Source organism: Tamandua tetradactyla, chromosome 20, assembly GCF_023851605.1.
Source record: "Tamandua tetradactyla isolate mTamTet1 chromosome 20, mTamTet1.pri, whole genome shotgun sequence".
NCBI classification, from domain to species: Eukaryota; Metazoa; Chordata; class Mammalia; order Pilosa; family Myrmecophagidae; genus Tamandua; species Tamandua tetradactyla.
This window is the reverse complement of record NC_135346.1, coordinates 41,246,042-41,390,220: the sequence shown is the minus strand read 5'-3', so window position 1 is coordinate 41,390,220 and position 144,179 is coordinate 41,246,042. Positions and strand designations below refer to the sequence as shown.

At 37.8% G+C, this 144,179-nt stretch overlaps 2 protein-coding genes and 2 pseudogenes across 7 annotated transcripts; 1 reads left to right on the top strand and 3 right to left on the bottom strand.

Moving 5' to 3' along the window:
- Window positions 1-24,835: 24,835 nt before the first annotated feature.
- On the top strand, window positions 24,836-77,245 carry PWWP2A (PWWP domain containing 2A). 6 transcript variants are annotated; one of them, XM_077137563.1, is made up of 4 exons: window positions 24,836-25,499; window positions 46,550-47,514; window positions 57,222-57,341; window positions 59,808-61,103. In XM_077137563.1, the coding sequence occupies exons 1-4, from the start codon at window positions 24,916-24,918 to the stop codon at window positions 59,819-59,821; spliced, it is 1,683 nt and encodes a 560-aa protein (XP_076993678.1). In that variant the 5' UTR covers window positions 24,836-24,915; the 3' UTR covers window positions 59,822-61,103. The 6 variants fall into 6 exon arrangements, with proteins under 6 accessions (XP_076993678.1, XP_076993680.1, XP_076993681.1 ...); XM_077137565.1 differs by lacking the exons at window positions 57,222-57,341; window positions 59,808-61,103 and adding an exon at window positions 70,943-77,245; XM_077137566.1 differs by lacking the exon at window positions 57,222-57,341.
- Window positions 69,333-137,617, bottom strand: TTC1 (tetratricopeptide repeat domain 1). Its single transcript, XM_077137568.1, has 8 exons — window positions 137,509-137,617; window positions 136,035-136,398; window positions 115,466-115,526; window positions 111,104-111,216; window positions 96,209-96,245; window positions 94,099-94,247; window positions 89,498-89,552; window positions 69,333-69,979 (listed from the first exon to the last, which is right to left on the bottom strand). The coding sequence occupies exons 2-8, from the start codon at window positions 136,365-136,367 to the stop codon at window positions 69,846-69,848; spliced, it is 882 nt and encodes a 293-aa protein (XP_076993683.1). The 5' UTR covers window positions 136,368-136,398; window positions 137,509-137,617; the 3' UTR covers window positions 69,333-69,845.
- Window positions 96,255-107,851, bottom strand: LOC143664056 (interleukin-6 receptor subunit beta pseudogene; annotated as a pseudogene).
- LOC143664055 (interleukin-6 receptor subunit beta pseudogene) lies at window positions 108,364-111,097 on the bottom strand (annotated as a pseudogene).
- Window positions 137,618-144,179: the final 6,562 nt, after the last annotated feature.

Here is a 144,179-nt window from a genome sequence, read left to right as displayed (position 1 = left end):
TTTAGTCTCCAGTATTTTAGAGTAACTAGAAGTAAAAACCTAAAATTATGAAATTGTAACTCATACCAAACTCTGAAATCTGCTCTACAACTAATTTTTGTGCTGTGCTTTGAAATTTATTGCTTTTTTGTATATATGTTATTTTTCACAAAAAAAAGAAAAGAAAAGTTGATTGTGATGATAAAAAAAAAGATTTATTCCTTCCAGCCTCCAGTGTTCTGGAGCAGCTAGAAGGAAAAATCAGAGATGATGGTATGGTAGCCCATGGTAAACTCTGGGATCTCTCCTGTAACTACTTGTTGAAGAGTTCTTTGAAAACCATTGCTTTTTTCTTTCTTTGCTTTATATATATGTTATATTTTACAAAAGAACAAGTTAAAAGAAAGCTCAATAGCAAAAAAACAAAATACAATTTGGAAATGGTAAAAGATATAAAGGGGAATTTCATTAAAGAATACATCCAGACGGCAAATAAGAACACAAAAAGATAATCAACATCATTAGCCATTAGGGAAATGCAAATTAAAACCATAATGAGAGAGTTCTACAAACCTATCAGAATAGCCAAAACACAAAAACAAAAACCAACCAAACAAACAAACAGAAAGACAAAAGTGACCACATCAAATGCTGACAAATATAGGGAGAAACTGGATCACTTATACATTGGCTGGTGGGAATGCAAATGAAGCAGACCTTCTGGAAAACAGTTTGGCAGGTTCTTAAAAAAAAACCTAAACATGCAATTATCAGACAAGTTAGGAATTGCACTCCTGGGAAGTTATCCCAAAGAAATAAGAACTTATGCTTGCATAAATACCTGCATTTGACGGTTCATAGCAACTTTATTTGTATTAGCTAAAAACTGGAATCAGTCCAGATGTCTTTCAACTTGTAAATGGCTAAAGAAACTGTGGTATATCCATATCATGGAATACTACTCTGTGATAAAAGGGAAAAAGCCTCTGACACATGCAACAACTTGGATAAATTGCCAGGGAATCATGTTTAGTGAAAAAAATCAAATCCCAAAAGGTTTCATACAATATGATTCCATTTATATAAATTTTTTTAAACTGTCAACATTTTAGAAAAGAAGGACAGATTAGTGGTTGCCAGGAATTAGGAATGAAGGGTGATGACACAAGAGAGAGGCGGCTGTGATTATCAAAGGGCAATATAAGCAATCCTTGTGGTGATGGAATGTTATATATCTTGACCGCAGTGATAGATGCAGTAATTTACACAGGTGATAAAATTGTGTAGAACTTAATACATACATAAACAAGTACCCAGCAAACATGGAATCCCAGCAAAACTGGGAAAATCTAAATAAAATGAGTGGATTGTATCAATGTCAAAATCCTGGTTGTGTATTGTATTATGATTTTGTAACATGTTGCCATTAGAAGAAACTGGGCACAGTGAGTGAGGGATCTTTCTGTATTATTTCTTTCAACCAAAGGTGAATATACAATGATAGCTGTGCTAATTTGAAGCTATGTACTCCAGAAAAGCCATGTTCTTTTTCCTGATCCAATCTTGTGGGAGCAGACCTTTTGCTTAGGGTGGAAATCTTTCGATTAGATTCCTTCCATGGAGATGTGACACACCCAATTGTGGGTGTGGTCTTTTGAGTTGATTGCGATGTGACTCCACCCACTCAAGGTGGGTCTTAATTAGTTTCCTAGAGTCCTTTAAAAGGGGAAACATTTTGGAGAAACCTCGGCTGCAGACACTTGGAGAACAGCTGCTTCAGAGCCAAAAAAGAGACCCAGACGTTTGGAGATGCAGAAAGAAAACATTCCCAGAGAAGCTGTTTGAAACCAGAAGCCAATGGATCAGCAGATGCATGTGCCCTCCAGGTTGACAGAGGTGTACCTTTCTGGAGTCAAGGGGTCTTTCCCTGGATGCCTTAGTTTGGACAGTTTTACGATTTTCAAAATGTAAACTTGTAACTTAATAAATTCCCTTTCTAAAAACCATTCCATTTCTGGTATATTGCATTCTGGCAGCATTAACAAACCAATATAATATCAATAAAAGTTTCCATTGATAAAATCAAGCAAATGTTTCTCCTCCTTTTAGCCCTGCTCTTTAACTTTGCAATATTTTTACACCATCTTTAGAATATTTATATGGAATGCAATGCTCAGAGAAGTAATCCATTTGCCTGAGGACGCACATTATTATTAAGTGTAAGCTCCACATTTCCTCCTGTTGAGGTCTTCTGCCCTGACCCCTAAACCACTGACAGACTGTTCTGCCCACCTGGCTCTAATTTAATGCTGTTAGCCCTCGCTAACTTGTCTTGATTTGTCTGTGTTTTATTTTTTCAACTAACTCCTGGAAGGCCTTTGTTCCCCCAAAGCACTCTGCACAGTATCCAAGTACTCTGGAAACATTTGGGATGGAGGCTGAAGTTTCCAGATCAGTGCACAAGCTGGCCCTGCCTGCCCTTGAACCTCATGCCTCCCTCTAACTCCTTGAAGTCACACCAGTTTTCCTTCCATCCTTCCTGCCAAATGCCTTCCCTCCACGGGGACTACGCATGCTTCCTCTGGCAGGAAAATACCCTCTGTCCCCCTTGCTTTATTAACTCCAAGTCATCCTTCAAAGTCCAGTTCAAGGGTCATTTCCTTGGCCAGGGATGTTAATATGCCTTATAGGCCTTCAACATCCCCTGTAGTTTCCCTTTATGGCACTTCTCAAAATTATAGTTAAGTGATTTATGCATATGCATTAATTTGTTTATTGACTATCTTCCTCACTAGACTGTAGGTTCTCTGAGACCAGGGACTGTCCCTCATATGCTTACCGCTGTATCTCAAGTGTTTAGCTTGGTGCTTGCCACCTAGGAGGGGCTCAGTAAATACTTGGTGATTAGGATAATTTGTGGGAAGGGAAATGCCTGGACTAGAAGAACTGAGGTTATGAAATGCACTGGGGAAAGAGGACAATAGCTGCATCCAAGAGCCTTATAAAGAGATGGGAAGAAGGCTTCCTTTCCATTCTACCCTTCTGAATGGTCTGAATTCTTTACTGTGTGCAGGTATTAGTTTTGCTAAATATTTTAAACAGGGCTTAAAAAGAGAGAGAGAGAAAGAGAGAGAGAGAGAGAGAAGGAATCAGGAGACCTGTTTGTTTGTAAGAAGGAGGCTTTGAGTTTAGATCTTTGCCTTGGTTATATGTACTCATCCCCCCGGTTCTCACTATTGCTTGGGAAAGCGACTTCAGAAGTCCAGTGGTCCATCACCCCAGCAGGGGAGGTTCTGCCAGGTGCTCACATTGCCAAGTAGGAAGCTCACTCTCTCCCAAACAAAGCCCCATGGGAAAGTACTTGCCATCTTACTTTTTCCTTATGCTTAAACACGTCACAATAGCCTGACCCTACCTAGACACTGTCCTTCTGAGCTCGTCATGGGTGCCAGTTGACACTCTGGTCACTGGAAGTCCCTGATTATCTAGGAAGGAAGGGAGGAGGGAGGAAAAGAGGAGGAAAGAAGGAAGAAAGAAAACCTTTTGCTTTACTCCAGCTTTGTGCTTAGTGGCAGGAGTTGCTGCTCATTCCCTGCTGTTTTACCTTGGCTCCCTCTCCTAAGAGTTGGTGAGGAGCTCTCCAGCCTTGTTGACTCATATTTCTGTTTCTGAACTGCTGTTAAGGGAGAGGGCTTTGCAGGATTTACCCCAACTCTTGGAACAATTTTTTCTATTGCTTCTGTCCTTTTTCAGACTCCCCATGAGCTCACCTGCCCAGAGCCCACTCTGGCTGTATCGAGGAAGTCAGGTCACGCCTAACAATCCTCTTAGACCATCTGGGGAAAAGGGGAAAGGACCTTGGTGAGAAATGAACTAGAAATAGCAGTAATTGGTGAGGGGACAAAAAGATACTAGCAGAGGCTACAACTGCTTTTGTAACTCAGCTGTACCTAAGGGAGGGGCCATGTCCTCTCTGAACAAGGTCAGGAACAAAGTAGAGAGGGAGGGAGGGAAGGAGAAAGGGAGAGGAGAAAGGAAGAGAGATTAAAGAATGGAAACAAATGAATTGCCAGATATGAAGCACCATGCATGTTACTTCATATGCATGTTATTTCATATGCATTGTCATTAATTCCTCATAACTATCTTGAGGATGGAAATTGTTATTCCACATAGGAGATGGAAAAACTGAGGCCCAGGGAGGAGCAGAGGAAATAAGTGAAGGAGCCAGGATGTAATCTCAGGGCTGCCTCCCAGAGTCCTGGCCTTCTCTCTGACGGCTGGTCCGCGGCCCCATCATCTCGATAGTCTGACCAGCCTAGTTTTCCCCAGCATTGCCCGTCATTATGGATTCTTTTGCCCATACACTCAAATGATCAATTCCTTATACAAAGAAGCAAGGAGGCTTGGAGACCCTTGAGAATGTGCTTTGCGTGGACAGATGGGTTGCTTGGTTTGTGGCTACTCTCTTCTTAGAAGAGTTTTAGGTTAGCCCTTGTGCTGGATCAAGTCTTCGAGCTTCATTTTCTTTATCATGTATGGAATTTTATACTATTCCAAGTAGCGCCATGCTTTCTTTCCTTTTGGCCCTTCATTCAAGAAAGGCCAGTGAAGTTCAGGGTTTTTCTCTCAGCTGGAAGGCTATGTGGCAAAGTCTCTCAGCTTTCTTTCCCAGCTTCTTATTTCATGGAGCTCCCAAGGGGGCATTCTCCTTCATCTCCGGAAGTCACTGGCCGGTGGACTCTGCGATTCTCACGGCCTCGTGGCTCTGCTCAGCACTGCCGTGGCTTTCTCGTGGCTCTAAAAGGGCTTTTGCCCACTGTTTAATTGGGTTGTTAGTCTTTTTTGTTGTTAGATTGTTACATATTCTGGATGTGTAACCCTAATCAAATACATGGCTTCTGAATATTTTCCCCCAGTCTGGAGGCTATTTTTCACTTTGCAGGAAATGTCCTTTGATGTATAAGCCAGCGTTTTTACCAAACAAAGATTCTTATGGGACAGTGATGAAATAAGATTAGTACTAGGTTTATGGCAAGTGAGCAGTTAAAAGAGTGAGTTTTGGCTTAAGACTGAATTGGGACTGGGTCTTCATCTTTTGGTGAGCATCAGTTTACCTGTGGAGATTTTTCAACACATCCCACAGCTACACCCTGAGAGATCCTGAGTTGGGAACTTTAGGTTGGGTGTTTTTTAGGAGGAGAATTGTACATGGGCTTGGAATCCAACCTGCGTCTCTGCATGTTTAGGTTGGTCTTAAACGCCACATTTTTTCAAGCTTAGCCAGGGACCAAAACCACAGCGTTCTCACTTTGAATCTTGGCTCTAGCACCTTCCATCTGGATGACCATAGACCAGTTATTTTAACTCTCCGAGGCTGTTTCTTCACGTCTAAAGTTATCACAAAGATGAAATTATATTAACACTTGAGAAATGCTTATTAACACTGTCTCTGGCATATAGTAAACGTCTCAGATGTGGTAGCTATTTTTTTTAAAAATCATTTTAGCTAACAATGACAAATTCTTCAAGTAAGGGAGGCAATGGTAATGACTTATTCTGGGAATCCTGACTTAATATTGCAGGCTGCCAAATGGTTTTTAAACCAGGAGCCAGATAGAATAGAGATATTTTGAAATTAATTTCCTATTCTTCACTTCTCAGATTTTTTCTTTCGTGAACATAACAGCACTTTGCCCTTTGGGGAATGAAACAGTAAGTTCATTCCTTCTACAAGTCTTTATTGAGTTCTATAGAGCATTAGGGACATTTTTAGGTGCGAGGGGACAGAGGGGAGCAAGACAGAAAAGGCCTCTGGCCCCATGGAGCTGATACTCTAGGAAGGGAAAGAGACAACAAATAAGTATGTATGCAATTAAATGAGACTAATCATTACAGATAGTGGTGAGTGCTGAAAATAAGATAAATAATGATAGAAAGGAGTGGGTTACAGGGAGCAGAGCTATTATTTTAGTAAAACGATTGACGTTTCTCTTTTAACCCAAAATACCTAAATCTGGAGAAATTATCATATCCTCTTCAAAGTAGTCATTTTGAGCTGCTCAGATATTGGTATTACTCATTATGATTTTCCTTCTCTTGGAATATATTTTAGAGACCGAAGCAGATGTTTTTGAATATTTTTTATGGGATTCAATATTTAACCACTAAAAGATAAATATCCTTATGGAAAGTTTTTATCACGCAGAAAAATAGAAAGGAGAAAAATTAAAAGGATTTCTATTTCTATCATTCAAACATAACCTTCATTACTATTTTAGAGTATTTATTTTCAGGATTTTCCATGCATAGTTCCCCCCCCTCCCTTTTAAACATTGTTGTGGTCATACTTTTGATCCTTTTAGCTTTAGTATCATAAACAGTTCCCATATTAGTGCAAATTTTCATAAACATTTTTAAACGTTACATAATATACCATTGAGCAGCTATACTATAATTTATTTGCCAGTCACTACTGGTAGAGATTAAGTTGTTTCTATTTGTTTTTTTCCTTTAATAAAGTATGTTGTGAAACACATTTTTCAACATAAAGGTTTTTTTCAATTAATTCCCTAGAGCTAGAATTGAAAAAATAAGGGATGTATTATCAAATTGCTTTTCAAAAGGAAAGTATCAAATTGTAGAGGCTTGAATAACTCAGCATTCTCTCATTTTACCTTGACATATATTTAGCATTTTTTTTTAATAATCTATACAAGCTTGCTAGGGAAGGCACAATTGTCTTATTTTTGCTTTAATTAACATTCATCCTCCATCATTTAATAGATATGATGTCACCTTGAACAAACTAGTTTATGGTTCTAAGGTATGGAGTCTGACAGAGCAGATGTAGGATCCCAGTTCAGCTAGTACCAGCTGTGTGTCCTCGGGCAAGTCACTTCACTTCTCTTAGCCTCAGTTTTCTCATTTGTAAAATGAATAAGACCAAACTCAAATGTTGCTGTGAGACTCTGTTTGTAAAGCACCAAGCAAATAATCAGCATCATAGTCACAGAGCCCAACATGACCAAAAGGCAGTAAGGCTATGGCCTCGCCTTCTATTTGTGGCTTTAAAATGTCAGCTCTCCTAATGTCCCACCCTTCAAATCTACAACTTCCAGATTTGGATTTGGAGAAGCATTGATTCCCCTCAGCTTTAGAATTCATGCCTCGAGCTCCCTGTGGGCTGGGCTTCAGAAAGTGGGGAGCTGTACAAATTAGAAATTAGTTGTAACTCAGGCATGCGAAACTCTGTCCTAAATCCCCTCGGCAGCGGAAAAGGGCTAAGTGGAGTGGTTACCACCCTGGTCTCCCAGGGCCTCAGACACTGCCTGGAAGGATGCAGATGAGTCCTGGAGGCAGCCCAGCCACAGCCCTGGCTTCACTGTGGGCACTGGGTCCTCCTAGGTGGGCTCATTTTGGTGCAAGCTGCCTGACATCTCTCATCAGAGGGAAAATGAGAAGGGCTGCTTAGTTGGAAATCCCTCTTCCATATTCATGTCAGGATGAAGCAGATGTGTTGATCCCCTTTTAAGTCCATAGGTCTCTTCAGCTGTAATTACCTTTTCCTAAATTCAAGCACAGACTTCGGTGGGGGTGAGGAGAGGATATGAATGTATAATGTGATTCAAAAAAAAAAAAAACCTCATCAAATTTATCACCAAATGTAAACTACAATCACTTCCCAGGACAGATGGAGGAGAGCAGGCTTTAGAGTTTAACAGATAGGGGTTCAAACCCTACAGCCTCTACTTATTAGCCAAGTGTCTTTGGATAACTCACCCAACCTCTCAGAACCCCAGTTTTCTCATCTGTTAACAGAACTGAGCTTCTGGGATTTTACTAGGACTAAAGCATTTATTCGTGCAGAGTCAGTTACACAGCTCTTAAGAAATGCCAGCTGCTTTCATTATGGGAAAGCAGTTAATGGTTAAAATTTTCAATTTGGTTGGCATTAAAAATGGTCTATCTTTTTATTAAATGATGACAGTACATGTTTTTTTAAATGCAATTCCATTGAGATATATCCATGTAACATATAATCCATCCAAAGTATATGATCACTGGCTCATGCATCATCACAGTAGTTATGCCTTCATCACCACAATCAATTTTAGAACATTTTTGTTAGGTCGGGGGAATGGGGAGGGGCACTGCAACTGGAGCTGTGGGGGCTGTGTCGCCCCTCCCAACATGGCTTCTGGAACCACCCCTTCCCCCCTTGCTTAAAAACCGCCCACGCCATCACCCAGGCGCTGACTCACCTCCCTCCATTTTGGATTTGGTGAGCTCAGCCCGGGAGCGCAGAAATAAACCTGCCTGCTTTAAATTTCCCGGTCTACCTTCCTTCTTTCTCACTCTTTCGCATCCTAAACCTTTCAATTTTCATTACTCCAAAAAATAAAAATATGAAAGAAAACCCAGAACATCCCATAGCCCTTAACCACCCCGCTGCCCCATTGTTGACCTCGAGCACTGGTGTGGTACATTTGTTACTGTTGATGAAAGAACATTGAGATATTACTGTCAATTATAGTCCATGGTTTGCAATAGGTACATTTTTTTTTTACCATATACCACTCTATTATTAACTCTTTGTAATAGTGTCACACATTTGTTCTAATACATGAAAGAATTTTTTAAAATATCTGTACAGTTAATCATAGTCGTTGTCCATGACAAGATTCATTGTGTTATACATTTCAACGTCTTAACCTCTAGCTTTCCTTCTGTTGATATATATGACTCTAAATTACCCGTTTCAGCCACACTCACACAACTCAAGCACTATAAATTATACTCACAATCATGTGCTACCATCATCTGATACATGTTATCGTCAACGTACCTGGCATAATGTTAAGGCTGGCATCACTGAGCTTGTCCTACAGGGGTAAAATGCACATGATAATACCTTTCAGACAAAATTGTGAGAAATGTGGGGAGGTGCCTAGCACAGATCAGCTGGGCTGAAATCAGATTCCTGGAAGTTGCCTGGCAGCCACATCCAAAATGTAAAATGAAAAGAGGGAATATTTTAATAATGTATTGTATTTAAAATAATGTTTTGGTTTGCTAAATGCTACCAGAATGCAATATACCAGAAATGGAATGGCTTTTAAAAGGATTTTATTAAGTTACAAGTTTGCAGTTCTAAGTCCATGAAAATGTCCAAATCAAGGCATCCAGAGAAAGAAATCTTGACTCAAGAAAGACCAATGTCTGTCACATGGCTGGCATCTGCTGGTTCTTGTTCCAGTTACATTCCTTCCAGTTTCTGATGCCGTGGTTTCTTCTCTAAGTATCTGTGAGCCTTCACTTAGCTCCTCTGGGACACAACTCTGGGTTCTGGCTTGTTTAGCATCTCATGGGCTGCTGGGCTCTGCATCTCCAAATGTCCATGTCTAGACATCTGCTCTCTCTCTGTCAGCACTCCAAGCATCTCCAAATGTCTGCATCTTTGTTGGCTCTGGGCTTTTCCCAAGTTTCCCTTTTTAAAGGACTCTAGTAAAAGAAATTAGACTCATCTTGAATGGGCGGTGTCACATCTCCATCTAATCAAAAGACCACAACCACAATTGTGTATACCACATCTCCATAGAAACAATCCAATCAAAAGGTCACGCCTACAATTGAGTGGGTCAGTCTCCATGGAAACCACCTAACCAAAGGTTTCCGCCTTAACAATATTGAATTAGGATTAAAGGACATGGCTGCCCCCACAAAATTGGATCAGGATAGAAAACATAGCTTTTCTGGGGTTCATAACAACTTCAAACCAGTACAAATATCATTCCAAAATGTATTGAGAAATAATCGATGTCTCATAGTGTCACCACTTAGTTGTGCAATCATCACACTCAATTTTAGATGACTGTCATTGCTCCAACAAGAAAAATATCATATAGACACAGAAGGAAAACCTCTAACACTACAAAACATTTATGCCCCCTATTCTTGATCTCTAGTATTGGTGTGGTACACATGTTACTGTTGATGAAAGAATATTAAGAAATTACTGTTAACTATAGCTTGCAGCTTGCAATAGGATATTTCTCCCCATATACAACTCTATTATTAACTCTTTGTACAAGTGTCATACATAAATTCATGCAAGAACTTATTTGTTGAACTTATTTGTTGTGTTAATTGGTGACATGTCTGACTCTAAACACCCTCTTTCAATGTTTGGATCTTTTAAAAACATAAAACCAATATATGTAAAACATCTTTCAAGTTCACTTTACACACTTGTGAATGTCTTTTTTCAAACACTTGATTCCTAGGCTGATACAAAAGGCCTGGGGCTCTGTGAGCCTGGAAGTGGGATGTAGATTTTCGCTTTTTCTCTTTGGCCAGCAGTTCTAGCAGGAAGCTACTTTCTAAACTTGGAATAATAGAAGCTGCTTCTTAAATGCCAGACAGTGTGCTAAATGCTTTACAGACATTACCTTATTAATCTTCATAATGACCCAATGAATTAGGTTCTTTTGTAATGCTGTTTTTACACATGGAGAAACAGAGGCTCAGTGAAGTTAAGTAACTTGCTCAAAGTCGCACAGCAGGGTAGTGGCAAGATGAGATCCCACTGAATCTGAAGCCAGTACTCATTCTAATAGGCGATTATCCCATTCTTGAGTATTAGTAGGTTGCTGTTAGAATTCAAATTCACTTCTGACTACAAGTTGATCTGTTTAACCACTTTCTGAAGCCCCAGGTTTCTCAGTCTAGAAGGGAATAAGAATAGTCATCTTGCAGTCATTTTGAGGATTAAATGACCTAATTTACAAGTAAATCCGTACTGGAAATGGAGGTGCATTGCGTGACAATGGGAGTTCCTGTTCAGGCCTTTTCACAACGGGCTTCTGATCTGATTATCATAAACGGTGATAACCTTTAGTGACATATGAAGTGTGAGAGTAGTGCTTGGCACAAAAAGCAAGAAGTTAACAAAGCTGGAAGGAGACCGTGAAATGAACCTGCACACCTTGTACGTGACGGAGTGCAAAGAGCACCGTGCCGGGAGTCGGGGGACGCCTGTTTCAGACCGTGGCTGTTCCTCTGAAGGGCTGTAAAGCAAGTCCCTTCTCCTCTATGAACTAAGGGGTTACTACCAGATGTGATCTGAATTTCTTTCCAGCTGCAGAGCAACCCTCTGCCAACCCGCCTCCCTGCTAAAGGCCCAATGCATTCGCCGTGTGACTGCGAATGCATGCCGTGTTCCTCCCTCAGTAGGCGGAAAACTCGGGGGTGGCCTTATTATGAATGAATATCGAGCAATAACTACAGGGTTGAGGCTTCAGAGAGAAGTCACTATGGCGACCAGAGCAGAGCGAACGAGTGCGGACTCCTAGAGCCTCCACGGTCTCTTGCCTTTCATTCCAGAACTCTGCCGGGTGCCCGCCCAGCGAGCACCGCTGAGTTAAGTGCCCCAAGCTCAAGGAAATAATGGGAGAACGACATCAAAATTAACTTCGTCGGCTCCCTTCTTAGGGAGCATCTGCAGGCCTAGATGGAGTGGGTTGAGTCCGGAAGGAATTCGGGGGCCATCGGCACCGAACGGGGCACTTCTGTAGGATCCGGGGACGGAAGGGCTACAGCAGGGGCGGGGAGCGGCGCCACACACGCAGCGGAGACCCCAGCCTCGCCCCTGCAGGGGGAGCGCTCCTTATGAATCATCTAGAGTCCTTGAAAAACTCTTCTCGGATTTGCCTCTCTGCTTCCCGCAGCACACGTACCAGAGCAGAAAACGACATGCTGCGACCCGAAGCAGAGCGGAAACGGCAGATCGGTGGAGCTTCTAGGATGGGAATTGTCTCGTCCTTGCTCCCCAACCCAGTAATTCCCGCGGCTGTGCGCGACCCTGTCCGGAAGCCCCCACGTTTGGGATCCTCCTGCTACGGGGCTACGCAGGCTTTCACTATTTCCTTATTTATGGATTTGGTTACTGGAGTAAAAATATAACGTTTCCCTTTAAGAAACCATATGTTGATTGTAGAAAAATTAGAAAATTAGGAAAACTAGAAATGTATGTAACTGGTGGCCAAAAAGAAAAGAAAACCCATTGTGACCTTAACCACTTAGAACAGCCATTCATTGATTCAGGCAGTATTTATGAATGCTTCTGATGGTTTTGAAGATATGCTACCGACCAGGCACTGTGCTACCTGGGGAGGCTCAAAAATGAGCAGGACAGACATCACCGCCCGCTTTTTCCTATGCATAGCAACACACGTATTTGATTTTTTTTTCCCAGTTGCTGTTTTTATAGCAAACAAATGCAAATGAGACAAAGAGCTGGAGTTTGGTATAAAAATGAACTCAAGCCGCTTAGAACTGAATATTTAGGTCACTCTTGCCCTGGCACAGAGGAAGAATGGGGGGTAAACAGTAAAACAGATTGTTGGGGGTGAATGGCTGTGAAGTAAATGCTAAGAGGAGTGCCTGACCCTCAGTTTCTTGCTCCAGGTTTACCTCGGGTGAACGGAATAATATCCACACACCCACCTGGATTCTTGGAAGGGGTGAAAAGATGAGTTTCTGCTTCGCACACCTGATCTAACAATGTCACCTTCACAGCAACTAGATTATTATCACTCCCATTGCACAGATGAAGAAACTGAGCATTTCTACCAACATGAATTTGGGTATATGATTTTTTCAAGGATGACTCTCAGGCCATATGTACCTCCTTACTTTAGGTTTCCACCCATTTTTCAGAAAGCTTAGCTTAAGGCTTTCTGCACAAAGAAAATCCTTCCTGGAGGAAACACAGGAAGCCCTTTATAATTAATTAGCAAATACATATTATTCTCTGGTTCTTACACTACCACTATGTGATCTCAGGCAAGTTACTTAACCTTACTGCTTTAGTTTACTGATCTTAGGGATGTAGTAAGGTTTAATCGAGTTAATGTCTGATAGGTAGTAAGCTCTAATATATATTAGCTTTTATTACTAAGGCCAGTGCTATGCTCAGAAAACTATGTTTAAAAGTCTTTGTTTTATATAAGGGTCTATAATGTAACAGCTACCATACTAGAATGATGGGAGAATCCAATTGAGAGGAAAGTCAAAGTAAAATCCAACTAAGAAGAAAGTAAAAATAAATGTTCTAACAATTTTTGGTGGAGGGGAAATGGGAAGCTTCTGGGGGATGGTGAGGATGGCAGATAAAATCAGTGGTGTTTTCTTAGATTCTATCTCAGGTCAAGTTTAACCTGTGGGCTTGTGTATTCATTTCTTAATGCTGCTGGAATGCAATATACCAGAAATGAAATGGCTTTTAAAAAGGAAATTTATTAAGTTGCAAGTTTACCATTCTAAGGCCATAAAAATGTCCAAACTAAGACATCCAGATGAAAATACCTTGACTCAAGAAAGGCCAATATCTGTCACATGGGAAAGCACATGGCTGTTGTCTTTTGGTCCTTTTTCCCAATTCCATTCTTTCTAACTTCTGATGCCAGTGGTTTCTTCTCTCAGCATCTGTGGGACTTCACTTAGCTTCTCTGGGACAGAACTCCAGGTTCTGGCTTGCTTAGTATGTCATGGGAAGGCACATGGCAATGTCTGTTGGATTCTGCATCTCAAGTATCCGTGTCTAGATGTATGCTTTCTCTGTCAGCACTTCATGCTCTCCAAATGTCTGTCTCTGTCGGCTCTGAAGCAATTATGCTTTCTCCAAAATGTTTCCTCTTCTAAAGGACTCCAGTAAACTAATCAAAATGTTTCCTCTTCTAAAGGATTCCACTGAATGGGTGGAGTCACATCTCCATCTAATCAATTGGGTGTGTCACAACACCGTGCCATGAAAGTAGTCTAACCAAAAGTTCACACCCACAGTTGAGTAGGTCAATCTCCATGGAAACAATCTAATCAATGCTTTCCAAAAGTTTACACCCACAATTGAGTAGGCCAATCTCCATGGAGACAGTCTAATCAACGCTTTTCCACCCAGACCTAAACAATAGGTCTGGTCCCGCAAGATTGGATAGGGATTAAAACATGGCTTTTCTGGGGGTACATAATAGTTTCAAACTGGTACAGCTTGGAAATAGAAAGTTTGACATAAAATGAACAGTGATTTTGATTCATTGACATAAAATTAAGCTGTTTACCTGAAGGCTTCTGCCCCAGGGAATAGCTAAGGAAACGATATAGCCAAAAGATCAAAGTTGCCAAGAGTACATTCTTTGGGTTTCCTCAAAAAGATAAACGTGGAATTACTATATGGCCCAGCAATTCCACTCTAGGCTTATAACACAAAAAACTGAAAGCAGGGACTCAAAGAGATACTTGTACACCAATGTTCATAGCAGCATTATCCACAATAATGTTAAACAGTAGACACAACCCAAACCCAAATGTCCCTCAACAGATGAATGGATAAATATATTGTGGCATAACCATACAGTGGAATACTTTTCAACAAATCTAGAGGAATGAAGTTCTGATATATGCTACAAGGATGAACCTTGAAAAAACAATGCTAAGTGAAATAAGCCAGACACAAAAGGACAATTATTGTATGAGTCCACTTATATGAAATATCTAGAATAAGCAAATTCAGCCTAAGGACTGAGGAAAGGAAGAGAGGGGAGTTACTATTTAATGGGCAAAGAATTTCTATTTTGAATGATGAAAAAAAATTTTTTTTGCCCTAAGAATTTTTTAAAATAACACAGACATAACATATTTATACATAAGTTGACACCATATATGTATTTATATATATACAAATCACCTTGTGACAAAACCCACAAAATTGGCTTTCTGATAATATACTAACCTTGATATGGTACAAAGATGCTGCCGTGAAGCCCTTTAAACAGATAATGTATGCTGGTTTGAGACTGATGAAAAAGCTTTACTAATGGAAGATGGTGATGGTAGCAAAGCATTGTAAATGTAATTAAAGTGATTAAATTAAAGTGGATAAAGTGGCAAAAATTATGTTATATACACATTGCCACAATTAAAAAAGAGAGGGAGAGACCCCCCTACATGGGACGTGATTCCCAGGGGTGTTAATTTCTCTGGCAACGTGGGACCTGACTCCTGGAGATGAGCTGGGACCCAGCATCATGGGAATGAGAAAGCCTTGTTGACCAAAATGAGGAAGAGAGAAATGAGACAAAATAAAGTCTCAGTGGCTGAGAGGTTTCAAACAGAGTTGAGAGCTTATCCTGGAGGTTATTCTAATACAGATATTCCCTTTTAGCTTGTGGTGTATTGGATCGATTAGAGGGAAGTACCTGGAACTGTTGAACCATATTCCAGTAGCCTTGATTCTTGAAGACTGTATACCGATATAGCTTTTACTATATAACTGTGTGATTGTGAAAACCTTGTGTCTGATGCTCCTTTTATCAAGGGTATGGAAAGATTTGTAAAAAAAAAAAAAAAAAAGGGTAAAAAACAAATAAATAATAGGGGGAGATAAAGGGTAAAATTTGTGTAGATTGGAATACTGTGGGTCAAAGAGAGGGAGGGATAAGGTATGGGATGTGTTAGTTCTTTTTTCTTCTTTTTCTGGAATGATGCAAATATTCTAAAATTGATCATGGTGCAGAATACACAACTATGTGATGATGTTGTGAGCCTCTGATTGTATGATATGTTTGGATTGTATGTGTGTGGATTTTTCTCAATAGAAATATTTTTAAAAAAGTGAGAGGGAGAGAGACAGATAGTATTCTTTGGAAACTGACAGCCCTGGTTCCTATCCCAATATCCAGCTCTAGAAGTATTCTTTCAAAACATCTTTGAGACATCCTTTCCTTGCTGGGTTGTTTTAAGGATTAGTGTTCATTTCTACAAACCCATAGCAGGGGGCCTGGCCAACCATCCCAGTTAACCCAAGACTGGCCCAGTTTTAACACCGGAAGTCCTGTGTCTCAGGAAACCCCTCAGTCTCAGGCAAACCAAGAAGATCAACCTAGAACCACTCCCTTAAGAATGGTGCCTTTTAGGTCAATTTTAAAGGAATGATGTTGACATGGAAGTTATTAGGAATATAACGCAAGGAAGGGAAGATGTATCAGTGTGAGGGCATGCTCTGAAGCTGTAGGGGAAAATGAGAGAGCATTCCCTATCAGATATGTGGCTACTATATATGTTTTCCTATATTTTCTTTTAGAAGTTTTTATGGTACTGGCTCTTATAGTTTTTTAGGTCTTTGATCCACTTTGACTTAATTTTTGTATAGGGATTGAGGTAGGGGTTCTCTTTCATTCCCTCCTTTGGATATGGATTTCATTCATTCCTTTGGATATGGATTTCCAGTTCTCCAAACACCATTCATTGAAGAAACTATTCTCTTCAGTTCATTAGATTTGGGGGTCTTGTCAAAAATCATTTGGCTAGGGCGGGCCCTGGTGGCTCAGTGGCAGAATTCTCACCTGCCATGCCAGAGACCTGGTTCAATTCCCGGTGCCTGCCTATGCCAAGAAAAAAAAACCGATTGACCATAGGTCTGAGAGTCTCTTTCTGAACTCTCAATTCAACTTGATTAATCAATAATCTATTTTTATGCCAGCAAAAAAAAAAATCTATTTTTATGCTATTTGACCATTATGGCTTTATAATAAGTTTTTTTTTTTTTTTTTTAAGTACTAAGTTTTAAAGTCAGAGTGTGAGTTCTCCCACAGCATTCTTCTTTTTCTGGGATGTTTTTGGCTATTTGAGGCCCCTTTCCCTTCCAAATAAATTTGACAACTAACTTCTCCAATTCTGGAAAGTAGATTGTTGGAATTGTGACTGGTATTGCATTGAATCTGTAAATCAATTTGGGTAGAATTGACATTTTAATGACATTTACCTTTCCTATCATTCTTGTTTGCTAGCTGCAGGAATGCAATATACTAGGAATGGAATGGCTTTTAAAAAGGGGAATTTAATAAGTTGCTAGTTTATAGTTCTAAGACCAAGAAAATGTCCCAATTAAAACAAGTCTATAGAAATGTCCAATCAAAGGCATCCAGAGAAAGATACCTTGGTTCAAGAAGGCCGATGAAGTTCAGGGTTTCTCTCTCAAGTGGAAAGGTACATGGTGAACACAGTCAGGGCTCTCTCATCTGGAAAGGCACATGGCAAAAGCAGCAGCATCTGCTAGCTTTCTCTCCTGGCTTCCTGTTTCATGAAGCTCCCCGGGAGGCATTTTTCTTCTTCATTACCAAAGGTCGCTGGCTTTTGGGCTCTCTGCTTCTCGTGGCTACATTGTTCTGCTCTCTCAGAATCTCCCATTCTCCAAAATGTTTCCTCTTTTATAGGACCTTTTATAGGAGCATCAGACACAGTAAACCAATCAAGACCCATCCAAATGGGTGGAGACATATCTCCCTTAATCCATCTTAACAACCACTCTTGACTGGGTTACATCTCCAGGGAGATGATCTAATTACATGCAGTACTGAATAGGGATTACTCTGCCTTTACGAAATAGGATTTTGATTAAAACATGGCTTTTCAGGATACATACATCCTTTCAAACCAGCACACCTGGACCAAGGAGTATCTTTCCACCTACGTGGGTCTTCTTTGATTTCTTTTGGCAATGTTTGTAGTTTTCTGTGTGCTTGTCTTTTACATCCTCGGTTGATTTTATTCCTAGCCACTTGATTCTTTTAGTCGCTATTGTGAAAAGAATTTTTTGCATAATTATTTCCTAAGATAAAGCTCATTACTAGTGTATAGAAACACTACTGATACTGATCTTGTATCACACTACTTTGTTGAGTTTCTTTATTAGTTCAAGTAGGTTTGCCATAATTATTTTTGGTGGGGAGGGTTTTCAGATATGGTATCATGTCATCTGCAAATGATGAGAGTTTTACTTCTTCCTTTCCAATTTGGATGCCTTTTAGTTCTTTTTCTTGCCTAATTACTCTAGCTAGAACTCCTAACACAATACTGAATAGCAGTGCTGACAGTGGGCATCCTTGTCTTGTTCCTGAGACATATTTATCCTTCTCCATGAACCTACTTACCAGTGTTTGGGCTTATTTATTTATTTATTTAATTCCAAATTATTTTATTTTATTGTTTTCATTGTTTTTAAAATAACATTTATTTGTAAAAACATTTAAAATTAATTGTGCAATATAGAAAGTTGAAAAGCACAAGATGTGTCATTGGAATTTTTTTACTTAGACTTCCACAAATTTGCTTATTGGGAGTCAGTGTCCGTGGAGTATGATCAACCACAAGAGGAAATAAAACTGAGTTTCTGGACCTAGTTGTTAACAATTATTAAGCTAAGTTTAAGAGTTAGGATCTATGCTCAGTACTTCACATATGTCTCATTATTAAAACAAATCCTATAGGTGGATAGTATTATGAAGATATTTTATAAATGAGGAAACATGTTAAGCAACTTGCCTAAGACCGTGCTCAAGATAAGTAGCTAGTTAGAGACCAACTGGTGTGTCATACAGGTCTATTCACTCCTACTCTCTATGTTTTTAACCACCAAAGTATAGTATCTCCCAGATTCTGCTTGTGACAGTGAGGAACTGTTTGAGCAATCAGCTGAATTCCTTCTGCCTGTCATCCATCTATCTGTCTATCCATCTATCCATCCCTGTACCCATCCATCCTTTCAGCCATCTATCCATTCCTCAAATCCCCAGGGGCCTCCTTTTTGCCAATTTCATGCCAGGAGATAGCTGAATATAGAAGCAGTGAAGATACAACCACAGGGAACGCAAAGTATTCCCCATTGGATTTGGATCTCCTGGAGGACAAGGACATAGTTTTTTTGCATTTGTGTCTAGAGTATCTGACATATGGGCATTTGGTTAAATGTTTCATTAACATATTATTTCATTCCTGTTTTCCTTTTCATCTCATCTCACCCCACTCTGTTTCTTGCTCACGCCTCTTCAACCACACTGGTGTCCTTTCTGTTTCCAGAACAAGCCAAGCCCTCTTCTGCTCCAGTACTTTAGCAATTGCTGTTCCTTTTGACGTAACTGTTCATCCAGCAATGTCAATAGATGACTCCCTATTTCTTGCATATTAGCAAAAATATCTTGATCTCAGAGAGGCCTTTTATGACCACCTCGTCTAACAGAGGCACCCTTCTGCCCCCCCACCAGTTACTCTCTTTCATGCCGTTCTGTTTATTTGATGTCATTGTTTGCAATCTATAATCATCTTGTTTATTCAATTTTTTTCTTATTTTCTAGCTCCCAACTAGAAAAATAAGTTCCAGAAGGGCAGATATTAAGTCTTTCATGTTCTTTATTGTATACCTTGTCCCTGTTTAGCCCAGTAACTGATATATAGCAAACCATCTATATACATTTTTTTCTGTTTTTATTATTGCTGCTATTATTAGAGAAACTGTATGTTTATAGAATAATCATGATAAAATACAAAGTTCCCGTATACTACCTGTGTCTGTTTGAAAGTATTCTGTAGCATAGAAAAGCCATGTTTAAATCCTGATCCGTCTTGCGGAGGCAATCATTTCTCTTAATCCCTATTCAGCCCTGTAGGTTGGAAACTTGATTTAGATGATCTCCGTGGAGATGTGAGACACCCAATTGTGGGTAATAACTTTTGATTAGAGGGAGATGTGACTCTACACATTCCAGGTAGGTTTTGATTAGCTTATTGAAATCCTTTAAAAGAGTAAACATTTTGGAGAAAGCCTGGAGAGAAAGCTAGCAGACGTCGCCGTGTTCGCCATGTGCTTTTCCAGTTGAGAGAGAGACCCTGAACTTCATCAGCCTTTCTTGAATGAAGGTAACCTCTTGTTGGTGTCTTAATTTGGACATTTTTATAGACTTGCATTAATTGGGACATTTTCATGGGCTTAGAACTGTAAACTTGGAACTTAATAAATCCCCCCTTTTAAAAGCCGTTCTGTTTCTGGTATATCACGTTCTGGAAGCTAGCAAACTAGACCACCACCCTATTATTAACACCTTGCATCTGTGTGGCACAATTTGTGATTGATGAAAGAACATTTTTATAATTGTAGTATTATCTGTAGTCCATGGCTTACTTTAGAGTGCACTGTTTGTGTTTTTTAGTCCTATGGATTGTTTTTAACGTTTTTTAAATTGCTAAACATAACATATATGCAGAAAAGCAATAAATTTCAAAGTACATTTTAACAAGTAGTTATGGAACAGATTTTAAAGTTTCATATGGGTTACACTTCCACGATTTTTCATTTTTTCTTCTAGTTGCTCCAAGACACTGGAGATCAAAAGAAATATCAATATAATAATTCAGCAGACACACTCACTTGTTAAACCCTATCTTCTCTGTTATACTCCTTCTTCTCTTTTTTCTTTTATGTGAAGAATAATATAATATACAAAAAAAGCAATAAATTTCAAAGTACATTGCAACAATTAGCTGCAGAACAGATTTTAGAATTTGATATGGGTTACAATTCCACAATTTTAGTTTTTACTTCTAGCTGCTCTAAGGTACCGGGGACTGAAAGAAATAGCAATACAATGAATCAGCATTCATACTCATTTGTTAAACCCTATCTTCTTTGTATAACTCTACCATCACCTTTGATCTTTCTCCCACTCTTTAGGGGTATTTGAGCTATGTCCATTTTAAATATTTCATGTTGGAAGGGGCTGTTGATAATCTGAGATAGGGGAATTGAAATAGCTGATGTTCTGGAAAGGCTGGCCCCTCTGCATTTCCGGACTTATCTAGTCCAGGGACCCATCTAGAAGTTGTAAGTTTCTGGAAAGTTATCCTAGTGTATGGAACCTTTGTAGAATGTTTCGTAGAATAATTTCATAGGTGTTCTTTAGCATTGGCAGGAATGGTTTGGGTTGGAATTTGGCAATTTATGATAGGTAGCAATGTGTAACTGAAGTTTGCATGAGAGTGACCTCCAAAGTAGTGTCTTGACTCTATTTGAATTTCTCTTAGCCACTGATACCTTATTCGTTACAATTCTTTTCCCCGTTTGGTCACGATGGCATTGTTGAACTCATGGTGCCAGGGCCAGGCTCATCCCTGGGAGTCATCTCCCATGCTGTCCAGGGAGATTTTCACCCCCGCCTGAATGTCATGTCCCACATAGCAGGGAGGGCAATGGTTTCACATGCAGTGCTGGGCTTAGAGAGAGAGAGAGAGGCCACATCTGAGCAACAAAAGAGGTCCTCCAGAGGTGACTCTTAGGTATAGCTATAGGTAGGCTAAGCTTCTCTGCTACATAAATAAGCTTCACAAGAGCAAGCCTCAAGATGGAGGGCTTGGTCTATTGATTTGGGTGTCCCTAATGCTTGACACAGTATTGGGTGATAAAATTTAATAGTTCAGTATTTTTTTCTTCCATCCTGTAAGGGACTTTGCCAGTACTTTTTGATTATGTGCTTAAAATACTCAGGGATATATCTAGGCATTACATTAAGCTATAAAGGATTAAAGGCTTATTCTGGGCTCACTGTATTTGGATTATTTAAATGATCTATCCAGAAGGTTGAGTTAGATTATGTGCTACACATAATTTAGGTTCTGGACAAAATAAACCTTTCTTCCTTTGGTCTCAAAGAGTATGTGAAGTTCTAAAATACCGGCAATATCTTCCTTATCCCTGTGTTCTGAATTACCTTAGTCCCGAACTGATTGGCTCTGTTCTTATCTCTAAATACCAGGTTATACATGTATAAAACAGCCCCTCAAAATCCAGAAGTAACAATCACCACTTCGGACTAAATGCTACTGCTGTAAGAGTTTACAAATTAGACCCCAGTATTCTTATAAATCCTATATATTTAAAAAAAAACTATTGTAGTAACATATATATGATCTAAAATTTCCCCTTTTATCTACATCCAAATACATATTTTCACATTGTTAATTACACTCATAATGTTGTGCTACCTTCACTAAAATCCTTTACCAAAACTTTCCCATCAGCTTAAATAGGAATTCTGTACAAGTTAAGCATTAACTCCCCATCCCCAGCCCCATGCAGGTGCCTGGTCACTTGTATTCTAGTTTCTGACTCTCTGATTTTGTTTATTCTAATTATTTCCATCAGTGAGATCAAACAATATTTGTCCTATTGTGGCTGGCCTATTCATTCAACATGCTGTCTTCAAATTTCAATATATATCTGTGGAATGAATGAATGCATGGATGGATAAAGGAAGCATGACCAGATCTTCCCAATAGTAGGGGGCTTGAAGAACAGTGGAATATAGGTTTTGAAAGATGTGGTGAGAACAGAGAGGTAAGGAGGGCCTTGGAAGCCAAGCAGCAGAGGATATACTTGATATGGACATAAGCAACTGTGCTGGTTTGAAAAGCCATATTTTAATCCTGATCCAATCTTGTGGGAGCAACTATTTCTTTTAATCCCCTATTCCATAATGTAGGTTGGAGTCTTTTGATTAGATTATCTCCATGGAGATGTGACACATCCAATTGTGGGTATTAACCTTTGATTAGAGGAGATATGACTCCATCCATCCAGGTGGGTCTTGATTAGTTTACTGGAATCCTTTAAAAGAGAAAACATTTTGGAGAGAGTCTTGAGGGCCACCACAGAGCCACGAGAACCATGAGAGCCTACACAGCCAGAGACCTTTGGAGATGAAGAAGGAAAACCCCTTGGGGCACTTCATGCAACAGGAAGCCTGGAGAGAAAGCTAACAGATGTCGTCGCCATGTACATCATGTGCTTTTCCAGTTGAGAGAGAAGCCCTGAATGAATGTCATTGGCCTTCTTGAACCAAGGTATCTTTCCCTGATGCCTTCTATTGGACATTTTTATATCCTGGCTTCAATTTGGACATTTTCATGGGCTTAGAACTGTAAAGTAGCAACTTAATAAATTCCCCTTTTTAAAAACCGTTCCATTTCTGGTATATCACATTCTGGCAGCTAGCAAACTAGAACAGCAACCATCTGAATCTCTGAGGAGTTGCAAGATGAAAATGGTGATTTAGTAGGCCACAATCTGCTATAAATCCAAAATTGAAATTTTTCATTGCAGCATCTTACAATGAATCACTGTAAGAGGTAACCAGGACCCAAGTCTGGAACAGCACTCTTTTCCTTGTGGAAGATTTTACAATATGGGAACTCAGTGGGGGTCCAGTATTTCACAGAACTATATGTTATGTTTAATTAATTGATTATGGTGAATTATATAGATTATGGTGGACTCTATAGACACAGTCACTATGGTGAAAACATTGCTAGGCATGATCCATTACTGCAAGCACTTAGCCTACAGGAGATACATATTTGTTGAATGAGTGAAACAATCATGCACTGGGATAGATCTGGATTAGAAGGAGTTGCTTCTAGCTAGCTGTGTGACCTCTAAGAAAACCTTTAACTTGGTGAGGCTCAGTTTCCTCATCTATAAACAACTTAACTCATAGGGTTAAGTGAGAGCATATGGGAAAATCCCTGACACAGAGTGCAGTCAGTAAATTCATTACTTTCTGCTATTTGAAGTGAGAGTCTGATCATGCCTTGACTGAGATATCCTATGGCCTTTTCCCAAGAGTCACATGGCTTGAAATAGCCAGAGCATTTGGTTGTTACTTGTGTATTGCCGCTTTCAGTCTTTTCAACTTAGAGTTGAAATTCTGGCTCTGCAAGTTGCTAGCTGAGTGATCTTGGGTACCCTCTTTGTGCCTCAATGTTTGTTTATCTATAAAATAGGTATAACAGTGTCTGTTTTACAGGAATTTTGTAAGGCTTAAATGTACTTAGACTAGTACCTGGTACATAGTAGTTGCTCAATAAATGTTAGCTGTAATCATTGTTTAGAATTTCATTTTATTCCCTTTAAGGCTGTCAACTTTCCCTACCTCTCTCCTTATAGAAAGATCAGTGCTTATGATCTCTTCTGGAGAAAAGTCTGACTCTGCTGTGCAATTTGAGAGAAATAGGTTTAATACATTCTTACAGGCTGACTTTTTATTCCCATAGCATAGGGGAGGCCGAGAAAGAAAAAGGGTTAACCAGGGAACCAGATGATTCCAATTTCCAGGTTATGAGGCGAGAACAAGCAATCCAGCAATGCCTCCCGATTGCTCTTTGGAACATTTGTCAGCTCAATCCAGTGTGCATAGTGTCCCTCCTGTTTTCATTAACATTTTCCTTTTCTGAAATAGGGAGGCGCTTTGTTCCTAGAAAGTGGAGAGAAATCAAGGAAAATACTTCGGGTGTGGAAGCTGGAGTGATTGCCATGAGGTTATGCAAAATGTCTTGTTCATCGTTCCATCTCCAGGACCTAGCAGCATCTGGCATGTTAGGCCTCAAAAAAGTGTGTGTAGAATTATTTTTCAAACTTTAGTTGTCCTTTTCAAACACGCGTGTCGTGCCCACCCGCGGCCGCATGCAGGTCCGCGCCTAGAAATAACATTTATTCTAAGGACGCCCGCGCAGAGCTTCTTGGGAAACGAGCCCTTTCCCGCATTCTTAGATTACTCCTCCCCTCGGCCGCCTTTGAAAAAAGTGGCACGACACGTGATTCCCTCCTTTCTCCCACCTCCGAAAACCTGGCTGATAATGGGCAGGAGCGTAGGCCAACCAAAAGACCTTATGGCCTCCTCTGGTCAATAGAAAGAGGCGATAAATGTACGGCTCAGCCTTTGTGATGTTGCCCCGCCTCTTTCGAGCCCGTCCCCTCCGCTTCTCCTCTAGGATCCGACATTTGACAACTCATCTGACCAATGAGAAGTTCCTGCTGTGCAATGGAAGGCCGAACCGCCTAAATGATAGACATCCCCTATCGGCCAATGGACTACCGAAAAGGCGGGCGGGGTGTAGGACGGAACCAATGGCGCAATGCCAATAACGAGCAGCAGGGAAGGGGTGGGACGAAACAGATCGCGGGAGGGAGGGGGAAGCCTAGGGAACCAGCAGCGCTGCCGCCGCCGCCGCCGCTGCAAGCCGGAGTTGGAGGAGGGAGAAGCCAGAGAGAAAATGGCGGCTGTGGCTGCAGAGGCGGCAGCGACTGCGGCGTCCCCCGGGGAGGGGGGCGCCGGCGAGGCCGAGCCGGAGATGGAACCCATTCCCGGCAGCGAGGCCGGCACTGACCACCTCCCGGTCACAGCCACTGAAGCATCTGTGCCCGGCGGCGAGGCCGATGGGCAGCAGTCTGCTCCTCAGGCCGATGAGCCGCCGCTCCCGCCGCCACCGCCGCCGCCGGGGGAGCTCGCCCGCAGCCCGGAGGCGGCGGGGCCAGAGCTGGAGGCTGAGGAGAAGCTGCCTGCTTGCGTTGCGGAGCCGGCGGCGGTCGCGCCTCAGGAAGGGCCCGATCCTCCACCCTCTCCTGCGCCGCAGCCCCAGCAGCCCCCGGCGCCTGAGGAGCGCGAGGAGCCGTCGCTGCCCCAGCCCGCAGCCCCGGCACTCGTGCCGCCGGCGGGTGGAGACTCTGCGGTGTCGCAACTGATCCCCGGCTCGGAGGTGCGGGTCACGCTGGACCATATCATTGAGGACGCGCTCGTCGTGTCGTTCCGCCTCGGGGAGAAGCTCTTCTCCGGAGTGCTCATGGATCTATCTAAAAGGTACCGCACTCGCCCCGGAGTGTTCCTCGGGGCGTCTTGGCCCGCTTGGTCCCTTGAGAGGCTCCCGTCTCCTCCGCGCCCGGGGCCCGCCTGCCTCCTCCGCCCTCGGGTCCTGCGCGGCGTGTGGCGCGCGCTCCGAGTGGGGCTAGAGGGCGGGCCCTGCCCCAGGTGGGCGCCCTCGGGGGCAGGTGTGGCACGGTAGAGAGGGGTTGCGGGTGCGAGATGGTGATGGGCTGGGGGAGATCTTACTTTCACCCCCCGCCGCCTTCCGCGACCTGACAGCGGGTCACCCACGCGGACGTTGGTGGGCAAAACGTAGATTTTTTTTTTTGGCTGAGACCCGAGTGCCGGGCGGGGGTGGGGTGGGGTGGGTTTTAGGGGGGAGTTGTCTGTTTGCCCTCAAATTAACCTTTAACTTTAGGGGGGTGTTCGTGAAAGAGGTGTGTGCAGTGGGCTCCTGAAAGCTTACCTGTCACTCCATTTAAGAGGAAGTTCACCCATTAAAATGAACCTTGCGACTCAGGGTTAATGTTAGAATACATTCCCTTTAGGTAATATTGTTCAATAGAGAATCATATTTGGCTAATTTTAATGATAGTTTTCAGAGAAGTCTAGGGAAGAAATCGGATTTCTTAACCTTTAATGTTAATATGATGTGGCATAAAAGTGCTCAAGTGACATCTAATACTGTGTAATACAATTTAAACTAAAGTGTTAAGGACATGAAGGACATGATTTCACCTGCCAGCAAGCCTCTCTTAACCTCTCTTATGGGCAATGCTTTAAACAGGTGAAAAAAGGTAATCTGTCTAGAGTTGACCTTTTTTTTCTCTTCTTTTGCAGTTATGAAGTGCAGAAACTCCCATTCACGGCTCTCCATTCTGTTTCCTGCAACAGCACACACTCTGATGGTGTCTCATCTGCTGGGAAATGGCTTATTTAGTATGTTTTACTTTTAATTCCTTTCCCTCCCATCAAGACACAAGACTCCTTTTCCGTTTGAGAAAAAAAGCCATTTAAAATTCACATCAAAGTATAGGGTTTTGTTCATTTCCCGGATCATGCACCCCCCCCCCCCCAAAAAAAAAAGCATTGGGTTTTTGGGGAAAAGATGGAAAAATGGGATACTTTATAGTTGCCTTGTACATTGTTTGATTTCAAGTTTTGCTTTTTTTTTTAACTGAATTTTGGTCAAGGCTTTTGCACTTTGCTGCCTTACTGAGAAAGCTGACTAAGACCAATGTGCTTTCTACTAATGTATGTAATAGTGAGAGACACTCAGTAGTGTGTATGCTATTGGATCAAACAGAAGAGAAGGCCAAGTGATTGTGTGAGAATCTGGATTTCAAATCTGCAAAAGAAAAGTGCAAAAAGGTAAGTTGTTTCTTGGAATTGGAGTGGATAGTGATCTCCTGAATTAACGTGCTTATTGTATTGGTGTTTTATTATTTTAACATTTTCTTTGGTAGAAAATTGCAATTCATTTTTTTTTGAGTTTTGTTCCATTTTGTTAACATTGCTTCTTGTAAACAGATTTTTTTTTTGTTTTTAGTTGGAAGAGATATTCTTAATATGAATATTTCACATTTGAGTGTTGTGAAGTGAAAGGATCCAACTGCTAATATATTTCTAAAAAAGCCATTAAGGGAACCATATCAACTTTTCACTCAACAAAGATATATATATAGTCCCTGCCCTCCAGGAAGTTATTTGGGAGGCACAAATTGTGGAGTTCTGAGGGGCCAACGAAAGAAAATAAAACACAGTATCTTCAAAATTTAGTAGTTCAAGGCATTATTATAAATAGGGTCAGTGATTGACTAGTTGAAGAAACCTTTTTCATAATTAAAAAAAGTGGCCCTGGTAGTGTTTTGTAATATGTAAGTTGCCCTGAGCTCATGCTTTCATACCTACTTGTGGGGTTAAATGATGACCTAGGGGGTACTTTTGTACAGGCTCTACTAAGGCTCTACTAATTAGAATTGACAATTTAATTAATAAGCCACTAGGTAAAAATAATAAAGCTTCCTACTGAGTGCCTGTTATGTGCCAGGCATTATACCAAGTGCTTTAATCTTTATAACAGTCGTGGTATTTTATATGGGAGGAAATTGAGCTTCATTTAGCTTGGCAAGTCTTTTAGGTTCCAAGTGGGAAGGAAGGGACCCAGATGTGGGTTGATCTAAAACCTATGCTTTTTCTACTTTTCACATTATTTAGTTGGGCCAGTAATTTTTCTTTTAAACAGTAAGGGAAGAATTTGCCTATCCGTGGCTGTATGGGATAATATAAAGGGTATGCGTATTGGAGCCAAGCAGATACTTTCGTGAGTAGCCATGGAGCCTTCTGCTCTGGTAACTCCTTACTTGGAACCTTCTGTCCTGGCAACTCCCCAAGCTGTATATTGGGGAATATATACATAATTATGAAGGCTTGGTTTTTACAAAGTGAAATAGACAGGAAAAAATTAATATTTGGGAGACTACTAAGTACGTCAGCGTATGTGTGCTTTTCTGAAATTTTCAAAATGGCTAGTTACTGCTTTTTAAAATTTAATTATTCTGATACTATGCATGGTACAGAAATGTCTTTTAAAGTTGAAAGAGTTGTTCACTGTGTGGCAAAAAGTGTTTGATCCTATAGAACAGGATGAACTAAATAGGCGAATTGACCAGTGGTCTGCTTTGGTGAGCATTTGAAATTCTTCATCTCCCTGATACTGTGATTTTTTGCCTTCGGAATTGTTTGAAGCACATATTCTTGAAGAGAATCTTTGTGAAAAGCAGAAGGGTACATGTAATCCCCCCCCACCCCGCAAAAAAAAGAAAAAAAAAGGGGTATTAAATAGTACGATAAGAGATCTGGACAGAATGTCAGAGTGCTGGGATTCTGGGTTCTAGTACCTGTTTCTCCCATTAACACTGAATTTGCGCAGACCACTGTGCCTCACTGTGCCTCTTTGGCTTCTGTTTCTTATGAGACTGATTTGTTTCATTGGGCAGTTCACTTAAACACAAACAAGCAACCAAACTTTATGCCTCAGTAAACAGGGTGACCAAGAGGCTTGGTTTTCCTATATTATCCTGGGTAATTCCTCCTCCTTTCTTCCTTAGAGGTAGTTTGCTTTGTCTGATAAATGAGGATATGTATTAGGCAAAAACAGGCATTTCTTAGCATAGTTATTTATTTGGAATTGAATTCCTTTAAGTGGTGTGTACATGCTCTAGTTTATCCTAGACTCTACCACTGTCGTGTTAAACCCAGCCCTCTTAGCTAATTTAAATTTCCTACCCCTTAGGCCATTTTCTTTTTATAATGGTTGTTATACAAACAATTGTCTAATAATAGATGAAAATAATCAATTTACTACAAAATTAATTTTGGGCTTTCTTACTCCCTTTTCCTCCTTCATGTTTCTCTGATTTTGACATAGGTACATTTGTTTCTTCATTTAGCATTATATAATAAGTATTCCTTCAGGTTGCTAAACTGTGTTAAAGATTATTTCAGATAGAGTAATAAGTCAGTGGCTGTGCCACAATTTTTGTTCAGCTTTTTATTAGGGAAATGAAACTGCATGCATGTATCTCCCAGCATCAACTTGTAGCCAAACATGTTTCATTATATAACCCCTCGTCTACTGGATTATTTGGAAACAAATCTCAGGCATTGTACTTTTTCCATATTTTGGTATAGATTTCTAAAAGATCAGGACTTAAAAACCATACCCATACTACCGTTATCGCACCTAAGACAGTAGCAACATTTCCTTTGTATTATTAGACATTCAGTCACTATTAAAATTTCACAGATTGTCTCAAAAACATCTCAATACTGTTTTCATTTATTTTGTTCAAATAAGGATCCATATAAAGTTCATTTGTTATAATTAGTTGATTTCCTTAAGCTTCTTTTCATCTGTAGTTCTGCCATTACTTTTATTCCCTTGCAATTATTTGTTAAAGAAAGTACAAACTTTGTTTTGTAGAATTTTCCATATTCTGAATTTTTTTCCAGTTGCTTCCGCTTAGATGCATTTCCATAATGTTTTAAAATAGTGAGTTCTTTTCACTCAGGAGCATACTGAAGGGGCAACAACTGCAGTGTTAGAGCCTAATAATAAGTTATTATTTTTAATATTTTTATCGAGCTATATTCATGTACCATACAGTAGTCCACCCAAAATAAACAGTGGCTCACAGTATCATCACATAGCTGTATATTCCTCACCATGATCGTTTTTAGAACATTTACATCACTCCAGAAGAATAAATAAAAAGAAAAAAGAAAAAACCCGTACATCCATGCCCCTTACCCCTCCCATTCATTAACCACTATTATCCCCCACCCCATTATTTATTTATATCCTTATTTTTTTGCTCATTTGTCCGTACCCTAGATAAGGGAGTATCAGCGGCAAGGTTTTCACAGTCGCATTGTAAAAGGTAAATAATTACACAATCATCTTCCAAGAATCAAGGCTAATAAATACAGTTCAATAGTTTCAGGTACTTCCCTCTAGCTGTTCAGTATACCATAAACTAAAAAGGGATATCTGTATAATGCATAAGAATAACCTTCAGGATAATCTCTCTACTCTGTTTGAAATCTCTCAGCCACTGAAATTTTATTTTGTCTCATTTCTCCCCTATTTGGTCAAGAAGTTTTCTCATCCTCCGGAGTTCTGTCCCACCTTACCAGGGAGATTTATACTCCTGGGAGTCATGTCCTGCATAGGGGGGAGGGCAGTGAGTTCAACTGTTGATTTGGCTTAGAGAAAGAGGTCACAATCAGAGCAACAAAGGAGGTTCTCTAGGGGTGACTGTGAGACATAGTTACAAGTAGGCTTAGCTTCTCCTTTAAAGCCTCTTTTCAAAACCTTCCTTTCCTATGTTTTGGGGGTCAGTAGAAATGCATATGGATAGCTCTTACCTGCATACTTCTAGACCAATCCTTTAAACGTGTCTTTAACTTCAGTAATTCCAAGTTTAGAAAAGTTTAACCAAATGAGATTATCTGCAAATGGTGAAAACCTTCAGCCCAGACTTCTGAAAGGGCCTTTGCAATCCATACCTGAAAGGGCAGTATTTACTAAGACCAATGGTTTTTCCCTACCCAAAGGTTTACTTACTTATTTATCAGTGTTCTCCATAGTAAAATAACACACAGCTGATATTATCCGTGAATGTATTGCATACATTTTACAGAAATGTTTATAAAGCCATTTTGAAATCGTGAAAAATCTGACATGAGTTAAGTAATCATGAAATGAAGGCTTGCGTTTAAATTTATTTGTACATTTTAAATTTTGTGGTACCTGCTTATTAAAGGCTGTAGCTAGTTGTATATCAAAATCAATAATTTTCAAATATTGACTATTTGTGTGTATGGGGGGAGACTATTACATTAAAAATCATTGAACTGATTTCTTAAGGAAACTTCAGATTTCAGTCTGTCTTGTTTTTTAACAATTTGTAGAAAATTTACTTGTTTTTTAAAGAAATATAAACCAAGACAATGATTTCTTTTCTTTACAGAGACCATGAAACGTATGGTGCAATAGCTCTACTTATGGTGGGAAAAATAAACAGCCATTCTGGTGAAGCAGTGAGTAGTAGTATCAGTAGCTCATACTAAAGCATTCAGGTTGAGAATTTAGGCCCTCAAGTAGTATGCTTGAATGTTTGTGTTGGGGTACACATATTTAAAACACTTAAACATTTTTTTGGTGATTTTTCTGATTATATCCCAAAGTGTTGATTAAGGGTTTCCATAGTAAATAATAAAGAGGCATGTGCCACTTACTTTCTAACCTAAGCAGCTTTAGGTCACCCACTACTGTGCAAATGTGGAAGAACTGCATGATGCACTGATGTGATTTTTTATATATATTTATATATATATATATGTATTAGGAAAATGATTAGTTGACGGACATTAAAAGCCTGGTTTGAATTTGAGTGTAAAGAATTTCGAAACATTATGATATTAAACATTTTTTATAGCTTAGATGTGTTACATACAGACTGTGCCAGGCATGTTTTATTGGATTTGGGGTTCCTAATAAGGTTCATTGTTAACCTTTAACATTTTGAATAAGATCATATTTCGCTGTCTACTGTTTTAAAGTAAACTTGTTGAAACTAGGCTTACTCTACTAAGATCAGCTTTTCTGTGGGCTGTTAAGAGTTTGTGTATTATATGCTCATCTTCAGTGTTAAGGCTGAGTTAATTTCATATAGACAAAAAATGAAAGCCAATTTTAGGAATCATTTGTGCCTACGAAGTTGATTTCTTGATATTTATAAGACATGTTCTTCCTAAATTCCTGAATTAATTCAGGCTCCTATTACCAACAGAACCGAAACACTTGTTCTAGTGACAGATTTGCAAGAATGAATAGGTGGAGTAACATTCCATACTAGATGGATTTAATACCAAATGTTTATTGCTGAACTCCTTTGGGCATTGGTCCTTAAAACAAATGTGCATGAATATCATTTTGGATGCTTGTTATCGTTGCAGATTTCTGAGCTCCTCTCCACTGATCTCCATTTTTAACAAGACTGTTTTGATGCAGATAATTCTTGGACCATATGTGGAGATTTTTTTAGGGGGAAGTTTTGCCAAAATAGAAAATAAATTTGCTAACCCTATTTTACAAGTTAACTGGTTAATTTAGAATGGGGCATTAGTATAAAGTAAGCAGTGCACATGGGATTGGACAACTTGGGCGACAAATCCAGATCCTTATGTGGAACTGGTTATTAGGCTTGCAAAGAGTTTGTGAAATTTGGTTGCCCACTAGAAGTTTTAAGTGGTAGTCCATAGTATTCATCTCTTTTCTCTTGAACCAGCTTGATGTAATTGGTTTACTGTACAATGGTAGCTTTTAAAACTTCATACCCCCTATGATACTTTGTTTAGCTTTCTACTTAATTTGTGCCATCCAAGACGATTGATTGTTAAGCTTTACTTTCCATAACTAATAACAGCTACTGTGTATTTCCCACTTCTCTCCTAGGAACTGTGTCAAGCACTTTGTATACAGGGTCTCATTTACTTCTTTGGAAAATCCAGTGAAGTAAATTCTATTAATCCCCATTTCACAGATTAAGGAATTGAGACTCAGAAAGATTAGTAACTTGCATAAAGTTATAAGTGGTTGATATTAGTATGTTGAAGATTTTTTTTTTTTTGCCTTGAAGAATGGAAATTTATTAATTCGTGGTTTTGAGGCTAGGAGAAGTCCAAAATCCAGGCCTCAGTAAGGCAATTCTTTCTCCCTGAAGACTGGTAATCTGGGGTTGGCTGCCAGCAATCCTTGGCCCATGGGTTTTTTTTGTCACACAGTAATGCAATTACTTTACTTTTACAATTATCTTTAAGATTTGAAAACAACCCTTTTTCTGAGTTGCCATTCTAATACACTTAGCTGTATTTTAGTATTACCTCTTGGTTTATGATTTTGTGGGGAATTAACCTTCTGATAGTTAGAAATGATAAGAGTTCTTTGTTCTTCACTTGCCCAGGCAACAGCTGTTTTCCTTTAAAATATTAATGGCTGTTTGGATCAATTTTGTAAACTCTTTGGGCATTTTGGAAATGGATTTTCTTTTTCATATATGCCCTGAGTCTTAAATTAGATATAATCCTATTTTACCTTCGTTGGTCTGGCCCTGGCAACAGTTCAGTTCACTTGTTGGGTAAGATTTTGTCATGAAAGGAAGTACAAATTGTTAGATTTGAAGCTTATGTTACAAGATCAGCCTTATTCAGCTGGATAGGGCTGAATTTGAAAGAAATTTAAAAAGATTAAAATTATGGTAGGTTGTTGGACCAGTGTATTTTTGGTTAAATGGGAATAGTGAAATAATAGACTTGAATAAGGTGCCCTTTTAAAAAAAGTTTACCTGTTGAGAAATGCTTAGGCCACTGAGTTGTGGACCCCATTGGACATAATACAGGTGAAGTGTTAAAGGCCTGTTTTCCAAAAGAGGAAAACAAGAAATTTAAAATTGTTCATTGGTATCTTAGAGCCAGGACCAATGGAATTCTGTTCAAGTGTTTGAAAACTGTGATGAGTATTTACATTAATAATTAAAAAGAAGATCTCCTCATATCTTTCATACCAGTATTTTATTGGGAAAATGTCAAGTATGGTGCTATAATAAGTGATATAATATAAAAGTGAAGTCAAGACTTGTGTGATCTTAAAAATATTTTGAAAATGCCTAGCTACTTTTTTGGATGGTTATTTTAAAAGAATTTACTTTTAAGAAATTAAATTAAGTAATTTGAATAATATGCAAATGTCATTACTATTTTTGCTTTTGAAAAGACTGAAGCATATGTTTTTTTCTCTATCTATATCTTCCATTTTTTTTTCCAAACTAAGTTATCCAGGTATGTTTCTTTAGAGATTGTTTGAAGGTACATGCTTGAGATTTTACAATCTAAATTATTAGTGTTTAAGCTCTTCTTTTCTTCTCCTCCAAAAGCCACCTGTGAATTCTATAAAAGAATGTTGCATAACCTTATTTTTTCATAATTGAGTGAATTCTTATGATTAGAGAGTTGTTCTCATTAGAATTTTTTATGCAGCCACCTTTCCACCAGTTATTTAAAAAAGATATTTCGAGGCTTGTTGTTTCATAATTGTTACATGCTTCTTTTTTCTTGTTTTTTTAAAATTTTATTTTTTTAATTAAAAAAATATAGCAACAAACACAAACATCTTAACTTATGATCATTCCATTCTACATATATAATCAGTAATTCACAATATCATCACATAGCTGCATATGTATCAATTCATAAAAAGAAATAAAAAGACAACAGAAAAAAATTCATACATACCTTACCCCTTACCCCTTACCCCTCCCTTTCATTGATCACTAGCATTTCAATTTAAATTTATTTTAACATTTGTTCCCCCTATTATTTATTTTTCTTCCATATGTTTTACTCGTCTGTTGATAAGGTAGATAAAAGGAGCATCAGACACAAGATTTTCACAATCACAAATCACATTGTGAAAGCTGTATCATTATACAATCATCTTCAAGAGACATGGCTATTGGAACACAGCTCTACATTTTCAGGCAGTTCCCTCCAGCCTCTCTGTTACATCTTGACTAACAAGGTGATATCTATTTAGTGCATAAGAATAACCTCCATGATAACCTCTCGACTCTGGAATCTCTCAGCCCTTGACACTTTGTTTTTTCTTTTTTCACTCTTCCCCCTTTTGGTTGAGTAGATTTTCTCAATTGCTTGATCCTGAGTCTCAGCTCATTCTAGAATTTCTGTCCTATGTTGCCAGGAAGGTCCACATCCCTGGGAGTCATGTCCCACGTAGACGGGGAAAGTGCAGTGAGTTTACTGGTGTTGGCTGGAGAGAAAGGCCACAACTGAGCAACAAAAGAGGTTCTCTTGGGGGTGACTCTTAGGCCTTATTTTAAGTAGGCTTGACCTATTGTTTGTGGGCTTAAGTTTCATATGAACAAATCCCAAGATTGGGGGCTCAGCCTATAGCTTTGGTTGTCCACGCTGCTTGTGAGAATATCAAGAATTCAACTTGGGAAAGTTGAATTTTCCCCTTCTCACCATTCCCCGAAGGGGACTTTGCAAATACTTTTTTATTCACTGTTCAAATCACTCTGGGATTTATCGGGGCATCACTCTGGACAAACCAACAAAACCTCATGCCCTACTCAAGGTTCCATGTACTTATGGTGTTCTTAAGCTGTTTACATGTTATATTAGGAACTGCACTAGTCAGAATATAAATTTTGTACCAAATAAACATTTTTTTGCTTTAGTCTCACACATAAGTTAAATTTTTAAAATATTAATTACCATCTATTTTCAACACCCTACAGTTATGACATTCCTTTGTTCTTCCTCATGCAAAAACATTTTCTAAATTTGTACATTTAGTCACTATCATTATACACTTTAGGCATTCCTAGATTATATCATCTCAGTCTTTGTCCAGTCTTTCTTTCTTTCTGATTTCATTTGTGCATGCTTTGTTTTTAATGTTTCAAAAGTCATTCTCCCTCTCCCCTCACCTATTTGGGTACTCCAATCCCTGAATGTTATTCTGGTATTACTTGGGGCTTTTAATTATAAAAAGCATTAAGTCATAGTTAATGCAGTTAAATACATTTTAATTTTACTGTAATAATAACTACCACATATTGTGCCTACTTGGCTTTGTACTAGGACCTATGGTAAACACTTACATAGATTCTTATTTAATCTTGACTGCATTTCCAAACCCAGAAAGGTCTGAAAACTGAAGTTTTTTTTCTTATCTTTCTGGTGGCTAAACCCATCTGACCTGAAATGATGTGAGACTATTTCTATTGATCTCATTTAGCATGAATGTTCTTTCATTTCACTGTTGAAATGTTAATATGCTTAATTATGGGGAGCTTATTATCTTTCGAAAGCCTGTCTACCTCCATGTGATTCAGAAAAGGGCGTGTTGGACCCATAACCTCCTCTGTTCTCTTAATTGAGGAAACAGGATATATGATTGAAGGAAAGCAGTTGCTAAGAATCGAATTTGGGATTGACTGTGAGCATTCATATCCTGGCTCTACTGCTTACTAACTGTGCTATCTTGAGAAAGTCACTTAGCCTTGCTATGCCTTAATTTCATCAACTATAAAATGGGGATAGTAATTAGTACTTTACTGATAGGGTGGTTGAAAGGACTAAGTGAAGTAAATAAGTGCATATTTAGAACAGTGCCTGGCTCATGGTAAGTGTTATATAGGTGTTAGCTATTGGTACTTTTATGAGGCAGCCACTAAGTGGCAAAGCTAGTATGCATATGACAACAGCCATTAAGTCACTTAATATGGGTTTGTTTCAATGTCCACTTAGCTTAAATCTCGTTATACTGTGGCCTATAGTATAATCTCCATCTCTGAAACCACTTGTCTGTATAAATTTGAGATAATACTTTTGAAATAAACTTTTCCCCTTTGATAAGGAAGGAGGACATTTTTCTCCAGTGTATAAGATAACAGGCTTGCTTACCCAATGGGGAGGGTGTGGTAGTAGCGTTTTTTTCTCTTATCCTCCCACTAACACCTCAGGGCAAATGGTTTGTGAGAAAATGGTAGGCTTTGTTGCTTATGGTGTCAGGGAAATTTTGTCCTGATAGTCTCTTTGCTTCCTATATGCTTTTTTTGTTTTGGTTTACTGTGCAGTGGGGGTTACATTTAATACTTTTTCCATGTGACTGTCCTGTTATTGCAGCATCATTTGTTGGATTTTTTTTTCTGGGGGGAAAGTGCATGGGTCTCCTGCATGGCAGGTGAGAATTTGACCACTGAACTACCCTTACACATTGCCCCCTCATATGTTTTTTTTTTTTTTGAATGGGCAGGCAAACGAATGTGGGTCTTCGGCATGGCAGGCAGAGAATTCTGCCTGCTGAGCCACCGTGGCCTGCCTCATATGCTTTTAAAATGTAATTGAAAAACTTTCACCTTTGAGATGACACACTTAAATAGTTAGGGAAAGGAAGATATTTTTATGTTTTTCCTTGTACTTATTAAATGATGGGACCAGACAAGTACAGCTAAGCTTCAGTTTTCAACAAAGTGACTTTTAAACACTGTTGATCACATCACTTTGTTTGGTTATAAGGCCTTATTGACTGTTTTGTAAAGGACTTGGTATTCTCCACCCACCGCGCTCTCATCCTAATTCTCACAACAGCCCTCTCCTCATGCGCATTTATCCCCATGCTCTTCTTTCTTCCTGTCGGATGGATTTTACTTTTATTTTGTTGCTTGTATTCATTTATTTAATTGTTTGTTTGTTTGCCCCTGATCCCTTTCCTGGCTGTGAGGGATCAGGTTGCTCACTGGTGATTCCTATGCTATATCTGGTTGTTTGATGGCTTATATCTAACCTGCTCTGTTTTATAAACCAATACAAATTGGTTACCAGAATTAAAAAAACCATGGTCTTTACCCCTCCCTGCCATTCCCTGTTTCCTTCTTCACTTAATCTATTTAGGCCCTTCTAGGTTGTAGTTCGATTTCCTGAACATTAAATCCACGGTGATTTTTCTCTGAAATCTGGAATCTCATGTGGTAATGATTGTTATATTCTTGTCTCACTTATTAAAGCTGGATCCTAGGGCTGAAACTATGTTTTATACTAACCAGAGTACTTATTTTTGAAGGTAGATTTTGTACTTAAGTACTTGAGATGAGTTGCTGGCATTTACACTTTGTAGGACAAAATTTTCTTTTTAAATAATTTCTTTCCTTAAAGGGTTTGGTGGAACTTAGGTAACCTGAATTTAAGATGTTGCTAAAAAAACTTTTTATATTGAAATAATTTAAAACATACCAAAACCTTTTAAGAATAGTATAGAGAACGCCTGTAAACTCTTTATCTAGATTCATTAAATTGTAACATTTTGATACAGTTGCTTTATCATTCTCTTTATAAACATACATGTTTACTTTTTCCTGGACCATTTGAAAGTAGGTTGGATACATCATTCAGCTTTATCCCTCAGTTCTTGAGTGTGTTATTTCCTAAGGACAAAATTATTCTCCTACATAACCACATATAGTTATAAATTCAGGAAACATTGATAGAATACTTTTATCTAATTTGCAGCCCCTATTTCATCACTTTTTTTGATACTGTCCTTTGTAGCTGTTTTCCTTCTCCAATGCTGATAATGTATTGCTTTTAGTTGCAATATACTATAAATATATGCAATAGGGAATATTCTTCAATTTGAGTTTGATATTTTCCATGTTATATACTCAGAGTATCAGACAGATCTGCAGACACTGTGATAACCATTTTTTTCTCAGTCATGTTCACATTCATTTCTCTAGTCCGATCATGCATGCTGTTGTCCTGTTTTACCCCTGTAGAGTTACTGTTATTTCTCTTACAATTTATAATCCCTTTATGATTATATGAATATACAGCTTCTAGTTAAACTTTCCTCTTTGTATTTAGCTTGATACATTTTTATTTTTTAGAATTTCCTATTGCATTTTAGCTATTAAATTAATCTCATTTTTCCTGACATTAAACTTTGATATAATGCCAATTTCTCAGAGATGAATGTGGAACAAAATAAGTTTCCTTCACAGTTCCCCCTTTTTGTGTGTATGTGTGTATGTGTATCGTTATTGAGATATATTCACAAACCATACTTTCCTTTATGTTTTAACCTGTTGCTCATTCATAGACCTCTTTTAACATTGTAAGGAGAGGTAGTTTCTGAAAGCATCTACTTGAAATAAATCTGGATATTATTTTTCAGGTGGTTAATTGCACATAATATTTTTCTTCTGTAGGGAAAGAATTGTGGAAGGGAAAGGTTTCTTTTTCTTCTGTTGATCTTGATCTTTCTGTTTGCTGGTTTAGAGGTTGGGACCAGCCAGAGCACTTGAATTTGTTCCAAGGAACCCTCTTTGATTTTATTTCTGAGCCTCAAATTCCTCAGTACCACTCTTTTTTTTTTTCCCTCATAGAAAGGATGTAATTACTGAGTTAAATATCAACTGCGTGTTCTCAATATTTCATTTTTTAAGTATTTTTATTGTCAGACCTTTTTTAAAAATTCTTTTAAAAAATATTTTTATTAATAAAACAACATATGGACACACATTTTAACATACAAACATTTTATACATGGCGTACAGTCCGTGGCTCACAATATCATCATATAGTTGTGTATTTCATCACCATGATCATTTTTTTGAACATTTACATCTCTCTAGCAAAAGAAATAAGAATAGAAAAAAAATAAAAACAAAAACAAAAACTCGTACATACCATATCCTTTACTCCTCCCTCTCATTGACCACTAGTATTTCAATCTACTCAATTTATTTTAACCTTTGTTCCCTGTATTATTTATTTCTTTATCCATGTTTTTTCCTCATGTGTCCATACCCTAGATAAAAAGTCAGCAGCACTCTTTGCTTGCCTAAAATTTGTGATACCTTTGCTTTTCATTTTTTCACTTTTGGTGTGTAGTTATCTTAACAGGAGTGCTTTCTTACAGTTGTAGCTCCATAGCCAGAATTGAAATGATAATCACTTATGCAGTGTTAAACTGTTGTAAACAACAATTTAATTCTAGATCAGGGATGAGTTTACTGAGGTTGCAGTGAAGTTAATGCTGATTTTAAAAACACTTTCAGAATAAGAGGTAAGAATTATAAAATAAGTCTGCCTTTCTTTAGAGAAAGTAGGTAGTTGTTGATAAACTTTTATTTTTTGAGATATTCCTTTCAAAAGGGAATTTGGATGATGTTTATGAGCTTCACCCCAAGAATTGATCTATTTTTTTGTATTATGCATATTATGTTAGCAAATAAAGCTTATTAATTTACTCATAGTTAAAAGCCAGCAATAAAGTTCACACATCTCAAATGAAATCCAAATACTAGAAAATACTATCATCCTTCTTTTAATAGTCACATTTTAAATTTTGACTAATGTATCCTTGAATTACTATTTGTTTTATCTTTGTATTAGGCTGAGGATTCTTTTTTATAGTGACTCTTTTTTTAATAATGCAATTTTATTGAGATTTATTCGCATACCATACAGTCATCCAAAGTATACAAGTAAGTGTGTGTAGTATCATCATATAGTTGTGCATTCATTAGCACAATCAGTTTTTGAACATTTCATTACTCCAAAGAAACTAAAAATAAGAACTAAAAATTAAAATAAGAAAAGAACACACAAAACATCCCAAATCCCTTATCCACCCCAGTTATTTATTTTTTGTGCTTATTGTTTTCCCCATCTGTCCATGTGCTTTATAAAGGGAATGTCAGCCACAAGGTTTTCACAAACACAGTCCCACTGTAAAAGCTATATAGTTATACAGTCATCTTCAAGAATCAGGCCTACTGGATTTCAATTCATAGTTTCAGGTATTTCCTTCTAGCTATTCTAATTCTATAAAAACTAAGAAAGGTTATCTATATCAGGCATAAGAATCACCTCCAGAATGACCTCTTAACTCTATTTGAAATCTCTCAGTCACTAAAACTTTGTTTTGTTTTATTTCTCTTTCCCCTTTTGGCCAAGAGGGCTTTCTCAATCCCAGGATGTCAGGGTTCGGGTCATCCCTGGGAGTCATGTCCCATGTAGTGGGAAAGACAGGAGTTTACCTGCCAAGTTGAGTTAGAGAGAGCAACCGCTTTTATTTAATCATCTTTGAAACTGATTCATTTAGCCCCCATATATATCCTAATTACTCCCTGGCATTTCTTGGTTGGACATTGACTCCTTAAAGCTTTTCAAATACTTCTTTCAGGAGTGGTTTCCTTAAACATTAATCCCAAAACTTAGGCTTTAATAAATAACAAATGCCAAAACAGTGTCTGTCATTTTGTCAGTAAAGTCCCTGAGCCTCTTCATATGCCCGACTCTGAGGTTCACATGTAGACCTAATAACTGACCTTTTGGAGTTCACAGCGAGAGGAAGTAGGCAGGAACAGTATTATAAGTAGCAAACATTTTGGTAAAAACACAGAGATACTGTTGAGCTTTGGATAGGTATCAGCCAAGGACTTGAATATTCAGTGGTGTCTTTGAAATTATTGATGCATAGGCCAGTATCTGAGAGAAGGTCGCGCTGGATGTTGGTACAGAGTATTCCAGGAATAGGAGACTACATGGGAAAATCACTAATGTAACTTTAAAGGTAGGAATCTCCCATTTGTATCACACATCCAGTTTTCCTGGCACTTCTTTTGTAGAGGGGTATCAGGTTCTCAGGATGTGGGACTGAGGTGTTTGGTAGTGGTGGGGGAGGGGTTCCCCAGGAAGCAAGGAGGTGTACAATTTGTAGTTTTCAACCTATTTAGCTGTGGGGAATATGCAGAAGTGCCCTGATCATCCTGGTATGCATAGGCAGATGTTGCCAACTCACTCTCCCTCCCCAAAGATGAAGGGCAGCTCAGGCTCACAAGGTTGCTGGTGGTGGCTCTCACACCTCTGGGAGGCCCTCCGTGCTCCAGTGCTCCAGGCAGGGCCAGCGACGTCCAGCCCAGGGGTGGCCCTTAGGAACAGCTCACTCACTTAATGAAGGCTGTAGTAGCTGTTGTCATCTTATGTCCACTGTGGCCAGTTTACTATCTCCTGTCTTGACTCAGAATAACTATTAAATCTAGAATTCACTCAAAATTAAGATGGCTTTTTAAGAACTTGTAATTTTGAAATAATTATAGATTCACAAGAAGTTGCAAAGATAATACAGACACGTCTCTTGCACTGTCTCTCAGTTTCCCCTGGCAGATATTTTTAATTAAAACACTCACAATACTCGAGTGCTTATCCTTTAGAATTGTTAGTTAGTAGTTAAAGGCTGAAAATGATTAAGAATTATGAGTCACTAGTGCATTAATAAATATCCTTATGCTATGCAAAGAAGTAGGGGAAGGAGTAAAGATACTTTGCTTCTCATTGCTCAACTCTTGGAGTATTTATTAGAAGTTCTTTTAGAAAAAGCTAAAACAACTGGTACCAATCAGCCTCTTTCCCTTATCCACTTGACAATTAAATTCTTCCCTTGCTGGGGTCACCCTTTGAATGCTCATATGAGACGCAAATATCTCCATTTCAGGAAAAGCTAAAGCAGAGTGCTTGCTTAAAATTCAAATCATGGACTTCACTGTAGGAGAGTCTTAATGATTAATCCTGGGTAGGATTTAGCAGCGATATTTCCAGCACCCTAAGTTTTCTACAGACTAAATTTGAGAAATTAGGATTTAAGATTTTTAAGAAACCATAATTTTGTTGCTATTTTGTATTCTTTATAGGGGTACAGTTTCCTAGATTAGTGGCTTTCAAAATTTGAGCATAGTTACAAATAATGCTTTATATCTCAATCCATATATAGTCATATGTGAAACAGATTCATTGCTTTTACAAATATTTACCTTTACTATTATACATTGACATTTTAATGATAATATCCTTCAAAACTGATGTCATGACCTATGTCTCCACCCTTAGTTTGTGAACACTGCCTTAGGTATTAAGTGTTGTGTATGTAAGGGTGACCCCATGATTACTTAAATGGAGTGAGGACATTTGATCCCTGTTTTCTTTCTTTCTTTTTTAATGTTTTTTTATTGTGAAATATAATATATATATATAAACAATAATTTTCAAAGAACATTTTAACAAGTAGTTATAGAACAGCTTTTGAAGTTTGATATGGGCTACAGTTCCACAATTTCAAGTTTTTCCTTCTAGCTGCTACAAGACACTGGATACCAAAAAGAAATATCAGTATAATGATACTGATATGATACTCAGTAGTCATACTCATTTGTTAAATCCTAACTTCTCTTTTATAACTTTTCTTCCTATGATCCTTCTCTAAATCTTTAGGGATATTTGGGTTATGACCATTCTCACTTTTTTTTATGTTGAAAAGGGTAGGGGGATGGAATTGGTTGATGTTCTTACACAGACTGTCTTCTCTGGGTTTCAGGACTTACTTGGCCTAGGAACCATCTGAAGATTTTAGGTTTCTGAAAAGTAAACTTAGTGCATACAGCTTTTGGAGGATATCAGATAGAGCACTGGGTTTAGGGTTTACAGGAATGATGTTGGTTGGGGTTTGGCAAACCATGGCGATTAACAATGTCTAGCTGCAGCTAGCAAAAGAGTAGCCTCCAGAATAGCCTCTTGACTCTATTTGAAGTCTCTGAGCCACTGATACCGTATTTTTTTACATTTCTAATCCCTTTCTGGTCAGGAAGGCATTGTTGATCCCACAGTGCCAGGCCCGGTTCATCCCGGGGAGTCATGTTCAGCGTTGCCAGGGAGACTCAAGCCTTTGGACGTCACGTCCCACTTTTCTTAAAGTGATTTTATCTTTCTTGTCCTTTAAAGAAGTTTTATTATTATTAAAAATATTTTTGTCTTGATTTAATATCTTTTTTTTTGCATGGGCAGGTGCTGGGAATCGAACCCAGGCGTCTGGCATGGCAGGCAAGAACTCTGCCTCTGAGCCACCGTGGCCTGCCTGAGTTATTATCTTTTAAAATGTCTTTATATGAAAAAAGAGAAGTGTTTTTGGCCCTGTCCTATTTAATTTTCTGGCAGGAGCTGGATGATGTGGCTGGCCTGGGGATGTGTAATGCTGGATTTCTCTTTTCTTATTTGGTTTTACAAAATGAAATGTAATGTTTGGGACATCTCCAGCCCATCTTCTTGCTTTTAAAAGTTTTTGTGTGAAAAATCTAAAAAAAAAATTTTTTTTTTTCTGCTTTTGCTAGTCATCCCCTAACTACAGTTACTACTTTGGCTTCTTTTTTTCTTTCATTTTTCTTTTGGTAGCCTGTAATTTCCATTTATCAATACATCAATACACAATTAAGTGCCTCCCTATGTTAATAAAATATTTAATGCTGAGCATTTTATATGCTTAAGAAAGAAAAAGGGAAAAAAAATCTAGACCTGAAACTGGTATTCTTATTAAAATGCTTAAGGTTAAATATCAGATTCTCGTATAGCTTGCTTGAAATAGCTTTAAAATAATTAACTGGGTTATCCTCACATTGAGGTAATTAAGGTATGGAAAGGATCCTTAAACCTAACCAACTACTGGTTTGAAAATAAGATCAAATTATTTAAATGAAGTAAACTAAAGATGTATTAATAGCCAATAAAGACGGCTCACATTTAATCACTTATTAATCTTCACTTGAATCCCTTAAGGTAGGAAATAACTTACCCCATTTTACACATGCAACACTGAACTTTAGAGGTTAGCCCAAGGATACAAAGAATTGCTAAGAGACTGCTCTGAAACCTCACATCAAACTTTAAGATGATTATGCTTTGGCTATTCCTAATAAAATGATAGAAATTTATTCTTTATTCAGCTTTGGGAACATCTTGTGAAAGTTTAATGGGAACAAAACGATGGTTTAAAAAAATTGTGGAGACATGGAAACTAAATGTTCTCATTTTACCCACTTTCTAATGCTTTTTTTTTCTTGCATGGTCAGGCTCCGGGAATCGAACCCTGGTCTCTGTCATGGCAGGTGAAAATTCTGCCACTGAGTCACCATTGCCCGTCCACATTTCACCCACTTTCAAGTATACATTTCAGTGGTATTAATAACATTTACAGTGTCGTAGCTAATACCACCAACATCCATTATCAAAATTTTTCCATTACTCTAAAATCCCATCCTCCCCTTCCCTGCTCCCCCTCTTTGGTCGTCTGTGCTCTACTTTCTGTCTCTGAATTTGCATATCCTAATTATTTCATATACATGAGTCATATAATGTTTGGCCTTTTATATCTGGCTTATTTCACTCAAATGATGGCTTATGAGTTGGAAAATGTTATTGTTAATAAAACAAAAACTGGTCTCACCTGAGATAATTTTATATAGCTTTGCATTAAAAAAAAAATTACTTCTCTGGTCCTGTCATCTTGAATATATGGTTTTTGAGCACCTATATATAAAAAGGTTAAATGCTCAAAGTGCCATGCCAATTCTCAACTATTCAGTACCAGTTCTCAACTAAACAGTAGTCACGCAGCAAACACTTAGGTACCAGGTGCTTTGCTAGAATGGAAAGCCAGCTTTTTGCACAGTCTGCTAAAGTGAGGTGGGTGGCCCTCCTTTGAGAACTAGCCCGTTTGTCCATCCTATGTAAAAAAACGACTCTCCTCTTCCTTTGTGGTTTGCAAGTATTTGCAACGAGTTGTTGGTTTGTGGTTGCCAGGCTAACAAAAACTTTAGGAAGAAAATTAGGTTATAAGTTTGACTCTAATTGGGTGTATGTAACTGTACTTAAACTCAAGATTTCTTCCCAGCAAAGGTATTCTGAATCCCTTTGGAGGCATAAGAACAATTTAGAGAATCTGAGGACCAGACAACTCTTCTCCAGAGAAACAGGCATATATAAAATATTTGCATCTAATTTCAAGGGTTCTATCTGACCACCTGAATCCAGTCTTTGGGTTCTAAGCACCTCTGCCTGCAAAGATCGGCATTAGAACAGTGTTAGAAACTGAATTGAATTGTGTGTGTAATTAACATGTTAATATTTGCTCAAGTTACTTGGTGGTATAATTTCATTTTTATGTGATGAGAACTGAATAGTGCAAGTTTAATTTTAAGTGTTGGGTTCTTGATGTTTAGCCTAAGCAAATTAAACCACAGTTATTTTGACGTCTATATGAGAAACAAGGTTTTGAACACTATTTTATTTGGAAACTCAGTCTGGACATATAGGGCAGTTTTGAAATCAATTTAATGGGCCTGAACACCATTAAAGCAAATGAAATAGACTGGAAAATAAAAAAATATCTTTGTGTATCACACATGGTAAGGTTAAGTATTTGGTGAAACTTTTGCTTGAGTATTGTATGCATGAATGTTTTTATTGGACAGCTCTTTACCTCCCTGTTTTTGAGGTAATTTGAATATTTGAGGACTTGATGTTTATATATTTTTTTCTTTTGGGGGGGCAGAGAGTTCGCTTAAGAGTTAAGATGGTAAAGGAGAACTTTCTATTAATTTCTAATTGATTAACCAGTAAAATTGGATGGGATTTCGGATTCAGTTTTTCCATAGTTAAGCTGATTTGATTTTTGAAGCTTCTGAATACTGTTAAACTCGGAAGATATGTATATTACAAATTTATAGTTGAATTTACTGGACATTTTGCACTTCAGTGAACATAACGTGATCACATGATATTTAACATCAAGCTATCTGTAGAGTAGCTTTTCTGATTCAGGACTGCACAGGTCAGTTATTCTGGCATGGATTAGGTATCCATTTGTGTTTTTACCTAAAGTGTAGGACCCACACCCCTTGCCTAAAAAAGATGGACGACTTTGGGACTCTGGTACAAGTGGTCATGGGTTTATTATTTTCTTTTAAAAAGAAATAGTTTTCAGGAAAGGTCATATCAATAAAGTATTTTTTAAGATATTTAATTATAGACATTAATTTAATACTTTTTTTCTGTCGTTTCTTTCAAAGGTTTGGGCCCCATGGGATCCCTGTGACAGTATTTCCCAAAAGGGAATATAAGGATAAACCTGAAGCCATGCAGCTCCAAAGTAATACATTCCAAGAAGGGACAGAAGTTAAGTGTGAAGTGAATGGTGCTGTTCCTGATGACCCTTCTCCTGTCCCGCTTCCTGAGACGAGTCTGTCTGAAACCCTGTGGACTTCCAAACCACCACCTCTCTTCCATGAAGGGGCACCTTATCCCCCTCCTTTGTTTATCAGGGACACATATAACCAATCAATACCTCAGCCACCACCTCGGAAAATTAAGCGACCCAAACGAAAAATGTACAGGGAAGAACCCACTTCTATAATGAATGCTATTAAACTACGACCCAGGCAAGTCCTGTGTGACAAATGTAAAAACAGTGTTGTTGCTGAAAAAAAGGAAATTAGGAAAGGTAGTAGTGCAAGTGATTCTTCTAAATATGAAGATAAAAAACGGAGAAATGAGAGCATAACTACTGTGAACAAAAAACTTAAAACTGACCATAAGGTGGATGGGAAAAACCAAAATGAAAGCCAGAAAAGAAATTCTGTGGTTAAGGTTTCAAATCTTGCTCATAGCAGAGGCAGAGTAGTTAAAGTTTCTGCTCAAGCAAATACATCAAAAGCTCAGTTAAGTACGAAAAAAGTGCTCCAGAGTAAGAATATGGATCATGCAAAAGCTCGGGAAGTGCTGAAAATTGCCAAAGAAAAGGCACAAAAGAAGCAAAGTGAAACCTCTACTTCCAAAAATGCACATTCAAAAGTCCATTTCACACGTCGATATCAGAATCCTAGCTCAGGTTCCCTTCCACCCCGAGTTCGTTTAAAACCACAAAGGTACAGGAATGAAGAAAATGACTCTTCTCTCAAGACAGGACTTGAGAAAATGCGGAGTGGCAAGATGGCGCCCAAGCCCCAGTCTCGCTGCACCTCTACCCGCTCAGCAGGTGAGGCCCCTTCAGAAAATCAGAGTCCCTCAAAAGGCCCTGAAGAGGCCAGCAGTGAGGTTCAGGACACAAATGAAGTGCATGTCCCTGGTGAGCAGGATGAACCACAGACATTGGGCAAAAAGGGCAACAAAAACAATATGTCTGTTTATATGACCCTAAATCAAAAGAAACCTGACTCTTCCAGTGCATCAGTTTGTAGCATTGATAGCACAGATGATTTGAAATCTTCCAACTCTGAGTGTAGTTCTTCTGAAAGCTTTGATTTTGCTCCAGGCAGTATGCATACACCTTCCACCTCTACTTCCTCCTCTTCAAAGGAAGAGAAAAAGCTCAGTAATTCCTTGAAAATGAAAGTCTTTTCCAAAAACGTCTCTAAATGTGTCACACCAGATGGCAGGACCATATGTGTAGGGGACATTGTTTGGGCCAAGATTTATGGCTTCCCTTGGTGGCCAGCCCGTATTCTTACTATAACTGTGAGCCGGAAAGATAATGGCCTTTTAGTCCGACAGGAGGCCCGTATTTCGTGGTTTGGGTCTCCAACAACATCTTTCCTTGCTCTTTCGCAACTCTCCCCTTTTTTAGAAAACTTCCAGTCACGCTTTAATAAGAAGAGAAAGGGCCTGTATCGCAAGGCTATCACAGAGGCAGCTAAGGCTGCCAAGCAGCTGACCCCTGAAGTGCGGGCTCTGTTGACACAGTTTGAAACATGAACATGAACAGTAAGGTAGGCAAGAAAAATTGGAAGGTACCACAGATTGTCTAATCTAGGTAGGATTAACTTCTACAAATTGCCTGGCCAAATTGGAGAGAGAAATTGCACTCTGTTTGCAGTTTTTTGTTTGTTTGTTTGTTTTAAAAAGCTTACCTCGTAGCTGTTTTTTTTTTTCACTGAGAAGCTTATTGAACATGGCCATCAAATTTTGTCTTAAGGAAGTGAGCTATTAGCAGTGTTTTTCAGTTGTGAAGTCAAACCATCCCAAGGCATAGGAGCTATGGCCTCAATTGAAAGTGAATTTTTGCAGGGACTGTTAATGGCTGTTTTGTACCTAGTACTGTGTGTGTGCATGTGTGTGTATACATATATATACACACACAATATATATATATACATATATGTAATATAAACTAGCTTGTCACTGTGTGACATAGGTTGCAGTCTTGGAATTTTGCAGTAAGTGTTGGTGAGCGGGGAGAGTAGTGTGGATATTTAATGACTACTTGTTTTGCTTTTTAATTGAACACAGCCTTCCTATTCACATAATGGCCTAAGAGTTTGATAATTAGGTGTTTGACAAACATACTTGCTATTCAGTTGCAGACTGGGGAAATAACCCAGTATTTGGGGTTAAGGCTGGATAGGTTTAAATCATCACTTTCTATCTTCTAATGGGGGTTTAACAAAAACTTTCAAGTTTTTGGTTTGGGAGTTTATATCAGTTTGTTTTTTGGTTATGTAAATAGCTAATTGCTAAATCTGATCAGATTTCTCCTGACTTGACTGGCTGTTCTAAATTCTTAGGCTACGTCCTAGTAAATTACACTTTGTGAATTAATTGTCATATGTGTAATTGTTGCATTATGGATGTACCTAATTTGATATTTAAAAAGAAATTTCCATTTAAGGTATCTGTTTGCAGGTCAGAAAATGAGAAAATGTAATTGTGTAATGTTCTGGAATGTAAAAAAACAAAAAAGCTGTAAATAAAATCGACTAAACCCTAATAATTTGTGTGTGTTTCTCAAAAAGCTTTAAAAATTTCAAGATGGTAGAAATAAGTTATTCTTTGTAATTTTAGAGGAGGTGAAAGGTAAAACTTATTTTCCTATTTGCCCTAACAGGGTGTATTATCTGCATTTAGGTAAAATTTACTTAATAAATGATTACTCAGTATACTCTTAAAGTGAGGTTTTGTAGTATAGCAGTCCCATTTGCTTCTAGATTTGATATCCTCCTCCCACCAGTTTCTCATAAATGTGTGGGCTTTAATTTAAAATTTTAACTTTAATAATTTCCTGTGTGCTTTTTTTTTTTTTTTTAACATTTGGGTCTGTTTTCTGTTTGATCCTCTGCCTCAGGTATTGTGGCTTTTGGCGGCTAGTAAATTAGCTCACTTTTTCCTATATGGTCCCTTCTGTTTCTGAGATTTGATTTCTTAATTCTCCATTTGTTTTTTTTATCTGGTGAAAAATGTATCTCCAGGGAGGCAAGTTTATCCCAAGATTTTAAAAGTTGCTTTAATTACTTTTGGTGTTTAGTTTTAAATTTGATAAAGTTTGACTTGACACTTTTGAAAACTTAAAACTTTGAAAGAGAGTAACTTTTTGTGGAGTTATAAATGATCAAATTAGAAATATCTTAGTTACTATGGAATTAATAATGAAGAAATTAATGGAGATTGAAAATCACTAGTCTTCTGTGAGCTTCCTTAAGATTATGAACTATGCTTTAAGTACTATTTTGTGCAAAAGCAAATAGAAATTTCTTCTGGGGAACTCAATGCTTTTTGATTATGATAAACACACAATTGAAAAAAAAAAACACATTTTATTTGAATAGAACATATTCTTTCCTGCAAACAGAAACAACTATTTTAAAAATTCTTTGATTAAAACAGGTTGAAAAAAATTCACAGTGATTGAAGGGTTATAGGAAAGTATCTTAAAAGATTTTCCAAGTATTGTTTTCAGATTAATGAGCTTGTTATATATTTTTTAAAGTTTGAAATCTAAAATTCATAAAGATTTTAGCAAGGCAGACCAAGTTACCTAAGATACGTAATCCCAAGGCTATGTGTGTTGATCCAGGTGAGTTTTTATTTAAAAACAGTTTTGAAAGTGTATTGCTTTATCTAGTCAGGTGCTTTGGCAAAGTACTTTGTGGCATAAAGCAAATTTGGTTCAATTCAGAAGCCATGGGGAAAAAGAAAATCATGTTTGTTGAGTAGAAAAATTGCATTTGATTTTATGTAGTCCATACCTTGAAAAAAAGATTGAAGCACAGTCACAGATTTGCATGATCTGTCATGCCAAATGATCCCTCCATATTAAAATGTCAGTATAACATTTCATTTGAAGTTTTAAAAGCATTTCTATACTATGTTAAGATGTATAAACACTAGTTCGATAGCTATATAATATAAAATAAAAGTTTTATTCATGGAAATTTCATAAGCAGCTGGATAAATTTATCAAATATCTACTGCAGATGGCGATAGTGGAATTGAGTAGTTTCAGACATCTTTGGCATTTCTCTTGAAATGATAAAAGGAGGTATTACTTGTTCTTTGTATTGAGAGAGCCTAGTGAGTATTTTTTTCCCTTGCAGAAAGAAAACTAAGTTGAGGCCAAATCTCCAGTGGTCTAGAAAAAGTAGCTAAAAGGAAGGATTTGCAAGGGGAGAAAACAAGCAGGGAATTGCTGTGGAAGCTAAGGATGTCTTTATTTCCACAGATTCTTGGGAATATAAAGCAACCACAGGATATTTTTCCCTTTTGGTTTTCTAGAATTTCTGGACTTTAAAACTGTTGTTCCTTTAGAAGGGGCATCTCTTCAGCTCTCATTTACAGATGTAGAATCAGAGACCTAGAAGAGATAATCTGGAACCAATTAGGGAAACTAGGATTAGTCTGAAGCTCTTGCATCCTTGGTGGTATGTTCCTAGGTGGTTTTGATAGGAATATCTGTAAATACGTGTTAATTGTAGATAAGTACTAAGAAGAATAGACAGGGTTTTATACATGAAGACAGACTGCAGGCAAAGGACATGGAACTGATACTGAAAAGTACCTGGTACTTTTGGTGTTTGTTTTGGCCAGTTACTTGCAAGTGCAAGATTTTATTAAACCTTGATAAGATTTTTGTTTTGAAAATGGAACAGTTTAACATTGTGGATTATTATTATCTAGGTTAATCTGTATTAGTGGGTCTGAGATTCTAAATTAGAAAACTTTAAATTGAGTTGCTTCCCTATTTGAACAGGTTGTACCTTTCTGAAAATTGGTGATGTTGAAGGGAAAGTACACATTTAAAGATTGCATAATGGCCATTTTCCTTTTTATAGAATAACTGAACAAGGGATTAGAAATGGTTTAAGAAATCTGTAATTTGGCTCCTAATTAGATTTTCTTTTAAATTGTCAGTTTTTCTGCAGTTGGTGCTGCATGGGTTTACTTTCTACAGTGTGGAGCAGGAAAGAAAACAGATGACAAAATAAGTTTGATAATGGTTTTATTCTGGAATTTGTGACAGTGATGGCCTCTACGGGAATTTACAGATAGACTGAAGACCCTTTTTCTAAATTGGAGCAAATTTAGTCTTTGCTTTGGGATTATACTAACGTGATAGCTATTAAAACAGTCTGTAATTGACATACCTGATGGTGAATTCAGAGATAGAAGCGGCTGGTGCCATGCAAATTGTTGGTTTAGGGAGGATAGGTACAACAGCTGAGCTGTATGAATTACTTTTACCTAGTTCTGACTGAATGTTTTTTTTTTGTATTCTGTATTTATGTTTTTTGTGTACTCGCTATGTTCTTTCATTCAGAGTGAATAGAGTTAAGAAATGTGAGCACATTAGCTAATTAATATTGATGCTTTTAACTTGCTATTTTGGATAAAGGAATAGGAAATTTCAAGTCAGTGATACAGATGATCTATATATTTTTAGTTTTCAGGATATCTTGGCATTTTTACCATAGACAAATTAAAAAAAAAATTTTTTTATTAAGATATCTTCAGCACCATATAGTTCTCCAAAGTATACATTCAGTGGCTCACAATCTCATCACATAGTTGTATATTCATCACCATGTTTGGTTTTAGAATATTTGCATCATTCCAGAAAAATAAATTGAAAAGGAAAAAACCCATATATAACCCTTTTCCCTTCCTCTCATTGACAACTAGTATTGCAATTTATCCAAGTTTTTTTTACCCCTTACCCCGCCCCCCATTATTTATTTTTGTCTTTATTTTTTTACTCATCTGTCCATGCTACAGCATGGATAATTGACTCTAAGAGAGAAACAACTTCATTATTTTGTTTACCCAAGTAAGAGACTTAACATTTATAGATTGAAACAGGATTTTTTTCCTTTACTTTTCTTGTGGCATTAGGTGAAAATAATTTTCTCCTTACCATATTAATAGAATGCTATTATTTGTTTTTGCTAGAAATCTTTTAAATTTGGGGTGGTAGCATGTAGAGACAGTTTGAAAATTAAGTTATGAGGTATTTTCGGTCGGCACTGTGATTGAGACATGCCACTGACAGTTAAGAATCTGGCTTCCAGGTTGTCCTGGGGTCCTGCACAAGGAATTAAATGAAGCTCCACCAAGCTAAATAGTGTCCCCATTTTTTTTTTTTTTTTTTTTACACATGGGCAGGCACCGGGAATTGAACCTGGGTCTCTGGCATGGCAGGCCAGAATTCTGCTGAGCCACCATCACACTGCCCTAGTGTCCCAAACACTGTAACTACTTCTTGGTAAAATTTTGAGTTGAATTAGTGTAACTGTATTACTATTATGTACTCTGTTACTTTCCAGTGACAAAAGTTTTTTGATGGTTTTTTTAATACGAACCATTAAAATTTGTTTAATAGAATTACTTATAAAATGTTAAACTATTTATGTGCCATCCCATTGCCATATTTTTATATGTGTTCAATTTGAATTATGTTTAATTAACATAGTTAATAAAAAACAAATATGCCTTGCCATATATAGATAAATTGAAATAATTATTAAAATTCTATGATCATTTTGTGTACCATACTTTGGTAGGAAATAGTGAATTGAATTAATTTTTACATCATGCCTTTAAATCCATCTTGAAATGGATTGAGTGAAAATTTTAAGGCATCTAATTAATCTCTGAAAAAAAGTAATTGCTAAGCTTATATTTTTCTTATGGATTCCCATATTCTGGCACAAATTAGTGATGAGTTGGGGTGGGTGTAAAGGAAAAGAAACCATAGATTTACTTACCAGGATTTATATTCAATTCTAATTCTTACTTTTCAACAGAATAACTAGATGGTTGTAGTTCACACTGTCTTAGTTTATGAACTGTCTGTTGGACACAACTTTTGGGAAACAATTTCATAAAATTCTGATATTCAGGTTGGTTTAAAAAACTTGGCTTAAACATGAATTAAATATTCTTCAAATTCCTTATCTTATTTTTATAAGGCCTCTTTAAAAAAAAGTTGAGCACAGCCATTATTTAAATATGGAATTTTCCCTGGGTCATAAGAATGTGGCACTTCCTCCTTTTATTGCCTTAGAAATCTGAGTCTTAACTAGAAATGATTATTTAGAATTCTTTAATTTTTTTCAGTTCTGTGTCATTATCTTGAAGGAAACCCAAACACTCCACAGTAAATGTGATAGGTTATTGGTATAATCACACTTTTTTCCTTTTCCCATAAACTAAAAAACTTGTACTTAGAATGCATATCAAGTTTTAGCAAGAGTTTGGGTTGTTATTTTTAATATTTAGAATAACTTTGTAACCCTTAGTTTTCCTCACGTTTAGTGCTCTCTGGCACAAAAATTTACTTCAGAGTTACTGTAAAAAAGTCTAGACGGAAAATTTTTTTTCCTCAGATAAAATATAATAGAATTTTTGCTTGCCTGAGAAGAATATTTTTAATAAAACTATGAGATCATCCAGTTGAATGTAACAGATACAAATAGATACTGATGAGCATACAACTTATCAGTGATGCAGGTGAGCTGGAGTATTTGTTGATATTTTGCACTGGTAGTGTTCCATCAGGCTTTTATTGAGCAGAAATTTTCATTTATTAGGCACATAGTTGAAAGCACATCTTCCTGAGCCATGTTTCCTAGGTTCAAATCCTGACTTGGAGCTGGCACTCACAAACTTACCTTAGGCAGGTTACCTCAATGTCACTTGTAAAATGTGGAGTAATGGTACCTTCTCATAGGGTAACAGAAAGAAAAATGCCTGGCACAAGACCTGTATAAATACTTGTAATCATTACCACCACCATTATGTGGATATGGCATAAAAATTTCATTCTGGTAGCTTTTGATATTATTCTGTAACATATATACAGTTTAAGTGAGAAGAAAATATTATAGCAGTGTTATTCTTCCCTGAAAATCCAATAACCATAATATTATCTTCCACAAATACTTAGAGGGCATATATACTCAGTAGTTTCATAGGCATGGAGGGCAACTGGGTTGGAGGTCATGGGGATTATGATAAAGGGAGAACTGCTTTAAAATGGTATTTCAACTTTTGTCAATTCATTTATGTAAAGCATACTCTAAAGATTGTTTCCTTGGGGGTCTAGTACTCTACTTCTCCATTTCTGCCCTGCATTTTGGGTCACACAGTTCCTGACATAACAAATGATGGTCTACTGGTGAATGAGCTAGGAAGTTGAGTACCAAATGCTGGGTTACAATCTCAGAAGCCAGGCACATTCCAAATGCTTTCAAAGGGTAGGTTAAGTGATTGAGATGGTGGGACTCACACAATGGAGGTCAGTGTAAGTAGAGCTTTACAGAGGTGTTAGCACCACAAAACTATACTTGACTGCTTTCAAGTAGTGTAAATTAGCCAATTTGCACAGATGATGTGTGTTCCCTGGGGTTTTTATTATTTTAATGTAGTACAAGATTGGAGTGAAAAAAATGGACATTAATTTAAACATTCTTTTTAATTTTTTATTGCTATTGGTATTGAGTAATTGTTTCCCCTTTTTCAGGAGGCTAATGCCTCCATTCCAAGGTCTTGATTTCTGTGCCTTGTGGCCCTAAAGGAGGGCAGTCCTTTTTACTCATGCCTAACTTTTGAGATGCAATTGATTATGAAACTATGATTTCTCTCCGCAATTTAGTTTTAGCAGAGAATCTGACTGGAGTGGCACATCTTGGTGTGAGTCCTTGTGTGCTGGGAAGAACTGTGTGCAATTTGTCTAAAACTTACTGATTAGAAAAATAGCACTAAGTTTAGAAAATCAGAATGCCTGATTGTAAAATGAGATATTGAGTATTCAGCAAGATAATAGGCACAAAAGTATAATCTTAAATGTTGTGTTTTTAATTCTGGGCTTTGTTCTTAGAGAGTAACTTCCTACATCTTTCATGCACTCTAAAAGAAGGGCTAGTGTGTTATACAGTTGTTTGCCCCTTGTATTTCTGCTGCCTCCCAGAAACAGTTGCCATTGTTGCACTTTAGCTTTCTCTTAAAGGACAGAATAATATCCAGTGAAATTGGTGCCTTTTCTTGTGACTGGCCCTCTATTTACTGCAGCATAGCTTATGTACTGGGCCTTTTCCTATATGGATATCCTGTATGACTGGCACATTTCCAAAGAAAAATTTTATATCCTAAATGCATTTAGGGGAAACTTATCTTAAACATGAGTAGTACAGAAGTAACAAGCCAGGACCTGGGAACCTGGGCCTGGCATGTTAATGTCTTACATGGCTTTGGTGAGGTTAGTCATGCACACAAAAGATGATCATTTTGATCATTCTTTGATGTATTTTCTTAATTCTCCTATTAACTAGAATTGAAATGAATGTTCTTTAGAATGATTGTTGGAATAACAGAATTTTTACTTTTGGTGGGAGAGGTTTTTAAAAAGATAAAATTTTTAGTGTATTCAGATACTTTTTCTCTTGTGTGATTGTTGTTGGCTTATGGTTAGTATATTTAAGCTTCCCTGTGAACAGAAGGGTAAATAACTTCATTATAAACCTCGTTTAATTTTTAAATTTTCCTCCGAGTTAAACTGAAGTTATATGGATCAGGCATATAAAATTTCTTTTCAGTGTCAGAAAAGCCTTTTTTGTTTTAAGTTTTGATTATATATTATTGTTTCTGAGTGAATTTAGCATTTAAAAATAGTAATTCTAGTGTAACAGCTGAACATTATCTAAATCAGTGATCCCAAAGTTGACTACATTCATGTGATAGATGAATTGCTTCTTACTTAAACTGAGAAAGTAACCAAATAAATATGTTTAAACATAAGGCTTAAATTTACAATCCTTCATTTGAATTATGCTTAGTATTTTTGACTTCTGTTCTGAAAGCCTTAAGTGAGAAAACTCATTTTTGTCATATTAGTATTTCCAGCAAGTATTACTTCACTTGATGGATGAGAAGTTCAGGTCCTGAACTGTATACAGGGGTGGCCATTGGGATTACAGGAGAAAGGGCTTCAGGGCAGTTTTGGTCATTCTGCCAAATAGGACCTCTGAACTCATTAATGAAGTAATACAGATAGGGATTAGAACTTTAGCCCTCATTGAATATTGAGTAGATGAGGACTACTCCAACACTTACCTCTGTAGTTAGTTGTGTTTGATTAGTAAAACATTTTTGTACGGAACATTAAATATGAGTTAGCATTTTCTCTTTCACTTGTTTAGTTTACTTGGAGGGCAACCTGTTGTTGAGCCCAAGGGCCCCTTGCTACTACATTAACTTGGGCCAGAGAGTGCCCTCTTCCGGCCTAGACTGGTGTGACGCGTGCCTCCAGTCTTTTAGTAAAGCTTCACATTCTGTGAAGCCAGCAGATTAATCCAGAATAAATTCATTATGAAAATTCAATTGAATTTTGGTCTTATTTTTAAATTATTTTTCGTAAAATGGATTATAAAGACTCGAATGACTGCTCTATTTTTGTTAACTTGGTTTTTTCTACCATAGGTCTCAACAAATGGCAGCTATTACATCAGACAGTGACGAGTCCTGCTGCTCCCTTACAGTGTCTGACAGACCACTGTGGATTCAGATTGGGAGCATTGAAGTTAACAGTGAAACGGGCAGGTCTGTCTGTTTTAAGCCCTGCCACAAAGTGAAGAGGGCATCATGTCATCACTTGATCATTCTAAAGTAGGATCAGGCTAGACTTAAAGGAATCCATTAGTTCTTTTTTCCTTATTTTTCATTAACGGTTGGTAGTTGGATGTACTTCATGTAGGTGATAGTTCTAATGAGTGAAAAGAACTTTCAGTTGATATACCTGCCATGCTAAAAAAATAGAGTTTCACATGAGCTTCCATGAATTGAGAGGAGTTTGTCCTAGATTGATATAAATTGGGTGTTAACGTTGCATACTTAAAAGTCAAATACTAGATTTTTAAAATCTTTTCACTATTTTAATCTTTGTCACTTTTATATCCATCACTACTTAGTTAAGTATCCTTAACTTCTTACCATATATGAGCATGTATATTCTTCGTGAATTAACCTTGAAACCATTTAATTTATATAGGCAAGTCAAAACTCAGAGGGTGGTAAAAGATAATGCTGAAATGTAGTTGTGATCTGTTTCTTTAGGCACAGTTATTAAAGTATGCTTGATACTTTCTAAAACGCTTATTTTGGGCTCTTACCTTGGTAAGAAAGGTTAGTAATTTTTTTGTTCTACTGCCTTTGAACTTATGTGTGTTCTGTTTTATTACTTCCTTGTATTAGGGTTGTTTTTAGCCATTTGGTATTTGTGAAGGTAGTCAAGAGCTATAATGGGGCTGCGTAAGTTATTTAGCTGTGATTTGCAATCTGGGTCAGACTTGGACGTTTTATATCAGAAAGTGAGGCTGGGATATTTTGCAGTTTTATCTGTGTAGGGGTGGTAGCTACCCTTATGGTGATCTTTTGAGGGACTAGTGTTTCTTTGTTTTTCTGCGCCTCTCATAGGAATAGGAAGAGCTGCTTGAACCCTTGGCTTTCCTGCCCTAGTCTTCAAATGAGCTTGAGTAGGCCTTACTAATATTGAAGTCAAATACTGAGAGTTGTAAACAGTAGGAAATGGAGTTGTACATGGGATTTGCAGTTTACCTTTTTAATGTTTCAGTTTATGAAATGAGAATATTTGCTTCTATAAGGCTGGTGATTAAACCTAAAATTCTCTGCGAGTCAAAATCTAATAGTATTATAATCCTATTAGTTTATATCTTAGTTTTAGAAAATGAAGTTTGTCTTAGCTCAGTGTTGATGAATTTGAAAAGAAACAGTGCTAATCATTCTGTTTCTTTAGAAGCAAGGACTGTATTCAGTTCCATTCTGATTTATTGCTAGAAGTAATTTTTCATTGCTTGAGAAAGAAACATGATAGAAGGCTCTGGGAAATTTATTGTATGGCTCTTGATCCAGTAAATGAATAAAGCATGGCAAAACCAGGGCAAGTTGACATAAAATCAAGATTTCTATCATAATGGGAAAGACACCCACTTTGAAACTTTGAAATGTTTGGAAGTCAAATATTGGAAAAGATGGGGTGGTTTTTCTTTTTTCCTTTTTGCATGCTGTGTTTCGCCTGTTATTCCACTTAAAATACCATATCTTTGGTTTAAAAGTACATTTGACCAAAAAACAAAAGATTTTTCCATGGATCACCTCTATTGAAATTCGGATTTTCATCATATCCCAGGTTTGAGAGGCACGACTAGGGATTGTAGAGGTTTTCTGTGGGTTTTCTCACTACTTTGTGGTGTTAAATGGGGGTCAGTAATGTTGAGCTTTCTGGTCATGCTACTTGGCAGTAATCGCTATAAGCCTTGCCCTTTATGAACGATATACTCCGAGTCCTGCTGTTTGTTGGAGTCTTGTTACAGAGTGCTTCTGCCGATAATCAAGATTGCCACTGTAACAAGGGATGTGATGATGGTCAGTCTAATCCGTGGACATAAGTTGTTTTCTCTACCAAAACAGTGCTATCAATGTGCAGTGTCCCTCTCTGGCGAGGCACCCTACACACCCGTCTTTTGCTCTTTGCACAAATGTAGACTGATCTGCAGCAGGTGATTGTACATAGCTTGATTCTGCATATAATTTGCTTCTTACTACAGCCTGTGCTAGAGGAGGGCTGCTGGTGCTTTATAGCAGTCCACAGCAGCCTAACTGACTTTGAAATCATAGTATTTTTACCTGTGAAATGGCAGCACGAGGCATAAAATTAAAATTCCCCATATATTAGGCAAGTATTCATAGCAAGTATTTAAAAAAAATATGTTCAAATGCAGATTGACTATGTGAAAGTGACAACCATTTTGTTTGTGTTGGAATTTGCCCAGATATACTTCAGAAATAACGCAAATGCTTCTGTTGGTTTAGAGGTGGCAGCAAATTTTTCTTGAAAAACACTCATCAGGTTTAACTAATTAAAGAAAGTCAAGTGTGATCCCGCAGTCTAGGTAGGGCTTAATTTAAAGGATGAGGACTTCATTTATCTCATATAATTACTTATGCTTAATTAACTACATTTTCTTCCTTTTCTTTACTATATTTCAGCACAAAGACATTAGCAGTCTGCTGGTTTCATGGACCTCTACCACAGTGACACAGAGAACACCAGAGCATCAGGACTGAATGAAATTGGAGACTCAAAATTTTAAAGCTGCATTAAGAAGTTAATGTTAAGGGCAGTGGTGAAAGCCAACAGTCTATAAAGGGGCACTTATAAATTGTGCTATCTTAAAACTGAAGAAAAGGTATTAGGGTAATATTTTATAAAAAAAACCTATTGCAATAATTTATGCATGAGATGAGGAGAAAGTGGTGTGAAATACACTTACAAGAACTCACTTGAATTTTATGTATGAAGAATCACTGACAGTAACTTCTTTTGAATGTGAAGTTCTTATCAGACCATTTGGACAGGCCTAAAAGGCATGGGATAATGGCAGAAATGTTGAATTATTTTTCATACTTAAATTCTGTGCTTTCTCCAAGGTTTATGTTAATCAGTTCACATATGAGCAAAAGCATTTCTAAAATTGTTCTGTGAAGCAGCAATAGTCACATATGCTGAGGTCGGTGTTCCTTTCAGGGTACCAGCAGAAACAACAGAATAGATTATCTTAACATCCTACTAAAAGGATTGCACAGTGCTCCCCAACCTCGATCCCGCAAAGAAAACATGGATCTTTTCTTTTTTTAATAAAGCAGGGTTGTATTATCTTGAATATATGTTTGCTTGTTAGGACATATTAAAATATATTTATTTGCCACCAGTATTTTAACATTTTGTGCACATTTTCATATCTACATTCTTTCAAATTTTGACTCAAATCAGATAAACCAGTGTGGATCTTGGAGTAAAAATGTACACTCCAAGAGCTAGTTTTAAATTCCACTGAGCTTGGAGAGGCTTTTAATATTCACCCTATCCTTGCTGATTTTATCTAGTTCAGAAAAAATACAATGTCTGAATTTTGATAGGGGCCTCTCTCTCCACAGAGATGCCCTCCTTCTGTCTTAAGTGTAAGAAATTCTCACAGGTGTTAGGTGGGACTTGACCCTGGGGGACAAGCGGCAGGAATAGATCCATAAAGATGGCGTCAAACTTCATGCATGGAGCATGAGTTTTTATTAATAGAGAATGTAGTTTTGTTTTGTTTTTCCCTTGTCTTTGGTAAATACACATTAAGAAAAACCTTAATTTTTGTTTTTTAATGTATGGAAAAAACAAGATCAGATGGACGTGCTAGTACTACATTTCTAAGGCATTTTATATTTGATGGTGCCGTACTTTTAATAATAATGAAATTAAAGTTTTTTAGTGGCAATACTGATTTATTTTTTAAACCAGAAAGATAATCCATATTGATTACTTATTACAAAAAAAAAGAAAAAAACACCAAAAAATATAAACATATAAATTCATGAAGCAACTTAACAGTTAACCAAGCATTTGGCTCAAGTTTTCAAACTTTCCTATAACCCTGTATAGTTTCAACTATTTAATAACCCCATGCTCAGGATTAACAAAAGGTTCTGGGTGAGAGTTTTAGAACATTTAATAAATTTGACTAGGATTTGTTTTATAACTCAAGAAGAGAAAAGGTAGGCAGTCTTGTTTCTAGTCAGATTAATGCAAATCCTGATTACACTGCAAGTAATAACATTTTTTGACTGCATTCTAAAATTGTCTTTTTGGAAAAAATCCTTATGACAAAGTCATACATTTTAGCAAATCTGAAAGTCAGCTCAGGAACTTGGAGCAGCAAGGAGTTGTAAGGATTGCATGCTCTGCAGTGGCACCCTGCTCTGGCTGGCCCTAGGACTGTGGTTGGGATTGGTCTAGTTCTGTCAGGTAGAACACCCGCAGGACTCTGAGGCTCACTTCAAGAACCAGATAGCTCCCCTTGCGTGGTGGAATTCACTTGGATTGTATAATTGAGATTTTTAATTAAGCTTTAGAATTCTTTATTTGTGTAGGGTGATAGAAATGACCAAGAAATAATAATATAAAGGCAAAAGAGTTCAGAGATCAGGTCATAAATATCTATTTTTTTCTTGTGACACGTTCTCAAGGTGTTTTGTTACAAACCAGATTTTCATTTTTAAGAAAATGAAAGTCGGTGGTATTTAAAATCTAGACATACCATATTGCTATTTTACTTTCATTGCCTTAGTTGCTTAATATTTAAGCTTTGCTTCATGCTACCTTTTGTGTCTGTATTCCAAATCTTCATAAGCCTATTTCATTTTGTAGACTTGAATGACATAAATTGTTTCTCATCTTAAGTATGCTCAGAGTTAAATGTTAAAAGAATGTTGTGTAACATTTATCCAATAAAATCTTGATTTTTTTTAAATTTAGTTATTTAAAAACTATTTGTTTACATTTTAGGAGTTAGCTTTTAAAGATTTAAAAAAACTATTAAAATTCAACCATTAGTACTTTAGGAAGCTGTCTTGAGTATCATTGCTTCCTAGGCAGAAGAGCTTGTGTGTTTGTAATCACTAGGAGTTTTTAATGTACTTCTTCCCTGACCAAGAATAGAGGAAGGGTGAATAGTTTGATTTTAATCAGGACTCTGCACAAATGGAACTACTTTCTTTTCTGGTGGAACAAATAACTTACCCATCTTCAGTTAGATGTAATTAAACCTGTACTTGTGGGCTCCTTTTTTGTTTTTTAAGGCAGTTCTGCCTTGTGGTTAAATTGTTGCTTCTTTAAAAGTCCAGCATGTCCAATGTGAGGTCAGGTGTTTGAGCTGAGAACCAGAAATAGTTGGCTCTCAGACAGCAATTACCCTCTTCAATTGACAAGACATTTGAAAATTTTCAGCCATGACCTAGAGACTTAGGTCAGTGTGCTCCCCTCCCCCACTTCAGTAAAGCAATCCTTTAGAAAGCTGCCTGTTGTTTCAGAGTATACATGGAGTCCTTCACCTGAAACATATCAGTTTATTTCAGTTTATCTAAATGACTACACAGGAGGCTGCTGGGATCTGGCTCTATCAGTGTCTTTTTTCCCTCAAGTTCCTCGTTAAAGAAATTGGAACTGGAGAGAACCGGGGAAGGCAGTCAGGCCATGTGCTCATCTGTAACAGCCTACCTGAGAGCCATATGATTTCTGGTCATTTTGTGTATACATATGTGTTAGTATTTATAGACACAACTCCTACAAAATACAAGGACTGAATGATGATACACATGGGTGCAACTTGCAGCCTTTAATGCTAATTTATTGAGATATATTCACATATATAAGCCACCCAAAATATAATGAACAGACTTGCAGCCTTCTTGATGGTAGTCTTCCTCATTTTTTTCTCTTCCAAGTAATTATTCTTCCTTTAGTGCTTTGAATAGAATGTGCTATATAATATTAACCTTAACTATAAGCATGTTCTGTCCCATCTTTGCTTATTCAGAATGAAATTACATGGCCTAAAAACTACTCCTTTGCTTTGCTTTGAAGAAGTTAATGAGCCTGAGGCAAAAGAATGGGCCTCAGGAATAGTACACCAGAGGAAAAATTGAAGTGGTTAAACATTGCGGGTAGATTATTGTGCTTAAGAGTTAAGAATACTTCTCGGGTTAGCCCCTTTTACTATTTCCTCGTGAGGCAAGTTTATACAAGTAACCTTACCTAAGGAAGTAAGTGAGTGATATTAAAACAAAGTGCTTTAGTCTGGACTTGGGTTCTAACACTAGTTCTGTTGCTAACTTTACTGACAGAAAATCACCTCAAGTTGCTCCACTGGCCAAGTTGCGATGTGAAAAGTCAGTATTTTTCATTTAACAAGCTCTCCGGTTCTACTCAGTCAAGGTGAAAACACTGGGGAGCGATATTATAAGGTTCACTCCATGGTAGAATTCTTGCCTGCCATGCAGAAGACCCGGGTTTGATTCCCGGAGCCTGCCCATGCCAAAAAACAAAACAAAACACTGGGGGAGCCATCAGGGCTTATTTTTTTTCCTTAGTTGAGTGAAACATTCCATGATCTTCTGAATTCTGTCGAAGCTCAGTACCTAACTCCTGTGGATCCTGAGTATTCAGACTAAATCTTGAGTGATCTTTTAAATAAGGTGAAATATTAGCAATGTGGAATGCCTTGAGGTAAATGGTGTCACTGCCTTAGGAAAGCACGGCCAAGTGACAGCCTCAGAAGGGACAGTTATGGGTGTGAGCCTTCCTGTTTCAGTGCAGCATGAACCCCACGAAAGGATATGGGGGGGGGGGAGCTTTGTAGCACAAGTTTAAACTATCTTCCCACCGCCAGCCTCTGATGCCAGCTCTGTGAATGCCCTAATCTCATCAAAGTGTCACTCAGCCTTAGGAAATAACCAGACCTTTTCTCCCAGTTAACTTCATGAGGCAAAGCCACAAATGGCATATTCTGTCTTGGGAGAAACCAGCCTTACAGAACAGTCTCATGTGATCAGTTGAGACCAAGTACTATATTATATACACACACACACACACACAGTCTGCTAAAGCCTGCTTCCTTAAAGGCTTCATGCTGTTCTCCTTACCTCACTTCTGTTCCCTTACTACCTACCCCTGGCCTCTATTCGTTTCAGGTTTGTAGACTTCTGACTTTGCTGTTTTGGAAGTAGGAAGGTACCTAGAAGCTGTGTGTCCATGTGCTCAGAGGTGTCAGGTGGGGTTGCCTGGTCTGAGTCCAAGTGGGATGTATAAAGTGGCATGTCTGGCATGGCACTCCACAGAAGATTCCAGTGTATTAAAATCCAGCTTTTCACATTTGGAACTAAAGGTTTCCCAAATAGTCGTTTGATTGGTTCCTTCCTTACCTGTTGTGATGGCTGATGGTTTAGGGACCCCTGTGCCTGAGAGGCATTCCCATCTTGGTTGACTGTTATTTTTGAGCAGCTGGGGCTGACAGGAATGAAGACTACAGACTACAGGCTTTCTTTGACAGTGGGGCAGTAGGTCTTGTGGTGCTGTAGCTAAGTGAATTGTGAGCTTCCAAAGTTCCATTTGTGGAAGGAAAAAGACGCTAGGGAGTCATGTTTTGTGTTTTGGCTGATGGGACTTTTGTATGATGGGACTTATTCCCAGTTTGCAAATTTTAGAGGACTGGAATATTTGGAAAATTTAAAATTTTTATAGAATATTTCAAACACTTGTAAAAGTAGACTAGTGTAACTACCAACATACTCATCCATAGCCTCAACAATTACCAACTTATGGCCAGGAAGATTGAAATTTTTGATGCTCTGAAATAGAAAAATAGAGGGTATTATCATTAGTTTTCATAAAATAATTTTAACAGTTTCTTTGCTCTTTGAAGGATTTTAAACAGTTGTTCTGATGCTGTGAGGTTACTTTAGTCTTCCTGTCGGGCTAGCTGGTAGTAAGAAATCCTTTCCTTGTTTTCAGGAGTATTAATGGACTCAGTCTAACTCACTACACACCACACAGAAGGAAGTGATTGGAACTTATCAATTCCTTTTCCTGTACATCTTTTAATTTGGAAGGTCACTGAATGGGCAGATTTGCCAGCTACATTTGGTGGAATGCACACATATCTCCTTTTTGAAAGGAAATCTAGGTGATCAAAGGACTAAGCTTCTTAGTATAGTAGTGCAGTGATGGCAAGCTGAAAAGGATCGCTAAGATACTTCTAGGAGCTAGGCCCTTACGAGACATTTTAATAGGTTGTGTGGGTTTCTCAAGTATACAGTAAAGAAATAGGAGAGCTGAGAGGAAGAGTTCAGTGCCTTAAGAACTAAGGGTAGGAAGGGGAAAGGCAGGAGAAAACAAAAGTGACTACAGAAAACAGTCTGAATGAACACAGCGGGAGCTGGCAGCCACTGACGGCTGAGGGCAAATCGGCTGCACCTGCACAGCCAGACAGGTTCCAGCAGCTCCAAGCGTTCCTTTTATGCCAAGGGCAAGCTTAAGGGAAAGCACATATAACAGAGGAAACAGGAACAGAGGTTGGAAGTGACTGGTTTTTCCCCATCCTGTGCGTTGTCTCAGATTTGTACTCTAGTCTTGGAGGGTTATGGTACTCTTCCCTTTCAAGATCTTTAAGGAGATTAAAGCAGCCACTAATTTACAAAGTGAGCTCAATAACCCTTCACTTTGGCTTCCTATCACAGCCTTCGCCTTTGACATTCCAAGCTTTGCTAAACTCTTTATAAAGGCAGGATTTGCAGGCCATCTTAGCTCTTGGGTACAGGCCAACAACCCTTACAAATACATCTTCCAAACAGGTGTGTATTTTATCCCCTGATGCCAGCTCCACACCCACATCAGTTTGTTCAGACAGTAAAATGCCTCTATAAAATTCTAAGCTGCAGGAGATTTTACCCAGCAATGTTCCCGGAAGCTAGCTCAGAGTCAAGGTGCACCAATGTTATCAGTAGGCCCAGCAGTATTTCCTAAAGCAATCCCCACCTTCAAATTGACTCCTGCCTTTCATGGACTAAACAAACATACTTTGACTCTACCGGAACAACTCAGAAGGTGTAGCATGTGCAGTTTTGTTATTTTGCTTAAGTTCAAATGCTGACCCAGGGCTGTGAAGTTCGTAAGGTCATTAGCCAGGAGGCTAGGCCATCATCCTCCAGCCTCCCTATCTCAGCATGGGGTTAGGCCTTCTACTCCTCATAAGCTACAGTAACTTGCAAAGTGGTAAAACGTGGCATTTTGGGGGTAGTGGGGTGAAGAGCAAAAGGCTAAAAGAAACCAGCTGCAGTGCTTACGATGGAAAAGAAAGCATGCCTGGGAAAGTCACGGTTCTTAGAGAAGAGGCTGGGATTTTAATAAAGTAGAAATTATCCACAGCTTGGATACATGTTGTGAATGAACTGAGCTCATCCACAGTGCATTCTATACAGAAAAAGTATAAGAGTGTGAATTTGTTGGAATAATATTCCCAGTTTCCTGGTAACCCTTCTGCAGAGACTTCAGCCACTGGAAAGGCTGCTCAAGTGAGAGTCAGCAAAGCAGAGTACAAGAACACAGATAGAATACACAAGACTCAATGAAAATGTGATGGGAGAAAAGGTGGGAAGACCAAAACTGGAGAACAATTTGTGAATTCTGGGATGTTTCAAGGCAAATCCTTACAGATATCAAAGATGCAGAAATGAAGACTTAAAAACTAGGTGACAAATGCTTCCAGCATAAGTTCAATGCACAACATCTGAGGACGTTCTGCATGGCTGCACAAGATGGCCAGACTGCTTAAATTGACCTTTTATAAAATGCTCTTTTTGAATGTCATGGGACACTGAGAATTCACTATGAGAAACCCTCGCTGAGCCCTCCAGAATTGCCAGAATTGCACTCATCCAAGTACGTGCACTAGTGGAAGTGGTTTACTTGATTAACTGGGAACATAAACTCCAGGGTGTCCAGGCCATCTTGGACAGTACACAGGGAAGTCACAAATCAATTAACTGGTCTTAATTAGGTAAAACCAAGCTGTCTTCCACTGCCTCCTACCACATTTTTTGGATTGTGAAAAACAGCATGTAAACTTTCCAAGCTGACCTTTGAATAATTTGCTGGTGTTAAAATTTATGGGAAGCAGCTAGTTTCTACTTATCCTGAAATAGTGGACATTGGTTTCTAGCAAAGAGACATTCTTAAAACAGGCACAGTATAAAGGGCACAGAAGAGACGTCTTGGGTGGTGATGGTTGTAATGTTGACACTACCTCTTGTGAAATGTCCTAAACTTAATGCCAAGTCAGAGTCTAGTAGAGCAGTATGGGCTAGTGCTATTAATAGAAATAAAGCCTTACCTTTTAGGGAGCTCATGGTCTACACACAGAGTCTTGAAGGCAATTTTATGAGACCCAAATTATTTTGATCGACTGCAATATTTCTGGAATAAGAATATATACAGTACCACAGTGTGATTATCTTAAAAGTGAATTCTGGTACACTTTTTTGGTAGGAAGAGGAGGAAGCCATCACAGAACTTTACAGTCCTACCTCTCAACAGCAGTAGGCACATACAGGCCTCCTTCCCATTCACACATTACCTACTTTTGAACCTTTTCAGGATTTTTCGGTTGTCAAGCATTTTCAAAAGGTTTTCCAGATTTTGGAAGCAGGGAAGTTACAGTGCTAGATTAAAAAGTCCTTGGCTTAAGCAAACCCAGACCCAGTGTTTCCCTTACTTTCTTTTCTGGATGTACTGCTTGGCCTACTCACTGAAGCATTCTATGTTGGTTTTGTTTATCATCCTGAAAGTTTGTGATGTAGGAAGTGGAGAAGGAAAAAGAGAGGGGAGAGGTGGAAGGTGAGGATCAAAAAGCAAATCCTTCTCACCTTATAGCAATGGTAGTCTTGGACAACTTCTCAGCCTTAATGAATGCTGATTCTATCCAGTTTATTTGCCTTTTTCACTCGTTCTGTCACTAGGTACAGCAGAGTTTTCCTGAGGTTACATACTGTATGACATGACAAACTGAGTATAGAAGCAGTTGAGAATTCCGCTGGCTTCTGTCAAGCTACACATCAAAAAAATTTGCAAAAATGTAAAACAATGCTGCTGGTCTCACTAAAATGCTTTTGTTTTGGAAGAGTTATTTTTCATAAAGATGTCATTTACATTAACATGTTATGTATTAGTTATTTTTAAAGGAATTAACATTTTAATTACCAATATGGCAAATAACAATAGATATAACCCTCACAAAACAAAAACCTTTAAATTTTATCTCAAGAATGTAAAAGGGTCCAGAGACAAAAATTTTAAGAAATTCTGCTATAATGTAATGCTGGGTATACAGAAAGCACCTAATACCAACTACTAGACCACACAGCTTTTAGCCAAGGTTTCTGTACATGTGGGATTTTTTTCACACACACCTTTTTGGGAAAATTAGATGCCAGATTTATCATAAACATAGCACAGCAAGATTAACATCTTTCTCTCTCTTTTTGCCTTCCATGAAGAATTGTATTTCAATTTGGGAGATAAACATGGCAAATCATAGTTAGGACTCCACGTCACTCTCCTCTACTAACATACAAGGGGCTTTTGTGAACAGACCAGAAGAACCAGCAATGTTCTTAGCACTGGGAGTATGACCACTGCATGCCACTTGAATTAGATGTGTAATTCATTTCTGAGATGAAATATGTGTGACACTGCCTTGGAAACAAACCAGAACTGGAAACTTTTTCCAACCAGCATCACCTAAGGACTAGGAAAAAAATCTATCTCTGAAATTTCTGGGTCCACAGTCTAAGGGAATATGGTATTGTTCTGGCATTCGCATATCACCATTGATCTGAATGAAGCCATTTTAAGTTGAAGTTATTAAAGTTAATACTTGATCCAAAGCATGATTTCATAATTATCTGCACAAACTGGGGGGGGTCTAACACAAACTCGTGAGGTGGTTTCTGAATTCCAATACATGGTACAAGGGCCAAGTCTTCAAGATCACCTTCAAGGTGGCAACTGAGAATTTGGGCAGATTTGTGGAATGCAGACCCAACAACATTGCTTGAAACCAATACCATTCTCAAAGCTGAAGATGCCTTCTCTTTCAGCTGTTATTGTGGGGATAAAATTCACAACCCAGCCCACACAATCACAGAAAGCTTTTATTACCATAAGAGGAAACCAGAAAATGCTGGAGGCCCTGCATGGCAGCGTTGTCAGCATATGTGTTCAGGGTGATGGGACAGCAGGCGGGACCCCATAAATCACGTCTGGACAATCTCCCAATTGACAGGTTTGCTCATTTCAGGAGAGCCTTTGCTGGGCCTGAACACCTGCTAATTGCCCTGTGGGTCTGTGGCTCAGGGGCCTGGCTGAGGAGGCTTCTTTCTGGACAAAAGGGACACACAGCCAGAACCGGGGTTACAGCTGCACAGACATCATCTTAAAATGGAAACTGAATCAGGCACATTACATCAGTAAGAACATCTTACCCTGATCATAAAATGAGGGAAAGGGGAGCAGTAGGCTATACTGGATAGCCTTTTTTTTTTTTTCAGATAGAATGCTTTTTAAAATATTGGCAGGGCCTTTCCTCTTGTTAACAGCAAGCAGCACACAATTTCCAAGCCAGCTTTTAAAGCTATTGTTATCTCTTGTTATCTGTTATTGTTTGGATTTTGAACAAAATTGATGGAGTAGGAGCCAGTAGAGGAATCCTGTTTGATCTGGAAATTTTCTGTGGAGAGTCCAAAAGGTCGGAGAACCAAGTTCCCAAGATCTTTTAGTTTACCTGCAATACAAAAGAAGAAACTTACACGAATATGGGGAAAGAACAGAAGCAAGACGACACCATGTGATCTTGTCTTGTTATCTGATTGAAAAATATAAAGAGGCTCTCTCTGAGGTTAAAGAAAGGCCTGCTTTTAAGAAGATGAAACCTGGACGGTGCGATGGTGGTTCAGTGGCAGAATTCTCGCCTGCCATGCTGAAGACCAAGTTCTATTCCTGGTGCCTGCCCATGCAAAAAAAAAAGGAAGAAGATGAAACCTTCTGGGGGAGTTCCTTGCATTCCCTTTCCCTCAGGGGTGTAATTAATGCCATGCATCTCCCTCAGCTCTGCTGGCAGAGATCAGAAGTGAGGGTGCCGGCAGATCAAAGCTTCCTGCCAAGACTGGCCAGAGCTAACAAAGAAGACAGGATTCTGGGTGGGATAATCAACCACTGCTCTTGGTGGTAGGGTTGAGGGCAGCTCACTTAGCCTTGTCACCCAGGTTTTGGGACAGTGGGCCCTCTAACAAGTCTGTTCTCTATAAAAAAAACAGTAGGAGCCATTTGCAGAATTCAATTCAACAAATTTCCACTGAGCCTGGATTCAAACTCGAGAGCCTCCTGCTTTTCTAAGCCAACCCTTATCTTCCACACCAAACTCCTCACTACTTGGAAAGTGCCTCATTAACCTCAATAGACTAGGCTTTTCTTTACAAGTTAATCCATCGCTTGGGTGATACCATGTCCTAAAGCCAAAATTAAAGCACATGGTATAACCAAGGATTTTAACACTAGTTCTAGGTTTAAGAGGGCCATGGAGTGTCATACCATAAATTGGAATTCCCAGAACATCTCAGTGATTTATAAAGGTTTCTGGGGCAACAGGATGGGATATTTGAAACCAGGACTGTTCTGGACGATCTTTGCTGTGATGGATGAATAAACAATTTTAATCCTTTCTAAAAGGTGTTAATTTTTCTTGCAGGTCGGCTTCCAATGGAGATGACAATGGGGGTGGAAGGAAAAGAAATCCTTAATCATTAGAGGTACAGATTCCTTCCCACCCTACCAGCTCGTTAGCAGTTTTTGTCACTTTGAGGCCTCCCATCTTAGAGAAAACCCCAGATAAAGAATTTAAAGATGGATGACCCTTAAATTTTAACTGCCTTGCCTAATAAATAACTCATGGCAAGAAATGGTAACACTCTTGGGCCACGGTGGCTCAGCAGGCAAGAATGTGGGCCCTGGGTCAGTTTGAATCTGTCATGTACCCCAGAAAAGCCACATTCTTTAATCCTAATTCAGTAGTGCTGGGTGGAATCTTTTTGTTTCCATGGAGATATACCCACCCAATTGTGGGTGGTAACTTCTAATTAGATGGTTTCCATGGAGATATGTCTCCACCCATTCAAGGTGTGGTTGTTTACTGGAGTCCTTTAAGAGGGAACCATTTTGGAAGAAGCTTAAATGCCTACAGAGCCCACACAGCCAGAGATCTTTGGAGATGTAGAAGGAAAACACCCCTGAGAAGCCTTATGAAATGAGGAGAAAAAGCAGCAGACTGTTGCATGTGCCTTCCCAGCTGAAAGAGAAACTCTGAACATCATCAACCTTCTTGACCCAAGGTATCTTACCCTGGAGGCCTCAGTTTGGACATTTTCATGGTCTTAGATCTGTAAACTTGCAACCCAATAAAATCGCATTTTCAAAAAGCCATTCCATTTCTGGTACATTGCATTCCAGCAGCTTTAGCAAACTAAAATAGACCTCTAGCCAGGCTGACAAAGAAAAAAGAGAGAGGATGTAAATAAACAAAATCAGAAATGAGAGGGGTGTTGTTACCACAGACACTTAAGAAATAAAAAAAAAATCAGTAGAGGATACTATGAACAACTATATGCCAATTAACTAGACAACTTAGATGAAATGGAAAAATTCCTAGAAATGCATGAACATGCTACACCGACTTGAAATTAAATAGCAGATCTCAACAAACCAATCACAAGTAAAAAAGATTCAATCAGTCATCAAAAATCTTCCTACAAAGGAAAGCCCAGGGCCAGATGGCTTCACCGGGAATTTAATCAAACACTCCAAAAAGAACTAACACCAATCCTGTTCAAACTCTTCCAAAATACTGAAGAAAAAGGAATTACTACCTAATTCATTTTATGAAGCTAACTTCATTCTTAATACCAAAACCAGGCAAAGACGCTATAAGCAAGGGAAACTACAGGCTAATCTCCCTAATGAATACAGATACAATAATTCTCAACAAAATACTAGTAAATCAAATTCAACACATTAAAAGAATTATACATCACAACCAAGTGCAAGTGGGGCTTGTACCAGGAAAGTAAGGGTGGTGCAACAAAAGAAAATCAGTGTAATTTAGCACATTAACAAATCAAAGGGGAAAAAAATCACATGATCGTCTTGATTGATGCTGAAAAAGCATTCAACAAAATTCAACATCCTTTTCTGATAAAAACATTTCAGAAGGTAGGAATCAAAGGCAACTTCCTCAATACGATAAAAGGAATATATGAAAAACTGATAGCCAGTATTGTACTCAATGGAGAGACTGAAAGCTTTCCCCCTTAGATCAGGAACAAGACAAAGATGCTTACTGTCACCACTATTTTTCAACATTGTGCTACAAGTTCTAGCTAGAGCAAGCAGGCAGGAAAAAGAAATAAAAAGCATCCAAATTGGAAAGGAAGAAGTAAAACTTTCATTATTTGCAGATGACATGATACTATTCTTGAAAATCCTGAGAAATCTATGAAAAAGCTTCCTGTGCTAATAAACAAAATCAGCAAAGTGATGGATACAGGATTAATGTGCAAAAATCAGTAATATTTCTATACGCAAGCAATGACCTAACTGTGGGGACAATTAAGGAAAAAAATTCATTCAAAAAAGCAACTAAAAGAATCAAGAATCTAGGAATAAACTAGTAGGGATATAAAGGACCTGTACACAGAAAACTACATAACATTGCTACAATAAGTCAAGGAAGATCTAAATAGATGGAAACTCATTCCCTGTTCATGGATTGGAAATTTAATGTAGTTAAGATGTCACTTTTACCCAAATTGATCTACAGATTCAAGGCAATAACAATCAAAATTCCAACAACTTACGTTGAAGATTTGGAGAAGCTAGTTTTCAGATTCATTTGGAAGGGAAAGAGACCTCAAATAGCTAAAAATATATAAAAAAAGAAGTATGAAGTGGGAGGATGAACACTTCCTGATTTTAAAAAAATTATGAAGCCTCCTTGGCAAAACAGCATGATATTGGCACAAAGATAGAAGTACTGATCAATGGAATCAAACTGAGAGCACAGAAACAGATCACAAATCTATGGTCAACTAATCTTTGATAAGGCCCCCAAATCCACTGAATAGGGATAAAACAGTCTTTTCAATAAATGGGCATGGGAGAACTGTATATCAATAGCCAAAAGAATGAAAGAGGACCCTTACCTTATACCCAATCACACACTAAAATTAACTCAAAGTGGATCAAAGACCTAAATATAAGAACCAGTACCATAAAACACCTAGAAGAAAATATAGAGGAACATCTACAAGACCTAGTAATAGGAGGGAGCTTCCTAAACTTTACACCCAAAGCACAAGGAAGGAAAGAAAAAGTAAATAAATGGGAACTCCTCAAAATCAAATGCTTTTGTGCCTCAAAAGACTTTGTCAAAAAGGTGAAGAGGTAAACTCAATGGAAGAAAATATTTGGAAATCACATATCAGATAAAAGGTTGATATCCTGTATACATAAAGAAATGATACAACTCAACAACAAAAGAACAAATAACCCAATTATAAAATGGGCTAAAGATATGTTTGTATTTTAGAACTTCACCTACTCTATGTGACCAAAGGAAGAGAGGTTTATTTTGCCCAAAACCTAAATATTCTGTAGCACATAATCTAACTCAACCTATCTGGATAGCTCATTTAAACAACCCAAACATAGGGAGTCCAGAATGGGAATGAGGGTTTGTAATTCTGTATAGCTTAATGTAATGCCTAAATATATCCCAGAGTATATTAAGCAGATAATTAAAAAGTATTGGCAAAGTTCCATAAGGATAAAAAAAAGTCCCATAAGGGATGGGAGAAAAAATATGGAAGTATTAAACTTTACCACCAGGGAAACTCCTGATGCTGTCTGAAGCATTAGGGATTCCCTAGTCAATAAGCCAAGCCCTTGATCTTGAGGCCTGCTCTTGTGAAGCTTATTTATGTAGTGAAGAAGCTAAGCCTACCTATAGTTATGCCTAAGAGTTACTTCTAGAGGACCACTTTTGTTGCTCAGATGTGGCCTCTCTCTAAGCGCAACTCTGCAAATGAAATCATTACCTTCCCCTCTATGTGGGACATGATGTCCAGAGGAGAAAATCTCCCTGATAATGTAGGACATGACTTCTAAGGATGACTGGCCCTGGGGACTGACTTTCCTGACCAAAAGGGGGAAAAACTGTAACAAATAAGGTATCAATGGCTGAGAGAATTCAATTAGTCAAGAGGTTACTCTCTGGAGGGCACTCTTCTGCAAGCTTCAGCTAGATATTGGTATTTATCACGATTTGCCAACCCCCAACCCTAAAGAACACCTAAGGCTTTATCTGAGATTCTATAAAGGTTCCATGCACTATGATTACTTTCCAGAAACCTACAACATCCAGATGGGTTCCTAGGCCAGATAAGTCCTGAAATCCAGAGTTACCAGTCTCTCCAAGAACCTTAACCAGTTCCATTCACCTATTTCTTATCGTTGACACCGCTTTTCAATATGAAAAATTTAGAATGGGCAGAGCCGAAATATCTCTCAAGACTGGGAGAAAGATCAAAGGAGTCATTATAACAGAGAAGTTAGAATGTAACAAATGGGTATGACTATTGAATCATTATATTGATATTTCATTTCAGTCTCCAGTTTCTTGGAGCAGACAGAAGGATAAACCTGAAATTGTGGAACTGTAGCCCATAGAAACTTTGAAGTCTATTCTATAACTACTTGCTACAATATACTTGGAATTATTGTTTGTTTGTATATATGTTATATTTCACAATAAAAAAATTTTAATGAAAAAAAATAGTAAATGTTGTTTAGCATGTGTTTCTAAAAATATGGACCTAAAATCTATGATTAGCAAGAAAAACAAATTCATTGATATTATGTCAATAAATAAGGAAAATTAAGTAATACAGCATACGAATAAAAACACATTATAAACTAATATGTATATAAGCATAAGATGCATACCCACATTATCAAAGAACCTTAACATCTTTAATTCTGATGCCGTTTTAAGTTTTTAGTCTTTCCTAATTGCCTAGAGAATAACTGTACTTGTTTTCCTATCACACATCATCTTACCACCCCCCACCACCAAACAAAAACAAAAATAAAAATTCTAGCACATAGGCTTCAGAAAGCAGGGTTGTTTGCCTGTTTGTTCACTGATGAATCCTCAGAACCCAGAATGTTTCCTGAGGTATAAGAGATGCTCAGTAAATATTGTGAAATGAAGCAAGATACTTCTGGGAAGGAAAAACTGGAAAAAAAAATCTAGCTCATTCATTCTGATCTCTGTCTTTCATTGTCTTTGACTAGACTATTTTACAAATCTGTGGGGAAAGAATTTAACTTATAGAAACCTAATACTAATACAAATAGTTCATGTCCATTGAAATGCATGATTTATCTGGTGAATGTTCAGTTAACTTCCCTCTTCACTGTGGATTAAGTTTTTCTCCTATTAACTAAATCCACTGCAGCATTTCTGATGAGCTGATTTATGTATACCGTCTTCGAATTCTTTCAAATGGATTTAACACCTTTCTGGTTGTGTTATTAATGAGTTGAATAAAATCTTTGACACATGTTCATTAAAAAAAAAAAAAGCTTAGTATGTGCTGGAGATATGTAAGCTATGAGACTAAGTAAGAGGAAGATTCCTTCCGGCTTGGATAAGGAGGACTGCAACACTTTGAAGTGGACGGGGTGGGCAGTACCAAGGACAATGGCTTGAACAAATGTAGAGGGACAGCCAGGTAAGGGTGAGCCGTGGAGGTCCATGGGCTGAGAGGTGGGTAGAAGGACACATCTGTTGGGCTCTCCCAAGCCAGGCCAGCAGGCTGTTTCTTGTACCAAAAAGAGGCCATGAGAGGTTTGAAAACTGAGCTTTTATGGTTAATAATCCTCTGGCAAAGTGAAGAAAGCCTGGAGGTAGTTCTGACAGTTAGGAAGTTACTGCAACAATATGGGAAAGAGGCCATTCATTCATTGAACAAACATTTGAACACCAATGATGCCAGTTAAAGAAACTGGGGAAAAGCCAGTGGAAATGTAAGGAATGGAAATGAAACGGTATAATCAACATGTTTTTGATTTCTGAAAAATACATCCTCTGCTGTTAATGATGAGGCAGAGACAAGCAGCAGCCTTCAGTGGAGATCATGTTCTTCAGTATTTTCCTACCTGCTGTTTAGAGTTAGGTTGGGTGCTCCAAGATTAAAGCAACTTCCTTGTACTCAAGATAAGTTCATTTGCCAAACTGGCCTGTCACATTTTTCACCGACTGCCAAGGTTTGTACCTCCCTTATCTGGGCAGTAATCAGTCTGCCACTTGCAGCAGGTCTGGCATTGGCCCTCAGCCTGAATGTGTCAACATGTTCTAACTATTAGGATCTCATGAGCAAGAACTAGCATCTAATAGACTAGATCCCAAGGCAAAGAGAAGAGTTCAAAACTTCATGTGCCTGGTCAAGAAAGTTTAGGATGAGAGATCGACTTCCGGAGAAGATGGCGGCTTAGTAAGACGCGCAGGTCTTAGTTCCTCCTCCAGAACAGCTACTAGGGGAGTAGAAACGATACAGAACAGCTCCCGGAGCCACGAAAGAGATCAAGAAGACAGCGTACCCCATTCTGAAACGGCTGACTGGCTGGGAGAACCCGCTCCGGTGAGATCGCCAAGGGGTGCGGGATTCCCCGGGCCGGGGCGGCAAGCGGCCAGAGTCCCTCCCACCCTCCTTCCCAGACCAGCTGGTAGAATTGGACAGGCGGTCCCCTCAAGCCGCAGCGGCTGGCGCCCCCACCACGTGCGGCCCCCTGGACCAACTGGGAGAATTGGATCGGAGATCCCCAGGCTGCAGAGAATGGTGACCGGGGTCCGTTCCAAACATGTGGCTTCCCGGTCCGGCTGGGAACAGTGCACTCTCCCGGGCCATGGCGGCTGGAGCCCTCCCACCACGCTTGGCGCCCCGGGCCGCGGCGGCTGGCGACCTCCCCGCGTTCGGATCCCCGGGCCGACTGGCACTCTTCCAAGCCACTTCGGCTGGCGAACTTCCCCCACGGCGAGAGTTTCCCAAAGTTAAAGGACCCACAGCACCTTTTACTGGTGGGACCCGCAGACAAACGAGTGCCACGAGTGCCACCTACTGGGCAGGATAAGAAAAACAGAACCCAGAGATTTCACAGAAAAATCTTTCAACCTGTTGGGTCCAACACCCAGGGAAATCTGACTGAATGCCCAGACGCCAGCAGAAGATAACGGATCACGCTCAGAAAATTGAAAATATGGCCCAGTCAAAGGAACAAACCAATAGTTCAAATGAGATACAGGAGCTAAGACAACTAATGCTGAATATATGAACAGAAATGGAAAACCTCCTCAAAAACGAAATCGATACATTGAGGGAGGACATGAAGAAGACATGGGCTGAACAAAAAGAAGAAATAGAAAAACTGAAAAAACAAATCACAGAACTTATGGAAGTGAAGGATAAAGTAGAAAAGATGGAAAAAACAACGGATACCTACAATGATAGATTTAAAGAGACAGAAGATAGAATTAGTGATTTGGAGGATGGAACATCTGAATTCCAAAAAGAAACAGAAACTATAGGGAAAAGAATGGAAAAATTTGAACAGGGGATCAGGGAGCTGAAGGACAATATGAAGCGCACAAATATACGTGTTGTGGGTGTCCCAGAAGGAGAAGAGAAGGGAAAAGGAGGAAAAAAACTAATGGAAGAAATTATCACTGAAAATTTCCCAACTCTTATGAAAGACCTAAAATTACAGATCCAAGAAGTGCAGCGCACCCCAAAGAGAATAGACCCAAATAGGAGTTCTCCAAGACACTTACTAGTTAGAATGTCAGAGTTCAAAGAGAAAGAGAGGATCTTGAAAGGAGCAAGAGAAAAACAATCCATCACATACAAGGGAAACCCAATAAAACTATGTGTAGAGTTCTCAGCAGAAACCATGGAAGCTAGAAGACAGTGGGATGATATATTTAAATTACTAAAAGAGAAAAACTGCCAACCAAGACTCCTATATCCAGCAAAATTGTCCTTCAAAAATGAGGGAGAAATTAAAACATTCTCAGACAAAAAGTCACTGAGAGAATTTGTGACCAAGAGACCAGCTCTGCAAGAAGAAATACTAAAGGGAGCACTAGAGTCAGATACGAAAAGACAGAAGAGAGAGGTATGGAGAAGAGTGTAGAAAGAAGGAAAATCAGATATGATGTACATAATACAAAAGACAAAATGGTAGAGGAAAATATGATCCAAACAGTAATAACACTAAATGTTAATGGACTGAATTCGCCAATCAAAAGACATAGACTGGCAGAATGGATTAAAAAACAGGATCCTTCTATATGCTGTCTACAGGAAACACATCTTAGACCCAAAGATAAACATAGGTTGAAAGTGAAAGGTTGGGAAAAGATATTTCATGCAAATAACAACCAGAAAAGAGCAGGAGTAGCTATACTAATGTCCAACAAATTAGACTTCAAATGTAAAACAGTTAAAAGAGACAAAGAAGGACACTATCTACTAATAAAAGGAACAATTAAACAAGAAGACATAACAATCATAAATATTTATGCACCGAACCGGAATGCCCCTAAATACGTGAGGAATACACTGCAAACACTGAAAAGGGAAATAGACACATATACCATAATAGTTGGAGACTTCAATTCACCACTCTCATCAATGGACAGAACATCTAGACAGAGGATCAATAAAGAAATAGAGAATCTGAACATTACTATAAATGAGCTAGACTTAACAGACATTTATAGGACATTACATCCCACAACAGCAGGATACACCTTTTTCTCAAGTGCTCATGGATCATTCTCAAAGATAGACCATATGCTGGGTCACAAAGCAAGTCTTAACAAATTTAAAAAGATTGAAATCATACACAACACTTTCTCAGATCATAAAGGAATGAAGTTGGAAATCAATAATAGGCGGAGCGCCAGAAAAGTCACAAATACGTGGAGGCTCAACAACACACTCTTAAACAACGAGTGGGTCAAAGAAGAAATTGCAAGAGAAATTAGTAAATACCTTGAGGCGAATGAAAACGAAAACACAACATATCAAAACTTATGGGATGCAGCAAAGGCAGTGCTAAGAGGGAAATTTATTGCCCTAAATGCCTATATCAGAAGAAAGAAAGAAAAGGCAAAAATGCAGGAATTAACTGTCCACTTGGAAGAACTGGAGAAAGAACAGCAAACTAACCCCAAAGCAAGCAAAAGGAAAGAAATAACAAAGATTAGAGCACAAATAAATGAAATTGAAAACATGAAAACAATAGAGAAAATCAATAAGACCAGAAGTTGGTTCTATGAGAAAATCAATAAGATTGATGGGCCCTTAGCAAGATTGACAAAAAGAAGAAGAGAGAGGATGCAAATAAATAAGATCAGAAATGGAAGAGGAGACATAACTACTGACCTCACAGAAATAAAGGAGGTAATAACAGGATACTATGAACAACTTTACGCTAATAAATACAACAATTTAGATGAAATGGACGGGTTCCTGGAAAGACATGAACAACCAACTTTGACTCAAGAAGAAATCGATGACCTCAACAAACCAATCACAAGTAAAGAAATTGAATTAGTCATTCAAAAGCTTCCTAAAAAGAAAAGTCCAGGACCAGACGGCTTCACATGTGAATTCTATCAAACATTCCAGAAAGAATTAATACCAACTCTCCTCAAACTCTTCAAAAAAATCGAAGTGGAGGGAAAGCTACCTAATTCATTCTATGAAGCCAACATCACCCTCATACCAAAACCAGGCAAAGATATTACAAAAAAAGAAAACTACAGACCAATCTCTCTAATGAATATAGATGCAAAAATCCTCAACAAAATTCTAGCAAATCGAATCCAACAACACATTAAAAGAATTATACATCATGACCAAGTAGGATTCATCCCAGGTAGCAAGGATGGTTCAACATAAGAAAATCAATTAATGTAATACACCATATCAACAAATCAAAGCAGAAAAATCACATGATCATCTCAATTGATGCAGAGAAGGCATTTGACAAGATTCAACATCCTTTCCTGTTGAAAACACTTCAAAAGATAGGAATACAAGGGAACTTCCTTAAAATGATAGAGGGAATATATGAAAAACCCACAGCTAATATCATCCTTGATGGGGAATAATTGAAATCTTTCCCCCTAAGATCAGGAACAAGACAAGGATGTCCATTATCACCACTATTATTCAACATTGTGTTGGAGATTCTAGCCAGAGCAATTAGACAAGAAAAAGAAATACAAGGCATCAAAATTGGAAAGGAAGAAGTAAAACTATCACTGTTTGCAGACGATATGATACTATACGTCGAAAACCTGGAAAAATCCACAACAAAACTACTAGAGCTAATAAATGAGTACAGCAAAGTAGCAGGTTACAAGATCAACATTCAAAAATCTGTAGCATTTCTATACACTAGTAATGAACAAGCTGAGGGGGAAATCAAGAAACGAATCCCATTTACAATTGCAACTAAAAGAATAAAATACCTAGGAATAAATTTAACTAAAGAGACAAAAAACGGACTTCCGGAGAAGATGGCGGCTTAGTAAGATGCGCGGGTCTTAGTTCCTCCTTCAGAAAAGCAACTAAAGAAACAGAAACAATACAAAACAGCTCCCGGAGTCACGACAGAGACCAAAAAAGACAGCGTACCCCATTCTGGAACGGCTGAACGGGTAGGGAGAATCCACTGCTGTGAGATACCCGAGGGGTGCACGTTTTCCCAGCTGGGGTGGCTGGCGTCTGGGGTCCCCTCCACGCACGTGGCTCCCCAGTCTGACTGGGAACATTGGATAGCGGGGCCCTCCCGTCACGCTTGGCGTCTCGGGCCAGCTGGGCAATTTGGACCAGCACTCCCCCAAGCCACGGCCAGCGACCCCCGCCTCCACGCGCGGTTTCCCGGGCCGACTGCCCCGCAGACAAACGACCGCCACGAGCGCCACCTACTGGGCAGGAAAAGAAAAACAGAGCCCAGAGATTCCACAGAAAAACCTTTCAACCAGCTGGGTCCCACACCCAGGGAGATCTGATCAAATGCCCAGACACCAGCAGAAAATAATGGATGACGCTCGGAAAATTGAAGATATGGCCCAATCAAAGGAACAAACCAATAGTTCAAATGAGATACAGGAGCTGAGACAACTAATGCTGAATATACGAACAGAAATGGAAAAACTCTTCAAAAACCAAATCAATAAATTGAGGGAGGACATGAAGAAGATATGGGCTGAACAAAAAGAAGAAATAGAAAATCTGAAAAAACAAATCACAGAACTTGTGGGAGTGAAGGACAAAGAAGAAAAAATGGAAAAAACAATGGATACCTACAATGGTAGATCTAAAGAGACAGAAGCTACAATTAGTGAACTGGAGGATGGAACAACTGAATTCCAAAAAGAAACAGAAACTATAGGGAAAAGAATGGAAAAACTTGAGCAGGGAATCAGGGAACTGAATGACAATATGAAGCGCACAAATATACGTGTTGTGGGTGTCCCAGAAGGAGAAGAGAAGGGAAAAGGAGGAGAAAAACTAATGGAAGAAATTATCACTGAAAATTTCCCAACTCTTATGAAAGACCTAAATATACAGATCCAAGAAGTGCAGCGCACCCCAAAGAGAATAGACCCAAATAGGCGTTCTCCAAGACATTTACTAGTTAGAATGTCAGAGGTCAAAGAGAAAGAGAGGATCTTGAAAGCAGCAAGAGAAAAACAATCTGTCACATACAAGGGAAACCCAATAAGACTATGTGTAGATTTCTCAGCAGAAACCATGGAAGCTAGAAGACAGTGGGATGATATATTTAAATTACTAAAAGAGAAAAACTGCCAACCAAGACTCCTATATCCAGCAAAATTGTCCTTCAAAAATGAGGGAGAAATTAAAACATTCTCAGACAAAAAGTCACTGAGAGAATTTGTGACCAAGAGACCAGCTCTGCAAGAAGAAATACTAAAGGGAGCACTAGAGTCAGATACGAAAAGACAGAAGAGAGAGGTATGGAGTAAAGTGTAGAAAGAAGGAAAATCAGATATGATATATATAATACAAAAGCCAAAATGGTAGAGGAAAATATTATCCAAACAGTAATAACACTAAAAGTTAATGGACTGAATTTCCCAATCAAAAGACATAGAATGGCAGAATGGATTCAGCTTTAAGACAAGATAAACTTATGAACCATGTAATAACATGGATGGACCTAGAGAATATTATGCTGGGTGAATCCAGCCAAAGACTGAAGGACAGATACTGTGTGGTCCCACTGATGTGAACGGACATTCGGGAATGGGCTTGGAATGTGTCATTGGTGGCAGAGTTCGGCGGGAGTTGGAAGCGGGGTAGGACAATGGGTGGTTGAGGCTGGGGGGATGCAGACTGTGCAGCTGGACTAGATACGGGGGCTCGGGGATGGACGGCACAGTGATGCCTAGTTGTGGAGTGGTCATGTTGGAACGCTGAGTGGAGCTGCATCTGAGCTATAGGTTTTTGTTTTGTTTTGTTTTGTTTTGTTTTGATTTTGCTATTATTGCTTTTGTTTTTTTCTCTATATTGACATTCTGTATCTTTTTCGGTTGTGTTGCTGGTTCTTCTGGACCAATGCAAATGTACTGAGAAATGATGATCGTGCGTCTATGTGATGATGTTAAGAATTAATGATTGCATGTGTAGAATGGTATGATCTCTAAATGTTGGGTTAATTTCTTTTTTTCCATTAATTAAAAAAAAAAAAAAGAGAGAAGGGATAATTGGAGATGAAGGGATACAGACTGTACAACGGGACTGGATATAAAAACTCAGAAATGGACAGCACAATACTACCCAATTGTAATGCAATTATATTAAAACACTGAATGAAGCAGCATGTGAGGTATAGGTTTTTTGTTTTTGTTTTTTTTGTTTTTTTTTCTTTCTATTATTGTTTTAATTCTTATTCTGTTGTCTTTTTATTTCTTTTTCTAAATTGATGCAAATGTACTAAGAAATGATGAATATGCAACTATGTGATGTTATTAAGAATTACTGATTGTACATGTAGATTGGAATGATCTCTAATTGTTTTGTTAATTCTTTTTTTAATTAATAAAATAAATAAATAAATAAATAAAAAAAAAAAAAAAGAGACAAAAAACCTATATAAAGAAAACTACAAAAAACTGTTAAAAGAAATCACAGAAGACCTAAATAGATGGAAGGGAATACCGTGTTCATGGATTGGAAGATTAAATATAGTTAAGATGTCAATCCTACCTAAATTGATTTACAGATTCAATGCAATACCAATCAAAATCCCAACAACTTATTTTTCAGAAATAGAAAAACCAATAAGCAAATTTATCTGGAAGGGCAGGGTGCCCCGAATTGCTAAAAACATCTTGAGGAAAAAAAATGAAGCTGGAGGTCTCGCGCTGCCTGACTTTAAGGCATATTATGAAGCCACAGTGGTCAAAACAGCATGGTATTGGCATAAAGATAGATATATCGACCAATGGAATCGAATAGAGTGCTCAGATATAGACCCTCTCATCTATGGACATTTGATCTTTGATAAGGCAGTCAAGCCAACTCACCTGGGACAGAACAGTCTCTTCAATAAATGGTGCCTAGAGAACTGGATATCCATATGCAAAAGAATGAAAGAAGACCCGTATCTCACACCCTATACAAAAGTTAACTCAAAATGGATCAAAGATCTAAACATTAGGTCTAAGACCATAAAACAGTTAGAGGAAAATGTAGGGAGATATCTTATGAAACTTACAATTGGAGGCTGTTTTATGGACCTTAAACCTAAAGCAAGAGCACTGAAGAAGGAAATAAATAAATGGGAGCTCCTCAAAATTAAACACTTTTGTGCATCAAAGAACTTCATCAAGAAAGTAGAAAGACAGCCTACACAATGGGAGACAATATTTGGAAAGGACATATCAGATAAAGGTCTAGTATCCAGAATTTATAAAGAGATTGTCCAACTCAACAACAAAAAGACAGCCAACCCAATTACAAAATGGGAAAAAGACTTGAACAGACACCTCTCAGAAGAGGAAATACAAATGGCCAAAAGGCACACGAAGAGATGCTCAGTGTCCCTGGCCATTAGAGAAATGCAAATCAAAACCACAATGAGATATCATCTCACACCCACCAGAATGGCCATTATCAACAAAATAGAAAATGACAAGTGCTGGAGAGGATGCGGAGAAAGAGGCACACTTATCCACTGTTGGTGGGAATGTCAAATGGTGCAACCACTGTGGAAGGCAGTTTGGCGGTTCCTCAAAAAACTGAATATAGAATTGCCATACGACCCAGCAATACCATTGCTAGGTATCTACTCAAAGGACTTAAGGGCAAAGACACAAACGGACATTTGCACACCAATGTTTATAGCAGCGTTATTTACAATTGCAAAGAGATGGAAACAGCCAAAATGTCCATCAACAGACGAGTGGCTAAACAAACTGTGGTATATACCTATGATGGAATATTATGCAGCTTTAAGACAGAATAAACTTATGAAGCATGTAATAATATGGATGAGTGAGTCTAGCCAAAAACTAAAGGACAAATACTGTATGGTCCCACTGATGTGAACCGACATTTGAGAATAAACTTGGAATATGTCATTGGTAACAGAGTCCAGCAGGAGTTAGAAACAGGGTAAGATAATGGGTAATTGGAGCTGAAGGGATACAGACTGTGCAACAGGACTAGATACAAAAACTCAAAAATGGACAGCACAATAATACCTAATTGTAAAGTAATCATGTTAAAACACTGAATGAAGCTGCATCTGAGCTATAGGTTTTTTTTTTGTCTGTCTGTCTGTTTGTCTTTTTTTTCTTTTTCCTTTTTTTTACTATTATTATTATTTTTTTCTCATATATTAACATTCTATATCTTTTTCTGTTGTTTTGCTAGTTCTTTTCCTAAATCGATGCAAATGTACTAAGAAATGATGATCATGCATCTATGTGATGATGTTAAGAATTACTGATTGCATATGTAGAATGGAATGATTTCTAAATGTTGGGTTAATTTCTTTTTTTTTTCTTTAATTAATAAAAAAAAAAAAAGAAAGTTTAGGATGAGATATCAATGTTCAACCTTTCTGGCTTAGTGGATCCAGTTCCTATAAATATTAACTTCTGGGCCTCTAAGCAATGCTTTATATTGACAACCCAATGGATTCATTATGCATAATTTCTCTTTGGTGACAGTGATAGTATACTTGGCAGTTTATCCTGAGGATAATCAGGAATGCCATTTACTTTTACCACCATAACATCACTGAGGTTGGGGTAGAACAGAATGGTTCCTTTAGGGCATTCTTTAAGATAACCAAATCGCAAATAATTGATTCCTCATACTGCATTTCCTCTTATGAATTAGAAAACGAACCCATGCAGCTAACTCACACTTTCCTCTTAGCAAAAGGTAAATCAAGAGAGAGCAAGCATAGAGAAAATAAAATTCATACCTAACTCAAATTCTTCCATTAGTTCTTAATAAGAACTAAGATAAGAAAGAAATAAGCCTTATCCAAAAAATGCTAATGAAACAGGAGTGACTCCCAAGAAGAGAAGCTAAGGAAGAGCCAGGAAATGAAAAAAGAAAGGAACTGAAAAATCTGCAAACCAACATTACCTACTGAGGGAACAAAAAAACCATACCAAAACAAAAGAGATTGGTTTAGAGAAATACTATGTGGTCAGAGCACACTTAACAAGTGTAGGGTCTATAATAAAGAATCTCGGGCAGGTGGCACAAAGAGAATGTGGAAAAAAGATTCTGGATTTCCACACACACACATGGTTGGTAGTTGTAAGAGACAGTAACAATTTAGAGTCATTCTTGTGCCCCTCGGGGAGGGAGGAGAGTTCTAGGAGTGCCCTCCAGTTGCAGAGAAGAGAAGCATGTAATGCACAGGTATAATAACCAAAAGAATCCACTGAATCCTTGCAATGACAATAGGCAAGGGACTTCCATCTCCTTATCTAGTTCTTGAAAGTGGCACAAACAGAAAGGTGTTCTTAATTCCCTTCAAGAAGGTGCCCTCACCAGGCTGCTAGTGGCTAGAAGTGAACATCTGGGCAACTTCAAGAATCATGAGACCAAGAATATATTCCAAGAGGATGGAATGTGATGGGAGGAGTGGAAAACCTAGGTGGACAAGGCCCACATGTGTGTCAGAGTGGCTAGGCCAGGGCAGCAGTTGGTACTAGAAAAATGAAGGTCAGATTGGTGGGGACCCTGTGTCTGTGGTTCCTTTGGGAGAATAAATGAGTTTCATGTAGCTACTCTATGTTTTTGTGGGGCAGGCATCTGGCAGCTGTTGGTTGAGGTGGGAGAGTGGCAGCTCACAGAATGTCTGAGACACAAGTTTTACATGCTATTGGGAGTTACTTCTTATCTCAGGACCCAGGACAAGGAAAGCAATTAACTCAGTTAACAGTTAACTCAGTAAGCAGTGATGATCTACAGGGAGCTGACTCTAGTTCTCCAGTGGCAACTAATTTCAACACTTATTTTCATTTTAACCAGAAATGAAAGCTGGCAAGGAATGCCTAGCCCAGAGAACTGAGATCTAAAGTCTAATGAATTAGAAGAGCACATGATCTGAAATGCCTACTTTCCAGTTTTTCCTTTACTGTGGGTATAGCAAAAAGGAGGGAAAGATAAAGCTCAGTGACATATCTGCTTCTACTCAGTAGGTATTCTCAGGGCTGAGCTGCTGAACTCTGATCAGGGCTGCCACTATGCCCTACTCTGGTCTTTAATTACTTAACCAAATGGCTTCCATACTTGCCCCCCACTCATCAATCACATCCCCAAACAGTAGATATTAACCTTGAGTGTACATAAGAAACATCTGGAAGGCTTGTTAAAACTCAGTTTGCTGGACCCATCCCCCAGAATTTCAGGGTACCATAATTTGAGAATCACTGCCCCAAAAGATAACTTGCTTTTGTATCCTGTGACTGGAATCTTGATCAGAAGCCTGATATTAAAAAAATTATAAGCACCTATATCTAGTGATCAGAGAGATGAGGCCACCTAGGTAGAGCTTCCCTCTTAGACAAAGGGAAAAGGGTGCCCAAATAGCCTATGCTACTTTTTGGGAAAAGCAGATGATTTCATCTTTTATCTGATGGTTCCATTAATTGAAATGACAGAAGAAACAATTCCATTTGTTTGAAAGATTTCTTGTCTGGGCCAGTAAATGGTTTAAAACAATTGGCAAATGATGATGACTTTTTTTTTCTGTTCTATTTGTAAGCTGATCACTGTGTTCAGAGACCTATGTTAGCATTAACATTGGGCCTCCTCCAAGTACACCCCTCTTACCCTCCCAGTGTGGCTGCCAGGAATGAATGGCTCATCTCATCACCCTTATGCAGAGAACCAGAGTCCAGGAAGCAAACAACCCCACCAGAATAACCAGCCCTACTCTCAAGATGTCCCCAAATGCTGAGCAAAACACTAAGAATTGGTCCTTGGAATCATAGAGTTAAGCAGAGGAATGTCAGGGTTTCTGAAAAAGTTTGATCAGTTTTACTTTAAAAGCTTTTTACTATTGACCTGTGTGAACAAAAAATTTAATATGGTGAAATCAACACAAATAAATGAATGAGACATAACTGATATATCTATAAGACTATGCCTGTCATTCCAAATTCTCTGATTTCAAATTTTTGTGTTCCTTAAAAATTGTTCTGATTCTGTCTAGAACTGACAATAGCTAGTAAGGTTCAGTTTGCATCAAATTTATAGTTTTGGACTGGCAGAAAAAATGAACCTAGAGACCAATGTCTAAGAGAAACGTCCTTTCCAAGTTCGGTATGGTCATACACAAAGTCATTTATTTTAGCATGTAATCTAGTATAGCAGAGCTTATCACTAAATGTAAATACATATATTTTAAATTTTGTTAGTTAATATATTAGTTAAGATGCATTATATATAATTAGTAAATATCTTTTCTAATAATATATATTAATTGCTAATATATGTTAGCAAATATATTATTTCAGCATCACTTAGTAGAAAGGGTGAGAAAATGCTCTTTTTCATTTTCTTTGAAGAGTACTTCCAAAATGTTTTTCAAACTTGGTGTCAAGTTTAAACATCTGAATTGTGGCAGTAGCCATTCTTAGAAAAAAATTGGGAAGGCTCGAGAAATATCAGAGTCTGAATCTACACAGCAGGGGCCAGAAGGTTCTGGATAGTCTAGGTTAATGGTCTCTCTGAATCAGCTTTGTATAAGAGTGATCCTTTGGGAATCCGATCGCATTTTTGGGATACAGGTGATGCCAGAAGGCCATACATGGCCAGGTCCAATTTATTATAAAGGTTCTTTCTTTAGGCCCCAAAATGAAATCAATATATTAAGCATAATTCATGATAGATTTAGCGACCATTCACAAAGAAGAACATTTACCAGATCTTAAGCGGAGAAATAGGAGATAGCTTATAAGGAGAACATGCTAGAGGTCTCTGTCCACGGACCTTCATTCCCTTAGTCAAGCACACTGTTCATGAGAGGCTCTTTAACTCTAACTACAAACGCTTTACTACATAAGAGAAATAACCAAACATGAATTAAATGAAGCCAGCCTATGCTCTGCCCCCATCCTCAGTCTTTTTTTTTTTTTTATCTTACTATTCACTCTTAATACTTGCCCTCTCAGGTATTCTCAAACATCAAAAGGACTCTCAATGCCATTTTCAAAACAAAAATTCTCTTTAATTCTACTGACTCAATGAGAACCAGCTAAAAACTCAACTGTTTTTATGGAATTCAGTGCTTATATAAGAGAGGCTGGCAAAGTATCAGGTTGGGAGTTGAACTATGTTTGTATTCCTGCAGGCAGGAAAATTTTGCAAGAGAAACAAAATGGAAGTTTGGTTTCTGAAAGCTGACACCTTCTCTAAACTACACTGTTATTCTGGAGTCAAAATTAGCTAAGAAAAGAACTGGCTAAGACATCACTTGCCCCACAGCATGTTTGCTGCTAACAACAAATGAAGAGCCCGAAGCTACCTCTGACTGTTGTCTTCCATTCTAGTGAACAAAAATACTGTTACCCCTCAGCCCAACTCCGTAGAGAAAGTAAGGGAAGCAACCTTACCAAACATCTCTTCCTTTAGTCTTTCATTACGTTCTTCAATTTGCTTAGGTAATCTCTGAAGGAAAAAGCAGAAAAGAGGATTGGTAAGTAACCTTTTGGCTGTACTTTGAATTAGAGAAATATTAAAAATATAATGAAAAAGTGAGATCAGGTTAAATACATATATAATACCATCAAGTAAAGAAATACCAAGTATTGTATGTTTGTGGATGAGCTACATAAAGACAAGAATTTTATTTGGTTTATTGCTGTACTGTCAGTTGTTAGTACAGCACCTAGTCCAACGAGGCCCTCAAGAAATATTTGATGAATACATAAAAAAAAGGATAAATACCAGAGGTTTAAATGGTATATTTAGATGGTGGAATTATGGATGAAATTCATAATTTTTTTCCCTCATTGGTATTTTCTAATTTGAAATCCATTATTTACAGAATCTAATTTGTTGAGAAAGCATCAGATTAATCTTGGAGGTTCCTAAACAATCATCTAACTCAGCGTTTCTCAACCTTGGCACTACGGACATTTTGGACTGCATGATTCTTTGTTGTGGGGGGGGGGCATCCTGTGTCCAGTAGGATGTTTGGCATTAGTGGTCTCTACCTGCTCAATGCTCAGAGTAGCCTCCCAGCTGAGACAATGAAAAATGTCTCCACATTATTGCCAAACGCCTGGAACCAGAATTGTCCCTACTTGAGAATCATCAATCTAGATTAGAATCTCCTATAGATCCTTTTAAGCTTTGTAATTGATTCCAAATACTCTGGGATTCTCCTACTAACTCATTATAAAGATTCAAAATAAATAATTTCTGCATATAACATTAAAAAAAGATGAGGGCGGGCCACGGTGGCTCAGCAGGTAAGAATGCTTGCCTGCCAAGCCCGAGGACCCGGGTTCGATTTCCGGTGCCTGCCCATGTAAAAAAAAAAAAAAAAAAGATGAAAGATTTGATCAGTTAAAAGAACTATGTTTAAAGAATACTGATATGGTATTTTCAGGAAATTTCCAAAGTTATAATCTATTGGAAAATAAAAAATCATGTATTCTTCTTAAGTTACAAATCAAAACTTTAAACACAGACAAACCCAAACTGAGGAACATACTACAAAATAAATGATCAGTCCTTTCTGAAAGTTTCAAGGTCATAAAAGATAAGATACCACCAATAAAAGGAGACTAAGAAGATACGACAATCAACTGCAATTGGATCATGGATTGGGTTCTATAACAAAAGCTGGTGAAATCTGAACAAAGTTTGTAGTTTAGTTACTAGTATTGTACCAATATTAATTTCTTAGTTTTGATAATTTTATTATAGTTATATTAGGGGAAGTTAGGTGACATGCATACATGAACTCTCTGTACTATTTCTGTGATTTTTCTATAAGTCTGAAAATTATTTCATAATATAAAATCTAATAAAAAACCTAACATATGTGATATGATTATGTATCAACTGTTACAACTCAGAGATGTTCAGAGAGAGATCAATGATTTCCAAAGTATCCCAAGATTTTCTGCTGGAGGAAGTAATCCCTAAAGTAAGATTTGGACCTATAGAGGATGGAATGAGGCCCTGTTGGGAGATTCAAGACACCAAGGTGCCCACATGTTGAGGCCTAAAAGGCTAGCATATGAGGCCAGAGAGAAGGCTATCCTTACTACATCAATGGATGTGTAATGGCAGTGGGAACAACTGTAAGCACTTGAACACGGATGACTTGATGGAAAAAGGAGTTCAATTCTATTTTCTTCCATATGTTGGGTACAGCTGAGATGAAAGGGAATAAACTTTTAGGTACATTTAAAGGTATGAAGTAGTGATGTTTGCAGAAAGAATGGAAAAGATGAGATGAATAAAATAGACACTGCAAATGAATCGGTAAGACCTGATGACAAGATACACCTACAGTGGTACGAGAGAGGAAAGAATTAAAGATATTTTCAAGTACTTTAGCCTAGAACACGGTACTAATGATGTTATTTGCCCAGAGGGGCAATGAAAAGGAACTATCATTTGAAAGAATGATTCGTGGTCAGTAAGAACTATAAAGTCATCTAAGGCAGACATGAACCAGGAGGTCTGGAAATACCCTAGAATGAGACATAATTCTATGCATACATGTATTCTTCTGGGGAGAGGGTCCACATAGCTTCCATCAGTGTCAAAAAGGTTAAGAACCACTGAAAGGTATTCAAGTTTATACTTTTAGGGTTTTAAATATGGACAAAGACTGCTAAACACTCAAAGATAGGGAACTTTATGAAAGTACTGCAGAGATGCGGAACAGACAAAAATAACCAGAGCTGATACAACTCTTCTTGCTACAGACACGTATAAGGCTTTGGTCCTAATTGTAATGCCTACCAAATGACTTTGCCAGTGGGAAGCATGGGGTAAAAGTAGCTGTGGAGCAGCTTCTTGCTAACTGGGTAGGAAGGAAGAGGTAAGAGATGAACAGGGTAAAAAGTGGACCACTCCCTCACTCTTTCAAAGCCCAACTCTGCAAGTGAAATCACTGCCCTCCCCCCTGGATGGGACATGACATCTAGGGATGAAAGTCTCCCTGGCAGCATGGGAGATGACTCCCAGGGATGAGTCTGGCTCTGACACCATGGGATCAACAATGCCATCTTGATGAAAAGGAGGAAAAAGAAGTGTAACAAATACGGTATCAGTGGCTGAGAGAGTTCAAATAGAACTAGTCTAGAAATAGGCTAGTCTGGAGGTCATTCTTATGCAAGCTTCAGTTTAGACATTGCTACCTATCATAACTTGCCAAACCCCAACCAAAACCATTTCCAGTCAATTCTAAAGGACACAGAGTGCAATATATTAAGATTCTACAAAGGTTCCATGTACTAGGGTAACTTTCCAGGAACCTATAACCTCCAGATGGGTCCATGGACCAGATAAATCCTGAAACCTAGAGGGGTCAGCCTCTCCAGAACATCGGTTAGTTTCGTCTCCCTACACCTTATTATTGACAGCCTTTCCAACATTAAAATGTCAGAATGGGCATAGCCCAAATACCCCTAAAGAGTGGGAGAAAGATCAAAGGTGATGGTGGACTTATACAAAGGTGAAGGTAGGGTTTAATAAATGAGTATGGCTGCTGAATCTTTATACTGATATTTCTTTTAGTCTCCAGTACCTTAGAGCAGCTAGAAGTAAAATCCTAAAACTGCGGAGTTGTAACCCATATCTGTTCTATAACTAATTGCTGCAATGTGCTTTGAAATTTATTGCTCTTTTGTATATATGTTATTTTCCACAAAAAAAGAAAAAACTAAGTCAATTGCGATGATTAAAAAAAATATTTATTCCTTCTACCCTCCAATGCTCTGGAGCAGCTAGAAGGAAAAATCTGAGAGGATGGTATGGTAGCCCATGACACACTCTGGGATCTGTCCTGTAACTACCTGTTGAAGAGTACTTTGAAAATCATTGCTTTTTTCTTTCTTTGCTTTGTATATATATTATATTATACAGTAAGAAAAGTTAAAAAAAAATGTTGGCAACTGGCTTTAATTAAAAAAAAAGTTTGGTCCAAATGAAACATATCTATAGCCTACCCTGGCCTGGCTGATGGTTTACAATCTCTGCTGCATACTGGAAATTCATGATGGACCTCTCCATCCTAATGGCTCTCTGAAGAGTCTGGCAGTGAAGAAACCTATTAAAGCCAGTGTTTCTCAAATTTACTTGAACATTCATTACTTGGGACAATGACACATACACATTTAATTCTGTAGTACATACTTTAGTATATGCTGCTCTGTATATTAGAGATAATCAGAAGCAGTAACAATGGCAAAAGAACAATCCAGAATTATTTTTAAAGGGAAAAAATCAAGAACATTTAACTAACTTGCAACTGAGATAAAAATAATCTTAAGATGTAGTATAAAATGGGTGGTAGAACCAAAGATAAGAATAAGAGCCATTTGGGGGTGGAAGGGTAGTTCAGTGGTAGAATTTCCACTTGCCATGCAGGATACCCGGGTTCAATTCCCGGCCATGCACTTCCCCCAAAAACAAATAAACTAGCAAACAAAAAACTAACCAAACAAAAATTCAACAAATGGTGCTGCAATAACCAGATACTCACATGGAAAAAGAATGAAATGTGAGTCCAGCACATAACATACAAAAAAAAAAAAAAAGAATAAGAGCCATTTTAAGAAAGATAAGGTAAGTTTGGGAGATAACTGAAAATGTGTTAGGTATACGGCAGAATAGAAACCTGGTGAACTAAATACTAAAAGATGGAAAGAAAACAAGAATTTATTACCTATAATACTAAGAATTATTCTAAGTTTATACTAAACTATATAACTCCAATAACTAGATTTCTCTAGTACAACAATGTCAATGCTAGGCCTTAAAAGTTTACAGATACTACTTTTTAGGATGGAGAGTAAATGGTACATGGTCACAGTGGGTATGTGGCCACCATTTCAAAGTTTTATCTATCTATATTTTGATAGGATCCTTGAAAGTATGGAACTTAAATGTCCCAAAGGATTATTTAAGATTCACCAAACAGCAACACAAAGACTAGAAGGAAAAACAGTAAAAATAAAATAGCTTTTACCATACAAGCTTCTCGTGCTTGATGTACTGATGGATCTTTTTCTAATATTGATTTATAGTCTTCCAAGGCTTCATCTAGCTTATCCGTTTTCTCGTACAATTCTGCTCTCCTTAACAGTGCCCTGATATAGCTGGGGTTTAAATGAATTGCTGTGGAAAGAGAAGAAAGAGCTGTTACATGATGAATAAAGGCCCATACACTCTTGGCTATATTAAGTTTCATCAACTCTTCCCCAAGGGTATGAAAGGGAGAGTCATCTGTCAAAGCCTATACCTGGGATTGGCAAAATGTTTATGTAAAGAGTAAGACAGGAAGTATTTTAGGCTTTGCTGGTTATACAGCCTGTTGCAACTACTCAACTTTGCTATTGGAAAGTGAAAGCAGTCCTAGGCAATACATAAACAAGGAAGTGTATCTGTGTTCCAAAATAACTTTATTTATGGATACTGAAATTTGCATTTCACATAATTTTCGTATGTCATGAAATATTATGCTTCTTTTGATCCCCCCCCCCCCGCACTATTAAATAAATATAAAAACCACTCTTAGCCCACAGGATATACAAAAACAGGTGGAGGGCTGAATTTAGCTTGTGGTCTATAGTCCGCCAACCTCTGGACCATAAATCTTGGCCTTAACTACTTGTCCTTCATCCAATCCCGATTAGGCCAGAATACACAGCACGGTATATAGTGAAAGAAAGAATCTGAAGATATAAATTACAGAGATGAGGGGAAGAAGTTTGGTGGCAGCCTCTGCTATCATTCTCTTTTTCCCCCTAGGCTCTGACTACTGAGGTTACATTTTTAGCTAAACTCTCACTATTTCTTTAACCAATCCCAGTCTCTAACCTCCTTCCCCAGAACTATCAGGTCATGGGAGTGTAATATCCTTTCCTTTATCCAGCAATAATCAGTCTTCGAAAATCCCTTACCTGTGTTCTAAGTAAAGTATACCACATTTTTCCTATTCTCTTCTGGGCTGTTCTATTTCTGGTAGAAAGCAATGTCATGGCTCTAGAACACTGCTTCTCTTCACCTCATATGCCCTTAATTTATGCTTTTAGTATAAATATTTATTTAGTACTTAATATTTATAACTAATATAATGTATTTCTCTGAGAATATAGTGGTAAACAAGATAAGGTCCTTGTTCTCACGAAGTAATATACTATTCTAGTACACAAAAGTAGACAGCACACTGATAAACAATTTCAGGTAGTGATAGTGCTATGAAAAAAACTTTAAAAAGGTGATGCAATCACACGTAATGGACAAATGAGGTGAATTCAGAGTGGTTAGAAAACAGTAGCAGAGAAGGTGCCAAAACAATTAATGTAAAGCAAAAAACGTAAGAGAATTCATGCTTAAGGTGAGAGGCTTTTCCAACTGTAGGATTCTCTCAGAGAATATTATCCAAAGAAGGAAAAAATACAAAATACAAAAATAGTAAATAGCTAGAAAGAGTCACAAGAGTAATAAAATACAAGGAAAAAGTGGTTATTTGTCTTCTCTACACCAAGTTGGTTAGAAGGCAAGATAGCTGTTTTGTGAAAAAACAAAAAACAAAACTAGCAATGCCTGGAGATGTCTCTATAGGTAGTGGGATGAAAAGAGCTTATTGTAATTCAAATGTCAGACAGTGAAGGCTCGATTCAGTTGTAGGACCTGAAAGGATAATTGAAAAGATGGGAAGTAGGTTTGGAAGAATTATTACATCTGAAGAGACGAGAGTTTACAAATAGATAGTGTCCCTCAACACAGCTGTCCCCCTCCCCAAACACACAGAGATTCAGATGCCCTAACAGGCGCTAAGATCTTTAATTTGAATCTCAAAGGGAAGTAATTCGGAGATCACAGGAAGTTAATTCCATTTCATGAGTGTCTGTTGCCAAAGCACGTTTGCATTTTGCCTCAGGTGTTTACTAATAAAGGAGAAACTGACTGAACTATGGATTCAGAAGAATGCTTACACTAAGATGATTACACAGTATCTCTGAAAATACTGAAATACAAAAAGCCTCTTCTTTAAAGGCCCAGAGAACACACACACATGTACAAGCGCACACCGGTCCAAAGTCTGTCTAGCATAGGTAAGGAAAAGGGTGTACCTTTGCCGCAGTCACTGATGGCCAGCTCTTTCTTGTCCTAAAAAGAAATAAAACATAAATATACATCACTCCAGTTCCACTTCAATGGTCCAAGGCTGCATGACATTAGCAACTGCTTAGGGAGATGCAGAATGCTCTTCAAAGAAATTACATGGAACGCTGCATATCTCTTCTAAGCTAGAACTCAAAATTAACATGTGGACAGCTCTGCCTTAAAAGCCTCCTGGTAAAAATTAATCAAGTAGTTTCTTTCCTAAAATGTCTTTCAAGATGGCTGAAATCGACTTATATTTAGAAGATACATTAGAATACTGACATTTAGAAAACCGTGGGATCAATAAACAGGGCAAATGACTGATACAAATAAGTCAATTAACTACCCTCTCTTTTGACTGTTATACTATCACACCCAAATTGGTATATTCCAGAAAGTCCACAGATGATCCATCTACAGACACACATAGTGTGGTATGCCATGGAGTCTCTATGGACTTAACGGAAAGATAAAACAATTCACTAAATAAAACACCTGCCAGTGATTATAACTTGTAGATTCTAGAAGCACCCAGTATAAAAAACACTACATGTCAAAAGGACTGGATTCTAGTCCCAGTCCAGACATTAACCTGCTTAACTTTGGTCAAGTCACTTGCCTTCCCCTAGGGCGTGGTTCCTCATCTAAAATAAGGGCAGACTGAACTAGATGCTACATAAGATGCCTTCCAGTTCTAAAGTCTATTTCCCCCAAATAAGAAGTTTTCTGCATATTACAGAAACAACTTAATTCAAATAAGTATGTTCATACTCTCATAATGACTACTGTAGCAAATACTAAATATTTTACAGAATGTTTTAGAACAATGTTTACCAAATTGTGCTTCGGGACTCAATCAAAAATGGTTCCAGGGTCAGTCTGAGAAAAACTAACGATACCATATCTCTTCTAATGCTCATTATACTAATTCATATAGTAGAAGCTCTTAAAGGTCTTGTGGCAAAGAAATCTGTATAATTTTGGTATAAATTATGTATACCATAATTTATACCAAAATCTGGTCAATACTTCTCCAGCTTATAAGATTTCCTGAAATCTAAGACATGTTTTTATATTTTAAAGTTTTCTGAAATAGAAATGCATTTTTACAAATCCTGTGTATAACTGCTGTAGTGGTATTTCTTTGCACCCCTAGCAGCTGTTAGTAAGCTGCAGTATATCTTATCAATTGGTCTCTTCAGATCAAGAAATTATGCTATTTTACTGCAGAATATTTTGTCTGAGGCTCTATTATTAACACGTCAGGGGATCTAGGTGTTGACTGCTACTTAGAGTGGTAGTCTCCAAAGTGGGGTGTGTGAACAAAAAATTAGATCTTATTTATCATCCTGTCATATTTTTGAACAAAACAAAACAAACAAACAAAAAAACAATCCCATGTATATAACATACAAAGACAGTAGTTATTAGGAATTTGTCTGCCTTTGAGTAGCTAGGCCCAGAGCTGGCCCTCACCTGACTCCAGTCTGCCTTCTCTTTCTTCAGATATGAAACATAAAGCTTGGTCAGGGGCACTCAGACATATTAAGTCAGCATTCTGCCTTTCAGAAATTCTACTTCTTAAAACAGAACTCATAATTTTCCTTGAAAATCAGAATATGTTCCTTAGATTGCTCTAGGGTATTACCATCCTGGAAGTTTTCAACTGATTTTAGAATCTTCTTAAAAGTGTTAAAGAGCATAACCCAAGCCTTGATATTTTGAGAAGAGAGGAGAAGCCATTTTTAGGAAAGTCTTTATAAACATTATAAACATTACAATTCTTCCAAAAACTTAATGTCACTTGAACAGATGGCTTTCAATCTTTCTAGAAGTCCACGTGAGGAAGATGTAACAAATAAGAGGATTACGTTTTTCCTTGTTAGAGCTTTTACTGTATTAGCCCAGCTACAGCTTAGAACATCCACATCCTTTCCTCATTATGAAGGCAATGGAGAAAATGAACTCTGCTGAGATTTTTTCCCAGTAAGACTTTTAGGTATAAACGTGGTAATTACCCCTCTGAGATGACAAAGTTATTTTATAAGGATCCCACCAGCAAGAGAATTTTGTGTATATGTGAACAAGAATTTATTTCTTAAATGTACTTAATGAGAGCTGATATATATGACAGAACTTTTACAAGAACATTTAAAGTTGTGTCAACATAAAAATGACAGCTGTGGTTATAATTAGTATGTGCAATTCAATGCAACAAGGTAAAAATACAGACAATACTATAGACAAGCTTTATATATGAAGTTAGATTAGATGTGGAGTAAAATCACAAGTGAACTTAGAAGTATTTTACTTCTGAGTAAATGGGGCAAAGCAAGGATATAAAAAGGAGACACACCTAATGCTAATCACTGAATTGCAGTATTAGTTAACTCACATTAAAAATAAATAACTGCACATCTATTTTTAGAGTACATTATTCAATATACATTAAAACTGAAGAATCTTCAAATACCCACCTTTAAAATATCCCTTCCTGACATATCCCATTTTGGGATTCATGTAATAGCATTCGAAACATGTAGTTATCATTTAGATAATATTCTGTGACCAAGGGAAAAAAGATCTAGAATGTCTATCACTGTTGGATTAACATATATTTTTATCATGATCTACCAACTTTAATGAACAACTAGGTGAGGAAGTTCAATTAACCAGTCTGAGGGAACTATTGACTACAAAAGGCCTTTAAAAATTTTAGGAAAAATGAACAATAAGAGTTCATCCTGGGCTTTTTTTTTTTAAATGCAATGAATACTATACTATAATGCTAATGCACATACTAGAAAATATATTACATTAGACTTTGGAAAGTGTTTTTTTTAAACTAACATTTCAACAGAAGTAGAAAAATTAAAAATATTTCCAAGGAAACTTGATGGGCTTCCCTGGGCCAAGTTCCTATTTATAAAGGAACTTCCTGAAAGGTACTATTGTGAAAGACCAGTCGGAAGAAGAGTTAGGCTGTCAGCTATACCTTCTTTGAAACCTATGACAATGCCCAGTTTAAGGCTAACTCTCATTATCTTCCCATTTTATGGCTTCGTTTCTTAATTTAAGGGTAGGAAACAAAGACATCAGTAACTAAAAACAGTAACACATGTAAAATGCCAGTTTTTTTCCTCCCAATCTTATAAGGGTAAAACTGCATCACGAGCAGTGAATTAGTTTTGTCCACATGGAGGCGGTTTTCTGATGTGCTAGCATTATTTTAAACAAAGATAAAATTTTGGGTTCCTAAAGATTAAAAGGGTAAAATCCACTAACATATACATAGATTAGTTTTCACATAAATATTTGTTCCTCTGTCTACCTAAAATATAATTTACATGCATCAAAACATGAATTATTCTAAGACATGCTCTAGGAAAATAATTTGTATTTAAAACAAATTTCAGGATTGCTTTTCTCTAAAAAAGCAAAGGCATGTATTAACATATCTGTGTTCAAATATATATTCATTTCTTGAATGACTTTTTGCACAGTGCTCTGGGGCTGGGGGGAGGGGGCAGTCATTCACTATACTAGGTTCTATAAGGTTTCAACATACAGATTGGTTTATAATGTCTTTTTTATTTTCAATTTTTAACTGAGATACAATGTATATTCACATAGCATATAATCAGCCAAAGTGTACCATCAGTGGCTCACAGTATCATCATATAGCTGTGTACTCATCACCACAATCAATTTTTGAACATTTTCATTACTCCAAAAAAATAAATAAATAAAAGTAAAAAAGAACACCCAAAGCATCCATACACCTCATTTCCCATACGGTTTATTTATTTTTTTGTCTTTTTTTTTTCTTACTCATTTGTCCATATACTGGATGAAGGGAGTGTCAGTCGTAAGGTTTTCACAATCACACGGACACATCTTAAAAGCTCTATAGTTTTTCAATTGTCTTCAAGAATCAAGGCTATTGGATTACAGTTCAACAGTTTTACATATTTCCCTCTAGCTACTCCAACATACCAAAAACTGAAAAGGACTCTTTATACACTGCATAATAACCTCCAGAATTACCTCTAGACTTTATTTGAAATCTCTCAGTTGAATTTTATCTTGCTTCATTTCTCTTTTCCCTTTAGGTCAACAATGCTTTCTCACTCCCATATTATCAGGAAGATCTACACCCCTGGGAGTCATGTCCCACATAGGGGGTTGGGGAAGGTAGTGAGTTCATCTGCGGAGTTGACTTAGAGAGAGAAGCCACAAAAAGGGTTCTCTGGGGATGACTCTTAGGCATAATCATAGCTTCTTCTCTGCAGGAATAAGTTTCATAAGGGCAAGCCCCAAGATCAAGGGCTTGGCCCATCAAACTGGTAGCCCCCAAGGTTTGCAAGAATATCAGGAACTTTCCAGGTGGGGAAGTTTAATATCCCTTTTCCCTCAGTCCCTCAAAGGGACTTTGTAAATACTTTTTAATCTTCTGCCCTGATTACTCTGGAATGTATCAGGACATCATACCAATCCATACAAACTAACAAGATCTCACTGACTATTCAAAGTTCCATGCAATTATGGTGTTCGAATAAGCTGACTATACAAAATAAATTGGACAGTGTGCTACAGAAAGTATAAATTTTGCACCAAATAAACAACTCTTCCTTTGGTCTCACACAGAAGTTGAGGTTTTAAAATGCAGTCGGCATCATCCTTTATCCATTAACATAGTCTTTCTTAATGACTCTTCACTCTTATTCCCTTAAGTCATGAATTCACATTTTATAACTCCCCCTGAAATGTACAAATTCCACTGTACAGTGTTCCTCACAATACTGCTGCTTGATATGAGCAAAGTTATAGCTAATAACACAATCATAATAAGATGATTTTATTTTAAGGAAATATATTTCATGACAGGGTACATGGTATTTCAGTGGTAAAATGCTCGTCTTGCATGTGGGAGAGCTGCGTTTGATTCCCAGACCATGAACCCAAACAAACAAACAAACAAACAAAAACTTCATGACAGACAGCAAGATAGTACTGACCTGGATTGGCCTCTGATGGCCACCTTAAATGGTGGATTTGGCATTATCTTGTAATGTGCATTTGGGTCTCTCTGCCCCTACTTGACCTCTCTGTAACTCATTTTCCTCATCTCTTCCTAACTTGGTCATTCTAACAATCTCATGTTGGCTTTATCTAAAATAGAAAACTCGATTTGTCAGAATAAAGCATCTGTTCTGCCTCAAAGGAGATAATAATATGAGAAAGAATTCTGAAAAATACTAAGCATTAAATAACTGCAAAAATAGAAAAGGTAAAATATAACAAAGTCTAATGTGGACTCTATCCTGAGTAAGAAAATTCTAACCTGTGCCTCTTGTCAAATGTGGTGGGTAGGGGATGGCATGAATGAGTAAGTGGGTTTAGTACTAAATATAGAGGCCTGGCTCACTTTTGCCTTGAAAAATTGGCAGGAAGAGGTTTCCCAAATTACAATGTAAAACTAAGTTCTACTCTATCTCAGAACTGGGAGATATTAAAATATTATCTGTTCGTTCAGTGCCTCTATCTGATGGTTAGGTTCTGGTGTCAATCTAGCCAAGTGATGATGCCCAGTTGTCTGGTCAGGCAAGCACTGGCCTAACCATTGCTGCAAGGATATTTTGTGGCTGGCTGATAAAAACTGGAAGGCTGATACATTAAATCATCAGGACACATCTTTCACCAGAACCTTGAGAAATAAATTCGTGAGACTAGCACCATCATCCCTTAAAAAGCTCTGTAGTCATTCCTCACTATGGGTCAGATATTACTGTGGGAACCGCTGTCACTGAACTGGAATCCTTAAACAGAATGCAGATGACTGGAACCTGAGTTGGCTGAAACTATGTGGTGACAGTTAATAACCACACACAAGATGAGCATGGCTACCATAATGGACAGCAGACTCAAAGTAGCAGTGAAAATAATCTAACTTGCAGAGACTTGTGGCGCTGGCTAGCAGATCATGGGATACCTAGAAGTAAAATAGATGGGCAGTCTACTAAATTGTCTGAGCTGTTTAAGCAGAATTCTAGGTCAAGTGAAGTCTAATGTGAATTACAAAAAACAGAGAGTCATGGCCCCTTGATCAATTCCCAGACTTGAGCCAGTTTATAGACCCAGAGCCCGGGTCCCCTTGGTGAGGGACCCTTCAACATTGTCCCAAATTCACACTCTTAACCTTCCCCCAAGCCTTCCCCAAGGAGACCTATGGCCTTTTACCAGGGTGACCATGCATTCAGGAAAAGAAAATAATCAGATATTTCATAGATTATTAGACACTGGCTCAGAAGTGACACTAATTTCAGGAGACCCAAAACATCACTCTGGTCCACTAGAATAAGGGTTTATAGAGGTCAGGTGACTGATGTTAGCTCAGGTCTGTCTCACAGTGGGTCCAGTGGGTCCCCGGACCCATTCTGTGGTCATTTTCCCAGTTCCAGAATGAGTAATTGGAATCGACATACCCAGCAACTGGCAAAATCCCCATGCTGGTACTCTGACTCATAGAGTGAGAGGTATTATGGTAGGAAAGGCCAGGTGGAAGCCACTAAAACTGCCCCTACCTAGCAAAATAGTGAATTAGAAGCAATATGTATTCCTGGAGGAACTACAGAGATTAGTGCTACCCTTAAGGACTTGAAGGATGCAGGGGTGGTGATTCCCACCACATCCCCATTCAACTCTCCTTTTTGACCTGTGCCGAAAACAGATGGGTCTTGGAGAATGACAGTGGATTATCGTAACTTAACCAGGTGATGACTCCAATTGCAGCTGCTGTTCCATATGCTGTATCACTGCTTCAGCAAAGCAGCACATCACCTGGACCTAGAATGTAGTGAAAGATCTGGCAAACGTTTTTCTCAATAGCTGTCATTAAGGACCACTAGAAACAGTCTGCATTCATCTGGAGAGGCAAGAAGTATATGTTCACTGTTCTGCCTCAGGGGTTTATCAACTCTCCAGCTCTATGCCACAATCCTGTTCTCAGAGACCATGATGTACTGCATTTCCATTTGTATGCAGGACAGCTGAGTATTGTTAGGTGAAACATGTCTATTAATGTGTCTATTTGGAAATTAAGCATGGTTCAAGGTGAAGTGTACAGCTGCCGAGCTGACAAGGGGTAGACGAAGGTTCTGGTGTTAACTTGGCCAGTGATGATCTCCAGTTGTTTAGTCAAGCAAGCTCTGGCCTGACTGTCGGTGCAAGGATATTCTGTGACTGGCTGATAAACTGGAGGGCTAGTATATTAACTCATCAGTCAGCTGACTGCATCTGGGGCTGATTACATCTGTCATCAAATAAGGTCCCCCACCCCCAACAAGATAAACCAATCAATTGAAGACTTTTTAAAGAAGAGGAGAGACTTTTGGCTGTTTGTGCCTCTCCTGTGGAGTTCGCCCAAACCCTTCATAGAAGCTGCCAGCTTCACAGCCTGCCCTGTGGATTTCGAACTCTTCCATTCCCACTTTGCATGAGAATGGAACCTCCTATCTCCTGTTGGTCCTGTTTCTCTAGAGAACCTTGACTAATACATTCTACAATAAAAATACTTCCTGTGATATTTACTAAGATCAATATGTACACTTGTTGGGTTGTGTTTTGTTTGTTTTGGTGAATACTGCCCAAGACCTCTAACTTGTTGTTTCAAATACCCACTAGAGAAAAAAAGGAATTTTTCAACCTTAGCCTGCTTAAAAATAAAAACAAAGTACACTGAAACATACTTTTAAAAAATAAAAACAAAGCATTCATGCGGGAGACCTGGGTTTGATTCCCGGACCATGCACTCCACCCCCCAAAAACAAACAAACTTTTTTAAAAAAGTACATTGAGACACCTTTTCTAGAAGACATAAGTATTAAAGTTCTTTGCCAGTTAAATTCTCTGAAGATTGAGAAATGTTAAAATTTAAGCCTTTTAAGTGGTAGCCAAGTGTTAACATGCTTAAGACAGTTTGTGATATGTACTCCCAGCTCTTATCTGGACACTGTGAATTTATGGAAATGGATCCTCAAAGAGGCTGTGAATAATGGCAAAAAGTAAATTTTTGAAAATTGAGTATGTTTGTATCTACACATAGGCAAATATCTTGCTTTCCTGTTATCCTATGATATAAGTCCTATAGTTCATGTTATAGTAATTCCATTACCCTCTGCCACGTTAAAATTCTGCCAATTCCATTTCTCCATTAACAACTGACAGCACTGTTACCAATGGAAGGGAAACAACAATTATTTTGTATGATGGCATAATTATAAATGAGCCCAATTTTTTGTTTTCTGTTGGACTATAAAAGCTGGGTTCACTCACAGTTATGTTGCATGGACTGTGGACCTCCTTTTTATTTTATGTTTATTTTTATAATAATAAAAAAATTATTTAATATAAAAAAACAGACAATGATCAAGTTATAGTTTTGTCCTGAAGAGAAAATGATCATCTTCAGTAAGTGAAGATTATTTTTTAATCTGAAATCATAGAAAAGTATTTTTTGCTTCACTCTACAGGTACTGCTTAAGTTGTAGCAGGAACTAGTCCTTCACTGAGGCAGGTAGCCACCTTTGTCTTATAGTCTTAGGTAAAGTTCTGCTTTAATAAGAGAAACGTGATTAAAAAACATATGAAGCCTAATGTTTCATACCCTTCAGAGAATCATATTTCCCAGTGGTCTCCTCATTCACCTCCAAGGCACAATTTAATTCAAAAGAGCAAATGTATTTTAATGGCAACTTCATTGGTATAAGCATTGTGGAAATAGAAGCAAACAGCAAAAAGCCTTTACCAGAAGATTAAAGCCATTGGACCTACTTAAAAAGGGGAAAATTAGCATTGAAGGACACAGCAGTGGTTTTGGAGGGTCTTCGTGCATGTCATTATCCAGGCCAGGCATTGCCAGCAGTGAGGAAAATGAATCTGCACAAAACACTTCGAGCACTATCCATTATTCAGCTTTGGTATGTAGCGGCTACAGACATCAGGTTCCATCAGTCCAGGTATTCTCAAGATCTGAAGTAGAGTAACTTGATCATTGTTTGTCTATTTTTTTATATTAACTCTTCGTAAGTCACTTTATTTGATTATTCTCATTAAAATCAGTATAGTTGTGCTAAGTATATCAATGCTATGTTTTTTTTTTTTTTGCATGGGCAGGCACCGGGAATCAAGCCTGGGTCTCTGGCACAGCAGAACCCAGAACTCTGCCACTGAGCCTGAGCTACCCGCCCTCAATGCTAATTTTTTAAATTTCATTTTTTTAACTTTTTTAATTGTGAAATATAACATATATACAAAAAAGCAATGAATTTCCACGTACATTTTAACAAGTTAGTTATAGAACAGATTTTTAAAGTTTGGTGTGGGTTACAGTTCCACAATTTTTTGTTTTTTTCTTCTAGTTGCTTCAAGACACTGGAGACCAACAGAAATACCAATATAATGATTCAGCAATCATACTCATTTGTTAAATCCTATCTTCCTTGTTATACTGCTTCTTCTCTTTAAATAATACATATACATAAAAGCAATAAATTTCAAAGTACATCGCAGTAATGAGTAGCAGAACAGATTTCAGAGTTTGGTATGGGTTACAATTCCACAATTTTAGGTTTTTATTTCTATCTGCTCTAAGGTACTGGAGGCTAAAAGAAATATCGGTATAATGATTCAGCACTCACACTCATTTGTTAAGCCCAACCTTCTCTGTATAACTCCACCATCACCTTTGATCTTTCTCCCACTCTTCAGGGGTATTAGGGCTATGCCCATTCTAACGTCTTCATATTGGAAGAGGCTGTCAATCATATGGGATGGGGAACGGAACTAGTTGATATTTTGGAAGGGCTGTGCATTTATTTCAGGCCTTATCTGGTCTAGGGATCCATTTGGAAGTTGTAGGTTTTGGATAGTTACCCTTAGTGCCTCAATGCTAATTTTTTTAAACATCTGTTCTGTATGTAGCAAAACAAAAATGAAAGCTTTGTACACTTCAGACAAGCTTTCTGTTTTTCTTCAGTGCACACATCCTGAAACAGTACAAAGTCACTCTGCTATTCAAGGGATGAACTAGTTTATGCAGTGCTTAAAGTAGGTCCCTAGATATTCTAGAATGGAAATAGCCCATGTGAGATACAATATAGTCTTGCCCTGAAGAGCAAATGATCATCTTCAGTGAGTGAAGATTATTTTTTAATCTGAAATCACAGAAAAACATTTGTTTGCCTTACTCTGAAGGTACTGCTGAAGTTGTAGCAGGAACTAGTCCTTCACGGAGGTAGGTAGCCACCTTTGTCTCACAGTCTTAGGTAAGCAACCTTTAGGTATTCCTTCATCTATTGCAGCCTCCATAGCAACTATTTCAAATCTTTGCATTTGTCCTTCAGTACCTGGACCAAAAGCATCTGCTGCATAAACTTACTGACACATCTCATTTGCTCAGATACACAAGATTGTGAATTATCATTTGAACTCTGCTGTTGTTTAACAAATCTTCCTCATTGACCAATTCTACTTGTTTTGACCTTTCAAAATGTGAAGTGTCAAGACTAGTTTCACATCAACTGCAGTTCTGTTTGAAATAATGGTTGTTTGGGCAATCCCATAATCTACATTATCTACTAATTGTAGGTCTTTGGTTGTTTCTCTGAATTTAACAACGGCTGGATGGATTCAGATCTTGAGAATACCTGGACTGATGGAACCTGATGTCTGTAGCTACTACATACCAAAGCTGAATAATGGATAGTGCTCGAAGTGTTTTGTGCAGATTCATTTTCCTCACTGCTGGCAATGCCTGGCCTGGATAATGACATGCACGAAGACCCTCCAAAACCACTGCTGTGTCCTTCAATGCTAATTTTCCCCTTTTTAAGTAGGTCCAATGGCTTTAATCTTCTGGTAAAGGCTTTTTGCTGTTTGCTTCTATTTCCACAATGCTTATACCAATGAAGTTGCCATTAAAATACATTTGCTCTTTTGAATTAAATTGTGCCTTGGAGGTATATGAGGAGACCATGGGCAATATGATTCTCTGAAGGGTGTGGAACATTAGGCTTCATATGTTTTTTAATCCGGTTTCTCTTATTAAAGCAGAACAATACTCCCAAAAGAATTGTCAACAGGAATGTTAAACAATCAGGAACAACCCTGGCTTTGATTTCTCCTTGAACCAACTTCGGTGTTTCAAAAGTGAATTCTGTACCATTCTTTCCATTTTCATTCTGTGTAGGCTGTCCTTCGTAACATGTGCAATGTGTTACCAGTCAAAGAGGACAGTGTATACAGTAGGAAGAATACACATTCACAGCAGTTTCATTTCCAATGACAGTTCTTTAAAATATAGTATAATTTCTGATAAATCCATTCTGAACATCAACAGGAAGTTGGTCCCGTTCTAAGACAGCTTCATTTTTCTCCACTTTTTTGTCCAGAGAGTAGGTTCCTTTGGATGGTGGAGCTTGTTTAAGGTATGTCTTTAAAGACTCAGAGATTATTGGTCTGTCATTATATACTGCAATAACTGTTATCAAATAAATTTGCTCTTTGTTAGGTTCCCTCTTAAATAGGTGCGACGTATGGTAGCATCTTCTTCACGCCAGTATGGGATACAGGGCAACTTATCTGATAACACACACCACTCAACTATATATTTGTTTACAGACTCATTTGGAGCAGTCCATTCTACCCAAAGAATATAATCTTTAGGGAATGTTTTGAGATCTGTGAATGGGTAAGTAGCCTGGAAGTCATAGGCAGGGATAGGTAAAGCAGACGCGTCTGATCTGCCAACTAGATTTCTTGCTGTTGGATTTGCTATATAGGGATCATTTGTGAATATCTGTCAGTTTTGTGCCATTAAGTATTTTTTAAAAACAATTACAGTATATTTTCTAGAACTTGACAGTCAATGTCCTTTTTTTTAACTTCATCAATTATACTTTTATTTTTTATTGCCCACTTCAATACTACAGAAAAAAAAGATATTTTGTAAATATAATTTTTATCCTTTGAGAGGCACTTCATAATCCGAGATCTTCCCATTGACTTTAAAAGGAGGCAATGTCTTCCATGAGTTAAACATTCTACGCATGAGTATAGGATGGATCTATCTTATATCAGAAACTTGGTGCCTTGGCAGTCTATCTTCATATGTGATCCCACTTGCTTTAACACTCCAGTCACTCCAGAATCCCTTACCATCATCTTTCATACAATGACTCCTAAACATATATTCTGTAAAGGGTTTAAGATCCTGTACAGTAAACAAAGACTGTGTGGATATTGTATCTTCAGGAGGAATCTGGCTCCAAGTTGAGGCATCATTGGTCTTATATTGAATGCTATATTTTGAGTTGATTCATGTCATTTTTAAGATACCAGACAGTCCTGAGTTGGTGACTGATAAATTATGCGATGAATTAGGCTTCACTTCATCTACAGAATCAAAATTGATATGATCTGATATAATCTTCCCAAGGGCATTCTCTGTTTCTATCCAGACTTCAATGTTGACAAAATAAACAGAAGAATAATCAATAGTGCAAAACTGTTTTACAATCAGCAAACTTCTCTGCTGCCCATTCAGAGTTTAAAGTGAAGTTTGTTTTCAGGTATGTTTCCTTCTAGGATCTCACTGACACACCATTTTCCTCCCCATATTCACAACGCAACTGAAATATCTAGGGTTTTCTGAAGGCAAGCCTGAAATTACTGTGATTCCATAAATATTCTACTCCATTTGTCCAACTGCTAAAATGTTGCAAGTGAGTTGAATACTTAATGAAGATACAGCTGAAAAGGTGACACTGAATGCTGTTCTGTTTAAGACAGAATATTGTTCCTTAGGAACAGTAACATGATTTTTCAAAAAATGTAATTTGCATTTCCACAAAAATAACCCATACATTTTTCCGTTCACACATAAATAGCTGTAAAATTCTAAGATATATAACTAGAGATTCAGGGTTGATATGACCACATGGATCTAAAAGTTCACCTATAGATTCAGCAGTGAGGAAAATAAACAAGGCTTGCACTATCCAACTCCACAGAGTCAGCATTTTGCCTAGAAATTTCTCATCTCTCAAGATCACCATCTTTCATTGCTGATCCTGTGTTTTGAAACTTTTTCATATATTTTATCTGCTTTTTGGTTGTTTAGCACAGGAAGGTAAATCTGGATTCTACCACTTCATCAAAGGCCACGGTGCTTTGATTCTCTACGACTACAAAGCCTCCTCAGTGTGGGGCTGGGTTGGAACGGTCAGCCACGTTTTATAATGGTTTGGGTCTTAGTTGTCAACTAAAGAGCATTTCCTGGGACACAAAAATCCACAGCAGCCAGTGATAGCTCAAAAGGAAATTTTAATGTGTGTATTTTCCAGGGGCAAGTTTCATAGCCTTCAATAAATTCTTATATTTATGCCCTCTGTCCTAGAAAAATAAGAACTATTGATCTAACGGTATTCTCCTCAGTCATAAAGCAACACTTTTGAGTTCTCCTCCTCAGACGTGATAGACAAAATACTTGCAAGACCATACATTTTCCTAACTCAAGACTAAACTATTATGCTAGCCAGCCAAAACAATATTAATAAGTTGGCAATTACTCTACAGCTAACCAATTTTCTCTAACATTTAAGGTATCCTTGATCCCTTTTCATAATGACAATTACCAGTCTGAGAACATGGCAAGATGGAAAAGCAACAGTAAAAGATCAGAATTTTCCAGCTAAGTATAAAAGCTCTTAGGGGTGAATTCTGATGCTGGTAGACTTCGTAAGTGAATACTGCTTATATAAATTAAAAACATATATATTTCCCCCAATATAACATATCTATTTGTGTACTCTTTAAAATAATTTTTTCTCTCTTGTTATATCAATCTCTCCAAAAATACTTCACCTTGAAAACTAAATCAAATAATAAAATATACGTGTTTGGGTTAAAAAAACAAACAAAACCCTTCTTGCATGTTCAAGCATTCACGTATCATCTCCCTCCTCCACTTTTTAAAAACCTGTCTACCCGAAGTAACTTTCGTAAAGGCACTAGACAACTTCAATTTCAGGCAACATCAAAGAGAAAGTGACATAAGTACCTGACCTAAACAAACAGTAAACCATCTCACCCAATCTTGAGCTTCACGGTTGCTTAAAGATACGCTAAATAATCCATCCTTCACTGTATGGATGTAAGCAGCCACAGTTATTTTAAACAAGTGTTTTTTTTGTTTTGTTTTGTTTAAAAATTCTCATCACTTCAACCCAGTCAGATTCAGTATATTCATAAATAAGAAAATAGACAAATATACAACAAATCTAACTTGTAACATCAAAATGGTATAAAAATATATATATGTAAATACATATACATACATACATATATACGTATATACATATACGTATACATAATATTAGGAACAAGCATCTTTATTTAAGTCCAAACTTTTAATCAGTGTTTCTATCAGTGTACTACTAAGTGGCTGCAAGAAGGAAATGAAGTCTTTGAGTTTTTATCTGGAATTTCAGAGGCCCAAAATAAGCAGTGGCAGCTATTCTTGGACATGTAGTATTTGGTGCTTTGCTTCATTAACCTGCCATAGTTTAGTGGAAACTATGCCAATTTTCCTTCCATGGAATTATTCACCTAGCTATTTGAATTTAGCAGTAATTTGACTCAAGTTTTCCAAAATATTTTTCTATCCTCCCTATGCCCTTACATTAGGGGAACATATGGGTAGGAAAAGGGAGGTAGCAATTTTAAGCCCCTAAGCTAATTTTTAGAGGGAAGATACCCTATAAAGCACTGTTTATTAAAAAGAAAAGGTCAAAAATACATACCTGTTTCATTCTTGCAGCAGCTCTATTTGAAAAGAGAATAGACCTGTCTTTTTGGAAGCAGGATGGGCATGTCTGAAGGGCTCGACTATAAGAACGTTCAGCATCTATATAATCTAAGGATTATAAAAAAGGAGACATCATTGTAATTTTATTTCTGATTCTACTGTGTTCTATAAGACCTGAGAATGCATAGCTTTCCATTCATAAGTTTTAAATAAAAAAAGATAGTCTATTAAGTTTGGGGCAGTAAAGACCATTTCTTCCCCCCCCCCCCCCCCCCCACCTTAAAGAAACAGTGCTTGCTTATGCCAACTGAACAAGGCTCACCTGGTGAAGTGAAACTAGAGTACACTGTCAGTGAAAAGCCTTCCATGCTGAAGATTCCTATAATGCCTTATGGAACTTTCATCTGGTTTATCAATTTAGTGAGGAGTTTTGAAAGGGGGTTGGGGAACTGGACAGAAGAAAGAGACTTAAGTCTGGATTCATGGTCTGGGATGAAGAAAAAAATTCTACATATATTTTCATTAATATATATGGCTCTCTCTCTAAGCCAACTTGGCAGATAAACTCACTGCCCGTTCCATTACAATAGGACATGATTCCCAAGCATGTAAATCTCCTTGGTAACATGGGACATGACTCCTGGGGATGAGCTGGGACCCAGCATCATGGGTAGAGAAAGCCTTTTTGACCAAAATGGGGAAGCGAGAAATGAGACAAAATAAAGTTTCAGCGGCTGAGACATTTCAAAGAGTTGAGAGGTTATTCTCAAGGTTATGCCTATACATTATATAGACACTCCTTTTTAGTTAATGGTGTTTTGGAGTGGCTAGAGGGAAGTATCTGAAACTACTGAACTGTATTCTAGTACAGTTCAACATTGATTTTTGAGGATGACTGTATAACTACAGAGCTTTTACAATGTGACCATGTGATTATAAAAACTTTGTGGGTGATACTCCCTTTATCCAGGACATGGACAGATGAGTAAAAAATAAGGACAAAAAATAAATAAATAATAGGTGGGAATGGGGGACAAGGGGTAAAAAAAAGTTTGAGTGGATTGCAATACTAGTGGTTAATGAGAAGGAGGGGTAAGGTGTATGGGATGTATGAGCTTTTTCTTTTTCTTTTTCTTTATTTTTCTGGAATGATGTAAATGGTCTAAAAATGACTGTGGTGATGAATACACATCACCAAGGCTGAATTTTCTCAGCCTTGGAACTATAAACGAGCAACTTATTAAATTCCCCTTTTGAAAAGCCATTCCATTTCTGATATATTGCATTCTGGCAGCTAGCAAACTAGAACAGATTTTGGTACCAGAGAGTGGGGTGCTGCTGCTGCAGTTTGCAAATACCAAACATGTTGGAACGGCTTTTTAAATGGATAAAGGGAAGATTTTGGAAGAGTTGTGAGTAGCTTGATAGAGAAGGCCTAGAATGCTTTGGAGAGACTGTTGGTAGAAATGTGGACTCTAAAGATACCTCTGATGAGGCCTTAGAAAGAAATGAGGCACGTGTTATTGAAAACTGGAAGGAAAGTGAGCCTTGTTTTAAAATGGCAGATAATCTGGCAAAGTTAACTAATGGTATTGGCTGGAAGGCAGATTTTAAAAGCCATGAACTTGGATATTTAGCAGAAGAGATCTCCAAATTAAATGTCGAAAGTGCAGTCTGGTTTCTCCTTGCAGCTTATAGTGAAATGCGACAGGAAAGAGATAACCTGAAAACTGAACTCTTGAGTAAAAAGAAACCAGAAATTGAGGTCCTGTAAAATTCTGGGCCTACAGAAAGGGAGACTACAAAGTATAGTGTGGATTTAACCAAATGTGAAACCAGTCAGCCATTTCAGAGAAAGTCAGGATCGGACATGGCGTTATCCAGGAAAGATTTGTGGAAACTCCTTATGTCTGATGGGCATGATTCAACACTACTGCATAGAAAGCCAATGAGAGTGCTGTAGGACCTGTATAAACAGAGCTGCTGCCAGTCTGGACTGAGGGGTTCAGAGAAGGGACACATTGGAGGAAAAATAACTTCAGAGGCAAAACCGTGGAGGCTGAGGTCTGAAGTCAGGAAGCCTCGGGCCAGGAGAGTGAACCCACCCAAGCCTGTGGAGAGGGTGAGTTTGCCCCAAAGGCAGAGAATGGGTCTTCCACCTCATTGCAGTGGAAGAGTCATGCCGCCTCAGGCCTTGGAGAGGGTGAAGCACGTTTCTTGGGGTTGGGGGAGAGCCTGGTTGCCACCACATGGAGGGGCTGAAGCCGAGAGAAAGGTGGTCTCCCCAATATCCCCCAAGGTTGCATTCAGAGAGAGGCAGGCGTAGGCATTTGGAAAGGGTGGGACTGCCACTTTCTAAAGCCCTGAGGATAAATGAGTCTCAGACTTTGAAATCTAATGGACTTTGCCCTGCAGGTTTTCGAAACTGTATGGGTCTGGTGACCCCTGTGTTCCTTCCTCCCTATGGAAACGTGTCTATGTATCCTATGAATGTTCCTTCTTTGTATGTTGGCAGCAAATAACTTGTTATGAGTTTTCAAAGGTCCAGAGCAAATGGAGAGAATTTTGCCTTAGGACAGATCATGCCTGTAACTGACTTGATGAGATTTTATACTGTCCCTAATTTTGTACTTCATTGTATTGCTACCGATAAGTTTAAGGATTTTTGATGTTGTTATGAAATTAATGTATTTTGTATATGTTGAAAACATGTCTTTTTAGGGGCCAGAGGGTGGAATGTGCTGGTTTGAAAGGAAGTATGCCCCCTAAGAAAAGCCATGTTTTAATATAAATCTCATTTCTTAAAGGTAGAATAATCCCTATTCAATACTGTATATTTGAAACTGTAATGAGATCATCTTCCTGGTTGATGTGATTTAGTTAAGAATGGTTGTTAAACTGGATTAGGGGATGACATGTCTCCACCCATTTGAGTGGGTCTTGATTAGTTTCTGAAGTCCTATAAAAGAGGAAACATTTTAGAGATTCAGAGAGACTCAGAGAGAGCAGAGAATGCTGCAGCACCATGAAGCAGAGAGTCCACCAGCCAGCAACCTTTGGAGATGAAGAAGGAAAACGCCTCCCGGGGAGCTTCATGAAACAGGAAGCCAGGAGACCAAGCTAGCAGATGACACCGTATTTGCCATGTGCCTGTCCAGCCGAGAGAGAAGCCCTGACTGTGTTTGCCATGTGCCTTCTCATTTGAGAGAGAAACCCTGAACTTCATCAGTCTTCTTGAACCAAGGTATCTTTCCCTGGATGCCTTTGATTAGACATTTCTATAGACTTGTTTTAATTGGGACATTTTCTCGGACTTAGAACTGTAAACGAGCAACTTATTAAATTCCCCTTTTGAAAAGCCATTCCATTTCTGATATATTGCATTCTGGCAGCTAGCAAACTAGAACAGCTGGTAACTGATTGGCAATTTCAATATCACTCCCCCACACCGCCACCACTAAATTTAAGATGAGGAAAAGATCTCAAACTATTTGGAGCTCAACAACCACAACAAAACACAATTATTATGAGTAACCTGTTGGCTGATACTATCTAAAAATAAAAATCATTCTTTAAAGAGCAAAAAAAAAAAGAGAAAATGGTAATAAATTTATATAGTCATTGCTACCTGCAGAATTACAGTCAGAGAACCAAGAGAAAATTGGCTATTCATTCTTTTCTCGGGTTTGGAATACTTAATTCTAAAATACAAAGAGAATGGCTTTAACAATTAAAACTATTAGTTCTTTTAGAAAAAGAAGTGATGATTGCTAAGCCAGGAAACAAAAACAATTTTAAACATGAAAATAACTAGGGGAAAATATTAACATGCTTAGATTTCTAAAGTGTGTACACTCTGGGATTTGACAGAAGCAGTTATAAGATCAAATAGCTTCCCAAATTATCAGAGGGAACCCAGTTTTTCCTAAGCAAATGTAAAAAATGCAGAATGATACAAATAACATCTGCCTCTAAGGCATGCAAAGAAATAGAGTACAAACAAAAAAATCCTTCCCTAGGCCATGTTGGAGGGGTCAGGCCTGTTTTTACAGCACTATACAAATGAGGAATAGCAACACACAGTCTTTTAACACTCAAGGTTAAAGTTTTCCAAAGTTATAGCTAAAGGGTACCCCTATCCCTACCGCCTTGTAGATTGCAGAAAAGAAAACCTATGCCCATGTAATAACTGATCTCAGTCAGCTGAGAACAAAATTCCAGTGTGGTTGGAAACAAACAGGATTGTTAGCAGTTTAGGCGTATTCTTTGACATCTCTTTACAGATTCTGAAAAAAAAAAAAACAAAAAACACAATCGTCAATATGACCAGACATCAGTGCTAATATAAGGATCTCACCTCCTTTCTTAAATTGTTCATTCCCCTCTTCTTTTAGTCTAGTGCTCTCTTCTCTTCTCTTCTGAAAGAGAGGAGGGAATTATATAATTTCTCACAATTTTATGAGAAGTGTACAAAAGTCAGCTTTCTTTAAGTTTAGGCTATTTAATAAGCAGCAACTAGACTTTTGAGAACCAGGTCAGTTTTACTTTTATCTCAAACAGAGAGAAAAATACATGATCATCTGGCTAATCATCAACTGCATTCCTTATTTTTATTACACTAAATCTAAGTGTACTGGTATGCCCTTTGCTTTCTATGTTTTTATCTTTTGCATGGAACGGCAATTCAGGTTTTGTTTAATTTATACTCACTCAAAATGAAACTAAACAACATATGCACTGGTGTGTACAACCTTGTAAATTCAAATTATATGTTAGTTGCATGACCTTTTGACAAGTTTCAGGATTGATCAAAACAAACAAACAAACAAAACCCCCAAACTTATGAGACTTTAATAGTACCACTTCTTAGGGCTTTTTTATAGACGTATGTGATTATGTATGTAAAGTTCCCAATACTGTGCCTGGCAAAAAAGGGCTGAATGAATGTAGCTTTTATTTTTCTGAAAATGAATAATTTAATACTTCCTTAGCTACAATTGTGTCATGAAGGAGACATACAGTATGCTGTGTGAGTGCATTCAGGGAACCAGCCTAGTCTGAAGAGGCAGGTAAGTGTGCTGTTTACAAACTAACACAGGAGAACTTGAAGAAACCTAGATAAATCCTTTCCTAGCTTCTTGTAACAACTCAGAAATTCACACAGACGGAAAACAGCAATCAAACTCAAAGGCAGAGTGAATGTTAACTGCAAAGCAAATATGGCACATGCTGAGTCCGTGTGAGCTTCACCCATGAACATCTTAACAATATGACTGGCACAAGCAGACTGGCAGAAGTGCCGCCTGCCTGCCACCTTTTGATGGCACCTTTTTACAAAGAACCCTCCAAATCTCTCCCTTTCTTCTTGAAGCTTCTGAGTAAATTAAAACTTCAAAGGAAAGAAATGTAATTAACAGGGTGTTTCAGGCCCAGGAGGAGGCTACAGCCTAAACAATTTGTACTCTTAAATTTAAATTTAGGGACCAAAGTAAAAATATATCTCTGGAGAAAATTGTGAATATTATATTGATGAGACCACGGTGCTTCCTATGGAGATTATTATTATGTTCTTGATAAAACAAAGCACTTAACATCTCACTAAAGAACCCAAAAGGTAGTTATAAACTGAATCTAATCGTGTGCCTGATACATAGCAGATAGAATAACAGCTCATTTTAAGATGTATCTGAGGAGGGCTAGTCTAAGGGAATATGGAAAATAAATGAAATGGGGAGGGGGAATAGTCATCAAAACACGAGGGTGTAGTCATATTTACCCAGCACTAACAAAGAGGGAGGTGCATGGATTGTAATATCCTTTACTGTACTGGTCAGGATTTTTGGATGCAAGCAAAAAAAAGAGGGAGGGGGTGGGCATGAAGAGGGAAGATATATTGGCAAGAGGGAAGATTTATTAGGAGCTTAGAAAACAGGCAGAAGTAAAGGCAGCTCTGTCGCATCAAGATGCAGAAAGTATAATGTCTTATTAGTAAAAGAGTCTGGTCTGGCCAGGACCGGCCACAATAATAGCAAATTCTAACCATTCCTTTTTCTTTACCTCATTTGATCCAGATTCAAAGTCTTGGTGGGAAGCAGACAATGAGCCAAGTCTAGACCACATGCCTTGGCTAACAGAGAATGAAGTGAGAAATGTGGAGGAGTGTCACGCTAACAGATTACAACATAGCGGAAAATTCCCCCACTGAAGGGGCGTTGGATGCTGGAAAGCCAAAAGAACTCCATAACAATTCTAGTTAACAGTTATTTAAAAAAAAAAAATTCCTTAGACATAGGGCAATTCAAATTACTGGAGCTTAATGCCCATCCTTGAAGAACTTTCAATTTTCTTGGATTTAGTCCTAATTTCAAGAGACGTTCTAATCCAAAATCTGTTTTCTGGAACCAACTCACAAGGAATGTTCCAGGAACAGAGATGAATCACACACATTGCCAGATCAGAGTCTTGTAAATTCCAGGCTTTTCTTTTTCTTCTTCTTTTTTTAATCCAATCATTCTTTAAATGTATAACCTTTATAAATTTATCACCAGTCCCCAACTGGCAAAGCCGAGACCCAAGATATACCAGCAAGGAATTACTTATAAGGCTCAGTCCGATAAAAGCTCACCTTGTCTCTGTAATAAGGGAACTAAAAGTTGAACAAGCAAAGAAAAGGGCTTCAAAAACACATTTCTGAGACCATTTATTCTAATGAAGGCATTTTATTTTTTTGGCTGATAAATCACAACCCAGTGACCCATTAAGCAGGAAAAGAACTGCTGCTTCCCTCTCCACAGATTATACAAATTGAGGATAAATGCAATTATCAATATCAGGCTGAACATCTCCTTGGAAACAGCTAAAATTAGCACTTTGAGGAGATAACTGCACTATCTCCCAGCTGTGCCAAGAGACTGACTTGATTCTAGCACTAAGACAAGGGTTTATCCTGCTGCCTAAATATACTCTTTCTCCGAAGGATGGTACACAAACTGCATATATTACTGGAATCCAAGGACAGATAGTGTGCAGGCCTCTTTAGTGTGCAAGGTGCCAAGAGTGTTCACACACACATGAACTGGTAGTGCTGATATTCTGCAGCATTAGCAGACGCAAATCTTTCCAGGCTCTGTCGTATGAATTGAAGCCTCTAATGTGGTTGGGAGCCTCCTCACACACCTCTGCAATGCCTTTTAACACATTCCAGGGAGGCCTCAGAGGGAAACACCTGCTCTCGAATTATATTTCCATAGGAATGGCAACTGCAGAAATTTTACAGGGCTTTTTACTCAGCAATGCCAGAAAAGCTACTTCTTCCCCACCATTGAAAACTGGGGGAAATTCTGCATCGTAAATCATCACAGGAACTCACCACAAAAATCCTACTAACAAATTGAACATTTGCTACTAAGGATATATAGTCAGTCAGTGTCCAAAGCTTTTAGAACTATTTTCTCTATGTAATAAATTTGATATCATTATGATAATCCATTTTTTTAAAAAAACATTTTTTAATGAAACTGTAAATGCGAATGTTTTAAGGGTTTATAGGCTGTTCAAAGAGCTAACAAGGAAAAGTAAAGCCAAATTTTCCTAAACTACTAGATTTGTAAACAAAATATTAAGATTTATAAGTAATTTTAACAATTTCAGGATATTTTAAATTTATAATATTAATAAATTAAGTATTAATTCAAAACCCCAAATACCTGTAAACAGTATTTTCAGTGCACAAAAGCTATCAGACACTAAAATGTCACAGCTTGTACCTCCATTTCAAGATTCTCCCATTCCTTCCCCCAATCAACTACATTTTGATAACATCTTGGAGCATCAACTGAATTTTTTTTATTCGTTTTCTCTTAACATGAGTATTAGCTAGTACTTGGACTTCCGCCTTCCTAAAGACATTCACATTCAACTTGGTATTGTCATGTTAATCTTTCAATTTTGTTTCTATCTTGTTTTTCCTGAAATTATTCCACAAAATTCTGAAAAGCTTTGAAGTCCTCCCTCAAAAAAAAAATTACACTATTTCAATAACATTACTTTGCATAAGTATAGTAATCCAAAAGCATTTTAGAACTCTAAGACTGGAGGGACTTCAGTGGTCATATAATTCAAACCGTTTGTTTTAAAAAAACTAGGTACTGAGACTCAGAGCAATAAAGTAATGTTTGCAATCAATTTTAAGGCTTGATTTTTCCCCCTCATCTTTTCTGATTTAATTTTGTTTTTCAAACTGTATAAAGTATTTACACAGTTCAAATCAATACTAGCTGTGACTTCTGATGTGGTGAAGTGAGGAGGCTGACAAATCCTCTTCCTTAAAAGTAACTATACAACTGAATAAAAGTATCCAAAACAACCATTTCAGTGTCCCAGAAACTGAATAAAAGCTTACAATAAAGTGAAAATTATTTATTCATGAAAAATGAGTCAACTATGTGAAAGAATGGTGGGAATTTGTACCATATTTGCTGAGGACTGTGTCCATTCCCTCCATCCTCCAATCATCCTATGTGGCAGTTTTTTTGTTTTGTTTTTTTAAATATTTTTATTGACTAATCTTCACACACGTACAGTCCATCCTCACTATACAATCAATGACCCACAATATTATCACATAGTTGTATATTCTTCACCGTGATCACGTTTTGAACATTTGCATCACTTCAGAAAAAGAAATAAAAAGAAAAAAGAAAAAACTCATACATCCCACAGCCTTTACTTCTCCTTCTCATTGACCACTAGTATTTCAATCTACCCAAACTAACCAGAGCCACCAGTGCTCATATACTGCAGGGGAAATGGATTTCACAGCTGCAGTCCAGGTGAATTATTAAACAAATAAGCAAACACTCAAGATAGCAACAACAAAAACAATCAGGGAAAAGAAGTCAGAATCCAGAGTTGCTGCAATATAATACCTAAAATGTCCATCCAGTTTTAACAAAAAATGACAAGACATACAAAGAAATAGGAAAGCTTGACCCATTAGATCTAGTAAAGACTTGAAAGCAGCTATAATAAATATGTTTGAAGAACTAAAGCACACTATGTTTAAAGATTTTGAAAGGTCATGGTTCAAAATTAGACAATCATGATATCAAATCAAATGGAAACTCTGGAGTTGAAAAGTTCAACGATTTAAATGAAAAATTTGCTAGAAGGGCTCATTAGATTTAAATTGACATAAGAGAATAAGTGAACTTGACATTAGAGCAATAGAAGTTATTCAATGTGAAGAAGTGTGAGCTGGAAAGAGAATGAAGTAAAATGAACAGGGTTCTCATAACACGTGTATGACGGAAGTAACAGAAGAGGAAAAAGAGAGAAAGGAGTAGAACAAATATTTGAAGACATAATGGTAAAAAACTTCGAAAATTTGATGAAAAATAATAATCTAAAGATCCAAGAAGTTTAATCAACTCTAAGCAGGATAAACCAAAAGAGATTTACATCTAGAGGCATAATATTCAAACTGCTGAAAGAGAAAATTTCAAAGCAGCAAGAGAAAACAACTTATCAGGTATAGGGGGAACAACAAAACTACTAGTACCTAGTTTCTCATCATAAACAATGGAGGTCACTTAGCAGTGTGATGACATAATTTAAAATGGGGAAAGAAAAAAACTGCCAATCAAGGGAATGACTTTGGGGGGTCATAGGGTAAGAGGAAAGACACGGAAAATTGTACTTCCTTAAAGACAAAGAATGAACTTTGAAATATTACAGTGGAAAAAAATATATCTTAATAAGCACTTTCATGTTTTAAACTACTCGATTTCCCCAGTTATTTTAAAATTTTGTCACCACTCAAATCTCTGAATAATGATCCAATTAGAGTCTAAATGAGGTTCTTTGTTTTAGTGAACGATGCCACTGTAAAACTAAGTTATGTTTTAAATAATTTGGCAAACAAAAAATATTAGCATTTGGAAAAGGATACAAACTTTGCCTCGGCTACTATTAAAATTTAGCTAGATAATTGAGGAAAGGTTGGACTTTTAAAAATGGCATGAGGACAACTTGGTAGGCATTTGGAAAATGACAAAACCAGATTATTTTTTCACATCACACACAAAAATAAATTTCAAATGCACTGGGGATTTGAATGTAAAAAGTGAAGCCATACAAGTAATAGGAAAAAAACAGGTGAATTCTTCTTTAACTTCAGTGTAAAAGTGTAACTATGGGGTGGTGTGACGGTGGCTCAGTGACAGAATTCTCACCTGCCATGCCAGAGACCCGGATTCAATTCCCATTGCCTTCCCAGGCAGAAAAAAAAAAAAGGGTAACTATGGCTTTAACCATGATGTAAATCCTGAAGTAATACTAAGAAAAGATGAATAAATCTGACCATCGAAAAAAAATTTTTTTAATTATATGGCCAACAAAACGAAACAAAACAAAAATCCCACTATCAACTAAGTCAAAAGGGGAGAATACAAATGGGGAGAAGATACTTGCAAGATATGCCACAAAGAACTAATACCCATAATTATTAAAAAAAAAACTCTTAAAAATTGCGGGAAAAAGGACCAAACTTCCAATAGAAAAATGGAAAAAAATACATGCCTAGACAATTCACAAACAATTAAACAAAAATGGTCCTCAAAGTTCAAACTCACTCATAAGAGAAATGAAAATTAAAACAACACTGGGACATTATTTCTCTATCAGATCAGCAAAAATTTGAAAGCATGGCAACAAATTCTGTTGGTGAGGCTGTGGGGAAACAAGCACTCTCATATATTGTTAGTGGGGATGAGAACTGATACAAGCCTTCTGGAGAGGAATTTGATAATTTCTAAGAAAATTGTATATGCACTAATCCTTCAAGCTTGCAAGCCCACTTCTAGGAATCTACCCTGAAGAAACCGCCAACACGAAGAATCACCACCAAGAGAACCTGTTTTGTGGCTCAGATGTGGCCTCTCTCTCCAGCCAACACAACAAGCAAACTCACCACCCTCCTCCTGTCTACGTGGGACATGTCTCCCAGGGGTGTGGAACTTCCAGGCAACGTGGGACAGAAATCCTAGAATGAGCTGAGACTCAGCATCAAGGGATTGAGAAAACCTTCTCGACCAAAAGGAGGAAAAGCGAAATGAGACAAAATAAAGTGTCAATGGCTGAGAGATTCCAAACAGATTCGAGAGGTTATCATGGAAATTATTCTTACGCATTAAATAGATATCACCTTGTCAGTCAAGATGTAATGGAGAGGCTGGAGGGAACTGCCTGAAAATGTAGAGCTGTGTTCCAGTAGCCATGTTTCTTGAAGATGATTGTATAATGATGCAGCTTTCACAATCTGACTGTGTGACTGTGAAAACCTTGTATCTGATGCTCCTTTTATCTACCTTATCAATAGACAAGTAAAACATATGGAATAAAAATTTTCGTAGTGAAAAAAAAAAAGAAACTGCCAACAGTAGGAAAATACATATGCATGAGGTTATTCATTGCAGCAATTTTTATAATTGCAAAAATACTGGAAACAACCTAAATACCTATACACAGTAGTAGCTGAATAAATAAGTGTCTCTGCACAATGGAATACCATGCAACAGGGAAAAAGGATGTGGAAGATCTCTATGACCCGGTATGAACTGATTTCTGTGAAGGACATACAGTTAAGTGAAAAAAAGCAAAGTACAAAAATTTATCTATAATATAGTGCACTTCATGTAAGAAAGAAGAGGATATGAGAAAATATACACGTAGCTTGTTATGTGTGCAAAGGAAATATAGGAAGGAAAAACAGAAACTAAAGAGATTAGTTATCTATAGGAGGTGGACAGAAAAGAGGTAGAAAAAATGGGAACAAAGAAGTAGGGGTGAAGAAATGTCAGAGCGACATTTCTCAGCATATACCTTGCTGAATTGCTCTGACTTGTAAAACCACAATTATATTTCCTAGAGCCCCTAAATAAATAATTTTAAACCAAGATGCAAGGGGAATGGGGAACTCAAAATAGAATACAAATAGTAACAAATGAATCTAACTGTTTCACAAATGGATAACATAGTCACAATGAAGGGGATCAGAAAGAAAAAAATGAACAGGGCAACTTAGTAAATATCTTATCTCCCCTAATGTATTTATTAATTACAAAGGGAAATTTCCTGTAATCTACTTTGTAGCGGAGAAAGAGGGCAGATACCACGTTAACTAAGTAATCAAGTTTACCATCACCAGTAGTCTGACATAACAGCATGAACCCCTGAGAAGGGCACAACACTGTTTCTGTGGTATTCTTGTCAAAAATATATAACTTGAAATTAAAATAGCAAAACAAAACAAACAAAAAAAAACAAGCAAACTCAAACTGAAGGCCATTCTACAAAATAACTAGTCAGTTATAACAACTAAAACAACTCAACTAAACTAAATAAGTAAAAAAACTGTTAAGGACATGAAAGCCAAGGAATGAGATGCTGTCAACAACTGGAGAAAATTAAGGAGACAATGTGGGATCCTGGACTGGATTCTGGAACAGATAAAGGACAGTGGTAGAAAAGCTGGTGAAATCTGAATAAAAATGTAGTTAACAGTACTGCATCAACACTAATTGCTCATTAAACTATGCTTATATGAGATATTAACATTAGAGGAACTATAAAGGGTATACAAGAACTTTCAGTAGTATTTTTGCAATTTTTCTCTAAGTCTAAAATTACATTTCTTTTTAAAATTGTATTTCAAAACAAAAAGTTAAAATTATTTCCATTTTTATCTTTCAAGGACTAAATATGGTGTCTCCTGTAAACTGCTTACTCAGTAATGACATAGTCATTCACCATATTTATGGAACACCTAAAACGAACCAGGCACTGTGCTAAATGCAGTGGTATATAACTGTACCAGGACAGAGAAGGCTCTAGTCTACCCTCCAGCACTCCAGAGTAGCTGGGTAAAACACAGAAACTACCTAAAACAAAATAAGTATAGTTATCTAGTCTCCCTAGCTGGACCATGAATTTCTTGAGGGGGGAAACCATATTCTTTAAGAAAAATGTTTTTGTCTGTTTATTGTGGGTACTAATAAATGTCTCCCCTCAAAAACAACTCAATTTCCAGAATTAGCCTGAAACTGTGGCTTAAGTGGGTTAATTTTCATTTACTTGAGATTAGATAATAGTGAAAAGAAAAAAGGAGGTAGAAACGATCACAATTGTTATTTCTGAAGAATAAAATTAAGGAATAAAGAATTTCAAAATTATATAGCTTCAGGTAATTCTATAAAGATTATGAATTACTTTTTAAAACCGGTCAGAATGCAAGAATCTGTAAAACAAATAACTGTGAATTGGCTATATAATCTTATCTTTTAATTTCATATTTTCTAATGCAGTAATTCTATTTATTTAATTATCTATATTGGATTAGAAGTCTGATTCTATGACTTTGCATTTCATATCATTCAATGAGCTAAACACATAAAAATAAAAATCAGTGTCCACCTAGAAGAGACTTAACATTAGATGAATGTGACATTTCCACAGTAGTACCTTCTAAAACTTGCTGAAGTGTACAGAGTACTTACTATGTGCCAGGTATTGCTCCTCAATTTTTTTTTTAATGGAAAGGGAAAACAAAACAAAACAAACAAGCTAGAGAACTTCAACTGATAACAATTTAAAATTCTGGTATAACCTGGAAAATATGTCAGAAAGTGCTCCTCCATTTCCTCATTAATTATAAAAAACCTAGTCTCCACTTCTGCAATGTAGGAGCTGGCTAGGAATAGTCCTTTTACTCTGGGTCAGTGCATATAACATAAACACACTGACTAGTGTGTTTATTATAGTTTTTATTACTAAATAATAAGAACTCGTATTAAATATATTAAAAAAATTCTATTAATTAAGTAACCCTGTGGGGCACAAGTGTTTTACACAAATATCAGGAAGAAACTCAAGAGGTTCAGCAAGTTAATTTCCATACTGTAAAACTATCAACAGCTCTCTGCTTCCTCCTGCAGCTTTGTGTAGTAATTGCTACAAAATAAAACTTACATAAGCTTTAACTTAAGCATTCTACTCAGAGATCAATCACGCCTGGGTAAAAGGCAGGGTCACCTACTTGCCAAAGTGCAGGAAAATAGAGGCATATGCAACAAAACTTTCTGCTTTTGTCTTTCCTAGAAAGATGAGAAAACTACATTTGAAATGCAAATACTGAAAGGTTTAGGGACCCCAATCCTACAAATGATTCTGAAGGGAAGTTTTTATTATAAAAAAGGAAACAAAAGCTTTCAGGTGTATTTCCTATCAAATCAGATATCAACCTGCTATATACAAAGACACATTAGTTTTTTCCACAAGTCACTTTTAGAAGCCCCCCAAAGAGCCACCAGGGAGAATCGTGGATCTGAGTTAAGAAACTGAATTTCTCTTACAACTGGAGGCAGTTTTATGGACCTTAAACCTAAAGCAAGAACACTGAAGAAGGAAATAAATAAATGGGAGCTCCTCAAAATTAAACACTTTTGTGCATCAAAGAACTTCATCAAGAAAGTAGAAAGACAGCCTACACAATGGGAGACAATATTTGGAAATGACATATCAGATAAAGGTCTAGTATCCAGAATTTATAAAGAGATTGTTCAACTCAACAACAAAAAGACAGCCAACCTAATTACAAAATGGGAAAAAGACTTGAACAGACACCTATCAGAAGAGGAAATACAAATGGCCAAAAGGCACACGAAGAGATGCTCAATGTCCCTGGCCATTAGAGAAATGCAAATCAAAACCACAATGAGATATCATCTCACACCCACCAGAATGGCCATTATCAACAAAACAGAAAATGACAAGTGCTGGAGAGGATGCGGAGAAAGAGGCACACTTATCCACTGTTGGTGGGAATGCCAAATGGTGCAACCACTGTGGGAGGCAGTTTGGCGGTTCCTCAAAAAGCTGAATATAGAATTGCCATACGACCCAGCAATACCATTGCTGGGAATCTACTCAAAGGACTTAAGGGCAAAGACACAAACGGACATTTGCACACCAATGTTTATAGCAGCATTATTTACAATTGCAAAGAGATGGAAACAGCCAAAATCTCCATCAACAGAAGAGTGGCTAAACAAACTGTGGTATATACATACGATGGAATATTATGCAGCTTTAAGACAGGATAAACTTATGAAGCATGTAATAACATGGATGGACCTAAAGAACATTATGCTGAGTGAGTCTAGCCAAAAATTAAAGGACAAATACTGTAAGGTTCCACTGATGTGAACGGACATTCAAGAATAAATTTGGAATATGTCATTGGTAACAGAGTCCAGCAGGAGGTAGAAACAGGGTAAGATAATGGGCAATTGGAGCTGAAGGGATACAGACTGTGCAACAGGACTAGATACAAAAACTCAAAAATGGACAGCACAATAATACCTAATAGTAAAGTAATCATGTTAAAACACTGAATGAAGCTGCATCTGAGCTATAGGTTTTTGTTTTGTTTTGTTTTTACTATTATTACTTTTATTTTTTTCTCTATATTAACATTCTGTATCTTTTTCGGTTGTGTTGCTAGTTCTTCTAAACCGATGCAAATGTATTAAGAAACGATGATCATGCATCTATGTGATGATGTTAAGAATTACTGATTGCATATGTAGAATGGTATGAATTCTAAATGTTGGGTTAATTTCTTTTTTTCCGTTAATTAAAAAAAAAAAAAAAGAGAGAAGGGGTAATTGGAGCTGAAGGGATACAGACTGTGCAACAGGACTGGATATAAAAACTCAGAAATGGACAGCACAATACTACCTAATTGTAATGCAATTATGTTAAAACATTGAATGAAGCTGCATGTGAGGTATAGGTTTTTTTTCCTCTCTATTATCGTTTTAATTCTTATTCTGTTGTCTTTTTATTTCTTTTTCTAAATCGATGCAAATATACTAAGAAATGATGAATATGCAACTATGTGATGATATTAAGAATTACTGATTGTACATGTAGAATGGAATGATTTCTAAATGTTTTGTTAATTTTTTTTAATTAATTAAAAAAATAAAGAAAATTACAAGCAAAAAAAAAAAGAAACTGAATTTCATTAAGTCTTATCTTTTTGAGGAAAGATGACTTAAATGTCAGGAATTAATACTGAAACTATTTCTTTGTTTCTGAATTCAGAAAATTCTACTTTCCAAAACCAAATGTAATAGAAGTAACTCCTACTTAGGTACTACTTAAATTTTGAGCACGATGAGGAGAGCAAAACAAATTATCCTATTAGTATACCATTCTTATGATGTTGGATGCAGTCAGTGTACTGGTTAGGTCAATACTTCCTATTTTGGAAGCTGAGTCATCTAGGTTTATCTGGCTGTATTTCCCAGAGTCTGGCCATAGCACTACTTAAACAAAAATTACATTGAGATGCTTCTTAACAAAGCAGATTCCTGGCTGCTACCTCACGCGTCTGCAGAATCAGACAGTTCTCAGGGTTTTGCATGGCTAATATGTTTCCTGTGATTCTCGGGCACACTGAGGTTGGAGAACCACTGATCTACACAATGTGACCTTCCTTAATAAACACAGGAAATACAGAATGCCATTTTCATTATTCCACCAACAAATAAAGTAAACGTACTCCACCAACTTCCAAATGATTGGCGCAGACAACCCTTATTTTCTCTGGTGTAAACTCAGTAATCTAAGATCCATTCCAGTTCTTAAGTTCTAGGATTTGGTTTAACCTTTTGTTTTTTTTGCCAATAGTATTCATTCAATCCAATGCTGGTAATTCTAAGAAATGAACAAAAATGGCAACCTGAGTTTAAGAGACACACATTAGGAAATGAAAAAGAAAGAACAATATTAGAAAGGGTTTTCTCATGAGGTTAATAAGAATACGCAGGTCATTACTAACAATTTCTGGAAGCAATCAAAAAAGTGTTCTCAGCAAACATGCTCGCTGTTACAACAATGTGCCTAAGATTATAAAAATCATGTACTGAGGAGGTAAAAACATGGAAGCCAAAAGGAATAAGTGGAGTTTAGAAAAAAATGATACGGAAAAGACAGAAAAATTTCTGTTCTAAAAAAGAGGGTACTCTGATAATGGTTCCTGGTTTAAAAAAAATAAGCCTTAAAGCAAATAATACGTTTTCACAGTCTAATGGAAATGTTTTAAAATCCCAGATAGCATATCCTACACCTTCCATTCTCTACACCACCACCAGGATAATCTTATTAAATGTAAATAACATATGTATAACTCAGTATTTAAAAAGACAAGAATGAACAGAATCAGGCTGGGATTAAGGTAATGCAGAACACAGGGGTAAGGAAGACTTTGTCTGTATTTTAGAAACTCATCTACTCTTTGAGACTAAAGGAAGAGGTTTATTTTGTCCAGAACCTAGATTTCCTGTAGCATACAATCTAACTGAACCTGTCTGAATAGATCATTTAAACAATCCAAACACAGGGAGCCCAGAATAAGAATGAGGGCTTTCAATCCTGTATAGCTTAATGTAATGCTCAGATATATCCCATGGTATATTAAGTAGATAATAAAAAAGTATTGGCAAAGTCCCACAAGGGATAGGAGAAAAAAATATGGAACTATTAAACTCTGCCATCAGGGAAACCCCTGTGTCAAACACTGGGGACACCCAAATCAATAAACCATGCCCTTAACCTTGAGGCTTGCTCTTATGAAGCTTATGCATGTAGTGAAGAAGCTTAGCCTACCTATAGGTATGCCTAAGAGTTAATTTCAGAGGACCTCTTTTGTTGTTCAGATGTGGCCTCTCTATCTGTAAGCCCAACTCTGCAAGTGAAATCACTGCCCTCCCCTATGTGGGGCATGACATCCAGGGGTGAAAGTCTTCCTGGCAGCAAGGGAAATGACCCCCAGGGATGAGCCTGGCCCTGGCACCATGGGATCATAAATGCTATCCTGACCTAAAGGGGGACAAGAAGCGTAACAAGTAAAGTATCAGTAGCTGAGAGAGTTTAAATAGAGTCAAGAGGATACTCTGTAAGTCACTCTTGCATAAGCTTCAGTAAGACGTTGCTATCTATCATAGCTTGCCAAATCCCAACCAAAACTATTCCTGCCAATCCTAAAGAACATCTAGAGTATTATATAAGATTCTACAAAGGTTCCATGCGCTAGGGTAACTTTCCACAAACCTACAAACTCCAGGTGGGTCCCTGGACTAGATTAGTCCTGAAATGCAGAGGGGCCAGCCTCTCCAGAACATCAACTAGTTCCATCCCCTTATCCCATGTTATCAACAGCCCTTTCCAACATGAAAAAGTTAGAATGGGCATAGCCTAAATATCCCTAAAGAGTGGGAGAAAGAGCAAAGGTGATGGTACGAGAAGGTCTGTATGAGAAGGTAGGATTCAACAAAGAAGCATAACTGCTGAAACATTATATTACTATTTCTTTTCATCTCCAGTATCTTAGAGCAGCTAGAAGAATAAAACCTAAAAAAATTGAGGAACCAAATTCTGAAATCTGTTTTACAACTAATTGTTGCTGTGCTTTGAAATTTATTTTTTTGTATACATGTTATTTTTCACAAAAAAGAAAAAAAAAGTTGATTGTGATGGTAAGTGCACAGCTATATGATGATATCATGAACCACTGATTGTTCACTTCGGATGATTACATGGTATGTGAATATATACCAATAGAAAATGGAAAAAATATATAAATAACTCCCATTTCTCTCATGGCTTAAAATTACCCATGTTTCCCATTGTACTTTGCATAAACCCAAATTCCTTACCATGACTTACAAAGTATTCCATAATCACACCTTCATTCACTTTATCTTATGTTACTCTCTCTCCTGCTCATGATGCTCCATCCACTGGTCCTTACACTGAAGGGCCAAGAAATACAACAAGCCTGCGGTTACCACCTTAGGGGCTTTATAGTAATTGCTCTCTTTGTCTAGAACTCTTCTTGCCCAGATAGTCACACATTTGGCTCCCCCCACTCCTCACCCAACTCTCCTCTGAACTGTCACCTTTCTTCAGAGGCCTTTCCTGACAAGCCAATCTAAAATAGTTCTCTCCCATCATTCCAATCCCTCTCCTTGCATCACATCATCTTATCTTTTCATACCTCCCAATTAGAATATACCTATGAAAGAACAGAAACCCTGTCTTGTTCACTACTGTAATTGCCTCAAACAATACCTGGTATGAAGAAGAAATGCAAGTATTTCCTGAATAAACGAATGAGGCAAAATCTCTAACTTTAAGGCCAATTACCAGCTCTCACAGGAGAGATAACCATACTGTTCATTCTATAGCTAGTTTGTGAAGGAAGACTGTGCAAGACCCTACAATAAAGGGCCTTAGACTTTAGTGTGCATTAGAATTACCTAGGGAACTTGTTAAACAGGGTCTCCATAAAGTAGAGGATATTGCATTGTGACAAGGAGTCCACAAGAGGGGATTCTCTTTTTTTAAAAATGTTTTTATTGATAAATCTTCAAAAACATACAGATGTACACATACACCATGTACAGATGGTGTACAATCAATGGCTCACAATGTCATCACATAGTTGCGTATTCATCACCATCATCATTTTAAGACCATTTGCATCACTCCAGAAAAAGAAATAAAAAGAAAAAAGATGAAGCTATACATCCCATACCCCTTACTCCTCCCTCTCATTGACCACTAGTCAGTTTTCTTGTCATTGACCACTACCCCAATTTTTTTACCCTTTTATCCCCCGTATTATTTATTTATTATCCATAATTTTTTTTACTCATCTGTCCATACCCTGGAAAAAGGAGCATGAGACACAAGGTTTTCAACCACACAGTCACACTGTAAAAACTACACAGTCATACTATCATCTTTGAGAATCAAGGCTACTGGAACACAACTCAACGACTTCAGGTACTTCCCTCCAGCCACTCCAATCCACCATAATATCTATATATAATGCATGACATTATTATACATTATATATCAGGACAACTTCTCAACTCTGTTTGAAATCTCTCAGCCACCGAAATTTTATTTTGTCTCATTTCTCTCTTCTCCTGTTTGGTCAAGAAGGCTTTCTCAATCCCATGATGCTGGTTCTGCCCCATGTTGCCAAGGAGATTCACATCCCTAAGAGTCATGTGCCACTTAGCGGGAGGGCAGTGAGTTCACCTGCCAAGTTGGCTTAGACAGAGAGAGGTCACATCTGAGCAACAAAAGAGGTTGCCTGGCAGTGGCTCTCAGGAATAATTATCAGTAGCCTTAGCCTATCCTTTGCAGGAAAAAGTTTCATACGGTGAACCCAAAGCTTGTGGGCTCAGCCTATTGATCTGGTTGTCCCCTCTGCTTACAAGTATATCAGGAATTCTCCAAATGGGAGTAGTTTAAAATTTCAAGGGGGGTTTTCTTGAAGGGGATAAACCATCAAACTACAGTACATTCTATATGTTTCAAGACTATAAGAATCTTTAGCATAACTTTAGCATAAAATTGTAACAGCAATAATTCTCATCTGCTGCTAGATCTGTCCTTTACTCACCTCAGTCAAACCTTTGAGAATCACTTAGATGCCTTACATATTTAACACCTTGAGCGTTAACTAAAATTCCATTCCTGGGCATACTTATATCCATTTAAGTCTTCACACACAGTTAAGATTTGCTGCTGAATGTGACTGTGTGATCATAAAAACCTTGTGTCCGAGAATCCTTCTATCTACTGTATGGACAGATGAGTAAAAAATATGGATAAGAAATAAATAAGGGAATAAAGGTTAAAATAAATTGAGTAGACTGAAATACTAGTGGTCAATGAAAGGGAGGGGTAAGGGGTATGGTATGCATGAGTTCTTTCTTTCGCTGGAGAGATGCATATGTTCAAAAAAAATGATCACGGTGATGAATACCAACTATGTGATGATATTGTGAGCCACTGATTGTAGCCATGTCAAGAATGCTTGTATGTGTGTTTGTTGCTCAAAAAAAAAAAAAATTTGCTGCTGAAATAAACACAGTACTTTCCTCAAGAGACTTTTACCTGTTTTTATAGCAAATCTTAGTTGCCTTCCCTCTCCACTAACTTAATTTATGAGTTCTACTGAGAATCTAGCACTTCATTTGTACCTGAGCTATATTCTTAGCCAGAGGGCAAGCCAAGTAAACGTGAATAAAGACTTTGGCTACTGATACTTGAGATGCCCAAAGAGAAATATTTAGTAATATATGTAGATCCTATAACAGCGCTTCTTTCTCAAATCTTCAAAGGTTAGTTTTATATGCTTTCTTAGCAGTATGTCTACCTTGGTTGTAAAAAATCAATTTTATCTATATTCTTAAAATGCAATGTTTTATTGTTGTGGTTGTTGATTATAAGTGTAATACATGCTTATTTAAAACACAAATATTACAGAATTGTATTAAATTTAATTGAAAACTTCCTCTTCATCATATCCCTCAAAGATAATCAATGCTTATATATTGGTTTTTATGTTTCCAAATTTTAATTTATAAACATATTGCTATTAAGCTTTTAACTCAACAAAATCACGACTGTTCTATAACTTGCTTAATTCATGTAATATTACCTAGTAGGAATCTTTACATGTCAATGTCTACTGAACTACATGCTGCCACATAAAAATGACCAAAAAAATTTTTTTAGGTCCCCTTTGATTGGCAGTATCTCCAGTATTCCAAAATTATGAATACCACCACACATACTTTTATATATAAAGTTGGACATTGTTCTATTAATTTCCACAAAATAAATGGTTAGAAGAGAATTAGGGGTTTAAAACTGCACTGTCCAATACAGTACCCATTAGCTGTGTGACTACTTGAATTTAAATTAGTTAAAATAAAATAAAATTTAAAAAACTCAGTTCTCAGCCATACTAGCTACATATCAAGGGACATAACATATCATGTCAGTATAGAAAGAAAACACTGCCATCACTGAAGATTCTACTGCCAGCCCCCATCTAAAGAAATGTTCATATAAAAATTTGATACTTGAATCCTATAGAAATGTTGAACTATTTAAACTCCAAATATTAGTTATATGAATTCATATGCTCTCTTCTTGTCGATGTCAGATCACCATTGCTGATCTGATAGATGAGACATCCTGTTTTAATTTGCATTTTAAAAGTTATTAGTGATGCTGAAATTAGTTTCACATTTTTTGGCGATTTGTATTTCTTTTTTTTCATTGTTGAACTATCTGAACTTTGTTTATATTAGAAGAACCAAGTTTAAAAGCTATATCTTGTTCCCAATGACTTATAAAACCAAGCCATAAAAGCAGGTAAGAGACAGCTCTTCAACTTTTCTTTTTTTTTTTTTTGCTGGCTTCTTGATAATTTCACAGATTTTTATCAAGCCAGCATAAACAGAGAACAGAGTAGCACCACAATTAGCTCCAGACAGTCTGCACTCTCATGGGTTGTTTCCTAAAGGTAGAATTCATGGCTTACAGTTCTACAAAATTACAGGGCAATTACTGCAGTAAGTTACTATGCGATGTTTATAAATTTTAAAATTAAACTATGAAAACATTTAGATTGATAAACAAAATGTAAAGCAGTAGCGAATGTTTATACTTTAAAAAGTGAATACTCCTGTATGATTATATTTATATAAAATTCCAGAGCAGGAGAAACCAACTCTGGCAATAGGAATCAGAATAGTGGTTCTCTGGGTTGGTGGGGGTGAGAGAGAAGGAATGACTGGTTAAGGGCACAAGGAGAGGTTCTGGCATAATGGAAATGTTCTATACCTTGAGCAGGGTGTGGGTTACACAGGTGTATACTTTAGTCAAAACTCACGGAAGTGTACACATTAGAACTTAACAACGCTTTGCTATATGTAAATTATATCTCACTTTTAAAAAGGAGGGGAAAAAAGTGAAAAAATTATTTTGCTGTTTAGAATATTACATTAAATTTATAAACAATAAAATAATTAGCTAAAAAATATTTATAGAACTTAAAATGTGACTTCCTGGCCTAGGAGATGCAAAAAAGTTTTATGAAATTAGGGGTGGGAATTTGTGATACTTTGAGACAAACCACTTAATGGCCAAGCCAGATGCCCATGTAGAAAATTCACTATGATATCAGTGCAGATCACTCTGAAGAGTCAGAAAAGCATTGGTGAATTCTTAACATGGATGTTTAATCAACAACCAGTGAAATGAATTTGGTTCAATGAAAACTGAACCAAAAAATCACTTTCTAAAAAATCATTCCTCTAATGTTACTGAACAGAACCTGATTTACGTTTCCAAGCTATTTTTGTAGAAGTGGTTTATGAGCTGGGCCCACCTTTGTCCTTTACCCTCCCCTTCTGCTGGCACACACTAGCACAAAAGCCAGAAGGTCCAGGACAAAAACAACAGACCAGCTAATGAAAACTGTCCAAGACGAGACAAAGAAACGCTTCTCTTCACCCCCAGTGTTGTACTTTACATTTATCCCAGTCCATTACAAACCTGCTCAGTGAGTGAACTCTTCAGAAGTTGTTATGGGTTGAACTATGTCTCCCCAAAAGACATATTCAAGCCCTAACCCCTGGTCCTGTGCATGTGATTTTATTTGGAAATAGGCCCTTTGAAGAAGTTATTAGTTAAGACGAGGCCAAAATGGATTAAGGTGGGCAAGAATCTAATCCATTAAGAGGGTAAGAGGAGATACAGACAGATACCCAAGGGAGAATGACACGGACTGCCTCCCCAAGAAGCCCCCAGAAGCCAGAAGAGGCATGGATCAGAATCTTCCCTACAGACTTCAGAAGAAGCACGATTCTGCCAACACCTTAATTTTGGGTGTCTAGTTCCAGAACTGTGAAGCAATAAATTTTTTTATTACAAGTCACCTGGTTTGTGGTATTTTGTTATGGCAGCCTTAGGAAATTAAGACAGTAATAAGTATGAGCTACAAACTTCTTTCAAGTTCTTTATAGATGAGTTCAGATATTATGGTAACTCTACAGACTACTTTGCTTGTGAGAGCAGAAGGAAAGACGTATGAAGTTCACCAAGAAGACTTCTAATTTTCCAAAGGTGGAGGCTTACTCAGGTAAGGATGCGGTACAGGGACAAAGAAGCAAGGGAGTGTAGATTTTAGTAATTATCTGCTTTATAGAAAGTTAGCTGTTCTTGTTACTAAACGTTTCATTATAATTTGGTTCTGGAATCAAATAGATTTGGGTTTGACAATGAGATCGGTCATTTATTAGATGTGTAATCTTGGGCAACCTACTCTACCACTCTAAACCCTGTTCTTTTATCCATTTCATAAAGGTGTTGCGAAGATTAAATGAAAATACAAGTCATGTTTTAAGTTAAGAGGCTGGCATTTTTTAGATGCCAAACATGATAGCTACAGGATCATACACAATTCTGTTCCATGAGCATGATTATGTAAATGATACAGGTACCAGTGCCTCTGTGACCAAACACTACCAAGATATTCAGGCAGTTATTTTTTGCTAAAAAGGGATTAACATATATAGGCAGCATACCATACTCCTAGTCTTAAAAAAACCTTCATTACAGCAATTTCAGCAACGAAACACAGAGAAAGTCATTGAAGAAATGCTGAAAGACATATATACATACACATATAATAAGAAAATAAACAAACAAACGAACACTATAATGGTATAGACTCTTTAGGCACATGATGAACAGAAGAACTCAAAAGGTCATTCACAAGAAAAAAAAAAGGAAATGTCTTTGCTATGAAGACACATCCAATGCTTCCCTGACATTTATTTCAGATCCATCACTGGTATAGCAGTAAGGACATGAAGGAGCAAGTTATTCTTTATCATAGATGCAGTGGTTTATAATACATTATTAATTACATCTATTCACTTTAAAAAGCAGGTTTAGTGGCAAACCATCACAATAAATAAAATATTTACCTGTTTCTCGTCATCTGGCATGTCCTTTTCCAGTTCTATGAGGTATTCTTCATCTAGTTCAGAAGAATTCACATTATCATCAGGTTTGTCCTCAACCTTATCCACACCTGGCTCTTCCTTCTCAAACGAATCTTTGCAGTCATGAAAGCACTCCTCTTCTCCCTGATCCTCCTGGAGATGGGCCTGAACATCCTTGAGCATCTTGCTCTGAGAATGTTCATCTTTGGGATTAGAAACTGGAGGGCTGACACACACTGATTCCTGGGGATCTGTAACCTTCAAACCATTGAACAGATCCTCTGGAACCCTACAGTTCTCTGACTTCTCCCCCATGCTGGATTCAGTGGGGGAGGTGAAGCTGAAGCTTTGGGAAAGAAGGGAAAATATCTATTATGTAATGGCGCTTTTACAGACATGAAAATATACATAAATAAGAATTTCTATCACATCTAAACAAACCTCCTTTGGGGATTCTCTTAGGACCTGCTACTGCACTAAAAGTCTCAAAAACAGAAACACATTAGCTTTCTTTCACTGAAATTAACTTTTACCACAAACCCATACATAATGTCAAACATCATTTTAAGTGATGCCTCTTTCTGGCCAAATTTGGTAGCAGAACTATTCACAAGTAACAAAAGACACCGATTTTAACGTGACTTCTTCCTTCCAAAGCTAGCTTTGTGACCGGGTGGCAAAAATAGGTAGAAACGAAAAACACTTGCAAGAAAACTGCAACAGCCTTAATCTTTATTTGACTCAATAACCCGGTCATAGTTAAGAAACCACGGATGGCCTTCCCAACGTCGCCAAGTCAATCCCACGAGCAAGTTTCTCCTGGAGCTCAAAATGGAGGCCGTGACAAAACCGTGTCATCCACTTAACCCAAAAGCGTACGGTAGAGCCCACGCAGATCACAGAGGAAGAGGAGCCTCGGAGGAGGTGGTCCTAATAAGGATCCCCGCTGAAGTCAGAATGAGGCTATAGAGTGGTTCACAGCCGCGGCTGCACAACTTGGGAACACCTGGGACGCTTTATAAAATACTGATACCCAGGCTCTGATTCAGATTTAATTAGGTTTGGTGTCCGGTCAGGACAACTGTTTTCTTCTGTTTGTTTGCTTTAAAAGCCCGAGGTGTCTGTAATGTGCAATCAACTGAGAAGCATTACTTTAGGATTTGAGTCAGAGTCTCAGCACCCCTGCCCCTGCCCTCCCTGAGTCGCAAAAGAATCTCGCCAACGACCCCTGTGTCGCGACTCAAGCCTAATTTAGCCCTGGCTTGTTCCAAGAAAACCTAAAATAGCAAGCTCATGGTAGGGAGACTTCCTTTTCACAGCGACATCTTGTTCCTCTCCACTCTCACATCTAGTTTGAGCTCCCAGGACTAGGGAGATGCCATCCCATGCTACTGAGCTGACTGCCCCCCAGCTCCGTCCCTCACCGCCAAACCGCCAGACCCAGGAGTCTACTCACAGCTCCACAACCTCCTGCGTCTTCACCTTCCAAGCCACTGAGACCCTCCACTTCCGCTCATTTGGGCGCACTTCCGTTTGCGCTGACCAATAGCGTCGCTGTTGGCAAAACAGCCTGGAAAAGGTAGTGGAACTCTCAGAGAGATAGCGAATGGCTGTCCTGTGTGACGGTACTGTACGGACTGAATTTTGAGTGGCGGTTGCCATCTTGGGTTACGGCCAAATTCCATGTGTTTGTTATTAGAATGATAAATCTATATATGGAACTGTACAACACAAACAGTGAACTCTACATTGAAGGATGGACTATAGTTAATAGTCCAATTATAAAAATGTGTTTTGATCAGTTGTAACAATGTACTACACTAATGTAAGATAATAATAGGATGCTATATGGGAACCCTGTATTGGAAGCGTGATTTTCCGTAAACCCACAACTTTTCGAATTAAAAAAAAAAATTCGCGTTTCTCTCAGAACAAGATGAAAAGTGGAAGACAGAAAAAGTGTCCCTATGGTGTTCTTTTTACTTTTTCACTCTGACATCTCTCAGGCTAGCAATTTATAAAGGAACCCCGAAGCATAAATAGAGTTTTCTCTTCACTGGCTCTTAAATAAAGTGTGTTTTTCAAGGGGGACCACCTCGAGATTAAAAAAAAAAAAAAATTCATAATAATACTTAGATGTTATTTGTCTTTTTCACATTCATTCTTTCATGAATGTACAGTGGAGTTTTCCAAAGACTGTGTTGCACGATAACGGAACAGATTCAGTGCAGAAGGAGATATGAGAATCCAGTTGGTTTTTATTAAGCAGAGATTGGCAAAAATGTGAACAATGCCACTGTTCTTAGGATAGATATTTTTTGTTTAGGAAAATATTATTCAGAAAAATGTTATTTGTCTTATCAAATAATGGATTTATTATCTTGAATTTATGAATATTTAAAAATTTCAGTTCTAATTTCTAATCTTTTAAATATTAATTTTCTGATATTTTAAATATTAACAGGTATAATCCACACACACAAAAGCTTTGGGGAGTCCTTAATCATTTTTAGAGTGCGAAGGGGTCCTGATCCCAAACCATTGCCCTGTGCATTCATTCAAGAAATGTTTATTGAACATTTTTTAAATCCCTGGCACCGTTGCTTGGAATACAGAATTGAAATATAGTGCCCACACTTAAGTTAGCCATGCATATAACCAGGAATGTCAGCAAAGCATAAATAGTTTTCCTTAATTCACAGAACCTACTGCAGAGATAGCTGGGAGGCCTTTTTTTTCAGGAAGAGTAGTAAATTTGTTTTTGAATGTATGTCTAAGTGCATAAGCTGAAAGCTTTAATATACTAAAAGTAAACATCAAAAATATGTTGGGCTCGGTGTCAGAATTCTCGCCTGCCATACCAGAGCCTGCCCATGCCACATACACACACAAACACACACAAAATAATATATATATATATATATATATATATATATATATATATATATATATACCATGCCACATACACACACACACAAAATTATATATATATATATATGTTGGAAGGTGAAAAGACAACATACAGAGTGTGAGAAAATATTTGTGAATCATAGATATCTAATAAAGGTTTAATATCCAGGGTATATAAAGAACTCCTTCAATGCAACAACAAAAAGACAAACAGTCCAACTATAAAAATGGACACAGGACTTGAGCAGACATTTCTCCAAAGGAGATATACAAATAGCCAATAAGCACATGAAAAGGTGTTCAACATCATTAGTCATTAGGGAAATGCAAGTCCAAATTGTAGTGAGACATCACGTTATACCCATTTGGATAGCTATTATCAAACAAAACAGAGCAAAACAAAACCAAGAAGCATCCGTAAGGATGCAGAGAAACAGGATCCCTCGTACACTGGTGGTGGGAATGTAAAATGATGCAGCCACTGTGGAAAACAGTTTGGTGGTTCCTCAGAAAGTTAAACATAGAATTACCATACGACCTGGCAATTCTACTTCTAGATATACATCCCAAAGAATTGAAAACATGGACTCAAACAGATAGTTACACACCAATGTTCATAGCAGCCTTGTTCATAATATCCAAAAAGTGGAAGCAACCCAAGTGTCCATCAACAGATGAACGGATAAACAGAGTGTGGTATATATACACTGGAATATTATTCAGTTATAAAAAGGAATGCAGACCTGGTATCTACGACGGCATAGATGAACCTTGAAGATATCATGTTGAGTGAAATAAGCCAAATACAAGAAAACAAATGGTGTACTATTTCACTTATATGAAGCACCTAGAATAAGCAAATCCAGAGACAGAAGATTAGAGGGTATCAGGGAGCAGGGGTGGACGGATCTGGAGTTATTGTTTAATGGGTACAGAGTTTCTGTCTGGGGTAATGCAAAATTTTTTGGTAATGGATGGTGGTAATGCTAACAGAATATTGTGAATGTAATTAACATCACTGAATTGTATACATGAAAGTGGTTTAAATGGGCCATTTTCTGTTGCATACATGTTACCACAATAAAAATTCTAAAAATGGATAAAATGATGAATTTCACTATATATTTTTTACCACAATTAAAGATAGATACATAAAATCAGAAGTTTTGAATGCTTCTTTTAACATTTTAAATGCTTTTAATACATCAAGAACCTCAAAAATGGAGGTGGTTAGGCCCTGTATAATGGAAAGACTGTTCATTTTGGAGCAAGATAAATGAGTAAATAAATAAGAAAAATAAACGAGTTACAATGGCAGCTTTCTTCCTTTCTGGCTATCTGACTCTGGACAGTAATTCTAGTAGCTAATATTTATCGACTATGTGCTTACTATGTGCCCCATGCTGTGAAAAATGCTGTAGGTGGATTATTCGATCATTTGAGTTTTAATTCTCTTGACTAGCTGTGTGATTCTGGGGCAAGTTACTTAATGTTTCTAAGCTTTAGTATATACATTTACCACATATGTAAAAATTAGGATGGATAACAATAGTATTTACCTCAAATGTTTGTTGGGAGAATGAAATGATGTGTTCCAGCAGGCAAAGAGTGCAGGGTCTGTCAAAATGTTTAACGAATGCTAGCGACAGTAACATCCTGTGACTGGCCTTGTGTCAGTACTTAGGATAGGAAACCTGTAGGACCCAGTCCCTGCCTGCCACCATCCCTCAGCCTAGGGTGGGAGGATGGAGAGGGAAGCATCAAGGTGTCTCCAAGCTCAAAGGATGATGGGATCCATGTTGCTTCCTATGAAACGGAGCTAGAAGGATATTAAGGAATGATGAGGAAGGAAGGAAGGAAGGGAGGGAGGGAGGGAAGGAGAGAGGGAGGGACGAAAGGAGGGAAGCTTAACTTTAACAGACAACAGACTTCAGACAATTTTATTCTTAACCAGATCCTGGTTATATACTACAGGATGACAAAAGGCATGCATGCATTTCCTGAGGGAACAAAGTTCTTATCTTTCAGTGTTCTTCCTTTGTACTTAAAATAATCATTTGGGGTAAACAAGCATTCTCTTCCTTCCAGACTGTTCTACATAAATCAGATAACATAAAGCAGCTTACTGCCGCCACCACCCTAATGCCATCTACTCCCAAGTAGTTCCTCAGGTCTTATATTAATTCTATCTGCTACAGATCCACGCATTTCTTTTTTTTTAGTATGCTGTATGGCAGGGCCACTTTTCATTACTTTTCCATGTGAGTATCCTGCTATTGCAGCAGCACCATTTGCTGAATGTTTGTTTATTTTGGGGGGGGAAGCACATGGACCGGGATAGAACCTGAGTCTCCCATATGGCAGGTGAGAATTCTATGATTGAGCTACCCTTGCACCGCCCCATCCCCCATTTCTTTTTTTTTTTTAACATGGGCATGCACCAGGAATCGAACCCAGGTCCTCAGGCATGGCAGGCAAGCACTTTTACCTGCTGAGCCACCGTGGCCCGCCCCCCCCCCCCATTTCTTTTTATACCAAGGGAAACCAAAATCTGGCTTGGTTTGTAGGTTTTCACTAAATAGGATATTTGATCTAGGCTGTTGAAATATGAATAGTTCCTAAGAGAAAAAGAATGGAAGAGGCCTGAGGAATCATGGAATCAGTAGCATGAACAAGGGTATTTGGGGAATGATAAGTAGGATGCTGCTGAATTCTACAGCACAGAAGCATTTTTACTGATGGGAGTTTAATTTTTAATCCAGGCAGTTCCGGAAACCATGCAGATTTTGTCTCTTAGTCTTTATAACCACCCTGCCCAAGGAAACGTTTTTCATCTAGAGGGCAGTTCTGTTATTATTTCCCAGGACAGAGACCATGTTCATCTTGTTTATAGTTGTAAAGGGTCAGTGAACATCCTGTTATTTCATGGATGAATGATCCTTTGCAAAAATTTATGCCAAAACACAGAGGAACTCAGCTCTCTGAGAGTTAAGTAAATAGATTTTGAGACTCCTGGAATTACCTGATAGAGGTGTGAGAATTAAATGGTACCATGTATTAGCATAGTATCTTAAACACAGACAATGAAGTGTTCAAAGTAGAAGAAGTATTACTATCAATAGCTCTTAGCCAGGAGAGGGCTCAATAAATGTTGTCGCTATTGGTATTATTATTAATGAAGACCTCACAACTATTACTGTTATGAGCAATCACAAACAGTAATGATAATTTTATTAATTATTATCACTCTTGTTATTAATGATGATTAGGCCTATTATCAATAGTAGTGTATTAGTGAAGCCTTCACCAACACCTTCAAGACGGGTCACCGAGCAGCTAAATTTGTTGAAAGAATGAAAGCTAAATATGAATGAATAATGAATGAATATCAGGCCACATGCTAGGCAGGTATAGCCATAAATCAGGAAAGTAGCTGTATTAGCTAGGGTTCTCTAGAGAAACAGAATCAGCAGGAAATATCTGTAGATATAAAATTTATAAAAGTGTCTCATGTAATCTGTTGTGGGGTGCACTGAAAGAGAGACCACTCAATTCAAAACTGCAAGCCAATTGGGAGTCTTTATTAGCCAGCCAGCGACTGCCTCAGAAACCTCCTAGAAGGAAGATGCAGAGAGCAGCCCCCAGAGGTTTTCAAGGTGAGCTTATAAAGGCTAAAATCATGTGGTTTTGCAGTTGCTAGCAAGCAAGCGTATCATAGAAGCAGAAAAATGCCGTTAGCTGCTACCAAAACACATCCCATTCCCTCAGTTTCCTAACTTTGGTTATTGTTTAACTCTTGGGGACATTCCACCCCGATGTTGTGGGGACTTTCCCTGCTTGGGCCTGATTGATTGCTCCTGGCCCTCCACTGGTTTTTATGAGAGAATCAAATCATTGTTTTTTCATTTTGATTATAAATCTGTTGATATTGGATTGCAAGGACTAATAATTTAACAGTTCATATTTTTCTTTGCAAGTATGAGGTGAGACAGTTGATTACACAGAGTCCAAACATTAAGCCTAATCATATGAGAATTAGGGGCCCTGCTGCGGTGGGCGAGAGCGTGGTTACCCATGGGGACCAGGAAAACAAGCTTCCATACCAGCTGTTTTCAGTTTTTTGGCATTCTTCCCGCTCTCGTAACCTGCTACGGACTAGGGATAGACTATTTCTAATTATTCCAGAATGATTGGCATAGAAGCAGCAGGTTTCTCTCAGGGTCATGCATAACCCCCTTTGTTTTGGAAATAGGAGGTCTAAGCCTCTTCGGTTTTGGAGGATGACCTCGGCCAGTGAATTTAGGGAGTTTACCAAACAACTGCTGGAGGTTTCTAATTTACTAAGATCCAGATCAACTTGTTTACTAAGGGTTTTAAAATTTTGGCCCTTGGTGATAAGGGCTGAAGTTCCAACTGCAGTTGATCCTGCGATGCCCAGTCCGACAAGGAGGGGCACTAAGATTGGGGCTCGCTTTGCCCGGTAAGTGGTTTCTAAATGTTCCTTACCTCCTTCCCCAGAATAATAATATGCTTGGGGGATAATAGAACTAAAATACAAAATTCCTCCTCGACTGCCATTACTGGGGGAGTTACACAGGGGGTAATGCCGATGTTCAGGGAAACCAGGTACTGTCAGGGGCTACAAGGAGGCGGTCCCATCCCTCCGGGGTTGAAGTGAAAATGTCCTTTAGTGACATGATGAGACCGCAGGAGTCACTATAGGGGGATTTGGCTAGATTAATTTTCAGAATAAATATAGGTTCCCTGCCCATGGAGATCTCCTAGGGTGAGTTTCAGTTCCTGTCCCCACCTGCATAGGTGCTGGCCTTGTGCTTCCTGGACTGAGAGGTTTCTGATATGGGTATCCTAGGCCTCTAGGGAGATATTAGCTCCTATTCCGATGTAATAAGGGGGTTCGGGGTTTAAGCAAAGCCAACAGTCTTCAGTAATAAGCGGATTGGTTTGATTCACGAACTGGAAAACTGAATTTAACATGTTGAGAAGGGGCTTTTTAGGGGAGGGAGAGGAATTTATTTGGGAGTGTGGGGTAGCATAGGCTTTTGAGCTCGAGCCTACCAGAGGCGAGACCCTGAGTCTGGGAGGGCTGTGCTGGTTTTATGCCAGGGTTGAGAGCTCAATTAGGTCCTATGGGATTGTCTGCTTTATGGGGAAGGGACCTTTGAATTGTGAAAATGGTGCCTAGGTTGTAACCCAAGA

Bases quoted from the DNA above. Each gene is read 5' to 3' on its own strand.
- PWWP2A (XM_077137561.1), top strand. From the start codon at position 24,916: ATGGCGGCTGTGGCTGCAGAGGCGGCAGCGACTGCGGCGTCCCCCGGG. The intron at 25,500-46,549 runs GTACCGCACTCG...TTTCTTTCAAAG, and splicing joins CTCATGGATCTATCTAAAAG to GTTTGGGCCCCATGGGATCC.
- TTC1 (XM_077137568.1), bottom strand. From the start codon at position 136,367: ATGGGGGAGAAGTCAGAGAACTGTAGGGTTCCAGAGGATCTGTTCAAT. The intron at 115,527-136,034 runs GTAAATATTTTA...CCTCTCTTTCAG, and splicing joins TGCCAGATGACGAGAAACAG to AAGAGAAGAGAAGAGAGCAC. The intron at 96,246-111,103 runs GTATGTATTTTT...ATTTCTTTTTAG, and splicing joins CTGCTGCAAGAATGAAACAG to GACAAGAAAGAGCTGGCCAT.